General features: G+C 41.9%; 1 protein-coding gene across 1 annotated transcript; it reads left to right on the top strand.

Moving 5' to 3' along the window:
- The first annotated feature begins 69,347 nt into the window (after nucleotides 1-69,347).
- LOC125360858 (60S ribosomal protein L29-like) lies at nucleotides 69,348-69,812 on the top strand. Its single transcript, XM_048359000.1, has one exon. It carries the CDS (start codon nucleotides 69,348-69,350, stop codon nucleotides 69,738-69,740), a length of 393 nt encoding a protein of 130 aa, XP_048214957.1. The 3' UTR covers nucleotides 69,741-69,812.
- Nucleotides 69,813-144,179: the final 74,367 nt, after the last annotated feature.

Below are 144,179 nucleotides of genomic sequence, written 5' to 3'. Positions count from 1 at the left end.
TGCAAAGATCAACTAGACTTAACTGACAGGATATTCCATTCAGCAGCTCCAGAATATATGTTCTTCTCAGCAGCACATGAAATATTCTCCAAAATAGATCACATTTAGGGCACAAATATCTACAAATTCAGAAATATTGAAATAATTCCCAGCATTCTCTTAGACCACAAGGGAATAAAATCAGAGCTCAACATTAAAAGCCACCATAAAAAATCCTGGAACTCATGGAGACTGAAAAACACACTGTTGACCCACCAGAAATTCAAATGCTTATGGTATCTAACCAAAACAAGCACACAAAATAGCAGCTCCTTTGGGACACAGCAAAGGCAGTACTCAGAGGAAAATGTATAGCTCTGAGCACCTACGTCAACAAATTGGAGAAATCTCAATCCAACAATTTAATGATGCACCTGAAGCTCCTTGGAAAAGAGCAACAAGCCAAACCCCAAGCCAATAGATGGAAGCAAATAATTAAAATAATTAAATAATAAATAATAAAATAATTAAAATTAAATCAGAATTAAATGAAGTCTTAAAAAATAAAAAGAATCAACAAAGCAAAAAGTTGATTGTTCAAAAAAATTAACAAAATTGACAGTTCCTTGGCAAATCTTACCAAAAACACAAAGAGAACACACCAAAATAAACAAAATCAGAGATGAGACTGGAAATACCACAACAGAAAAAAACTAAGATTCAGGATATTATAAGGGATTATTTTGTAAACCTATATGCTAACAACTTTGAGAATCTGGAAGAAATGGAAGAATTTCTACCAAATACTGATATATCCAAACTTCACCAAGATTTAAACTTACTAAAAAGACTCATATCAAGTAATGAAATAGAAACAGTAGTAAGAGATCTCCCATCCAAGGAAAGCCCAGGTCCAGATGGATTCACAGCGGAATTCTATAAGGCCTTCAAAGCAGAACTCACACCAGTACTCCTCAAGCTCTTCAATGAAGTTGAAAGCAAAATTTCTCTACCAAGTTCATTCTATGAAGCCAGCATAACCCTTATCCCAAAACCAGACAGGGACTCATCAAAGAAAGAGAACTAAAGACTCATTTCTTTGATGAACATTGATGCAAAACTTCTCAACAAAATTCTGGTCAATCGGCTTCAACTAGTCATCAAAAAAATTATATACTATGATCAAACTGGATTCATCCAGGGATGCAATATTAAACCAGGAATATCAGTACAAAACTTCAAACACTATTACAAAGCTATAGTAATAAAAACAGCATGGTACTGGCACAAGAACAAGCCTGAGGACCAATGGAATAGAACTGAAGACCCAGAAATGTAACAGCACACCTATGGCCATTTAATCTTTGATAAAGGAGCTAAAAAATAGGATGAGAGAGAGAGACAGCCTCTTCAACAAATGGAGCTGGCAAAATTGGTAACACCTGCAACAAACTAAAGCTAAATCCTTATATATCACCCTGCATCAGAATCAATTCCAAATGGATCAAATACCTTGAGGTAAAAACAGATACCCTGAAAACAATGCAGGAAGGAATAGGAGAACCATTGGGTTCCTTAGCACAGGTTGAAACTTTCTTAATAAAGACCCAGAAACACAACAAATCAAACAAAAGTTGGACAAATGGGACTGCATGAAACTGCAGAGTGTCTGTATGGCAAAAGACATAGCTTGAAAGATGCCCCTAAGTAGATGAATGGATCAAGAAAATGTGGTACCTATACACAATGGAATTCTATGCTTCAATCAGGAAGAATGGCATTGCTCCATTTGTAAGGAAATGGAAAGACTTGGGGAAAAAAATCATACTAAGTGAAGTGAGCCAGACCCGAAGAAACACAGATTCTATGGTTTCCCTCATTGGTAATAATTAGTACATGTCTAGGATAGTCCTAGCAGAAGATCACAGTAGCTCAATAGCTGTCTATGTACATAAGAACACATAAGATGATGCTAAGCAAAATGAACTGCAAATTATGGAAATAGGTGGTTTATTATTGTTGTTATTTTCAATGTACCATGTGAAATTATGCCTTTTTCTTTTTTCTTTCTTCCCCATGGTTTTTCCCCTGATGTCACTGTAACTAATTTTGGTACCCTGGGTATTGCATATACATTTATTGGAACTAGGGAAAGAAAGGGAAACATCAAAATGGAGAGAGGAAGGATAAAAGGAGAACCAATGCAACAGGAATACTTACAAGACAATATGCTGAAAACCAACTGGACAACTTGGAGGTGGGGAAGGTGGGAGGATAATGAAGGAGGTAACAAGTTTGATAAGAAATGTACTCACTGCCTTACATTTGAAACTGTAACCCCTCTGTTCATCACATTGACAATAAATACACTGATTAATATTTTTAAAAAGAATGTGGGAAACGATATAGGATAATTTGTTTTAATGGCTAGATTAAATAAATGGATACCTATGTTTTGAAGTGAGATGTCTATGTATATGTATTTATTTATAAAGATCTCAATTCCTTCTATACTAAATATAAACCAATGTATTTACAATCAAAATTGCAAAGGAATATGTATTCTATTTCACAAGATGATTCTAATATTTCATGTGGAACTAATAGGGATGTAAATTTTTTAATACAGTAAAAGAGTACTCGCTCTGTGAACTCTCAACTGTGTTGTAAAGGTAAAAATAATCTGAAATAGGGTATCAGAGCAAGAATAAACAATAATACCAAAGAAGAAGAAGACAGAAGATATAATCTAATGTAAAGATGGAAATTTAATGTACAATAAAGGGCTATTGTTTTTCCAAATCTTGGTGAATTAAAAACAGCACATAACCACCTATTCAACAGCTTTCTATTTTTATGACACGCCATTTACAAAAATTAAGTGTAAGCATACTAAGGAATAAAGCAAGAAACAAAACCATAGGAAGTGGTGCTGTGGCTCAAAGTGCAGTAGCCTTGAGTGAAAAAAGCTCCCAGGCACTGAGTTCCAGCCCTATGGCAATAAAAAAATAGAAAAGACATAAAGTTATTATGAAAAATTCAGTGTAAAACTAAAAGTCATAAAGAAAGAATTTGAAATATTAGTACATAAATTTAAAACCTGCTCCAGGATAGAAGAGAACATAAAAATGTTAAACCCTAATGTGAAATTTGAAAAGAAAACATCTGCCACGAATATGGAGACAAAGAATTAATATCCAGACTGTGTAAAAACATGCTACAAATCAGTAACAACAAACTACTTTAAAAAAGCCAGAAGTGGCACTGTGGCTCAAGTGGTAGAGCACTATCCCTGAGCACAAAGAGGCTCAGGGACAGCAGCCAGGCCCTGAGTTCAGCAAATATATATATATATATATATATGTATATATATATATATATGTATATATATATATATATATACATACATACGCTAAATAAGAAACTATACACAAGACAAAAAAAAATCTGTATAGGAACAAATTAAATTTTTTTTTTTTTTTTGGCCAGTCCTGGGCCTTGGACTCAGGGCCTGAGCACTGCCCCTGGCTTCTTTTTGCTCAAGGCTAGCACTCTGCTACTTGAGGCACAGCGCCACTTCTGGCCATTTTCTGTATATGTGGTGCTGGGGAATCGAACCCAGGGCCTCATGTATATGAGGCAGGCACTCTTGCCACTAGGCCATATCCCCAGCCCACAAATTAAATTTTGAGACATAAAAAAATCAAAATTAGCTTTTAAAACCCAATAGATATTTAACAGAAGAATAAGTCCAACAAAAAGAAAATAAGGGCTAGGAAGGTGGCTTGCCTAGCATGCATGAAGCCCTGGGTTTGATTCCTCAGTACCACATAAACAGAAAAGGCTGGAAATGGTGCTGTGGCAAAAGCAGCTCAGGGACAGTGCCCAGGCCCTGAGTTCAAACCCCAGGACTGGCAAAAAAAAAAAAAAGTAAATAAAAGAAAATTGAAGACAAACTACCCCTAGAACTACACAGAATGAAGAACTTGAGAGAAAAAAACTGCACGAAAAATATAAATTAATAAGAGACATGGAAGATAGATTTAACATGTAGGTAATTGGTGCTTCAGAAGGAGAGATAAGAAGAGATGGCAGAGAAAATAAATATATGAGCATAATGGCCTGGGATTTCCAAAAAGTGTGGAAAAAATGCTAACATGTGGATTTCATATACATACAGTTTCTGAAGCATGATAAGAGGAATAAATTTATATATGTGTAAATATATATGTAACAAATTTATTTATATATGTGGAAAAACTGTGATACACGAAGGAAAAGAGTACCCACCCATGTGCTCTGACCAGCAAGAAAAACACTGCCAAACTAACTGAGGCTAGCAGCTGCAATCCCCATAACCACAAGAGAAACCAGAAGTCAATTTGATAACATTGTTGACAAAATGAGAGGTACCATCCATCATTCCAAAATTTTGTACTCATAAAAAGTAGTAACAGTTTACGATGCATTCATATTGAGATTTTGATCTCAGAGCCTCCCACTTGCTAGGAAGATGCTTTACTACTCGAACCATACTTTCATCCCATTTTGCTTTAGTTATTCTTCAGATAGGCAGCCTTTACCCACAATCCTCTTTCCTAAGACCACTCACGTAGCTGGATTGCAGCTTACTGGTGGATGGGGGACAGCTCTCACTTTTTGCTTGGGCTGGTTTCAAACTGCCATCCTCTAGCTCTGGTCAGCTTCTCTGCCTCCAAGTTAACTAGACTACAGCTGTGAACCACCATGCTTGGCAAGAAAAAGATGTTGTAAGACTATAATGACATAACAAAAACGTTGCAGGAAATGCCGAATAACTCACTGTATGCAAAATATGGACTATGTTTACATATGTACCTACTTTATACAAATACCTTAAAGTGAAGGAAAGGGAGCCCAATGACAGTAGATAGATTCATTGAATACCATCAATGATTACATCTGAGGACAAGTGATTTATCTGATTGCTGAGAAAGAGAAATGAAAAAGGAAAGTATATGGCCTGGCCAGGCTCTATATTGATCCTTCATTTAGAGCACGCTGTCCACAGGACACACTTGTTTCTCCTTCCTCCAAGCGACAAGCACCAGGCCATACTATCTTGTGCTACACACAGGCCTGGAAGAGGGTGCCAATGTTCACTGCTCCGCCCTGGCCTGGATAGACAAGTTCAACCCAAGATCGAGAAGAACCATTCAAACAGCATTTCCCATGCCTAGTTTATGGGAGATACATTCCTTATTTGGAACACAATTTGACTTCAATGAATTTTCTCAGTAAATCCAGCAACTGAGCAAGAGATGGATATGAATAATTGGCTGCTTCAAAGCTTCAGCAATATGTACTTATGTATTAACTTGTAGGGTCCACACAAGCAGCATGATTTCAAAACACAGGAAACTAAAGCTATTTGTATTGAATGAGAAGGTGATTGATTGCTTTGGGCTCTGTGTAGAGAAAGTGATACTGAGATTTTGAGCACTTACTGCTGCAAGCAAGCCACTAAGGTGAATAAGACAAAGTTCAACTTTAAGTAATATAGTGGGGAAAGAGCACATCTGGTAAACAACAAACTAATGTGAAACAAGAGAAAAACTATGCTCACATACAAGAGGACTCCAAGTTCTTCAGGATCAAAAACATTAGTAATTAGTTCTGTCTTGGGAAATCTGAGCAGAACTCACAGAAGAGAAGGAGTCTGAGATCACTGGACAGCAAACATGTTGTGAAGGAAAATGAAGGAACAGTTGAAGCAAACCCATAAGCAGGAAGATTTGTGAGGTTGCACTGCATAACACAGGTAGAGTAAAACAGAGAAAGAGGATGTAGGCTCAAGATGGTGATAATGGGGTGCTAAGGAATTCAATGAGCTGTAAGTACAGGAAGCCATCGTGGGGTTTTGTGTATGACATGACATGATCAGATCTGTGCTCTAGAAAAATAACTGTGGTGTGAATAATATATTAGACAAAAAAGAGGTAGCATGCAATTAGGCATGATTTCAATAGGATTCACATAAGTGAGTAAGGCAAAGGGCCTGAGCGGCAGGCTCTCACAGCTAGTACAAAAGGAAGGTGAAGAAGGCAGAGGTAATGCCCAGTGTCAGATATGGGGAAGGAGCGCTCTGTTCAGCTCCACAAGAGGCTGTGAACAAGGGAAGGAGCCAGTCCTCTCCAGATGCAGGCCTGGCCATACAGTGCAGGAAGCCAGCCGCCATTGGGAAATCTGGTTTATGAGAGAGGAGTCACAAAGTCCCCAGAAGCTGAGTGGCCCACTTTGATTTGTTTCCTTGTTGAAGAGAAGGTTTTGGGTCAGGTGCCATGGCCCAGGAATGGGGTTTCCCATCTGTCCTCAATGCCTGGGAATCTGGCAGTTTCCTGCTTACCTGGGGGAGCACCTGGTCAGGCCTTGAGGCAGAGGACTGGGCTTGGGACACAGTGGGAGTTGGGGAAGCAACACTTGCCCCTCGCTCCCTTTCTTGCTCTGTGTCACAGAAAGTAGAGGCCAAGGCAGTCTACAGCCACACTGGGATAATCTGAGACCAGACAGAGATGAACGATCTGGTTTGCAAACCCTCATTTTTCTTCTGTATCATTTTAAGTCTGAACAAAGTAAGCCTCAGTTAGGTATCTCCAAGATCTCCAGAATGTGCCTGCCAAAAGCCTCTGTGTCTGAAAGCCTCCCTGCTTCTGGTTTCTTTGATCCCTATAAAGGACTTTAATTATACTAAGATCACAATCACTGGATTAATTTTCCATGTCCCTAGAAGTCTACACCACACTGTCCATTTCCATCAAGCAAAAATACTTTTCTGAAGCCTCAATGGCCACTATCTATTCCTGGAATGTGGATGGGGGGGTGGTCCCCAACTTCTAGTTTTAAAGTAGCAGCTTTTATAAATACTGCCTTGGTCATGCCTCTGTGTGCCACACCACAATCCATCCCCCACCCTGGCCCTCTGGCCCTCCCACAGCTGAGCACCTACCCCACACATGTGCTGGGGGCCGGCCAGCCCACAGCTGGGAGGCTGGCTCCCTATGCCTGGCCTGAGCAGATGAAGATGGTGTGTGCTACTCAGGAGGCCTAGGTTACAATGGCCTCAGTGTTTGGGAAAAACATGCCATGCCAGCCGAGGGCTGAACAAAGAGTGACTTTGTAGACATTGGCCAGAGTTTGCTACTGCTGCTACCTGGCTGCCGGGGCCCATCCCATCCTGCAACTCTCTCCTCCCATCCCCTTGTCTCTTCTTCCAAGGACCTCAACACCCATGCTACCTCTCCAGCCCCCTGCTGTTCTTAGTGTCTGTCCTCTCAAGGACCACCAAGAAGAGTGACACGGCCACCAACATGGCAGACCATATGTCCTGCATGCGCGAAGGGTGTATACCACACTTGCTTCCCCATGTAATCTTCAACACGGCCCCCGGGGGTCATCCCATTCGCAGCCACAGGGAAAGCAATGAAGAGGAAAGCAAGGTGTGGAGAGCGCCACTGACAGGCTCCATACTGCACAGCCCCTCACCGCCACTCTACACTGCTGAGTAGAGCTGCTGCCTGGGTCTCCATTCACATCTGCATCTGTTCCCCAGCCACAGGGAGAGAAAAGGAGGATGCCAGCCACCTTCCTGTTCTACTACCATTCCTAAACTTTGGGCAAAGTGCAAATTCAAGAAACACATGGTGCAATGAGCCAGAGGAACCAGCCAGGTGATTAGAGGATTGGAATTTCCATTTAAACACACCCTACTCCTCTTCTTCTATTCTTCCTCCTCCTCCTCCTGTTCCTTCTCCTCCTTCTTTTCCTCCTCCTTCTCCTCTTCCCCTTCTTCTCTTTCCTCTTCTCTTTCTTCTCCCATTTCTCTTCTCCCTCTTCTCCTTCTTCTTTGTCCAGTCCTGGGCTTGAACTCAGGGCCTGAGTGCTGTCCCTGAGCTGTAGCGCTCAAGGCTAGCACTTTACCACTTGAGCCACAGCTCTACTTCGTGTGTGTGTGTGTGTGTGTGTGTGTGTGTGTGTGTGTGTGTGTGTGTGTTTAATTGGAGATAAGAGTCTCTCCTGCCTGGGCTGACTCTGAAACATGGTTCTCAGATCTCAGCCATCTGAGCAGCTAGGATTACAGGCATGGGCCACCAGTTCCTGGCTCTGCCCCTCCTCTTGAGCAAGAAGCTGGAGTTTGCACTAGTTATTAATAGCCAGTGAAGCCTCCATAAAAACCCAAAGGACAGGGTTCAGGAATCCTCTGGCTTGGTGGATACATCAGGGAAGGCTGGCACATGCCAACTCAACCAGGATAGAAGCTGCTAAACTTAGGAGCCTTCTGGAGCTCTCCCTAGGTGCCATTTCATCTGTACCATTTATCAAATGCTCTATGGATTTCCTCTTCTAAATTCTTGGCTCATTCTTGTTCACCTCTGTCAAATGCTTTCTAGTGCCTGATGCAGGTATGGGTTTCTCCGAGCTGCACCAGACGTTAGAGCAAATGATCTAGCCCAAGGAGGGGGTCGTGAAGCCTCTGACTCAAGATAGCGAGTCAGAATCAAGTGTCTGAACTGCAGGATGTCCAAGATCAGAGGGTGTGGGAAACCTCCTACACATTGGCTGTCACATTAAAGAACCCATAACACTACTGAAAAGTGTGCTATTACTCTCCACAGACCAAGTCCCCCAAGCCCCTCCACGGCCCTGGAGGCTCCTCATAGGGGCATGCTAGTTGGTACAGCCCCAACTCCTATAATGTACAGTCTCTGAAGATTTTTACAACAGTGGGTAGAGTCTTGGGAACAGATATTATGGGGAAACACAGTGTTTCCAAGTAGCCAACCCTGAGGAGCACCATTCACCTGGAGAGGCCACCTTTGGACATTCACAGCAACCCTGAGGAACTACTTCAACTCCCAAAGCCTGCCAAGACCAACCTCCCACTTCATAATTATTGTACAATCTAGGTTGCAATGAGTATATACCACATTCCAAACACTAGTCTACTACTTTTATATGCATAAAATATAATAGCTCAGTGAATCCTCATAATTCTCTACACTCAAAAACTGTCATCATCTCTATTTTACAAACAAGAAAACTGAGCTGCAAAAACCTAACCTTCATGCAGCTGTCAGTGGCAGAATGAAGACTCGAACCCGTCAATCACAGCCCACAGCTCATTATCTTTGCTCTACGCTATTTGGTCAAGCAAGTGACAAGAAAGACCACTGGGTCCCTTAAGATAAACTCAGACTCCCATCTACAGTTCCCTCTAGGGAACTGCTGACATCCTGTCAAGGGTTCTGTCTCAAGGGGTCAAGTCATCTCCTGAGATTTCTCAAGGGCCCATGGTCACCTCAGATGCTAATTACATAGCTCCATTACACTTTGTGTAATTCCCATTTTTAACTCTACAGCTTATGAATATTAATCCTTCCACCCTGGCACTGATCCCATGTGAACTTATAATCCCTTTCCTTAATTGTATTTCAAACTGCAGGCCCCATCCATTGGTGGGTCATAAGATCAGTATAGGAGGTCACCGCCAACAGTTTTTAAATTAACTAGAAAATACCACAGATCACAGGAGCAATGCGGGCAAGGTCAATGTTGCAAAATACAGTGGCCAGTTGCTCCCACATGTGGAGAGGTGGTGGTAGGCATATGATGAGGGCACCCAGAAATTGGGAACGGGTCATTTGCTCTTTTGCTCAATGATATCTCACTCTACATCTCAGTCTGATGGCCAATTTGACCATCATCATAATAGAAGGGCTAATTTGATGAACTCTGATTTTATATTATCATAATTGGATTTACCCTGTCAGCAAAACTGTAGAATCTTTCGATTGAGTTTTAGTTACAAATTTGCAAAGTCTTTTTTCAGAAAAGATGCCATCAAACAGGACATTCTTTTAGTTTTTCAACAATTGCTGCCTTTTTATTAGAAGAGTGAAATTGTTCTTCTAATGAATTATTTTGTTAGTAGAAGGCAAAAATGAGGTGAAAGATCTAGAAGCATGTGTACAGCTCCAACTGCTGAGTTGGGAAGTAAAACTAACTTGTACAAAGTGCTGGTTTAGCATGTGGATATGGTGTATGTAATACTTAATGATAAATCAACAAATAAAACTAAAACTCTTCCACCTAGTGAAAACATCTTTATCATTGTACAAAATGTCTAGGCAAGTGTAGATTTAGGGGCACAACTGAAGGCAAGTGATATTATATGAGGAGCAACAATTTTTCACTTATATCAGATATATGTGTTAAGATAGTTCATAGGAAATTATTATTATTTAAATTTAATCTCACACAATTAAATCACAGTTACAAAATTAGAGAAGTACCTTAGTGATTGTTATGAAATCAACCAAGAGTGCTCTAGGAGATTTAGAAAGTGTAAGACAGTACCACCAGGAACCTTGGTGGAATTCAATGCTACTAAAAATGATGCTATTTCTCATCTGTTTTACATGTCTTGAGGTGTGGGCATCTATCAAATCTCAGACAGAAAGACACAGTCTACCTTCATTTTACTAAGGAAATCTCACTGAACTGCTATTTGGAATCTTTTCTTCAGCAATTAGAGCTAATCATACCCTATCATACTGTATCATCCCCAAGTTCATTTGTCTTTACAAGGCAAGTGTTGAAAGCAGGGACTCTAGCATGAGAACACCACCTTTCTAGCTGAGAACAATCATTTGGCAACTATTTCAAATACGATGTTTATTTATAAAAATCGACACATATTTGTGCCAGTCCTGAGGCTTGAACTCAAGGCCTGGGAGCTATCCCTGAGGATTTTACTCAAGGCTACCACTTGAGCCACAGCTCCATTTCTAACTTTGGGGAGGGGAGGAAGGGTAGTTCATCGGAGTGTCTTGTGGACTTTTCAGCCAGGGCTGGTTTTAAACCACGATCCATTAGATCTCAGACTCCTACGTAGCTAGATGTGAGCCACCATCACCCAGCAAGCTCATATTTTCATTGTTCTTAGTGAATGGAACTTGAAAACTGAGAAAAATCAAGAACATTCCCAACATAGAAATTTCAAAAAATCTTTGTCCAGTAAGGCTCACATATTTTCTCTCCTGTTACAATGGGTCAGAGATCATGACTAATAAACTCAGCCCAAGAGAAATAGATTTAAAGCCATTGTTCCAACTTCCCTCTGTCCCAAATCTTTAATTTTTAACTTTCAAAAAGAGAATTGAAATATTAATGAAAACTGCTTGTATTACAAATCCATTTTTTGTCCAAACCTGGATTCAATGATTGAGTTTAACTAAATGTTGTCAGAAAAAGAAAGTAAATTATTGCAGTTTAGTCATTTGCCCTAAAGAATGATGACAACACGTGTGTTCGTGTTCATCATTTTGGATTAAGACTGGCTAGACATTGCTACAGTAAAATGGAAAATTTATTTTGCTGTTATCACTCACAGCAGCCCATTGAGGTGGACTAAATGCTCCACCTTATCTGTATGAAATGCAGAGAAAATAGAGCCAGACATGATGGGGCACCCCTGTAATCACAGCTACTTGAGAGAGAAAAGTAGAAGACCTCAATCCAAGGACAGCCAGGGTAAAGTCATGAGATCCGATCTGAAAAACAAACTAAAATCAAAAAGACTGAGGTATGGCTTAAGTAATAGAGCACTTGCTTAGCAAGCATGAGGCTATGAGTTTAATTGTTTTTACTGTAATCAACAGCTGGGTGCTAGTGACTGGTGCCTGTAATCTTAGCTACTCAGGAGGCTGATATCTGAGGATCTCAGATCGAAGCCAGCCCAGGCAGGTAAGTCTATAAGACTCTTATCTCCAATAAGCTACTCAGAAAAAGCCAGAAGTGGCACTGTGGCTCCAGTGGTAGAGTGCTAGCCTTGAGAAAAAAAGAATATTAGGGATAGGCCCTCTTTTTAAGCTATAGGACCAGCTCAAAAAGAAAAAAATATATAGTATATGATTTACCAGATACACTTGAAGACTAGTCCACATGTGTCTTAAAATGAATTTATGAACAATTAAGCACAAACATCTAATCAAGCCATCTTTATTTGAAATTTCATAGTTCTTATCTATTGGAAACTGTTTCTATATTGTATTAAGAATTTTAAATGCAGGCTGAGAATATGGCCTAGTGGTAGAGTGCTTCCCTCAGATACATGAAGCCCTGGGTTCGATTCCTCAGCACCACATATACCGAAAACGGCCAGAAGTGGCGCTGTGGCTCAAGTGGTAGAGTGCTAGCCTTGAGCAAAAAGAAGCCAGGGACAGTGCTCAGGCCCTGAGTCCAAGCCCAGGACTGGCAAAAAAAAAAAAAAAACGAATTTAAATGCTATATTTGATATTTGACTCTATGTTTTTACTTTGTTACACAAAGGAGTAGTATTTCATGAAATAATACTATTGTAGCATATACTATTAAATACTATATTAGCAATTTATGAAGTATATGTGTGTATGTATTCTGAGTTGTAGGAAAATACATTCTAAAAGGACTGTCTTAATCCTCTCAAGCCATCCATAAAATGCCGTACATTGTAAAGAACCACGCCTGCCTGAGGCTCTGCATAGTAGGGCAATTACCCAGCTACAACATATAACTGTGAGCTTGAAGTTCTAACTTAACTGTCTTTAATTGTTGTTGTTTTGTTGTTGTTGTTGTTGTTGTTGTTGTTGTTGTTTAGGTGGGGGGGCAGTCATGAGGCTTGAACTCAGGACTTGGGTTCTAGTCCTGAGCTTTTGTGCTCAAAGCACTGCACCTTAAGACATAGCTCCACTTTTGGTTTTTAGGTGGCTAATTGGTGATAAAAGTCTCACAGCCTTTCCTTCCCAGGCTGACTTCAAATTGCTATCCTCAGATCTCAGCCTTTTGAGTAGCTAGGATTAAAAGTATGGGCCACGACCTGGCAATTGTCCTTGTTTTTAAGTCATTTTAGCCATCTTAGATAATGTTGGGACCTTAGTTTTTCCATGTTCCATTTCAATCCCTTCTCTACCCATAATCTACCTCCTCCAAAGGCCTTAGACTCTCATTTCACTCCACTAATTTCAATTTTTCCACTCTACACCATCAACTCCATTTCTACCTTGGCCAATCCAAACCTACACAAGAAGTCTGCTAAAGAAACTTGTGGGACTGGGAATGTGGCTTAGTGGTAGCCTAGCATGCATGAAGCCCTGAGTTCCATTCCTCAGCCCCACATGCAAGGAATAAAGCCAGAAGTGGTGCTGTGGCTCAAATGGTAGAGTGCTAGCCTTGAGCAAAAGCAGCTCAGGGACAGCACCCAAGCCTTGAGTTCACTGGCAAAAAAAAAAAAAAGGAAGGAAGGGAGGGAGGGAGGGAGGGAGGGAGGGAGGGAGGGAGGGAGAAAGAAAGAAAGAGAAAAGAAACTTGGGCCCATTCCTCCTACTAAGTCTCTTCTTTTTCACAATCTCTGGTTTCAAACTCATCCACCCATCTCACTTCTTTTATCCCTGGAATTCAGAAATGGTCTATATTATATGAATCCTCTTGAGGTCACCTCTTCCCATGTTCTCAGGCCTTCCTGACCCATCTCCCTTTTGTAACTGCCTGTCCCTTATGAACAAACCCACCAATAACCAGGATTCCTCAGAGAAAGCTTTCCTTCTTCCCCTGAGATCTGAAATTCCTCATAGGAGCTGCGTTTCCTCTGCCTCTCCCAACAATAGCACTACAAGGAGCCCCTCCTGAGTGTACCCTCACCAGGTAGAATGCCAAGTGCTTTACATAAATTATCCTGCCCCCCCCCACCAGCCCAGCAAGGCAATATAGACAATTCCTGCAGTTTACAGTAGAGACATCTAAGGTTTGCAGGAGAAGAGAAATGTTCCCAGTCAGTCAGCTTTCAGAGGACAACTGGGATTTGAAAAAGCCATCATCCCAGCTCAACAGCCCACACTCACTACTCTGTCCTAACCCTCTCCACTGTTAAAGATCCCCTTGCACTCATTGAACACACTAAAGGACTTTCAGCATAGCAGAAACAAAGAGAGAAACTTGATCTTCTCTGAACCCTAGGAAGCTCTAGGAAAATAGTGATTTTTGCCTATTCATTGCTGCATCCCCAGAATCGAATGCAGCACAGACCAGGGGCTCAGAATTAACCGCAGTGCACAAGTGGATGAATGGAATTCAACTTGCTAACTCTACCGGTAAATTACTCAGCAATAAGAGCTTTGTAGATAGCGCGCGTGGCACATTTAGTACCCAATTCAAGCTTCACATAGCCCATGAGTTGGGAGTTATTATCATCCCATTTACTGAGTCCTCCCTATGTATGGAATACCAGGACACAAGCCTAGACACAAGCAAAGGTAGCCATGGTTCCTGTTCACTCACTTTCACTCATTGAATCTTTATTATATTCTAGGAACCATTCTGGCTTCTGAGAATATAATAAGGAAGACATAGCCTCTGATCTTATGAAATTTTAAGAGATGGTAAAAGCAGAGAAAACGACAGGAAAACACTATAATACATTGCAAAGAAGAAGTGAGTGCTATTTTTAAACAGTGATGCCAGAGGGAGATAAGGGCTAGTACTTTAGCTACAGTGGTGTGTTAAATCCAAGGCCAGAATGATGTAAACAGGCGAGAAGTCAAGCACAACTGGGTAGCACAGTGCATCAGGCGGAGAGCAGGACACAGATCTAGGCAGGTATCTATGAGACTCTCTTAAAGGACAGCCAAAAGGGAAGAAGCTACAGCAAAGCTTCATGTAGGGAAAGAGTTGTAAGGCTGCAAGTCTACCCCTAGCTCAAAAATTGACTGTGCCAGCTGGAAGATAATACTTCTACACACTTTATTTCTATAACCATAAAAAAATATGGCTAGAAGAGTTCCCCCCACAGATGTGCAAAGCAAAACTTGTTCCATCACCACTGTGGCCCAAGGCAGGCAATGAGATTGAGGAAAAGTCCAATCAGAAGATTTGAGTCATCAGCCTCTAATGGGTAGTGAAAGCCAGGAGGGTGCAGCTACAGAAGAAAAGAGCTCAAAGACAAAGACTGTGCATCATCCCATAGCTGAAGACCCTGAAGAGAAGGATCCAGCAAGTGAAACCCAGAAGGGATGAGCGATAAAGTAAGGAATACATAGTATTCCACATGCCAAGTGAAGAACATCTCAAGAAACAAGTGAAGATTGAATGCTACCCATAAGTTGAATTAAGGACTTGCCCATTCAATGCTTAATAAGAAATGTTTTTAATTTAAAAAAAATTAAGCCAGAAGAGGAGCTATGGCTTAAGCAGTAGACCACTAGCCTTGAGCAAAAAAGCTGGGGGACAGCACCCAGGTCCTGAGTTCAAGCCACCGAAGTAGCTCAAAAAAAAAAAAAAAAAACAAAAAACCTGTTGTAGGCCTATGGTGAAATCTTTGCAACTAAGAAACCAAATGTTGGAATGAGTCATCTCCATGGATGTTCAAAATACTGAAAATAATGACAAGAGTAGTGGTAGTGACTTAAATGCAAATGCAGGTGCTAAAATTATCAATAAATGAGGGCATGAGGAGGAGGAAGGGAGATGATGCAGTTGGAGGGGAGGATGTGGTAGAGCTCATGGGCTGTGCTTCCCATGTGAAGTGTTGCAGGGGTGGGAAGCACAAAGACCTGGGAGCCTGAGGGACAAGCAAGGAGGAAACCTCACCTGCCTCTGGGCCCAAGATAGGAAGGAGGTAGGAGAAGAGAAGCCTACACTGCTTGAGTAGGCTGCAAGAAAATGAAGACCCCATTTAAAAAATAGTTCAAGATTTCCCTGATGACAGCAAAGAAATCCAGAAAGCAGAATAAGCAGCCTTGGAAGGCGGGGGCCTCTGAGAGGGGCCACAGGAAGGGAATGGCCGGGCACCGCCTGCGATGCAGAGTTGCTGGCAGTGCTGAGACAAACGGGCCATGCCATGCAACATACACAATGGGATATGGCTCCTAATCTGTAATCACTCATCCTTTTGGAAATAGCCTGGAATGTCTCGAGAGGAAAGGCAAGGATCTTTCCAGAAGTACCAAAATTGAGACCAAAATATTTCATTTCTGATCTGACTTTTTCTCTGTTTCTTCTCATCATATCCTTCCTGATTTTCTAGCCTGGTGAAGTGAATGCTGTCCTCTGAGCATTCTGTTGCTTGAATCAACTTCCAAGCCTAAGCACATCTCTGCCCAGTATGGTGTGCTTCTTGAAAGCCATATAGAATAAACAGGCTACAAACAAAAATAAATATTTAGAGGACAGTTCTGGTTGCAGCCTGCCAACCCTGGTACAACAGTGAGAGCTTTTCATAGCATGAGTGGTAAACAAAAGCTACCTGAGCTTTATTTTCAATGAAAACACACAGACACATCATCCAAAAGACAAACACCTAGGAGGGGAAAGCCTGAAATGAGGGAACAGAAAGGGAGCCAGAGGCCTCCTTCCATGATGAGGCCACCTCAGGTCATGTCTTTTCACAACTTTCTGACCTTAAACAAGTGACCCTTGTACCTAGGATCAGCTTCATTCCCTTGCCAGTCTGGAGAATTCCTAGTAAAAATCTCTGAAGCTCTGGTTCAGATACTGTTTCCCCTTAGAACTTCTCCCAAACCAGCCTCTCTGTCCTCTGGCTAAGTCACTTAGGACTGCAATATCTTTCCACATTACTTTGTAGTTTATTATAATCAATCCACTTGGGCCAAGTTCATCTTGTGTCACTCTGACTCCTTTCTTGAGCTCAACATGGAGTCCTTCACTTCCTCCACCCCCTCCTTACCATCCTTCACTTACAAGCTCACATCTTCTTATTCTCCAGTTTTCTGCTTACAAATGGTTCCCCTAAGAGCCTGCCCTGATGGCTTATTTAGGGTAGGGTCTCCTTGTTGTTCTGAATCCTGTTTGATTCCCTCAAGCTCTGACCACAATTGGCCATTATTCCCTGCTCTTTCTTCTAGCCAAGCTTCAGCCTTCTCTACTTTCCTTTCCCCTGCCAATTTTGCTCCTATCTCACCAATAAACCCAAAGACAGATACCAGGTATAAATGAAATGAATCATTGCCAATCTGCCTTTCTGTCATCCAAGCTGCATTTTCTTTTTGGCTTTTGCCTTTTTCAGCATCAATAGCCAAAAATATCAGGTCACTGTGTACGGTTCAAAGTAAACCTTGTGTTTCTAGCATAATGTCAACATACCAGGGAGGTTGACTGAAGGGTGGAGGAAACCCCAGTTTCCACATTTCAGCCACAGCTGAGGCTGGGGGAAAAAAGAGCTGCCTCTTACTCTCTCCCTCTCTAGACCAAGACCCTCCTGGGGCTCTGCCTGCCCATCCTCCCAAAGTGATGATTTGAAGAACCTTCCCTGAGAAGACTGGCTTAAAGCTCAAGGAAAGAGGGTAAGGTCTTGCCAGAATCTCCAAAATATGATCACAGTGCATCATATCTATTTATGAAAAAGCATAATGAGACTTTTTTAAGGGAGGAGGAAAAAAAAGGATAGGAAATTGTAAAAGGGCTGGGTGCTGGTGGCTCACATCTATAATCCTAGCTACTCAAGAGGTGGCGATCTGAGGATCACCATTTGAAGCCAGCCCAGGCAAGGAAAGTCTGTGGGTCTCTTATCTTCAATTAACCACCAAAAAGCCAACACTGAAGCTGCATCTCAAGTGGTAAAGCACTAGCCTTTAACACAAACACTCAGGGACAGCACTCAGGCCCTGTGCTCAAACCCTAGGACCAGCGAGGGGAAAAAAATGAAACTATAACTGAGAGGGTGAATTCATCAAAGTATGCTATATGTGTGTATGAAATATTATGATGAAACTCCTTTGTATACTTAATTCATACTAGTAAATTTTTTTAAATAAAATATCGAAAGAACCCCCCATCCTGCACTCTGTGGAACAGCATAAAGCTTCTCAAATACACATCTCTTAGGTCTGTCTCCTCTTAAGCCTTTCAAATACTCCATTGTTCATGGGATGAAATCCAAACTTCCTGATGAGTACCAAGAAGCTGTGAATGCCTTGGATCCTGGTTGCCTCTATTTTCTCAATTTATACCTCTTGGAGTCTCTGAGGGCCCCAACAATAGCATCTCTTTTCCCACCTATGTTCTGACCAATGGAGAAACAGGACAAAGGAGGAAGAAAACGGAGACCCTAATCTGCTTAGTGATTAAGGCAGATTGGATCTGTGTGAATCTCTGCCCTGGAATGTTTCTGAGCCCCAGAACTAGGCAAAGTGCCCTCCTCCAGGAAAAAAGATGACAACCCAGGGAAAGCTGACCTGTCTACAGGCAAAGCCTGTCTGTGAGGAATCAGAGGAATCTCCAACTCTCTGCAGGCAGCTTCCTTTCCAAGAGAAAAGAAAGACGTTGAGCTGTATTTACCCACTCCAGATGCCATGCATAGTCCATCCCAAGGAAAGTAATGTTATAACTAATGCTACTAATATTATAGCTGATGCTACAACTGCTGGAGTTACCTCCAAATGGAAAGGAATCAGAAGAGGTGGCATCAGCCTATCATATACAGCTCCATCTACTTCACTCTAGCCACACTGCCTTCTTTCAGTTTCCCATACTCATACACCATAAAGCCATTAAACCTAGTGTCCCTTGGCTGTAAGTTCATCCCTCACTGGTGGCCCAGTTAAATCCCTCAGCTCTTAGTTGGGACCTGACGTCCTTAAGAAAGACTTCCCTCGCCCCCTTCCGTGGCCACTTCAACATCAATGTCTCCTGTCTTTCCTCCTTCGAACTTGCCACAACTCTATCTTCTTTTGTTGTTGTTGGTTTATTTTTCAAGGACCGTGCCCAGGCTCTGAGTTCAATCCCCAGGACTGGGGCTTGTACATACATACATATATTTGGGGCAGGAGGGGGGATGTAGAGTAGACTATGTATAAGTATATAGAGTATGAGTAGTGTATGAGTATGTATAGTATATGTATATAAATACACACACATATACATATATGTAGGTAGAGTGCTAGTCTTGAAAACAAGCATTTCAGTCAGGGACAGTGCCCAGGCCTTGAATTCAAACCCCAGGACTGGGGCTTGAACATATATGTATGTATATATTAAGTTTTATATATTTTCATATTATATAATATATATATAATTCATCCTGAAATAAGAATACTGGATCTAAATAATGCCATCTTGGCATCTTAATAAAACTTAATAAAAGAATCTGGCCTTTTTATGGGGCTATTTGCTTGATAGATTTTGTCCCAGCCTTTCACATTCTGTGGGCAATGTGTACCTATTGAAGACAGAAGATAGATGGATCTTGCTTTTTGATCCAACTATCATTCTATGTCACTTATTTGGGAGTTAAGCCCATGAATATTGACAGTTAGGATTGAGAAATGTTTGGTAATTCCTGCCATGTTATCCAACTTCTTAGGGCAGTGCCTTGTCATTTCACTCTTTTTTTATTTATTTTTTTATTGTGAACGTGATGTACAGGGTGGTTAAAGTTATATATATATTAGGTAGTGAGTATATTTCTTGTCCAACTTGATACCCCCCTCCCTCATTTTTCTCCCACCTTCCCTCCTCCCCCACCCCCCCAGTTGTAGTTAGTTTACAATGTATTGTCTCATAAGTATTGCTGTTGCATTGTTTTGCCTTTTACTCTTTGTCTCACCATTTTGAGGTTCCCCTTCCCCTCCCTTCACTAATTCAGACAGACATATATAAAATACCCAGGGTACCAGAATCAAATACAGTGGCAGCAGGGGCTAAATCATAGGGAAGATTAACAGAGGGGAAAAAAGAAATAATTTCACAAAGTATGTTGAAAATAATAACCTCCATGATAAACCACTTGCTTCCATATTTTGGAGGTCATATCTCTTAGTGTCATCTTATGTGGCCATACGCACATAGAAATTGAACTATTGTGATCATCTGCTAGGAATACCCTAGACATATACTAATTATTACCAATAAAGGAGACCATGGAGTTTGTGTTTCTTTAGGTCTGGCTCATTTCGCTTAATATTTTTTTTCTAAGTCTTCCCATTTTCTTACAAATGGGGCAATGTCATTCTTTCTGATAGGAGCGTATAATTTCATTGTGTATATATACTATAATTTCTTGATCCATTCATCTACTGAAGGGCATCTGGGTTGGTTCCATACTTTAGCTATGGTAAATAATGCTTCTATGAACATGGTTGTGCTGGTAGCTTTAGTTTGGACGTGGTTCTCTGGTAATCAGCTATTTCTCTTCCAGTATCAAGACTCCACTAAAATCCTCAGAAAAAGTCAGAAGTAGTGTTGTGGCTCAAGTGGTAGAGAACAAGCCTTGACAATAAGAATCTAAGGGACAGTGTCCAGGAAGGAAGGAAGGAAGGAAGGCAGGAAGGCAAGAAGGAAGGAAGGAAGGAAGGAAGGAAGGAAGGAAGGAAGGAAAGAAGGAAGGAAGGAAGGAAGGAAGGAAGGAAGGAAGGAAGGAAGGAAGGAAGGAAGGAAGGAAGGAAGGAAGGAAAGAGAAATACCTCCTGAAATCTTGGTGAAAGTTATAAAGTTGGGCTGGGTGCTCTTCTTCGATCCTTTGCAGGCTCAGGGTAATGGAACATCTATGCTGATGTCTCACAACTCTATCTTCTAAGGTGTGTGTTTGCTTGGATATTATCTAGCTTCCCGACTAGTCCATAAGCTTCATGAGGAACCAGACTAACATAAGTCTTGACACACATATGCAAGTAGAAAATACTTGCCAAATGGAATGAATGAATGAACAGATGCACTTTGGAGAGAAATAACACAAATCCACATCAGAGTGTGTGTATGTGTGCATGTGCACAATACACACATATGCTAAGAGTTCATCACTGAGAACTACTAGAGCCCACGTCATTGCTCATCCTCAAGGATGCTGCTACTACTGGCTACATCTCTGCCTGCATACATGAGACTAGACAGACAGTCAAGGTCTTTCCCAGCAAAATAGGGAAATCTGACTGCAAAATGATCATTGGAAAGTGCTTTCTTAGTCAGTGCTTCTAGGAAGAGACAAAAACAGGAATAAGCAGAGAGAGCAACTGAATACAGTCATAAAAATGGCCTCTGTGGAAATTACCAGAGGTCAGCAGTTGGAACAGCCCCTCAGAGATCTCTCAAGCCATGGTGGGAGCCTGGCCTTTGCAGCGCAGTATTAATCAGTCATCAGATGTAGGTTGCCCTTAGGAAGAAGGCAGATGTGACCTTGGGTGAGGTGTTTCTCTTCAGATGAGGACAGTTCTCAGAGAAGAATTCAGCTGAGAGCTATACACTCCCAACTCTGGGGAATGAGTGGCTCAGCCCAGAAAAGAGAAGGAAGATGTGGGAGGGGCACAATAGCATCCACTCCAAAGACTCATTCATGACAGATTCACAGCCACACTTGGCTCCGCCCCTAGAGATTCTTCTTCATTCAACATCCTGACATTTTTTTCAATAAACCTTCCTTAAGCATATACTAACCTTTCTTAAGCATACATTGAACTTTGTCATGTCTATAAAAAAATTTTTACTGAAGGTTCTCCACAAGAGTTTCTCTTAAAAGTTCAAAAAGGGGCTGGGGATATGGCCTAGTGGCAAGAGTGCTTGCCTCATATACATTAGGCCCTGGGTTCAATTCCCCAGCACCACATATACAGAAAACGGCCAGAAGTGGTGCTGTGGCTCAAGTGGCAGAGTGCTAGCCTTGAGCAAAAAGAAGCCAGGGACAGTGCTCAGACACTGAGTCCAAGCCCCAGGACTGGCCAAAAAAAAAAAAAAAGTTCAAAAAGGATGGTAATCATAAGAACTATCCTTTGGGCACTTCCCATGTGACAGGAACCACAAAAAGTACTTTTCAGACTCATTTAATCACTCTGGAGATTGATATATGATTCCCATTTCCTAATGCCAAAAAATAAAGCTCAGAAAGTTTATATGATGTGCCAAAGACATTAGAGTTCAAACAGCTCTGTTCGACTCCCAAGTCCATGCCCTTAAACAATACCTTGCGCTGCTCTGCTCAGGTAGAAATATGCTCCCAGAATATTTTGTGTGTACTTATTTGTCTTTGAGGGAATGCATGCAACTTCAAATAACAGGGATCCCAATTTACAGTGACTCAAATAAATCAAGAGTTCCTTTTCGAGTATCACAAAATATCGGGCAGCAGCCCACCATCGGTGTTCAGTGAGTGGATTATGTGTGGCCTAAAATCCCTGTAAATGCTCTTTCCTTTCCCACATGCTTGTGGTTGTAAAATGGCAGCTTGGCCTCTAGATCCACACTCTGCAAGAAGAATGGAAATAAGAGCTTTATTGAGGACCTTCTCTACAAGCAACCAGCATGAAGCCTGCTGCACTGTAGGGGCCTTACTACTGACCTCAAAGAAGCTCAGATCCCACGGGGTGAGGTTCACGGCCTATCTCCGCTGAGCTATATACTCCAGGATGGAATATTCTGATACCCAAGGAGTTGATTACATTGAGCCTTGTGTGTCCTGTAAGAATCTTTCTCAATCCTATGGACACCAACAACAGCAGACAGGCTGAAAATGCTGCTGTCAAAGCTTGTCTGCAAGCAATCTTCCTGAGACTTTTAATTAGTCTTAGTGAAGGTCTGGGCTTTTCCGAGTTACGCTGCTTCCTGTATCCCTTAGGCCTAAATCAGTGATATCCAACTTCAACATGACAGTAATTGAGAGGGTATTATCCACTGAGAAAACACGAAAGGTCAAAAGGCTTCTCCAGATTCTACTATGCTTCCAAATAAGTTTATATTTTACTCATAAAAAAAAAGTTCCATTGCTGGGCATGATTGTGCAAGACTGTAGTCCCAACTACTCTGGTGAGTGAAGCAGGAGGAACACTGGAGTCCATGAGACAACCCTGGGCGATATAAGGAGACCTTTTCTCAGGGGGTAGGGGGTGGGGGACTTTACATATATTTTCAAACTGCAATTTTAAAATATAAATACTTGCAATTCAGTTACTCTTGGAAATCAAAGCTTGGTACTCACAGATTGGAGACCATTATTATAAAAGTCACCCCAATCATGAGTTTTGCATGCACAGGTCCGACCAAATTCAGACTGAAAATATTGGGGGAAATCATGTCTATACTAAACATATACACACTTTTTTCTCATCATTCTTTCCTAGAGAATATACTATAGCAACAAAGTTTTAAGAGTAATTTAGATGTGTCTCTCCTCTTGAGCACCCACACTCTTATTAGAGTGTGTTCTGCCTTTCTGCTTGTGTGTTTGTCTGCATGCCTACTTGCTCAGTTGCTTACTGAATAAAGCTCCATCAAGTTTTCTTACCATTGTGGGGGGAAAACAAGAGTAATCGAGAGATCATTTAAAATATTAGGGAAGATGCTCATAGTTCATATGCAAATACTATGTCATTTTATATAGGGAACCTGAGCATCTGCAGATTTTAACATCTGTGAAGAGTCTGGAAGCAATTCCCCATGGAGACAAAGGGCAACTATAATCAGTGTGTCCTTATTTGTATATTTCCATAAAGATTCACAATTGGGACCATATGGCATGGTGAAGAGCAATGTGAACGGAAATGATAAGCGGGCAAACAGCCTCTATCCACAACTATATGATGTTGGTAATTCACTGTCTCTCAAGACCCTTGTTTCCTTTTCTCTAAGAAAGTGGTTTGCATCCTGAGATGTGCAGAGGAATCACCTTAGTTCTACACTAAAGTATTCTAGTTTCATTGGTCTGGGTGTGCCCTGGACATTTGGGATTTTTTTTTAATGCTCCAAACAATTCCAATATCCAACCATGCTGAAAACCATTTTCAAGGAGGAGGGACTGGACAAGATAAGGCACAGCAAATGCTGATCATCTTCTGCTACAATCCTCCACACACCCAAAGACTCACCCATGGTCAGAGCAGGACTCCTGCTATTAAATCTAGATGTTATCTCTCACAGCACAACCACCACACAGGTATGACCGAAGTCAACACTGGCATGAGATCTCTTTACCATTCCATAATTAGGTAGGCTCCATCTCAGAAACGCTTTGAATCTGACACCTCCTCTAGAAATGAATAAGGACAATGAGTGTACAGTGAACTCCAGGTGCATCCGCTGTCCCCTGGCTCGTGGAGCAGTGACAATGAAATGCTGATGATGGGCCACCTGCAGTGAGGAAACCTGTCTGTGCTCAGCCAGACAAGCTGTGCTCGTATTTGCTATGGCTTAAACCACAAAGCCATTACAAATCTCCTATAGATAAAACACAGAAATTGGACATTTGAATAACAGAAAGCCTAATCTAATTATTAAAGAAAATTAATGAAGTCAGGCACCCATGTCCCATGCCTGTAATTCTAGCTACTCAGGAGGCTGAGATGTAAGGATCAAGGGTCAAAGCCATCCAGGGTAGTAAAGTATGTGAGACTCATCTCTAATTAGTCACCAGAAAACTGGAAGTGGTACTGTGGCTCAAAGTGGTAGACAGCTAGCCTTGACCAAAAAGAGCTCAGGGACAGTGCCCAAGCCCTAAGTTCAAGCCCCATGACCAACAAAATAAATAAATAAATAACAATAAAAGTGAATAACTTGTGCATTTAGGCATACTTGAAGTTATCTAATAGAAAATAATTCTCTGAGCTTGAAACAACAATTTCTAGGATGCTTTTCTTCTTTGCTTTGTTTCTTTTGTTTTTGAATGAAAGGGCATGGATCAATAATGAATTTACAGCCAGGCAGATGAGCAGGGGAAGGTTTTACCTTCAGTCTCATAACACACTGTCTAGTGTTCTGCCACTTGAGCCATGGCTCTGCTTCCAGCTCTTTTTTTATGATTAATTGGACATAAGATTCTCACCAACTTTCCTGCCTGGGCAGGCTTTGAACCATAATCCTCAGATCTCAGCCTCCTAAAGCCACTGGCACCCAGATAATCCTCCATAACTTTTAACTATGGTTTTAAGTTATTTATTGAGTTATAAAAACTATTGCTTCTCTGATTCTAAACATCCGCAGCCTTGGCCAAACACTGTGGCTAACACCTGGAATCCCAGCTACTCAAGAGGCAGAAGTAGAAGGACTGATCTGAGGCTGGCCCTAGGCAAAGCTACAATACTTTATCTGAAAAATTACTAAAGAAAAAGGAATGACTCAAGTGGTAGAGCACCTGCTTAGCAATCTAAGGCTCTGAGTTCAATTCCCAGTATAGAAAAAAAAGTTTTTTGCTTGGTCATGGGGCTTGAACCTGGGCACTGTCCCTGAACTCTTTTGCTCAAAGCTAGTGCTCTACCACTTTGAGCCACAGCTCCACTTCCAGTTTTCTAGTGGTGAATTGGAGAAAAGAATCTCACAGACTTTTCTGCATAGACTGGCTTTGAACCACTATGCTCAAATCTTAGCCTCTTGAGTAACTAGGATTACACGAGTGAGCCACCAGTGCTAAAAAGAATTTAATTAAATAGAAAGAAGAGAGATTCTCCACATGCAAGTGTCAGAGACATATCAGATGGTCACTTTAAACCTCCTCTCTTCCAAGTTTGAGTTCTTTCACGAAAAGAACAGGACAGTCAATACTTTCCCACTATCATTGCTAAGAAAGGACCAAAAATCACTCAAGTGCAATACAGTGGTTTCAAACTTTAGCTAAGAGTTACCCAAGAAGTTTTCCAAAATATCATTGCTTAGCTGGGTACCAGTGGCTCACTCCTGTAATCCTAGCTACTCAAGAGACTGAGAGCTGAGGCTTGACGTTCAAAGGCAGTTTAAGCAGGAACGACCCTGAGACTCTTATCTCCAGTTAACCACCTCAAAAACCCAAAGTGAAGCTGTGGTTCAAGTGGTAAAGCACACATCTTGAGGGGGGAAAAAAACTGAGAGATAGTAATCAGGCCCTGATTCAAGATCCAGAACCACCAAAAAACAAAAAATATATATAAATAAATTATATACAGATACATGTTTATATATGTATATATGTGTGTATAGATATATACAGAGAGAGAGAGAGAGAGAGAGAGAGATCACTGGTATGAGGGTAGCCCAAGAATCAGGAACTTTCAAATCTCCATCCATGATTCTAACATGTGTTGGGATCTGGCCCTTAGGCTTGACGCCCCTCCCCCAAGCCCTGGGGGAATGCGGAAGCAGGCTACCCTCTCTGGGTCCGCCCTTGCACCCAGCCCCCAACTCTCCAGCCAGCCCAGCCGTCTCCCAGCCTAGCCAGCCCGGCACCTACCAACCCCGCCCTGGCTGGGCACGCTCGAGTGACGTTAGCTCACGGGGATCAGGTGATACCTCTCAGCCTATCGGCATCCTGGCCAATCCCCTCCTCTCGGAATCATCCCCCGGTGTCTTTGTCTTAATAAAGTTAGTTCGCTCTAGAAGCTAACCCCGAGACATGCGTATGCCTGACTTTGTCTAAAGGGGGCCGGCACACATTCTCAGATCGTCCACGTGCGTGGCAGGTCGGTGCTGACTCCTCCGCTCCACCCTAGCTTCATCTGCAGGACAGGTGACTAGGGGAGAGGGCGTGAAAGGGAGTGTGAAAAGAAGAGTACCCGAGCCCAACAAACATGCACCCAAAGTCCAGCCCTAAACATCAGTATCCCCTAAAACATCACAGCCTCAAGGAAGCATCACCCACATTAAGAGAGATAGCTGTGTAACCACATGATTCACCCCTTGTCTTTAGCCATCTGTACCCGCTGCTATTGGACTGTTCTAAGAGTTAGGAATCAGGAGATAAGGAAGTCTGGGAGAAACACAGACTGATAAAGGACAAGCAAGCAAACCAGCAACAATGAGTCAAAGCTGCAAACGCCAACATGACCCTGGAAAGCAAAGTCGTTGTTGAAACTTCTCTGGCTGGAGGCAAAGCAGCCAGATTCTAAGGTTCCAGAAGTAATATTTCAATCCATCTGGGTCAGAAATCTTTAAAGGGCAAGAACTCTTTTAATCAGTTCATTCACTCTGCCAAAGAGGAACCCAAAGTAAGGAGGGACACAGAAATGGAGTGACAAAGGGTGAACAAATGCAGCAGTGATACTCACTGGACACTATGTTGAAAATGAACTATGCAACTTGTGGGTGGGGATGGGAAGGAAAAACTGGGAGAGAGCCAGGGAGGGGGTAACATTGTCCATAAAGAAATGTACTTACGGATGTGAGGGCGATCTGGCTGCGTGCGACATCTGTCACCCCATTGATCGCCTGGGTTGATTTGGCTGATCTGGCTGGCTAGGCGGGTATCCCCTTCCTCCCTCACCGCTCCATGTGCGTCCCTCCCGAAGCAAGCTGAGTGCTCAGTGGAAGAGGACGACCATCCCCGATAGAGGAGGACCGGTCTTTGGTCAAGAGTATACGAGTAGCTGCGCTCCCCTGCTAGAACCTCCAAACAAGCTCTCAAGAAATGTGCTTATTACCTGAATTATGTAAATGTAACCGCTCTGTACATCGCCTTTATCATAACAATAAAAAACTTTCTAGAAGGTAGGTTATTATACAAGTTAGATAAATGTCAATATGAGTTAGTAGTCTATTGTACTATATCCATATCTTAATTACCAAAGTAAATTTAGATCTTAGGCTTTTTCTGTCTCCCAACTGGAAGACAGAACCTAGTCCTATATATTATTTTTTTTCTGTCTCCCAACTGAGAGATAGAATCTAGTCCTATACAAAGAGCAAACACCTGCAGTAAGTGAGAAATGCTGCAAACTGATGGCTAGCATGTTTGTTTATATTTGGTCCCTGGAACAAGGAGACCTTTGAATGTCTCCTCTGGGTAAAGCGTCTGTTTGCCACATGTCCCAACAACAAATAAAAGGGAAAAGAAAATTTGAAAGATGGACTTTTAAGGAGCACCAATTCACAAAGTGAATTGATCAAACATGGCCTGTGCCTGGTGTGAGATATTTGCCTTTTGTGTAGTCATGGCAGCTTCGCATGTGCTGCTCACTTTATGGTAAACCAGCCCAAGGCAACTTTGTTGGGATAATTTTACCATCCTTGGGAGCTGTGTTTTCCAGTGCAGCACTAAGTTAATCTAAAATCCATGACCACTTCAGTGTCTTCGTACCATGTAAGATGAGATGTCATTTCAAGGGAAAAGGTAGGTGTTTAATGGAGCAGTGAAACGCAGACTAAACCCACACCTGTTTTATGTGCGTGTGCGTGCAAACAAGCCTTACTTGCAAAGGATCCTTAAGATTCTTCTTAATTTGAAGATGCACTAAATGAGCTATAAAGGGCAAAAAGAAAACTTTAGAAAACCCACTAGAAAAAAATAATCCCTATGTTCAACACAGTAACGTACTATTAGGCTTTGTCTATAACTACCTTGTCTCCAAAGGGGTGGCAGGTTCTTCAGCAAAGTAGAGAATCACCTCAAACCCACAGTGGCCTCCTAAATTATGTCTTGAGAGAGAGGAGGGTCCTCTCACCCCTCCTCCGGACTCTTCCCTTGTCCTTCTTCTCCCCCGTCCTTCTCCTCCTGTTCTTTATTTTTCCCATATCTCCTGTTAGAACCTACCTTCGATTACCTATAGCAAAGATGATGGGTCTTTACTCTCATTTGCTATGTTGATTCTTTCAAGTAACAACATATGCACTGACTCTCATTACGATCAGTGAAAATGCCACATTGTTGATTGAGTTCATGCTGCCACTCTGAAACTAGAAAAAAAAAAAAAACCCTAAGATTCTGCTGTGATGCATGATTTGAGGGCATTTTAAGATCCAGAGTCATCTGATCACCAAAGTGCCATTTCCGCCACTTAGCTTTAAAGGGCACACCGCTCAGGCAACCTGATTTGGCCAAATGAATGCAGTATGACTTCTCATTGCTCTTTGCTCATTCACTTTGTCCCTAACTTTTGCCATTTCTTCCTCTGGAACATCAGTGAAATCAGTCATTATTTCCCTGTTTGATTCTGTACATCTAGCCCAGGGGATAGAGTCGTTACCCAGCTAAGAGGTATAAACTAAATAGTGACCCTCCACACCAATACTCTTTATATATTTGTTCAATATTCTATTTATTGCTGAAATAAAACTTATTTTAGCTCAATATAGACCTGCCCTATGACCCGGCCATACCACTCCTAGGCATCTATCCTAAACAGCAAACCCCAAGATATCAAAAAGACATTTGTACTCCATGTTTAGCGCAGCACAATTCACAATAGCCAAAATATGGAAACAACCCAGATGCCCCTCCACAGACGAATGGATCCAAAAAATATGGTACTTATACACAATGGAATACTACATAGCGATTAGGAATGGTGAAATATTGTTATGCGCAGGGAAATGGTCAGAACTTGAACAAATAATGTTGAGCAAGACAAGTCTAGAACACAGAAAACAAAGGGGCATGATCTCCCTGATATATGACTGTTAACAAAGGGAGATGGAGAGACAGTAGAGACCAAGTCTGTGAATACTGTATATGTTCTTGATACATTGTATATTGTATATATGTCTACTTGACCTAGAGAAGGGATAGAAAAACAGGATGTAAGATATCACAAGAAATGTACACACTGCCCTACTATGTAACTGTACCCTTTTTGCAAAACACCTTGTAAAAAAATTTGTGTTCAATTAATAAACAAATTTTAAAAAACTTATTTTAATTAATAAAATGATATATTTTTCTATGTTTCCTAGTGAGGGATTCATTACTATGATTGGTTGGTTGCTTGGTTGCTTTGTTGTACTGAGGATTGAACTCATGGCCTTGCATTGCCTAGGAAAGCATTCTACCACCTGAGTCCTAAATTTAGCTTTGTCCTGGGTCTGAGTTCTACTCACCTAACATGAACACTGTTTTTTCATCATTCAGCTAATCTGGTTTGCCCTGACTGCCATTGAGTTGCTGATACCCAAAATACACAACTTGTGCCTCGTGTTGCCCATGAAGGAGATAACTTTTAAAAACCAATGCATGCTTCCTGAGTTAAGCAGCTCCACTTCCTAGAGCGTTTTTCTCTGGAGGTGTAGTCAGAGAAGCCCAGAGGTACAAATAGAAATAAGCAACCCCTAAAGGCATTTCCTGGCTCCATTGCACCCCCTCCAGGACACAGTGGGAAAGAAATGCTCACCATGGCAAAGAAAGTGATTCAGAAGCCAATGCAGCCAGTCCTCCACAGGCCAAAGTAAAAAGAGAGAATTATGCTGATAAGATAATCATTTCAGCTATTATATGTGTATCTTGGGAGGAGAAGAAATTATCTCCTTTCTAAAAGGGAGAGTACTCCATGAAGGGTCTCTCTCTGATGAGACAACACAGAAATAGGTCACTTGCCTCTGAAACACAGGGGAAGCGTGTGCTGCATGAATGCCCCAGAGAATACACACTGGCCAGAACAACAAGGAGAGAATTGAAACATCAGCCTGCTGTGACAGCTGACAGATGACCCTGGGCAGCCTCCTCGCCTCCTCAAGGCCATTTTCTCCTTTGTAGTTTAAGGGGGAAAATCCCCGTTAATGTACAAACCACGCACTTTAAGATACTCATAAAAAGATCTATATCATAAACCAATTCCATCTTCCATAACCTTCCACATTTCATATGGGACATCCACAAGTGAACTAAATTAATTCTGTTTCAATCTAATCACTCTGAGGGAAAATAATGCACTGCCACTGCAAAGCAAAATGCCAAAGCTGGTGGTTTTACTGAAAAGAAAAATGTAGTGTGTGTGTGTGTGTGTGTGTGTGTGTGTGTGTGTGTGTGTGTGTGTGTGTGTTTACAGCATAAAACTCTTTGCAGGAGCATTAAGTTGCATGATTGTTGATTTAAAATTTCTAATCAAATTCATTTATCATTTCCCTGAGGGAAGTTCCCAAATTGCTCAGATGTGAATTCATAAAGAACTATTTTTCTGCCTTTTCTTCCCAATTTACTCCCAGTTTACTCATGCATCTGGCCTCCCTCCCCAGCCCATTCCCACTATGGAGCCTGCCCTCCTCCTCTCCTTCTCTCCTTCTTCTCTTGAGGGAAAGACACAGCATACTAGATGTCTCCCTCCTGCTAAGCCAGCTTCCCTGCCTCCTTGGGAAATGCGAACCTTCCAACCAGAAGACAGTCACTGGGCTATGTCTATATGTTCATATGAGGAAGGGACATTCTCTGTGCCCCAAAAGCAGGAGCACTTAGCCCAACTCCCTATCCTGGCATTTGTGAGCTCAGGAACTTGGGCAGGGGTTATTCCTCGGGGCCCAGCACCCATCTGCATGTCCTTCTAGGCCCAGAAGCAGGCAAAGAGACTCCAGATCCCTCATGAGGCCAAGGATCATTACGCTGTGTGTGTCTGTGTGTGTGTGTGTGTGTTGTGCACACACATGTGCATGTAGATGTGCACACACCCTTCTTTGCCCATCATACAACCTGATACTTGCCCCTCCAAACACCGGCCAGGGCTATGTTGCCCTTCTTTTGTAAGAGAAGCAGGTTATGAGATCCAGTCTTGGGCGCCAACTGCCTGGTTTTGGCGCTTACCAGTTTTGTTTACTGGACATATCCTTGAGCCTATTTCCTCACCTGACCAATGAGTCACTGTTTCTACTGTTTCTACTTATTATACATAGTTCTTTGGTGTTGGCTCCTGTTTCTGTTAGTACCAAGCCCTTTGAGCTCATGGAATGGGTAAGGAAGACACCCTTAGCATCCTCCCCTCTTGCTACCTATGCTCCCACACACTGGATGGAAAGACCTGTTGTCTGACTCAGCCCCCTCTCCTCCATGTCCTTCTATCACATAGCTACTAGAACACAGTATGATCCCTAGTCTGTGCCACACAAGCCCTAAACCAAAACTGCATAAGCAAAGGCTAGCGATAGTAAGCTTCCTCTTGGGTTTCAATACACATGTTTTTTTTAAATAAAAGGTTCTATATTTTCATCCATCTATTGCCTTCTCAGAAACTCATCATGTGTCAAGGTGAGGAGTTGCTACTGGAGGCCAGAACCAGGCACTCCTAGATCTGTGGTCCTAAAATCATCCCAAAACCCAGCAAGTCCATAGTTCTACTCGTTATGGGCCAGGCTTGGGAAACGTGTCTAGATCTTGGTGACACAAAAGTGAGCCAGCTTCCTCCTGCCTTTAAGGAGCTTGACGTCTCAGAGATGGCATTTATCTCCCTACAGAGTGGCCTCAAATGTCACTGGAAAGGAGAAGTCATTGGAGTTCTGGTTAAAAGCCACATGACTTCAAATTCTTTTTGATTCATCAGGTTTGGGCTGCTGAGAATTTGCATCTCTCAACAGCTTCCAGGGATGGATGGTGATGCTAGAAGCACAGATGCCTCAATGCTATCCACTGCTCCCTTGTGGTCTAGGCTTGCAGGGGCCCCAGGGAACACAGATGGTAGCATAAAAAAGTATATATCAATTACCTAAAAGCTAAAATCATGGGCCTGCACAGGGTGCAAACAGTAGGTAGAGACTAGCCAAGCTGGAGTGGCTACTAAACCTGGTAGTCAGGCTGGAATTGCAGGCTTGGTTATCGCCTAATATCAGAATGACTTGAAATATGGAAATACATGGCTTCTCACTTCTAGCTCCATTCTGCAACAGAGTGGGGGTTTCTCAGATATCCATAGGTCTCTCCTAACTGTTGAACTCGGACAGCTCTGTCCCGGGTATATACGGATGTGACCTGGAAGGAGACACACAAGGACCTAGAAGCAAGAGCAGGATTGTTTTTTGGGCAAAAACTTCAGAGCCCTGGGTTCCTGAAGTATAGTGTAGAGACACACACACATCCTTTTGGTATCCTCTTCCCAGTATTAAACACTTTGCCAGTTGGGAGGAGCTACCTTCTGAGCAGCAGCCAGATGTATACATCCTGAGCAGCACCAATGTCTCAGGGAAATTCAGAGAGAAGTCTAAAAGGATCCAAAATTGCCCAGATGTAAATTCATAAAGAACTATTTTTCTGCCCTTTTTCCCAATTTATTCCCAGTTTCCTCAGGCATCTGGCCTCCCTCCCCAGCCCACTCCCACTAGGGAGCCTGCCCTCCTCCTCTCCCTCATCCTTCCTTTGGTTCTTAGACCTCCTTTTCTTCATACCTAAGTGGTCCCCATTTTCATGCTCAGAACCTGTACCCACTCTTCCCTTGGTGGGTTCAGTGGAGAAGACTGAAAAAAATAATTCTGGATGGAAGGGTACAATCTGGTGCTAGGAGCCTATGAAGAGGGCTTGAGTGTGCTGTAAGATCTGATCGAAACTGACTGACCAACAAGAACAACAGGACACTTTGAGCTCAGTATTTTTCCCCTCAAAAGCTCCACATCCTTCCCTGAAGCTTGGTTATAGTATCAAATCAATTAGCAAATCCATCATCCTATCTCCACCCCTCCATGTCTAGTAGGTCTCTCATCTGATCAGCACTCAGAGCTCTGGGACCGAATCCTCCCCTCTCATCCTGAACTGCGGCTGCTAATGAGTAACAGAAATATAATTAAGGCTCTTCATTTAACAACAAGTCAACCAAAGCACTTGGGAAAGATATGACATTTATAAGAACATTTCCATTTTTGTGCTAAAATATTATTTTTAAAGCTTCATGTTATATCGTCAAATATAGTTCTGGGTAGAATTAACTACCACAATTCATGCAACTCAGTATCCTATGTTTCATTAGAGCCTGGCGTTCTTGAAATGTCTGGGCTTGCACTGGAATTGAGGCAAAAGTAAAATGAAGAACACCATAGAGGAAAACATATTCATCGATCAAGGAAATGTATCTTCAGTCATGTGCAAGGGAAGCTGGAGTAAGCATGGATGGATTCGATCACCCAAGTGTCTTGACCAGATGCATTACTCTCAGGGCAATACATGGATTCCTAAGAAGAGCAGAGATGCAGAAATTTTCACCTACTGCGTTGACAAGAACATGGCTAAAGAGGCTGCTACCAGTGAATTGCTTCTAATCTGCCCTTCCTGACAGCTCATTACTTTCTTTCCTAAACATACTAAATGCTGGACTACCTTCTCCAGAGCCGAGGAAAAATGAAGTGAACCTTTTGAAATATAGAGCTAAGATGCTCATTCCCACAGATATCCAGAAAGATCATTGCTTAGGGAGTTCACACAGAAACAAATGGCAGCCAAACTTCAGAAGAAATGGTAGGCAACTCGCTGTTCCAGGCAGCTTCCTAGATGTTAATGCCTTCCACATTGCTCTCTTTCTCTGGATTTATGACTAGCAGTGCAATTGATGCATGTAATTCTTCGTTCTAACCTTTTGTTTTTTCTGGGAGACACTTTGAACATGAATACATAACATCTTATTTTAAATAAATGATTCCTAATGAATTGTGCATGAAGCAGGGATATCTTCCTTTTAGAATTCCTGAGAATTTGGCTTTCATTTAATTCTTCTCAATGGGATACAGTTTCTGAAGAGTTGATTTCTGCTACTTAGCTAAGGTTTCCAGCATATACAAGACTAACCCTGTGTACCAACAAACCCTCTTGACTGTGCAGTTTTCTTGTGGTGGTCATTACTACTCCATGACATGCTATACCAAAATCAGTCTATTCCCATTCCTTGTGCTCTACTACTGAGCTACATTCTCAGTCTAAATCAATTAATATTTAATGAAAATGTTGGTGAAATCACCAAGTATTAAGGTTTCTACTCAGTTCTACATAACAAATATCTCTGTGATGGTTCTTAAAAATCTTTAGGAAGGATGCATCAGTTAGAATATGATGAGCTCAGTTGTATGTGACAGAAATTCCAAATGACCCTAGTTCAAGATGGAGGGAATTACATTTCTCATGCACAAGAAAGTAGCTTTCAAGGCTCAATAGCATGTGCATGTGGTCATATGAAATGATGTTTCTCAAAATGAACTCCAAGAAATGGAAACAAGAGGATTTTTTATTATTTTGCTTTTTGTTTTGTTTTGGGTTTGGGGTCCCCCACCTTTGTCATTGTCTTTGATTTCTGTACATTTTGTCTTGTATGTAAATTTTAGCTGTTCGGAAGAATGTAAGAGGGAGCACAGAAATGATGGATAAAGGGTGAACAAATACAGCAGTGATACTCACTAGACATTATGCTAAAAATTAACTATACAACTTGTGAGGGAGGGAGGTCAAGAGGGGGGAAAACTGGGAGAAAAATGAGGGAAAAAGTGGCACTGTTCAAAAAGAAATGTACTCATTACCCAGCTTATATAACTGTAACCCCTCTGTACATCTCCTTTATAATAAAAAAGAAAGAAAAAAAGTATCTGCCAAAACACAGCACCAGGTGACTTTTTATGAAGTCCTATTCCAGCCAGGAAAAGATGAAAAAGAGGGGATATTCTTTCTTTCTGAGGTTTGTAACATGAACACAGTATATGTCACTTCTGCTCTTATCGCATTGGTCAGGACGTAGTGATGCAAACATTCCTGGCTGTCAGGAAAGGATAGTCTTTCTTCTAGGAAGCCTGATAATTAAACTCAGTCAACCATTTCATCAAGGTAAATTCCTTTTTTTCTTAATTTTTATTGTCATGGTGATGTACAGAAGGGTTACAGTTACATACATAAGGTAATGAGTACATTTCTTGTCAAACTTGTTGCCTCCTCCCTCATTTTTCTCCTACCCTTCCACCTCCCCAATTGGCCCCCCGCCACAGTGGAGCAATTGGTTTACAACAAATTGTCTTGTAAGTATTGCTGTTGCATTGGTTCACCTTTTACCCTTTGTCTCACCGGTTTGATGTTCCCCTTCCTTGATTCAGACAAACATACATACTACCCAGGGTACCAAAATCAAATACAGTGACAATAAGGGCTAAACCATAGGGAAGATAAACAATAGAAAAAAAGAAATAATTTCATCTTGTGCATTAAAAATAACAACAACAATGATTAACTTCTTATTTCCATAACTTGTGAAACAAAAATAATTTGTGACTTTGGACCAGGTTTTACCAATGGACTGGTGTTTGCTAAGAGTACTCTTTTTGTTTTTCAACTTCAGAAAGCAGCAAGTACATAAATGGTGCTCTCTAGTTCGGGACCTGAATTTCTCAACCCAAGAACAAGTCTATACAAAGAAGGCTATATACAAAATGGATCGTCTACAGGAATTATCCAGATAATCCAGGCCCAAATATCAACCTCTTGGAAACCACACTTTGTAGTTTGGGGAACTTGAACCAGGGAGACCCTCTATGAGGAGTCTTGCATTACCCTGAGAAGTGCTCAGTACAAGTTGCAGCAGAAAAATCAACTTTAAGTAGCTGGGCTCAACTCATCTACTTTCCTGATCAATATATGTACTTGTAGAAGAAGTACTGGTTTGGTTACGTTCTGGATTGTGAAGTCATTGTCAGGTAAGACAAATGTTGAGAAACAAAAGACCATGGTCATTTGTCAAAAATAAGCCTGACTAGATTCTTATATGAAGTAAACATGCTACTTCTTCCATTCTCTATAGTAAGATCATAAGTTTTTACTCTTGTGAAACTCTTGAATGGTTATATCAATAAACAGTACTTTGAATTTCATCCTGAAATCAGAAATAAAAAAGGCCTGGAGTAAGTACTAGGTACCTTGACTGTTGTGCTTTTGTGATTCCTCAAAGAAATTATCTAAGCAGTTTCCAACTCTTAATAAAAATTAGAGTTACCAAAGGAATGTTCTCAAATATCAATGTCTAGCCCCAACCTCAAGGATTCTAATCTAGTTATGCTTACATGGGGCAAAAGATCTCCCCCTAGTTGTTTTTAAGGGAGCCCTGATAAACTCCAATGAGTTCATAACAAGACTGTGCAATCAAAATTATGAAATATCAAATGGATAAAGGAAGAAGACTATCTTTGGTCATGGTCATTTTGTACAAGGAATCTATCTAAAGTTCTCCACAAAAGATATGAGCTTATTTTCATTATGTGCTGGAACCCAAGAGGCCATGCTTCAAGATATGTTGCTTTGGTATGCTCAGTATTCTTATTTAAAAGAAAGCAGAAAGCCTTAGAAACTGCCTCATAATTAAGGTCTCTCTACCCTTCCTCTGTTTCTCTCCTAGGATACCAAGGTGCTCTCTCCAAAGTTCCCCTATCTCATGGAAGAAAGTTCTTCCAAAAGAATAATTGTCTTGGACATCCTCCCTAAAAACCTCACTAATCAGACAAGGTTAAGCTCATGATAGAGGAAGGAAAGTGGAGGAATGTCATCACTTGTAGAGTTTCTTACAGACCAGTGTCTTCAGTTTCCAACAAGAATCCTTTACAACGTGTTGTCTGTTCTTTTGGAGCCATTCCTTTGCCCGAAAAAAAAAAAATCATTCACTAATCCATTAAAATTGCCTGCAGCTCCACTTCCTTGTTTCACTGTAAAGAAGATATTTAATCCCCAATCATCTGGCTCTTCTTTGACTTTTATATTTTGCATGGCTCTCACGTGTGGTGTATGTTATATAAATTTGTATGCATTTTCTCCTGTTGATCTGCCTGTTGCCAGTTTTTCATCAGACTTGGAGACTTGGGCTTTCAGCGGTGGGAGGGAGAATTCCTTTCTCCCTGTACCTACTGAATGAAGGAGGAAAATGTCACTGATGTAACAAACTCCATTTTGCTTCTAACTCCATCTTGTTTCTGTGTGCATATGTGTGTGTATGTGTGTGTGAGAGAGAGAGAGAAAGAAGAGAGAGAGAGAGAGAGAGAGAGAGAGAGTCCTAGGGCTTAAACTCAGGGTCTGGGCACTGTCCCTGAACTTTTTTGCTCAAGACTAGTGCTCTACCACTTGAGTCACAGTTCTACTTAAATTATAGATAAACACAGAATTACCTCATATTTTTTATTCCCCAGGCTGGCTTAGGATCTCCATCCTCATAGCTCAACCTCCTGAGTAGCTAGGATTACAGGCATGAGCCACTAGCACCCAGTTCATCTTGTTTCTTTTCCCTGCATTGGAGTTCTCCTAAGTCTTTGTGCCCTAAAGTTACCTTTGAGCTAGTAACAAAAGCCTGACTAATGAACATTTTAAGACAAAGGACTAAAATGACTCCCAAAGTTGCTGTTGCAACCTTCTTAGCAACAAGGAAGCTTTGCATGGCTGATCCTGAGCTGATGGTATGAGGTAATGATGAATCAAGCCAGCACCAGACCAAGACAACCTGATTGCTTCTGCAGGAACCCTCAACCTTCCCCATAAAACACCCAGATTGTAAGCCATCAGACCTCTGCTCTTCCCAGTGTGGTCATAATGAACAAACCTCCCTTACTGCCTTCCACATCACTTATCTGACTGGCTTTCTGGGCTGGATAGTCAAACCTTTCCAAGTTGGGTAGTCAAGTCTGGTTAGTTGGGATTTCTTGGGGATGAAGCATTTGCCTGAGTCTGGTAATACTGTAAGCACCAGAAGTGAAAATGAATGATGAAATGATCCCAGGGTCTTGCTTCTCTTTCAGTCTTCCCTCTAGGCCTAATATTAACCATGGTCTAAAGTATTACGTGAACTCTCCACCTTTCCACATGGTTTTGTTCCCCTTCTTCACAGTAGCCCAGCACTCAACCCAGGCTTGGGCCTTCTTTCCCCCAATGTCCCAACTTCTTCTGGAAGTTTCTATCATTTCCCAAATACAATGCAACCTAGATTCCCTCTTAAATTAGAATCCTGTATCTTAACTATACATGTATCACATTCTACCTTATTTTATACTCACTTGTATTCCAATCTTATGTCATGTACAAAAATATCTGGCAAATGGGGCTGGGAATATGGCCTAGTGGCAAGAGAGCTTACCTCGTATACATGAAGCCCTGGTTCGATTCCCCAGCACCACATATGTAGAAAATGGCCAGAAGTGGCACTGTGGCTCAAGCGGCAGGGTGCTAGCCTTGAGCAAAAGGAAGCCAGGGACAGTGCTCAGGCCCTGAGTTCAAGGCCCAGGACTGGCCAAAAAAAAAAAAAAAAGAACAAAAATATCTGGCAAAGGAGCAAGATCCTACTAATTTTTATGTCCCTTTAATCTCTACTAGTATTTTGTATATGATTGGCCCTCAGCAAATATTTGCTGACTTGGTATGGATTTCTAGAAGCTTCTCCAAATTGTTCTTCCATTCAGCAAGTCAATTCTAAGGTTTATCTCTTACACTGGAGTCATAATAGCAACTCATTCAGACTCTTAGAATAAAGGTTCTACTTATATGTGCTGAAAGAAATCACTGTAAGTGAACAACCTGTTATTTAGCAGTATGGTGTCTACTCTCTTCTATGTCTCTCTTCCATCTATAGTAAGTCATTTGGCATTTCAGAATATATAAACGTCCCTTCCCCAAAATTTCTCTGTAAAAGCCTTGGGATTATGAGGGATAAGGAGTTGCAATGCTGGACATTGAAAGGAAGTGCTTCCAATAATGGAAAGCTTTTATTTACATGTTTATGGCAAAAGAAAGAATGCTTTCCAGATGCTGAGTAACTTTTCAGTTAAGCACAACTCTCCACTTCCAGGGAGGTATGTTTCTTCCCATTTGAGGTACACAGAGGGGAGAAGATGAGTAAAAGGTTTTTACTCTTAAACACATTCCTGTTCTTTCAAGCTGAGTATCAGTGACTCACACTTGGAATCCTAGCTGCTCAGGAGGCTAAAACCTGGAGTATCAAGGTTTGAAGCCAGCCAGAGCAGAAAAGTCCTTGAGGTTTCATCTCCACTTAACCAGCAAAGTGCCAGGCTAGCGGCATGGCTGAAAGGATACAATGCCCACCAAGAAAGAATTTGGTCCTTATTTCCTATCCCAGTACCATCCAACAAACAAAAGTGAGCCAAATTCTCTGCCTCTTTGTAAAATAGGAATAAGTATCCACAGAATTACTAACAATATTTAAGGCAAAATACAGTAAAAAAAAAAAAAAACCACTTTGATTAAATAAACCCATCAACACCCCTCCCCCAAAAAAGTAGTAAGAATTGACTGATTATTTTCATTGTGATAAAATTAACATAATTGATATTTATATTGAATGTATTATCTTTGCAATTTAAGAGATCATTGTTTGAAATTCACAATAACACTATGAGGAATTCTAATCCTCATTTTACAGAACATGAACAGAAGATGCTGATTACTAGCAATATCAGAATGACCACAACACAGCACAACACAGCACAGGACACTGTGCAGAGCAAGGCAGAGCAAAAGGTTCCAGACTCTATTCTCTGGGTAGGAGCAGTGATTAAAAACACAGGCTTTGGAATGAGACAGAAAAGACCAGGATCTGAACTCTGCCATTCCATAACCACAGGCAATATACTCATTAACTTCATTTGAAAGCAGCCTCCTAATTTGTAAAATGGACATAATAATACCCAGGGGGTTTTCCTGAGGATTAAATGAGTTTGTGATGTGAGTAACACAAGACCTGACACAAGATAAACCTTTAATGAATGATAAGTACTCATATTAGTATGGGTTCATATATGAGCAATAGCATTCTGCACATAGAAAAGTGCTCTATAATTATGGCTTCTACTTAAATACATGGCTTAATGGAAAAAACATCTAGGAGTTTTCTCTGGCTGAGAGTAAACACTAATTTCAAATGAAAAATCTCTGCTAACCCATTGTACCTCAAATGGGACTTCAATATTTTTTCAGGATTATGTGTTCTGTTACCCAAAGTGCACACACTAATCAAAGTTGGGTTTTATTTATTTTAAAATACCTTGTATTTTCCACCAATAAACCATGTCCACTAGATTACCCCATATTTCACTGCACACTTCAATAATCTTTATACGTTAATCAACTGCCTTGAGTTTGTCCCTGTGTATTTATTGTGTCTGTATTTTATTATTTCCTTGCTAAACCATGTGTTTCAAAGGCTTTTCAGAACAGCTCAATCACAAAAATTTGCTTCTGGGTGACATGTAAGATATAAGGTTTTAACCCAATGGTGAAATAATTTTAATTATAAAAACAAAACCATGAAATGGAATCCCAGTGATAGTTAAACAATCTGTAATTATCCAGCCAGTTTATAAATCCCTTCTGTCTCCCTTCTCATTCAATTTGTAGGCCCAGGTGTCATCTCATCAAGTCAACAGCTCAGATGTGCACACAAATATCTTACACAAAATACACATTTCTCTTTCCACCTCTCTCCCAATATCTAACCCTCTCTTACATAGTGGCAACATCAAATTAAGTCAGGGGGAGAAGGTAAATGAGGAGACCAGATAGCTGAAGCAAAAGCAAAAGCAAGCAACCACATCAGGAACTTCAGGCCAACAGTCTCCAAATGTCAAATGGATATTGTATGAATACCATGTGTGTGTGTGCATTTCAATAGCTATTGGTAGGTATACTTCCAACATCAAGTCACATGCCTAGCATGTGTAGGTGGAGTAAATGTTTACCAAATGAGTTCCTGAAATTACATGCCAGAATAGCTCTCATGTGGTGCTAAGATCATACTTACCCAGCCTCTATATTTAAGAATTGTGTGTGTCAAGACCCCTGCTGCTGGGCTGGGGATATAGCCTAGTGGCAAGAGTGCCTGCCTCGGATACACGAGGCCCTAGGTTTGATTCCCCAGCACCACATATAGAGAAAACGGCCAGAAGCGGCGCTGTGGCTCAAGTGGCAGAGTGCTAGCCTTGAGCGGGAAGAAGCCAGGGACAGTGCTCAGGCCCTGAGTCCAAGGCCCAGGACTGGCCAAAAAAAAAAAAAAAAAAAAAAGACCCCTGCTGCTGAGGTCACCTCAAGCCTGTCAGGCCCCATGAAGATGGAATTTAGGGAGGAGCAGAGAGGTTTTGAAGAAGTGCAACTTAAAGACAATGTAGTACCTGCCCAGTGTGCTGCTGACGCCCTATATCCAGCACCATCAAGAGCTTTCTTGCTTGGGCAGTGAGCACTCCATTCCCTTCTTCTCCAGACTGATGCAAAGGATGGGTTTGAGATAAAGACTTGGCTACCACCATGTAGAGAAGTAGGCAGGTGGGTAGCATTTTCTCAGACCTTGATACACAGGGGGTGGGGAGGAGGAGGGGGGCGAAGAGAAGTGTTAACTGCAGATCAGATAGGGCAGAGGTTGCGGGAGATGGCCCTAATTCTAGGGACATCTAATAGTCCATTGGATGCCAGGGAAGGGGCTCATGTAATGGTTATTACAAAAAAATAAATTCCTTACAAAAGAAAAAAGAGTTGTGTGTGTGTGTGTGTGTGTGTTTGTGTGTGTGTGTGTGTGAGTGAGTGGGGGGTGAGATGAGATGGCAGGGTGGGAGGTAAAAAAAAAATGGAGAGAGTGAAGGTAGAAGCAGGCAGTCATAATATTCAATGTACATATGTAAAAATGGAGCCAGATAAATGGAAGGGATGAGAGGGGTTGGGAGAGATAGGGAGAATGATGAAAGGAGTGACATTGATACCGATGCATTGTTCTCACAAACTGCCATGTTGAATTGAAACCTTTTGTACAACTACTTAATTTTTTAAGCCTAAAACAAAAAGAAATTGTTTTGGTAGATAAAAGTTTTAACAATTATCTTTTGTTCAAACCCAAAATCATTCAGATTAGATAGCATGTGCTTCCCAAAACAACATCTGTTTTTTTCACCCATGCTATTTTCACCCTTATCCAAAGGGCCCACTGGAGTTTTTGCAAGAAGTGGGAGTGTGTGGCAGACATCGAAGGCAAGGAAGGGAATTGTGCTAACTTACACTCTGAGAATGAAACATCCTCCCTACTTCCTTCTATGTCTTTGTGAGCTGTGTTGTTGTCCCTGGTCCCCAGATGGAGCTTTCACCAGTCTGAGATGGGCCCAGGGCTCAGTTTTGACTATGACTTGCAATCCAGAAAGTAACACAGGGAGTCCACTTTGCCGAGTCCTGATCTGTGATGCCCCTGGGAGTCATGGGATATCACTGAGGAAACAAACTCTCAATGAGCGAATACAGAATGGGTCCAAGTGAAAATCATTTAAAACATATCCGCTGCTGGGAAGAGAAAGAAAAGGAACATCTTTCTCACAGAACTGACTTGCAGATATGTGGAAGCTTTAAATGTCATTTCTGAGGATGTCTCGCCCCACTACACAGCTGGAGCTGGTCCATATCCTCCATGTGGGAGTCGTAGGAAAACCCAAAGCCATCATGTCATCCACTTGTCCATTTAATTATCAGGCTTTTTTTTTTAACTTTTAATAATCTTTCATTCTCACCATCTGGAATTGGCATCTGAGAGATGTTAGGATCTTTAATAACTTCCCCTGAGTTAGTAAAATTGGATGAATTGGGGGGGAAGGATTGAAATTAATTTGGAGAAAGGTTGTTTTTTTTATTTAATTACAGTCTCACACAGCTCAGAATTTTTAATGAGCAAGAGAAGTCTGCCCTAAACTGGTGGTTCAGCCAGCCTTGGTCCTTTTGATGACTTTGAGAACAACATGGAAAGTAAGTTCTTTCCTCACTGTCAGGAAACAGATGGATGCTTACTCTTCCAAAAAGAATCCCTCCTCATCAACTTATTAACAATAATTATTTGGGTAACTATCTTGTACTCATTTCTTTCTATATAAACTAAGAAAGAGGCATTGTTCTTACCTTGACAGAAACTACAAGGGACTCTCTTGAGATTGGAGCTCCGTGGGAAGGTATGTCCCTAAGTTGCAGGCCCTGGCTACAAGGCTGACAGGTAGAGAAAGACTGTGGCAGGAGATTAAGGAGTTGTCAGGTAATGTGTTGTAGGAGATACTCTGGCAATAGAAGGTGAGGTACATAGAGGAGGAGAGGATGGAGCCTATGGTGGAAATCCAGGCACCAGTGTATCAAAGTCTGGCTAGGAGAAGTGGCAATAGGAAGAGAAGGCAAATCGTTTCTCTTTAGGATTTCGAATGCTTTCTAAAGAAACGGTACCATTGGCTCACAGCTAGGAAAGGGATGAGATAAAGGTAGACTTTAAGGGAAAACCTGAGTCAATGCCAGAAATGGATGTTACAACCAGGTGCCAGTTGATCGTGCCTGTAATCCTAACTACTAGGGAGGCTGAGATCATGAAAATCACACTTCAAAGAGAGAAAAGCGGACAAGATCCCCTCTCAAATCATAGCTGGCTATAGTGGAATACATCTGTCATCCTAGCTAAGATGGGAGGAAGCCTGAAGTGGGTAGATCACAGCTCACGCACATACCAATTATCCTGTTTTTCCAGCCAGTATTTGCAAATCGGGTGACACCTGGATTCGCTATAAATTGAATCCAACTTTATGAAGTAGAGAAATAAGGGTGGGATCCTCGAAAGCAAGGGAACAGAATGAGTGAAGAGAAGATCAAAGACACAGAACACTCAAGGAGGTCCATTGTGAGACTATTCATCATCATGACAAAATACCTGAGAGAGTTGGGCACTAGTGGCTCATGCCTATAATTCTAACTAATCAGCAAGCTAACATCTGAGGATTGTAGTTTGAAGGCAGCCTAAGCAGGAAAGTCCAGGAGATATCGCTCAAGTGGTACAGTACTAACCTTGAGCAAAAAGGTCAGGAACACAGAGGCCATTGAGACCATGGTTAAGGCCCTGGCCATGTATTGAGAGTAATATTGATCTAAAGGAGGAATTTGCTTTATGGCAATGGGGTCCATCAGCAGTAGGAAATCTCTTTTATAATTTTAGTGAATAGAATCTTTCTCTAAGTGCCTTTGGCCTCCAAATTTTCAGTGGTCTCATGATGAATTCAAGCATACTCATAGAAGAAATACATTAACTGAGGAGAGCACTAGACAGACCTAAATCCTCAAATGCTCAACCAATAACTGAGAGAACAAGCAGGATGCAGACCTAGTTCAGTGCCAGTGTTATAAATATATTCTCCAACAACCACTGGCATCGCAATGATAGACATAAAAATAGAGAATTGTCTCAGCAAGGCAAAATTTACTTCTTTCCATCAGCCAAAAATCTGGCAAGCAAGCACACAGAGCAGGCAGGTGGCTCCCTTATTTATCCCCCATGCAGCAAGCCCCACCCCTCTGCTCAGATTGGTTGAGTTCAGGTTCACAATCTGGTTGTGATTGGCTAGTTTGATAGGGTGAAATGTATTTACATACAGTGATTTTAAAATAAGAATTAGCGGTACACAAGTAATATCAAAATATACCAGCATGCCCTGCTAGACCTTTAACAGTCTAGATGTGCCTTAATAGAAAAGACAGCTTTTCTCATGCCAGGTACATAGTAAGTGCTTGCTAAACATAACTGACAGTCACCCATAAACTCAATACCAATTTAATGAACACCTAGTGTGCCAGGACCACTATTCTAGGTATTGTGTAATCAAGGTGGGAAAAAAAAAACACCTTTGCTTTTCATCCTAGCAAAAGGAAATACAAAGTGAGCAGAAAAAAGTAATAATTTTAGATACATGCTAAGGCAAATAGAAATGGGATAGAGAATAACAGAGCGTAGGGAACAGAACTAGTCTAGAAAGGTTGCACAAGGAAAGTGACATCACTGCTGACCACAGAAGGATATGAAGGAGGTGGCCATGCACAAATTAAGAAAGAGACTTCTAAGTAGAGGGAGGGTTGTCCCTGGTCTGGTGATGCATTTTAATTTTTTTAAAGCAAGAAAGAAGAGCAGTGTGACTGAGGAGCATTGTAAGGGGGCCCACGAGGGCCATTATGTTTAGGGACTTGCAGGCCACCATAAGAAATTTAAATTCTATTCTGACTGATAGTTGACCACTGAGAGGGGATATGTTTGACATGATTTGCCTTTCCAAGGACCAGAGTCCAGATAATGGGGAGGGCACTGGTCAAGGCGGTAGCCATGGAGAGCGTGAGGAGTGGGAGAACTGAGAAGATACTTTCAGGGACTGATGGTGGAGTTCAAGGAGTGTTCAGTGGATGAGAACTGAAGCTGCTTCATAGCCACTAGTCTCTATCCACAACTGCAGGGGCACGGAGGTTGGGAAAAAAGCAAGTTTAGTGGAAGGACCAAGAATTCTACTTGGAACATTTTCATTTTAAGATGCCTATTCAACATGTAGACGGAGATTTCTGCTTTGCACAACTAGGATCAGGAATCATCTTACTGATTTTGTCTATTAAATAATTATTTGTCAGACCTGGGAACTTCAGAAGGCTAAACTTTCCTGCACCTTGAGCCGTCATCATCCCCAGGCTTCTGAACTCTCCCCAGTGTAATGAATCTCTATTAGAGATGCAGGCTCTGCCGTCTATCCTTGCCTTTCTTATTCTCAGCTTTCCTCCCAGCCTTCCTTCAAAGCATGCAAGCTGGATGACTATCCTGACAAACTCCCACCGAATGGCAAATGTGGGCTCTCCACCTCACAGCTGGGGTTGGATCCTAGGTCAACAACAGTTTTTTGTTGCTCCAGGAATCCTGGGGGAGAAGTGTGGACCAGGAGCCTGACCCAGGGTGAGTCATGGCTGAGCCTCAGAGCTGAGGGACTCCCTCAGTGGAGATCCTACACTGGAGCAAACACAACACACTGGAGAACAGAATGGAACAGTCCCGTCATCGGCTACCCTGCTGAAGCAACGTTTATGCAATGGACCAGCATGCTGTGGAAAAGTCTGGGCTCACAGGAAAGAGGAATTATAAAACTGGAAGCAGAATGCAAGGGGAAAAAAAGATCATGGAAGAAAAATGTAAAATCTGTACCACACCCTTAGCTGTTCTAATTAATCTACCTCAGTTTGTTATTTCGGTGCTTCTCTTTCTAAGCCTTTCTTTCTTGCTTTCCTTTTCCCTCATGTTTTTTTATACCACTCAAATTTGGGAAAAGTCATATTTTATGGACTTTTTTTTTTTTTGCTTTTTCTGTCTTGGTTTTTTGGAGGGGTTTGTTGTTATTTTTAATTTTTTTTTATTGTAAGGGTGATGTAGAGAGGGGTCACAGTTAAATAGGTAAGGTAATGCATACATTTCTTATTGAACATTGTTACCCTTTCCCTCATTTTCTCTCCCACTTACCCTCCCCCCTCCCGACTCCCCTCTTCCCCAAGTTGTAAAGTTCATTTCCAAAACAGTGTCTTAGAGTATCACTGTTGCATTGGATCATACTTTATCCTTTGTCTCACCATTTTGTTATATTTGTTTTTCTTTTTGGTGGTGCTAGAGTTTGTACTCAGGGCTTTGTACCCAGTAAACAGGTACTCTAGTACTTGAGCCATGACTCCAGGCTTTTTTTGCTTTAGTTATTTTTCAGATTCTTGGTGGTTGTTGTTGTTGTTGTTATTGTTGTTGTTGTTGTTTTGCCCAAAGCCAGCTTTGGACTCCCATCCTACTGCTTATATAGCCCAGTTTGATACTTTTTTAAATGAATGTTTTTAGGTGGCCAATCACATCCCTTCATCATGCCAGACTCTGCTTCTCAGAAGCAGCAGGTAAGCACATATTCCTCCAATCCCCCTCCAGGGGCAGCATCTGTGTGCACTGTTGGCTTTTGCAAGGCTAATAACCAACTTCCCTCACCCCCCATGGAGTTCTGAAACAGTTCAGTAGCAGACACAGGAACGCGGAGGATGGAGATCAAAACAGCATGTTCCATGCAGACAAAAGGCTCTGTTGGGGGCCTTGACTTCATTCTGGGTACTCACCAGTGACAGATGCAGCTGGAAAATGACAGCTCTCACCTTGGAGACCAACCCTGTGGCACTTTCCTGGTAGCTAAGAAGAAATAAAGCACTATCTCTATTAAAAGCAAGAAGGAAGGTGGAACTGCATGGCTCCAGCCCAGAGTCATCAGTCACGACAAGCCTCCTCCTCCTCTGGGGAAGGGACATGAGGGCAGAGTAGAGCAGAAATGGGATGCTCCTCAAAGGAAGAATCCTCCACACAGAGGGAAACATCAAGAGTCAAAAATATGTGTTTTTCCTTGATTATTCCTACTTCAGGGAGATGCTCCGGAAGCCTGACTCTATGTCCTTGCCAAAAGAATGGCAGTAAGGCCTAATTTTGAAACCTGGGAGCAAGAGATGCTTACAGAAGTTCTTTGACAGCCACCACCTCCTCCTGTGCTAAGGCAGGTCCTTCCCTGGACTCAGCCACTGTCGTAAATCAGTGGCATCGTCCATTCTCAGAAGCTACTGAAGAAGCACCAGGCGAGATTTAGAAGTATGTTCTCTCAAACTCTCACCAGGTCTCAGTGTTATCTAAAGTCCAAACACTTCAGACTTATATGACATAATAGGTTCATTTCCCTCTTACTTTTTCTCTTCCTTGGTGGTGATACTGAGATGTTTGAACCCAGGGTTTTATACTTTGGGAGCAGGTGCTTTACTGCTGAGTCCTTTTTTCATGCCTCCAGATCTTTTTTTCTCATGTTTTTTGTCCAGGCTATCCTAGATAGCAATCCTCCTGTTACCATTCCTTATGACCCCTGCTGAGAAGGGATTTCACAAACATTTTGCCCGCCGCTGGCCTCAAACTATGATCTTCCCAGTCTCCACCTATCAAGTAACTAGGATTACAACACTAAGCCACCAGTATCTAGATGTTTTTACTTTTGTTAACATGCTAAATTTTAACTTGGAATAAAGTTTCTCAACTAGAAACTGGTCTAGAAACTAGAAAGCTTCTCTACTTCCCCATGTGGCTATTCCTAACCAGTGAGATAGGAGGAAAAGCTATGTGGGAAACATCTGGATCATCTTCTTAAAAGATCTCTTTACTTACTCTCCACGAGCAGAACAGAGATACAAAAGTGAAAAAACAGATTCAGCTCTGCAGACAAGATCTAAGGGGACAGCAGCACAATAAGATATGGATTTCTAGATGACTTGATGGAACACAGACAACTAGCTCTCTTAGCTACCATCCAGCTTAGACATTTCCGTAACTAGGAATAAATCTTCTACCTTGGTTTCCACTAAAGTGACCATGCTAATATACTAATAGTGGTGTGCAAAAAATATGCCCATAATGCAGCATGTGAAAACCACAATGTTATGAAAGGTACATAGTTCAAGTATATCTAAGCGAACTCATATTGTTGAGGCCAAAAACAGTAGTTGAAAGAAGGCAGTAGAATTCTAGAGAAGTAAGATGAGGCCTCATTGTCCAAATCTGAATAATTTCAAACCAGCAAGCCATTTTGAGAAGACTGTCATTGGAGATGAGGAGAAACTTTCATGGAGTTGGATTCCAAAAGACAACTGTGTACTTCAAGTATCTGGGAGGGAAGGCTACGTTACTCAGATCCATTTTTTAACTACAAATTTTTAAATAATGGAAAAATGATTTTAAAAATTATGGAATAGCCTAGATGCCCTACAAGAGATGAGTGGATCAAAAAAATGTGGTACTAATACACAATAGAATTTTACAAAGCCATTAGAAACAGTAATATTATGTCATTTGCAGGGATATGTATGGATCTAGAACAAATCATGTGAGATAAGCCAAGCTCAGAGAGACCCATGTTTTCTCTCATATGCAGAAGTTAGATGTAAAATACACTGGGATGTGATAAATTATACAGGACTCTAGACATCCACACACCATGAGACCAAAGGAGGATACTCTTAGGGGAAGAACAAAAAGGTACAATGCCTATGTGTATCTGATCATAAAAAAATTATTTATCAAAATAAACTTCAGGACATGGAAACAAGAGAGGTTTTTTCTTTGTTGTTTTTTTCTCTTCTTTTTGTCATGTTTGTTCATTTATCTGTCTTTGGAAGAGTAGGGGGCGGCACAGAAATGGGAGGGAGGACAAAGGGTGAACAAATGCAGCAGACACTATAACCAATAGACACTATGTGGAAAATAAACTATACAACTTGTGAGTGGAGATAGGAAGGAAAAACTGGGAGAGAGCAAGGGAAGGGGTGACATTGTCCAAAAAAATGTACTACTACCTCTGTACATCACCCTTATAATAACAACTTAAAAATTAAGAAAAAACACTTTAAAACACAGAGACAGGGATATGGCCCAGCAGCGTAGCATTTGCCTATCACATACACAACCCTGGGTTCAATCTCCTGTGACACACACACACACACACACACACACACACACACACACATCCCAAAAAATCATACACATACACACCACACATAAACACTATCTGTACTGAAATGACATTAGGAACTTTCCAGACTGAATTTTGGGTAAAACTCTGCAATTATTCAGGTAAAATGAAAAATAGGATCTATAGTACTATCATGCTCATGCTCAGAAGGTATTTTCTAAAAATACAAGTGCGTGGGCTACAGATAGAATGAAATCAGCTCAAGTCCACTGAAGGAGAGAAGCCCTTTCCCACACTGAGATGAGGCCCCAAATGGGATGTATTTTCTCTCAAATATACTTTTTCTCAAATCCTCCCTTAACGACCTCTAAAAATTTCATAAATACTTGTCTTAGTGATGATCAAATGGGGGAAAGGAAGGGAGGAAAAAGAGAAGTCCCTCTTTAAAAATGTGCACTTCTTTCTATAGAGTCTAATATGTGAGCCAGACACTCTCAAACTTGAACTTGTTCAGAGTCATTTCCATTGATTATCTCAGAAGAAAGCATATCTGTCTTCAGCCTCAGAGAACCCTCACAAGTTTTTCAAGACCAATGATCAGCAAATAGAGATTAGTAGGCATACCAGAAACAAGACAACTTGAACAGAAACAAGAATCATCAAAAATTAGACAATACAGACAAGAGACCCACACAGATTTCAATGAGAATTATTGGACTCATATTTGAAGAAATAAAAATGTGATTGTCGGGCTTAAAGAAATAAAGAATCCATATACCCGTGTAAAATACATGCAAAGAATATGAAACTATGCAAAGTGCTAGAACTCAGTTTGGCTATAGACCTAATATTTTTTTTTAAAAAAAGCTATGAACTAGAAGAAATTTTGGTCTTAGACTGAAGAGAATCTTATATTCTGGGAAACTTGAGGAGCAAACCTCAACCCTATTCTTTTGGTTGCATTTTGGTAAATTTCCACATGGTGAATTGCTCTTTAATGGGGGTATGCCTGGATACCCATACTTTTCCTTCCTCAGAGAGACAGGGAAGTCTTTGAAATAGTTCGTAGCACCATATCTGTGGTCAGCAGTTCAAAGAACACTGAAATTTGCTTTCATATTAAGTAGACATCCAGTCTCAACATTCAAACAAGAGCTCAGACACTAGAAATCTGCCATCTCTAGCAGGAGGAATTATCAGTAGGTGCTTGGTTAATGCCTAATAAGTCAATAGGATAATGTTTCCTTCTCTCTCTCTTTTTTTTACTAAGAACTAACATTCTTTTGTACCTGTACCTCAGACATTATGTTGTTATAGAACTCAACAACCCTCCTCCCAGCTCAGCTCCACAAAAAAAAAAGTGGGTAGAAGATGGTACGGCACCTGTTGGGCTGAGGAAATTTATATGATGTTTCTATAAGCAAAATCAGAGTGTCGACCTTTTGCCCTTTGCTAATTCAAAATAAACTGTTCTTCTTTGGAGAGAGCCTTGACTGTACAAGGGCTGCCATGGAAACTAGCTCAGTAGATGCTCCCACAATTCCTTAGATGTTTAATTTCACCCACAGCAAAATGCTACACAGAAGTGGTCAGTAGAAAAGCATGTATTAGCAAAGGATGCATGGTTATCTTGCCACATCTCACTTTCTTTGAGCATGCTCTGTTGGAATGTCCAGGGGAAAGACACAAAGGTCATGAAAGCAGAAAAACTTACTTTGAAGGAAGCAATAGACATGACTAAGCCACACCCACAATGTAGAGAGAGGGGTGAGTCAGTAGCAGCAGAGCCATGAAATCTTAGACAGAAATAGCAGTGCAGATGCTGTAACATGAACGCTGGATGAGGGAGCTAATAACAAGAAAAAGCATTTTTCATGCTGAATCATGATCTATTTCCCAATATTCTTTGTGTGAGAGAGAGAGAAAGCAGTGTAATGATCAAACAATTTTGTTTTTCTCAACTTCCTGAGCATCTCCCCACTAAACTCCAAAATGCCACAAGAATCCCCTTTTCCTTGCAACCTGAATGGCTGTAACCAATGTACCAATGCTGTCCTACTAGAGGCTGTGCTTCACTAGTGCTTTCTCAAAAGCTAGAAAGAGCATAGGTTATTCTGAGGGATTTGGTGAGAGAGAATCTTGGCCACCAGTAGGGGGAGAGGTGAGACACGAATTAAGACAAGTGGGGAGGAGCCAACTCATACAGGGCCAACACAATAAGGAGTCTGGGTTTTATCCTGAGATTACATGGTTCTGTTTGAAAGATTCATAAAAGATATATATGATCATACTTGGGATTGGTGAATACAATATGTTGTAACTTCATCCAATTCATACTGCGTTCCAGGTGTCTAGTATTAGTCCATTTTGGTACTGTAACAAAATACCTAAGGCTGAATATTTTTTTTAAAAAAATTATTTGGCACACAGTTTTGAGCATCAGCCCTGGCAAAGGCTGCCTTGACTATACCACCTCATGTTATATGGCATCATCAGTGATGGATCACATACAAGACAGAAAGCCAGAGGAAAAGGAGAGGTCAGCACTACGAACTTCCACCAGACCCCATGTCTTAAAGTCTTACCACCTCTCCTTCACCACATTGAGGACCGAGTCTCCAATACATGAACCCTTATGGGGACAAACACGATTTCAACCATACCAGAACTCCATGCTAAGAGTTAATATAAAATAACTGGGGGCAGTGAAAATGACTAACTCTTGCATGAGTAGGAAGGAAATCCATCTCTCCAGGAATAGTCACTCAACCAACAATGCAATGAATAGAAATTCAGGAAAATCTGCATGCTTTATAATCTAGACAAAGGAAGCTTCTCTTGTTGATGATGAGCTGGTTGGGTTCTTTTGCTCTAATTGCGTGGACATCGTGAGTATGCAAGGAGAAGCTTGTCAAATGTTGATAATTTGAAGCCTTTGAGTACTGACAGCCGATGGATTGAGCTGATAGACCCAGCAGTTTATAGCTCCAATCCTTTATAGCTCTACCTTAGAAATCAGAGACTTGCCATTCTAGGTGCTCAGATTAGATGTGTAGTGCTCTGGGTTCTATTTTCCAGTAACCCGGCATTCAACAACTAGTAAAATCTCCACTCTAAGCAGCAACTAGAGATAGCAACAAGTTGGTTGCGGTCAACACCACCTGGTAACAGATTTCCTTAAACCTCTGCATTGCGATCCTTGAATAACCAAGGGCTACAGGGGGTGAGGAGAGTAAGGCATGCAAACGAAGGATTCTATTTGTACCAATAATAGCACAGCTACTAGTTCCACCAATCACTTATATCTTGCCAGGTTACTGAAGAAAATGCTCCCCTTCCCATCTTGAATGAGACTAGCTATAAGAGTGAAGGTTTTTCTGATTGGGATCCTACTTTCCAAGGCCAATTCAGGTTGTCTAGAGTGGTTGTGGCTGGGACAAGGCCTCCTGGAGCGAGAGCCCCAGCTTCTTGCAGTGGTTCTTAACTAGAATAGGCTCACGGTGATAGTAAAGAATTCCAAACAGCTGGGCTGCTATGAGGGCATTTCTTCTGATTGCCAAAGAAGGGGCTGGTCAGCACACAGTTCCCCTCTCAATTAGTTACAAGGTATAAGGGAGGGTCTATCAAAGCCCTAATAGCCTGCTCGAGGCAGTTTCTCTCATTCATAGAAAATAAATAAAGCAGCAATAATGCTTAATTAAGCCTTACTCCATGCCCTCGGGAGAACTGGGTCCTTTTATCTGGGTCATCTCCACGTGTAAGAATGACATCAACAATTATTTCATACATACACATAGGAGACTGAGAGTTTGTGGTGGCTTTCCTGAAAGTATATACAAAGTGGGATGTTCATCACTCTCAGGGGGGCTGGGAATATGGCCTAGTGGCAAGAGTGCTTGCCTAGCATGCATGAAGCCCTGGGTTCAATTCCCCAGCACCAAATATATAAAAAAAGGCCAGAAGTGGCACTGTGGCTCAAGTAGCAGAGTGCTAGCCTTGAGCAAAAGAAGCCAGGGACAGTGCTCAGGCCCTGAGTCCAAGCTCCAGAACTGGCAAAAAAAAAAAAAATCACTCTCAGGGAAACATGTCTAGAGACTAAATGGAAAAAGTACCCCTATATATGCCATCTACTTTACCCCAGCAGGAGCTTCACTAATGTATACTTGTACCCCACAGCTGAGCACTGAAAAGTGTCCAAAGTATCTGATGACTCAAGACACCCCAGACCAAGGCATCTAAGCCCAATTGGACTTGAGAGTACCAGCCTACACCCACCCCTGAAGAACAAGGTTTCCTCTGTTTCTTCTTCATTTTCTGTTCCTTTTAATTGATGGCCTGGCATATTCCTGTGTGTTCAAGGAACAGTGGTTATGCTGAAAATTCAAAGACCCTAAACTTCAAAGACAGGAATCTCATGCATGCTCCCAGCTGGTTATTTGTGTATGTCCTTCACAAGTGGGAGGGGACAGGGAGGGGCGGGGGGAAGAAGGTCTTCATGTGAGTCCCTGCTCACATCAGGGTGGGGTTAATCAAGGTTCTCCACGCAGCTTCTAACACCATCTGCTCCCACTGCCTTCTCCCAGACTTGGCAGGGAAACACACATTGCTTTGCATCCTAACTCAAAGACAGAGAGATTTCTCATATCTGCACAGGAACCTGTGCAAGTGGTGATTCAAAAGAGCATCCCAGGATGTAAACCAGAAAGAAAAGCAGTCAAGACACCAACTGCAGACTATGACCAGTTTCCCCAGTACTGTGCCACGGTGGCCATGACACCAAAGAGCTTTGTTTTCTTCTGTTCTTGTTAGGCTAAAGCCTATCAAATTTGACCCAACTCCCATCCAACTTCTGTCAAACAGAATGACTGTTCCCTAAGCTCCAGCTGGTGATCAAGTTATTTTTAAGGCACGTTCAATAGAACCAAACCGCAGTATAACACGAAAGAGACTGGGAAGGACAATGGCTTGGCATGAGTCGTCCTCCTCCCCCTTTTGTTCTGAATCCCCCTCTCCGTTCCTTTCGTTCCTTTCCTGCCCTCGCAGCTCCTCCTGCCCAGTTTTTAGCATCTGTGACACTCACATTTTTGTATGTGATTTTAAAAACTGGAATAGTTACAACTATTAGAAAAAAGGGGACACATAGTATAATACATATATATTCATAAAGTAATTTGGAAAGAGCCACATGACAGTGATAAACAATTACTTTTACAGTTATGAAATATTTTATTAAATATTCTAATTAGTATCACGTAATGGCCTAAAAGAGCTTCTGGAGTTTTTTTATTTAATTATAGCTTTAATCAAATTATCATCTTGGTGAATGACTGGCTTTTCTTCCAGGACATCCATGTATCCTTCGTCTTTCTTCTTTTTAATGCTCCTTCTCCCTTTCACTTTCTGCCCACTTTGCAAGTTATAGCATTTCATCAAGCCATTTTCTTGCCAGCCAAAATAACCTCCTCATCTTCTTCCCTTCTAGAACATCTGCCCTACAATTCCCGTTTGTGTTTGTTTTTATTTTAGCATACATTAATAGTACAAGGGGTTTTCATTGTGATAATTTCACAGACACATGCAGTATACCTTAAAAAATTTCACCCTCTCCATTACATTCCCTTTGCCCTACTCCTTCCTTCTTCCCTTTACACGCAGGGTTTGGGAGATTTTATTGTATTAGTGTGTGTGTGTGTGTGTGTGTGTGTGTGTGTGGTATGTGTGCATGTTTGTGTGCGCATGCCACACACCAATGCATGGACACTGTCCTTGAACTTTTTTGCTTCAGGCTAGTGTTCTGTCATTTGGGCCACAGCTCTACTTCCAGTTTTTTAGTGGTTAATCGGGGATAAGAGTCTCAAAGATATTAAAAATTTGAAAAAAAAAAAAAAAAAAAGAGTCTCACAGACTTTCCTGCCCAGACTAGCTTTTAACCTTGATCCCCAGCGCTCCATCTTCTGAGTAGCTGGGATTACAGGAGCAAGTGACCATGCTTGGCCTATTCCTATTTTTAACCTTCTCTTTTTAACCTTTCTTTATCTCTTTTGCCTCTCATTTCTCTCTTCTCTTCTATCTTTCTTGTCTTCTTTTCTCAATGTGAAAGAGGAGCTACAATCCCAAAGATGGTAACATTCAAGAATGTTACCAACATTGGGTATCTATCCAAAAGCCCACAAACAAAATCACAGTAATGCCACCAGCACAACAATGTTCATCGCAGCACAATTTGTCATAGCGAGAAGCTGGAACCAACCCAGATGCCCCTCCATAGATGAATGGATCAGGAAAATGTGGTACATTTACACAATGGAATTTTATGCCTCTATCAGAAAGAATGACATTGTTCCATTTGTAAGGAAATGGAAGGACTTGGAAAAAGTTATACTAAGTGAAGTGAGCCAGACCCAAAGAAACATGGACTCTATGGCCTCCCTTATTGGGAATAATTAGTACAGGTATAGGCAAGCCATAGCAGAGCATCACAAGGCCCAATAGCTATACCCTTAGAAACACATAAGATGATGCTAATTGAAATGAACTCCATGTTATGGAAACAAGTGATATATCACAGTTGTAACCACTTTCAACGTCCTATGTGTATGTGTAGTTTCTATTATAGATAATGTTTTGTATCACCTTCCTATGTTTGTACCTACACTATCTCTGTAATCTTATCTGAGTATATTGGAAACCGTGTTTACTGGTATTGGAAGTAGGAAATTCAAAGGGAATACCAAATTCGAGAGACACAGGGTTAAAAAAAGAGAAATAACTACAAAAGCAATACTTGCAAAACTGTTTGGTGTAAGTGAACTGAACACCAGGGGGGAGGAGGGAAAGGGGGGGAGGGAGGGGGGCATGAGGGACAAGGCAACAAACAGTACAAGAAATGTATCCAATGCCCAACGTATGATACTGTAACCTCTCTGTACGTCAGTTTGATAATAAAAATTTGAGAAAAAAAAAAAAAAAGAATGTTACCAACAGGTAGCTGGGCATGGTGATGTACACTGGCAATCTTAGCTACTCAGGAAAAGATAGGAAGATTACAGTGTGACGTAAAAGTTACCACAACCCTATCTCAAAAACAAACTGGGAGCTGGATGTCAGTGGCTCACACCTGTAATGCTAGCTACTCAGGAGTCTGAGATCCGAGGGTCATGGTTCAAGAGCCAGTCCAGGCAGAAAAGGTCCTGGTGAGACTCTTATCTCCAGGTAGCCACTCAAAAAAGCTGGAAGTGGCACTGTGGCTCAAGTGGTAGAGCACTAGCTTTGAGCATAAAGAGGCTCAGGGACAGCACCCACACCCTGAGTTCAAGCCCCACAACCGACAAAAAAAAAGAAAAAAGAAAAAAATGATCTGGGTATGATTGTTCATGCAAGTAATCCCTGCTACTTTGGAGGTGGTGTAGGAAGATCATAATTAAAGACTAGTCCAGGCAAAAAGCACAGGACCCAATCAGGGGAAAAAAAAAACTAAAAGCAAAAGGATGGAAGGTATAACTGGTAGAATGAATGCCTAGCAAACATAAGGGCCTACGTTCAATCCTAGTGCTACCAGAAGAAAGGAGGGAGGGAGGGAGGGAGGGAGGGAAGAAAGGAAGGAACGAAGGAACGAAGGAAGGAACGAAGGAAGAAAGGAAGGAAGGACTTTAGCAACAAATACCATAAAAGCATACACTCATCAAACATATACTAGCATTTGAGATGAAATAAGATCAAGAAGTTTACCTGATTTGTTGCTAACTAGGAGTTATGGAGAGGTCTGCAGGATGGGAAGGGACACAGGGGCAGAGGTGTAGCAAAGCCCTCAGAAGGCTTGTATCAGTGATTAATTACTAAGTAGTACAGAGCACTTAGTCTTATTTTTCGGTGGTGATGGTAAAGGATCACATACTTGTTCAGCTGATGCTCTACTAGTTGAGCCTCCTCTCTTCCAGCTCAGCTTTTTGCTGGGTCTTAAAGATAAAGTCTAATGAATTTTTCTAGGCAGGTTATCTTACAACTACAGTCCTCTGATCCTCAGCCTCCTGAATAGCTAGGACTACAGGCATTAGCCAGTGCCTGACCATCTATTTTTTAATAATCAATACAGGGCTAGAGGCATGAAGCATGCTCGCCTAACAAGCATAAGGCTTTGAGGTCAAACCCTGGTACTGTAAAGTAATACTACCAATAACCACAATAGTATGGCTGCATGGGTGTACAGATTAAGAAAAACAAAACAAAACAAAACAAACCATATATCAGAGAATGAACGTGGCTCTGTAAGCAAGACTCAATGTTGCAAGGAGCTGGGATTGGCATTCAGAGCTGGGCATTCTTGAACAATTTTTCAAAATGCCAACATCAGACTTCACATGACTGTGAAGTGTCAAAGCTTACAACCACAAATACTCTAAAATCACGTGTGGGCATGGACAAAAATACCAAAGCATTTACCTGTTGTACTGGGTGACTGCTGCATCTTTAACAAGTACAACCACTGCCTCCCTCCTTATAGAGAGGACTTGTATGGTATCTAACCACAGATATCACTTGCTTCTTGAATCCTCCTCAAAATTACCAAACATAAGCCAAACCCAGGCCTCTGTTGGTGCATTTTCTGCTACTATCTATGACTGAATACCATACATGTTTGTTTAGCTCATAGTTTTAAAGCATGGAGCCCGCATCTGTTCAGCCTTTAGCGAAAGCCTTATTGCCAGGTCAGGGCATGTCAGAGGATAGTGATACTCAAACCTGCTAGCTTGAGAGTCTCTCTCTCTATCTCTCTCTCTCTCTCACACACACACACACACATACACACACACACACGCACACACACATACAAACCACACAATTTCATTATGCCCAGGCTAGCCTCAAACTCATGATCCTTCTGCTTCTACCCCCCCACAAGTGTACCACCACACTTTTTCTTTATTATTTTTGTTCCTTTTCTTATAAAGCCACTAATGCAATCATAGGAGCCCACCCTTATAACCTCATCTGGTCCTAATTATCTTGCAAAGGCTCCACCTCCATATATGACTTTAAGGATTAAGTTTCCAACATATGAATTCTGGGGGACATACTTGAACTCTCACAGGTCCCTTATTTTTCTGTGACTCCCCACTACTTCCCATAATTTACAGTCTCCTTTATTGCAACAAGGGATAAACCCAACTTTTTCAACCAGATGTATTCCTGGTAGTTTATGAATAGCAGTCATGGACAAAATATAAACTCAGGCCCTGCCCAAAGCTTTAAGATTACTTTGAAGAAAGGATTTCTGTCAAAGAGGACTTCGGCCTCCAGTAAAGACTGCCACATTCTCCCATGAGAAAGATAAGGGAGTCTTGTTCCCCATTTGATCCCCTTCCAGAATTTTAATTCTGAGAAACTGCCAAGAAGAGAGCATGACAAGGCAGTCTTCAGTAACAGGAACAATAGGACGGCTTCTAGAAGCTCAGGGTCTACCAGTGCAATCATGAGCTTGCGTGGGGAGCCACATCTTAAGGCAGAAAGGATGAAAAAGGAGTTTGGTAAAGATGAATCCCTCTGTCTGCTCACTGTGGAAATTGTCCACATGGGACAGCTTCCTACGTGTTCTGGAAGGACTCCAGAGCATCTCTGCGGTTCCTGCTTCCTTCCTTGCCATAGCTCACTTCCACTCCAGATCTGACTGACCTCCCCACAGAGTTGAATCATGGGTGCAAAGAAAAGGAATAAAAACAGGTGAACAAACAGGATCCCATTTCCTCCCTGTGGCTCAGTTCTCAAGTGTGGCTCAGGAGCTCCATCAAGCACTATTTCCCCCTCTGTGAGTGACTTCAACTAACATAAGGGGAAATTTTTAGAGCAAACAGAAAATACCATTCATCAATGCTGATGTCAGGAGGGAGGCCCAACCCTCCCTGAGAACAACTTTACTTTCAGATCAACTCCAGGTTTCTAGGGATCTAGCTGACCACACAGGATGACCAAGTTCATTTAACAATGAGTCTCTTTCTTTTTCTTTTTCTTTTGTAGTATTGTGGATGTAATCCAGTGCCTCACTTTTGCTAAGCAAGCATTCTACCTTGATCCATGCCCTCAACCCTTATACTTTTAGCTTATTTTCAGATAAAGTTTCACACATCTTCCTGGTCTAGTCTTGTACCACAATCCTCCTAGCTCCACCTCCCCAAGTAGCTGGGATTATGGACGTATACCACCATTCTATTGTGCAGGTTCTCAGCTCCAAATGGAAGAAGATATGAGGTATACACTGTGGCCAGGCTTTATTCAAAGTTCCTTGTCTATGGACTCATCACTGGCAGTGATAACAGCATCCCATAGCATAACAGCACTCTGCACTGGCCCAGCATAGACTCACAGGCTCTGCAAGGCCATGTTCACGGGTTCACATCCTGTCCCCCAGCAGCCTCACAGTGTCCGACAGTGGTATCACCTACTACTTTTTTCCTTGTCCTCCAGTAGCACCTATTTATACCCTCTGTAGACAAGAGCAGAATTTTCTAGGAATAGACACACAAGGCCATGTACACACACACACACACACACACACACACACACACACACACACAGAGTCTCATGGCTACCGTGGAGGTTATCTAAGGTACAGCATGTGTATATGATTCTAGGTTACAACAATATGCTCAACCAGCTGAATTTGGTCCTTGGGAAGTGCGGGCCCAAAGCCTTCCCAAAGCTATGATGAGAAAAGCCTGCCTTACTCCATTTGCTCTACACACGCCCATCCCTAAAACTGAGTCTTCTTATAAAGTGGCCCTTTCCTGATCGAAGACACTTGAATGAAATATGCTGCTCCAGGATACATAATTGCCAGACAACAAATTAACCACAAACGAAAACTAAAGATTGCTCTTAAATTATTCAAGATGTTGGGGAAAAAATACATACACAAAAAAGATCAATCAAAGGAATCAAATACATGCCCTGCAGTTTTGAGACTATTAGGTGAGAAACATTCAGCAATTGAACACTAACAATTATTTCTCCCACTGAGAGGTATCAAAAAACTTGGAAAAATTAAGTGTGATCTCATATCACCAGCCCACCAAGTAGAAGGCTTCTACCTGAGCACTGGGTAGCAGTAAACAGAATTTCAAAGCCTAGGAGAAACACAGAACAAATATGAACCTGAGGGAATCGCCATCTTTAAAATAAAACAATGTTTATCTCCATGTGCATGCTTATCACAGCTTTACAGGGGAGCTGCTCCCCTGATTCAAGATGCTCATAACAGCAGGCCTAGCACCTGGAGAGGCCAGGCCAGAAGAGCAGCTCAGTCTCCCTCCAGCATCTGTGGCCCACTGATGGGGCAGTGCAATCCAAAAGAACTAATAAACAACTGGCAGGTGTTGGGATGGAATCTCACCATGATAAAGAAACATTGTTTCTGTACTCATTAAAAATACAGAGACATTTGATTAACTGAGCTTCTATAACATATAAAACCCATTTCCAGGGACAAACTAAAGTGAAAGTAGTGTCATCCCATGTCACCCTTTGTCGGGCCTTATTACCTCCTGTGTAGTAGTCCCCTTTCACCCTCCAGCGTAAGCCAAGCTGACCGACCCGCAGGTGGCAAAGCCGGAGTGAGGGCTATGTGCAAACCTTGACCGCAAGAGCCCCCCCCCCCCCCCCCGCCGCCCGACCTCACTCGCTAAGAATAAGGAGGCAGGACAAGCGGGCTGTCTCGGGAAAACTTCTGGGAAATCTTCTGGGAAATCCACTGGTTTCTCAGGGGAGGGGTTTATATGACAGTAATGGCGGCAGGAAGGGGTGGGATCTGGAGTCACTAGGGATAGGCTGATCTGGGCTGTCCCCTAGAGACGGAGATCACAGCCCACAGGACCACCCCCTTGGGCTCCGCTGCCATTATGATATCCATGTGCTCCAACGACCGGAGGCAGGGCTGATTTGGGGGCCTTTCTGGTTGAGGGGGGGGGGGTCGGTGCAGCCCCAGGGCGGGAGAAGAGGCAGGCCTCTCTGGACTGCCCCTTAAAGGTATAGCCAGAGCCCAACAACCTTTTATCCAACACCCATCCATCCTGTCCACAGCCAGTGCTCTTGAATTACCTGGGGAGCATTTAAAGGGCATGCTTTCCTAAATGGATATACTTGGGGGACATTAAATTGAGCAAGGTAAGACAAGCTCAAAAAACAACAACAAAGTATTATGTTTTCACACATGTGTAGAAGCTAGACCTAAAAGATATACATATTATGGACATATATATATAACTATATATAGATAAGTATATCTATATATATTTTCATAACTATATATAGATAAAAACAGAATATGAATCTAACTAATGGACTACTAAGGAGGAGACAGTGAAAGGGAAAGGGGAAAATAGTAAGAGAGTGAAGAAATTTGACATATATTTTGAAAGGAGAATACAATCAAAATAGATTACAACTATAAAAACTGAGCAAGAAACACCTGTTTTAATTGTTTGGGGAAGGGACAGTGATAAAATAGGTGAGATTGGCTGAACATATATAAACATATGTGGAGGGCTGGGGATATGGCCTAGTGGCAAAGAGTGCCTGCCTCATATACATGAGGCCCTGGGTTCGATTCCCCAGCACCACATATACAGAAAATGGCCAGAAGTGGTGCTGTGGCTCAAGTGGCAGAGTGCTAGCCTTGAGCAAAAAGAAGCCAGGGACAGTGCTCAGGCCCAGAGTCCAAGCCCCAGGACTGGCCAAAAAAAAAAAAAAAAAAATGTGGAAATGAAACAATGAAATTCCCCCTGTGTATAACTCATATAAGCCAATAATTTTTTTAACTTCTGCCATTTAGACTCTACCCCAGCTCAATTTATCATGTGGAAGAGTCTAGGAAGATGAGTTTGTTTTTTGTTGTTTTTTGTTGTTTTTTGTTTTTTTGGCCTGAGCACTGTCCCTGGCTTCTTCCTGCTCAAGGCTAGCACTCTGCCACTTGAGCCACAGCGCCGCTTCTGGCCGTTTTCTGTATGTGTGGTGCTGGGGAATCGAACCTAGGGCCTCGTGTATCCGAGGCAGGCACTCTTGCCACTAGGCTATATCCCCAGCCCGGTTTTTTTTTTTTTTTTTTTTTTTTGCCAGTCCTGGGCCTTGAACTCAGGGGCCTGAGCACTGTCCTTGGCTTCTTTTTTGCTCAAGGCTAGCACTCTGCCACTTGAGCCACAGCGCCACTTCTGGCTATTTTCTATATATGTGGTACTGAGAAATCAAACCTAGGGCTTCATGTGTATGAGGCAAGCACTCTTGCCACTAGGCCATATTCCCAGCCCTGGGCAGATGGTTTTAAAAAGATTTCCAAGGTACTTAATTAGTAGCCTAGGCACCTGAGCACCAAAGTATCCCATTTGGAGCTGGCCGAATAAGGCAGAAAGCCTGCCAGTTCTCTAAAGCCCCACTGCAGAAATGAGTTCTACTCAGCCCACGTTCCATGACTGAGAGCATACATGCAGGTAGGAGCAGAAAATGAGATCCATGCCCACATTTCCCTCCCAGGCACATCTCCACCTCCCAAGTAGGTGCATATTTTTGGTGGGCAACTCACTGTCTTCAAGTGGAAATTGAAACAGAACAGGAGAGAAGAGGTGAAGGATAGAGTACCATGACAGAAATGGAGACACTCGTGGACAGTTGATAAGGTGAATATCACTTGGCCCCTGTCTTCACCTGGTGCCATCACTCACTTGGGAATAGGAGCTCCTCCTTTCCTATCATGGACCTGCTTCACGATAGGAAAGGACCTGGTTTGGTCTTTCTGTTTTCTCAAAAGCAGCAACTCATTGATGAATCACTTCTCCTGAAAATAAGCATCCAGAAAGCAAAACACCAACTTACCTGAAGGACCCTGGAGAATCAAGCCCACATTACACAGCCATACATGAGCTTTTCTCCCCACACCCATTCCCAGGTACACATACACACCAAGTAAGTGTTTAAGAGGATCTCGAGCTTCAGAAACCCTTCTACTCCATACTAGGAATACAGATGTGTAAAGGTAAACAGCAAACTTGGGAACTGCGAAAGCCAAGAAAGATGCTGGTAAAGCTCCTCATCTTTGCATCTGTATCTAAATCTAAAGAGGCGCCTATCTTTTCTACTTGACTTCAATCCAGAAGTTACTCTTTCTACTCAATTAAGCCAAAGCCGAAACCCCTCCTAATATCAGGGTAGGAGAGAACAGAAGAGACTGAACTCAGAGTCAGCAGACAGAGCACCTGCTCAGAAGAGGAATGAAAGGAAGTCCTTGAACTGAGAAAGGGGTCCTTCTGCTAATTATGATTAGCAGGAAGCATGTTTCTGTTGGACATGTTGAGCGACATCTGCCTCCTTTTAGTCCTATTGATATAGCCTCTAGGCTGAAAATTAACTTGGACCAATGGCAAGAAAGGGAATGGAAAATTCTCTACACATGTTAACAAGGGCCAGACAAAACCAATTTACAGTCTCCACAAATGCTTTGGCACAAGAATAGAATAGTCCACATAAGAAAGGATCCACAAGATAAAGAGGGTATAAAAACATGCCTGTGTCAGACCAGAACTGAGGCGATCCTTTGGCCACATTTTGCTAAGGGTTTCCCCAGGAGGTCAGCAAGAAGTAGTTAAATTCACAGTGCTGCTGGATGGTGTTTATGATTGTTGTCAATAATCAAACTTGGATTTCTCCGGCCTAATCTGCATCATGTTTTCACTCCATAGTGGGAGCTCAGTTATTCCCACCTGTTACCTTTACATGGTATGTATGATATGATACAATGTGGTATGTTATGTTATGCTATAGCATTACGGTCGGTGTGGTAAGTTACTATATGATACCCACTCAGGTGTTCATGCAGAAACCTAGACTGGAGATACTCAGCTATATTCATCCAGTGTCCATCACAAAGCACTCATATAAGTATTTTCCTCCACAATAAAGATATCTGTGTATCTGAAGAAGGGGCTGGAGAAAGGCGAGAAGAAAGTGATGGGGAAGGAAGAAGAGATGAAGATGGAGGGAAATTTAAAAAGTAAAGAAGGGATGGTTAAAAAGAAAAGACTCTGTCCTGGGAAGAAACATTGTAAACTGAAAATTACTTCTCAAAAGAACTCGGTTTAGGAAAGTATTCAAGCCTTTGCCTTCTCCCCCTCTTTTCCATCATCCTGCTCATTATGGCTGCCATAAGATGAACAGCAGGAGAAAAAAAAAGAAAATTAGCTAAAATTTAATCCTTTGATGTTTCTTAGTTAGTAAAGAGCAACTCTTGAGCAAAAACATGTCAGTAAGCACCATGGGGAAGAGGAAGAGGAGAATAGAAAAGGAACATAAGCATTGCTTGACACGCTGTGTGTGATTTGCTTTTGCATCTTTGGCATGCAAACAATAGGCATAAATGGCCACCTTCCCGTGATTTCCACCAAAGAGACCCATGAATGTGCAGAAATTGGATGATTTCTCCATAACTCAGATCTGATGAGCATTTTCCAATTAAGAGTTCTGGTCTTTTTATACTTACAGTTTGTACTGTCATCTTATCTATGCTATTTCACATTGCACATAAGAGGGCAGCAGTAATTGTGTGAATCCTGCCATTTCACAAGTGCCTTCCTCCGTCAGCCAACAGAGCCCCAGTGATGCAGTCATCTTCCTGGACTGTAGTGTTCATGAGGTTAGGGGCAATCCTTGTTTTCTTAGGAATTTTGACACTCATTGCTGTATACTGAAGTGTGGCCCAGAGCTACCACAGTTCAACAGGGGCCTCTTGTATCTTACAAGTCAAACTTCCATTTGGTCATTGTAGAAGTGGAGGTTAAGTTAATATGTCCCTAGAACTAACTGCAAATAAGTTTATTTCTTTGTCTTGTAACATTCCAAGTACTGAGGCTACCAATGTCTCTGCCATCTTCAGAGCACTGATGCCAAGACCTTTCTGGAAAGTGCTACCCAGTTCATGGGGAGAGAAAAGAAACATGAAGGAATCCATTGGGGAGGTTTTCATGGCCAGACCTGATTACTGTATATATTTTTAACCATACCCAGAGGTGGGTATGGTGATACTTAAATGCACAGAGGTTTCATCTTAATGGTATGCTACTCATTAGTCAGCATAGAGTGAAATTCTGCCCGGACACCAGAGTGGTGGGCATGTGTCCATACGTACATAACAAAACAGAACTAGATCTGGAGTCAAAAACCAGGATTCACTTCCTGTTGCCTGGCCCCTTCATTCATACATCCACTCCATAAATAAACATACTGAGTACATACTCTGCTCTAGGCACCATGTGAGAAGAAGCTGGACATAAAACACTAAGCAAAAAGTCTCAGTTCCTGATCTCACTAGCTGGAGAGACAAACTGTAAATAGGAAAACAAACTGTATAATTATACCATGTGAGAAGTTTATTGCATTAACCTCTCAGTGCCTCCATTTTCTCACTTAGGAAATGAGTGTGATATAACTCATACCTCAAAGGTATGCCAGGTTGCTTTGTACATGTCTGGATCTAGATGAGGTGTTACTTTTCTTATTTAGTGATGATTTGCTGAACTCTTACCTCATGCCTGAAAGGATGCTAGGACCTCTGAGTTTAGTTATTAGCTAAATCAAAGAACCTTGTAATGGAGTATCTTCCTGATGTTATGGATGGAATTGTGTCTTCAGAAAGGATTGCTTGAAGTTCTGAGAACCTTACAAGGTGATCTTATTGAAATAGGGGTCTTTGTAGGTATTGTCATGAAGTGATCATTAGAATGGTACTTAGTCCCCTCCCCCACACAGTTTCTAAGGCATTATTCTTAGAATAAGAAGAAATTTGGACAAAGATATGCACACAGGAAGAAAGCCATGTGAAGATGAAGGCTGAGACAGTGATGCATATGCAAATCAAGGACTAAAACAAATCACCAGAAGCTACAAGAGAGGCTTAAGACCCATAGAAGGCATCAATCCTGATGACCCCTGGATCTCTGACTTTAAGCCTTTTGAACTTTGAAGGGGGAGAAAAACAAAAACTCTTTCTAGTGTTTAAGACACTCAGTTTGTAGTTACTCTGCTAGAGCAGCTCGACACACAAATCCATTCAGGAACCAAGAGCCAGGGAACCACAACAGCAACACCAAGAATGTGGTCAGCTCAGCAGCAACTTTTCAGAGCTCCGTCGATGGATGGATTTTAGGGCACAAGACCATTTGCTGGAAGGAAAAGCTGAAAATGAGGGCCGTTTTCATTCAGACACTTCTCATTTTCTCTTTTTTCAGTAAGCATTTACTGCAATAGAGAAGTCCTAAAAGAGGATACCATGCCATTATTAACATCATTATCAACAATTCCCTTATACAAATCTTAGTGAGAATTAGACTTTACTATTTCCTTACACTGAGGGCAGGGTGCTGGCTACACCCAGTTAATTCAAGGTGACAAAACTGGTTTAAGCCCATGTGTGATTTATTTTTGCTCCTATGGGAAGTTGACACTTTATTCATTAAACTACTGCCTTTAACACATTTCTAAATCATTGCTTTCCACTTGGATCCGGCCTAGTTTTCATTTCTGAGTTTCAGCTAGAATGGCTTTCATAATGAATTCTTTTTTTACCTGACAAGGGAAGTTAAAACCTCCCCCTACTGAACATTTAAAAGGGAAATTCAGCCCCTTTTTGTCAGGCTGTTTATCATATCTCGCAAATACTCAAATCCATTTCCTTTGGAAAAGGTTTGTCTTTCCATGACAGGCATATAAAGGGGTTTTATTACAGTACTCTACTCATTGGAGCTGCTCTGCCTGCAGATAAAAAGGAACTCATTTTCTGAATTTTCCTTCAATGTCAGCTCTATAGTTTCCTTCTATTATCAAAGTTCTTAACCCAAGAATGGGGAAGAGGGGAGTTTGAAGCTGATATATAATATCAAGCTCCAGGACAAACTAACAAAAAAGGGAAAAAAAGAAAATAAAAAAAAACTAAATATAAATGAAAATGGTATAGAAAGACAGTAAAAACCTCCATGGGTATGTACTAGCAAGCAAACACAGAATCTGTTTGGAACATGGTATGTTGCATAGCTGTCCTATAGCTTCTGAGAAGACATCTGCAACACTCCTTACATACAGTCTAATCTGACAGTTGTGTGTGAGCTTTCATGTGTATGTAAAACATCTGCAATTGGATAAAATGCAGTTCACCGATTAGGCCTGGCTACGGGACCTGAAACTTACTTACCAAGCTCCCTGGAGATGAAAGTACTGCAGTTCAGGAACAACACATTCAGTAGCCAAGGTAGAGAACTAGAAGACCAAAGCAGTGTGTTCCAGGCCTGAGTGGAAAGGTGAGTATCTCTCTTAACTTCAAACTGGATCTGTCTGCATAACAATCTTAGGTGACTACATGAAAGGGCAGAATCTCAATGTCATACTAGTTTGTACCTGTTCCCAGAATGCACTGGGATCTGGTGCATCTGATGGACTGATTAGTCTATGGCTGATTCTGACCCCAGCCATCCCAAAGATGGTTCCAAGTCAGCCTAACAAGAAAGTCCCTGGAAGTCAGCCTGGCAGGAAAGTTCCTGAGAATCTTATCTTATTAGAAAATAAACTACTCAGAAAAAAGCCAGAAATTGAGTTATGGCTCAGTGGAAGAGGGCTAGCCTTGAGGCAAGGGGGAGGGGGAGGGGGGAGAAGAGGGGAGGAGGAGGAGGAGGAGGAGGAGGAGGAGGAGGAGGAGGAGGAGGAGGAGGAGGAGGAGGAGGAGGAGGAGGAGGAGGAGGAGGCTCAGAGACAGCACCAAGGACCTGAGTTCAAGTCCCAGGACCAGCACCACATAAAAAGGATGAGGTAGCCATATGTGCAGACAGAACTCCAGAAAACTCAGAAATCTATAAAAGAGAGAATGACTGTGTCTTATCATGCAAGGAAACTGCAGATGGCCTAAGCAATGAGGCCATGGTAAGGGTTTACAACCTGAGAAGCATCTGGGGGCTATAGAGAGACAGCATTGAGCTTCTTCCTGCAAACCATAGACAATGGCAAGAGAATGCAAAATGGAAACAGGCAGTGCCAGAGGCCCCAGTAATAACTTGGTGGGAATTACAATAGGGCCGGAGATCATTCACTACACAGCCAGAGGTGTGAGCAGAGGAGCTTGAATTCTATTAATGTAAATTCAAAAGGTCTAAGGAAAATTGGATTACATTTGCTAAGGAGGTGGGGGGGAGGGCTCCAGGTGATAAAATATGAATAAATCACTGTAAGTCTATCTCTGTAACCAAGAAAGCAACTCAAATACAACAGTAAGCTTTCTTCAAATAATGAGTCATGTTTACATCTTTTAGTGACACACTTCTCTCGTTTCATAAGCCGGTGAAGTGGGCAAGCCCTAGGTATAAAAATTAAGTATGGTCTTCCCCTTCAAGTTCCAGGCACAGCGGTTCCCACGGACTGGCGGTTCAGACATGGCCAAGTCCAAGAACCACACCACGCACCAGTCCCGGAAATGGCACAGAAATGGCATCAGGAAACCCACATCACAAAGATACAAATCTTTAAAGGGGGTGGACCCCAAGTTCCTGAGGAACGTGTGTTTTGCTAAGAAGCACAACACGATGGGCTTTAAGAAGAAGCAGACAAACAATGCCAAGGCCATGAGGGCACGGGCTGAGGCCATCAAGACCCTGGTGCAGCCCAAAGTAGTGAGCAACGAAGGCAAACTCCCCGAGCTACCCACCCGCAAGCTGCAGCGCCTCCCCTACATCGTCCGCCCCAAGCTAGGGAAGCGCATTCACGCCTACATTGCCAAGGGTCGCAGGCTTGCTATACCGAAGGCCAGGGCCCAAGCCAAGGCCTAGGCTTCAGCTACCACTCCAGCTCAGGCCAGGCCGCAGCTCCTAAGGGTGGCCAGGCTCCAGCTTCTAAAGATGCCCAGGGTCCTGTGAAGTCCCCACAATGAAAACCCGCGTCTGCCCGCTTGAGACGGTGGACTGCTCTGGCTCCCTGGCCGCTGTCTGCAGGGGGGCCGGTGGCCTATGTGGTTTCTACCAGTAAACCTGAGGCAGGATCTGGAAAAAAAAAAAAATAAGATAGTATAAGACACAGGTATTGGGGCTAGGAATATGACCTAATGGCAAGAGCGCTTGCCTCCTATACGTGAAGCCCTGGGTTCAATTCCCCAGCACCACATATAAAGAAAAGGCCAGAAGTGGCGCTGTGGCTCAAGTGGTAGAGTGCTAGCCTTGAGCAAAAAGAAGCCAGGGACAGTGCTCAGGCCTTGAGTCCAAGCCCCAGGACTGGCAAAAAAAAAAAAAAAAAGTAACACTTGAAGATACAGGTATTGGGAGAACAGGGAGGACTCATCAGCTCAGGATCAACAACATGAGGAGCACTATAAGTTTAAGTGAAGTCCAATGAGGGATTAATGACAGAAATCAGCCCTCCCTGTTTCAGCCCAAACCAAAGATACATGCAATTTTGGCCACATGAATCCAAAGTCTGAGCTTTTTTGTAGCCTCAAAACTTGGCTTTTACAAAATATGGAAACAACCCAGATGCCCCACTACAGATGAATGGATCCAAAAAATGTGGTACCTGTACACAATGTAATACTACAGTGATTAGAAATGATAAAATAATGGCTTTCGCAGGGAAATGGTCATATCTTGAACAAATAATGTTGAACGAGACAAGCCTAGAGCACAGAGAACAAAGGCACATGGTCTCCCTTATATGTGTGGGGGGGGGCGGGGGGGAGAACAGTAGAGATCATGTCTGTAAAATAACAAACTTCTTTTCAAATGGTATTTCCACATGGTTGGGTCAGCGACTTTAAAGTATGTCTCTAAAACCAAGTAATTACTAAATAAACATAAAAATGTCTAGGATAGACCTATCAGAGGATCACAATAGCTCGACAGCTATGTACATATAATTATATAAGATGAGGCTAAGAAAAATGAACTCCAAGAGAAGGAAACAGGAGGATTTTATTGTTGTCATTATGTTTAATGTACTATGTGAATTTCCTTTGGCATACCCCCTGTGGCCACTGTATATGATTTTGGTGCACTGGATACTGTACATATGCTTATCTGAACTAGGGAAAGGAAAGAAAAATGAGGGAGGGTGTAACAAATAAGACAAGAAATGTACTCACTACCTTATGTAACTGTCCCCCTCTGTACATCACCTTGTCAATAAAATTTAATTTTTTTAAAGAACTTGGCTTTTAATGACTTTTACATCCCACTGCTTGCTGGTCATCTTTTATTATCTGACCAAATAAAAGATAAAGAATCATATTGGTAAGAGGAATTGAGTGATGTCAGAAAGGCCATCATACCTTCTTCTATTTCTTCATTGCAGCAAACAAACCAAGCAATGACATCTTTACACACAGGCAATGATCAGGAAGGCTTCCAAAGCAAGAGGTCTTTAGAGCTGTCACCGGACCAGTCAGTTGCTCACAGAAAGATGTCAGGGAAGATGTTGCCAAGGTGGTGCAGTCATTGGGAGTCATCTATGGGAGATAGATCCAGATCATCTCAGTGTCACCCCTGAAATCACAGCTCTGGATGGGACAAATCACATGCTTTTGCATGTTCTGAGCATATTTATAACCAGTTGTTTGAGAACCCCAGGGGTGGCCTTTAGGACACTCAGATGTATCCCTTGCTGATTTTTATCACTCTGGTATCAGTGTCGTAGCTTGGAGCCATCTGATGTTTCACTACCACTCTCAGCTCCATTATATGTTGTATGTAGTATATACGTGTATGTACACATATGCACATGTATATATATGTATGTACACACGTATGTATTTATACATGTATGTATATATGTAGGTAGGCCTTGATTGTAAATCCAGAACTCAACCTCACAATATTATTTTGAAACTAATTAGTGTATGAACAAGACTTAGCACAGAACATAACATACAATAGATACTCAGTAAGTGTTCTCCACTATGGTGGATTTTTCCCTTCTACTCTTAAAAAAATATGATAGTGTAGAGCTTGGAAGCATTAAAGAGTCAGACTGCCTAGCTTCTTTGTAATCCCATTGCTAATTACTATGAGGATATTTGGTTGTTCTACACCTGTTTCCTTGCCTGTAAAAGGGGGATGATTATAAGAATAACTATCTCCCAAGGTATTAAAGGAGTAACTGAGATCTTTGGAAACCACTTACTACAAGAACTCAACACTTAATAAGTACTTGATAAATTTATGGAGCATTGCATTATTACCACTATTGCTTCTGACACCTTTCAAATGTTTTCCATCTGAGCATTGTGTAGTAGGCTATAAACGAACACATTCACACTTCAGTCACACGCTGGCACCATTTCCCTATCAGCCCTGTTTCAAAAGATGCTACTTATTACTCTCCATCCCAGTCCTTTCGGTCATGCACTTCACCAGAGAGCTGGCAGTAAGAGAGGAAACACAATTTTCAGAATCCTTAATGAAGTCTTTATTTAAACCTTCTCAACTGCAAACGTTTTCGAGGACCTGGATTTTTCCCTCATCTGCCATCTCCTACCAGCTCCTAAGATGACTCTGACCTTCTAAACTTAGGCAAGGTTACGTGCCTAACTTTGGTTGGTTGGTGGGTTTCATTTACTTATGCAAATGAAAGAACTTTAATAAAAAGATTCTACCTCTTGCTTTTTTGGTACAAACAAGAGTTAATTCTCCAGAACCCTCTAACAGACTGTAAGACAAACCTTCTTCAAGATTCCTTTTCATCTGGAGCTCCCCGCTTCATAAAGGCCCAGCATTTAGGGACACAGTAGAGGGGTTCACTAAGACTGGATAATCTTCTAAGACAGGTGAGCCAGATGAATATAGGCCAACAGGGCAGGATCTCAAGTCTGGCCTGAGAAATTGTCCTATTGCAAATTTTCAGAAATTACAAAAATGAAGAGGATCTTATGAAAGAGAGAAATTAGAGCTAGCAGTCAGCTCCAGGTCCAGCTGTTCTCTAAGACCTTTTAACCCTACTGCCACTCCTCCCCCCAACACCTCTCAGAGTCCTCGCCTGCCACCCCACAGCATACAGTACATCCATGTTCCAGATTATTACTGCCCTACAGGACTCAGAGCAAGAATATCTCCCCTATCCTAGACTTGTTCTTCCATCCTTCACTAAATCTTTCCCATGCTAGGTCAACCTGTTCTCATCTGTTGAAAATGAACCAAAAGAGGCCCTGTTTATATAATTTAAATTACACCATCTAGAACGCTCTTTACACATACACATTCAAAAAAAAAAATCCTCATCACCACCCCCTAGCTGTCCCACGGTTGAATGCTTTACTACTTTGGATTTAAGCTCTGCTGTCTTTATGAGTCCTCTTGCAGAATTACAATATTGAAGTACAAGAGCACCTTAATAAAGCAACACATAATGTCATAGCCAGTTTGAAAAGTAAGAGGGAAAATAGTATTACAACATAAGAGATTGTTTTCTCTAACAATAATAGTAAACAAAGGTGGGTTAATGGGCTAGATTACAGAGAAAAGGCCACAAAGGAAAAAAGGTAGGCAAGGTAGGACTTGAGCTCCCCCATTTCACAGTTCTGCTCAACTCCACTCAGGCCCTGAGTTCAAGCCCCAGGACTGGCAAAAAAAAAAAAAAAAAAAAAGAAAAGAAAAGAAAAGAAAAATTACAGCTGTGATTTCAGAGCCTTTGTCAAGCTGCATAATGTAATTGTTTATCTACTATGGTTAAAATCAAGCTATTCACACATGCACAGCCAACCTACAATATTCCTCAAGTAATGTCAGCTCTCCCCAGCTAAAGCATAAAGGCTCCAATATAGACACTAGACTTGGAAGTGGACTTTAGGAAAACAGATCCACCATGAGAATCTACACACAGCATTAAAGTGCTGCAGAAGCACTGGCATACTTGCAGAGAGCCAAGGACAGATCATGAAGTTCAGTCATGAAAGAAGCAAGTCAGAGTTCCACAATTCTACACAACGTCTGAAGACACATTGTGCTTTCTTCCCTACTGTTTCCTTCTTGTCATGGCTTTCATGGACTTTTCCGTATGTAACTTCAATATACATTATAACTATTGAACTGAGATTTGGGGGAATTAATCTGAGTAGCTTGTCCCTTATTCCTGGTGGCTGCATGGGTATTTTAATTTTTTACACAAGGAAACCTTGTCATTGCTAAGTATACCCTTAAAACTCGCTTTACTATTTTGACTACAGTTTTAATTAACTGTGCATATGGCTGCTGGCTCATTAGGGTCATGTGACCCAGCTGGGGATGAATCTTCTGGCATCTGGGCTGAGTTAGCATTTGCCTTTGGGATTTGGGACTATGACAAGAGGTTGTGAAGGAGAAATTCTGGAAAGGTTACAAACTTAGGTGCCAAAAGCAATGTACTAGTTCCCCCAAAGTGAGGCCAAAAGAACAAATGGCCTTAGAACAGTGTTTCAAGGTTACAAATCAAACTTTCTCTATAGCAGAGGTTGAACAAGAACCACTCAACCCTCCTGGAAATCTGGAAGGGACTAACATGTCTGTGGGTTTTAAAACTTGGCAGTTTCCAAAATAAAAACTCAATGGCATATCACTAAATCCAATAACAAAGAATACCAGTGACCCAGAAAATACCAATCCACAAAGAAGCAAGTCTCCCTGAAAACCAGTTTTATTTGTGCTACAGCTAAATTTCATGGTTAATGAAAAATTCAGACACTTAGAAAACAGGATCATAACCTGAGGGCCACAGGAGGTGCTGCCTTCCAGGAAAAGAGGTTTCCTTTCTGGAAAGTGGAAGCTTCATGTATTTATATAAAATTGGAAACTGAGGCTTTGTTTACCAATGCCAAAAACCAACCCACCTCTTTGATTATTTTAGTTGGGGAAAAGTCTATCACTCTACTATTAATAATGTGTAGAGAAACGCAGCTAATTTGTTAAGTTTTCAACTGGCTGCCAAAAGCATCTCTAATGAAGTCACACTCAAAAGAAAAAAGAAGAGGAAGAAGAGAGGAGAGAAAAAAGGAGAGCAGATAGAAAAGGAGGGAGAGGAAGTGAAGGGAAGAAGGGATAGAGAAGAAAGTAAAGATGGGACAAGTGACGAGAAAAGGAAACAGAGAAAATGGTAGTTGTATAAGGCATTAAACTAATACCTTGGCCTGGGATGTCTCCTTATCTGGGTCCTTCCATAACTAACATCAACCTAACTTAGTAACTAAACTAACTGAAAGCCTAACTTGGGAATGTATTAGTATAACAAATAGCTGCGTGTCAGCCAATCACGACAGCCAAGTTTCATTTCACTGTGTATGTGTACATCCAAGCACTAAATCACATACCTTAAATATACTTGTCAATTACACATCTATAAATATGAAAAGAATAAAACACACAGCACTACAGAACATACATAAAAGGCATAAAATACTTATAAGTAACTTGAAAATGCCTCTGACATCCTAAAATTTCAAGTACCATCAAGTTTTCTTCGATTATTATATCAAAATGAATAATACTTCACTAATGACTTCTCTCCTCCACCTTTCCCTTTTCAATACAAAAAAAAGTGCCAACTCTTAAATCAAATCTGCAACATCATCAGATGGTTCCTAGGACCCTGCAGACATTTTCTTAGTGGTGGTAAGTAATACTCCATTTATTACATATTTGAACATAGCAAGTTACTAGTCTGGAGACCCCTACTACAATACCAAAATTTTTCCTAAGATGATTAGTATTTTTAATATTGAGTAACAACATTAATAGTATGTATTGAAAAATATTTTTGAGGGAGTAGGAAGATGGTGCCGCCACAGTAGGGAGGCACCCCAACTCACTGCAACTGAATAGCGAGCTGGGAACTCCAGCACCCAACACCCCATCAAGAACCCAGCAAAACCAGCAGCCAGAAGCAACAGAGAAATGCAGGAAATGAAAAAGAACAAAAAAAGAAGAGCCTATAACCTGCATGGAGCCGGAAAATCTCCAGGGTACCCTCCCCCAACCCGCCGACCCTGGCCCAAACAGGGCCAAGCTGGGAAAGGGGACCCAGCGCCAGCAAACCAACTGCCAAAAAGTCACACCAGGAGCGTAGAGTCCAGACAGCAAGAGCTCCAAGGACCCCAGGGGGTGTGCGGACCGATCGACACAGACGACGGCGACAGGAGGCACGGGACCACACGGCCGGGATCAGATGTGAGCAGCGGAGGAACCAGGTGGTGCAGAAGGGGAGAGCTGGGGTTGCCACCACCAAATGACCAGTCGCCACACCCCAGCACCACACCCCCGAAGGGCCAACAGCAACACGGGACACACACACAATCCAAGACCAGTAAGTTCCCCATTACCCCCTCCCCAACGGGAGACCAGCTATCAGAGACCCAAACCCAACAAAGAAGCTAGAGCTCCCTCCCTCCCCCTCCCCACCCTGAGGGAACAAAGAACCCCCAAATCAGGTGGCAAAAGGTCCCTTCAGACCCTGGGAGGACACAGGAGCTAGCAGGAACAGAGCAGCGCCAAGGCAGCAGAGAAGCCTGAACCGGCTGCACCAGCCCCGCCCCCCTCCCAAAAGGGGCCCGGGGACCAGTAGGCACTGGAAGCCACACCTGAGGCGCCTGGTCCTCGAGGACTTTTTGAACAAAAGTCACAGGCGCACTGGTGGGCAATACCAACCCAGCAGGGACACCTGGGCCCAATCACATGCCCCCCTCACAGCAGAGGTGCAGTCTGTGGGTGCCAACCCGCGCCCAGGCACTTGATCCCACTGGGGCCCAAACATACCGCCCCCCCACAGCAAATTCGCAGGAGGGCACAAGCACACCCCAACAACCTAGGGCTCGCTCTGGTAGGCGTACCCCGCACAGGTGGGCAGAGCCCCCCAGCGGCAGCGCCCACTCAGATTAGCAAATTTCACACAAGTGGGTGGGCCGCCCCTCAACAACACCAGCCCCGGAGCAATCCACACAGGAGGGCGAGCCGCCTGAGAGGTGAGCTCCCCTGACCAAGATACCAAGAGGAAAAAAGAACCAAACAAGAGAAAAGCCTCCATGCCACGCTGAATCAGCAACCAGCAAACCCCCACCAGGGGCATGCTAGGGTCAGCACAACACAGTGGCAGGACACTGTCCCGCAGAGAAAGACACAGAACCTAACCACCCCCAAGTGCAGGGAGAGTGACCACCTCAGCAACAACCCAGACGGTCACGCTCACCCATTGGGCAGTAAGGTTCAACAGCCAAACTCAAACCCAGAGCCAGGACACAAACAAGTCTCCCACTGACGGACCAGCGGGAACTAGCACAAAGCCAAACCAGGGAAGCCACCCACAGATCTCCAGATGCACAAATCACAAAGAAATATAACAAATTTCATCAAAGGGCAAGCCAACTCACCAGCTCCAAAAAGCAGCATGACTGAAGAGGAGATGGAGAATAAAAAAAAAAAGCAACTGAGGCTATGTTAGCAGAAATTATGGAAAGCCTCAGAAACTAAATCAGAAAACAATTCCAGGAGTTCAGATTGGAAGTCTCGAAGGACATCCAGGAAGCCAAGAAAGAAATGGAAGCAAAAATGGATACAATGCAAACCTCCGTCAAAGAAGACCTTAACATCCTGAGAAGTGAAATGCATGAAAAAATAGATTTAAAATACAACTCTTTAAAGGAAGAAAATTCCACGATCAGAGCTGATCTGGCAAGCTTAAATAGCTCTCTGACATCCATAAACTCCACCACACTTGAATCCACAGCACAAAGAATTGACCATATGGAAGCCAGAATCTCTCTCTTGGACAATGATGCAGCCGATAAGAACCAGAAAATTACCACACTCCAAGAAACGGTAAAGCTCCAGAGCAGACTAATCCAGGAACTAGTGGACAAAGACAAGAGATATAATCTCTGCATAATTGGAATAGAAGAAGGAGCCACATACCAGAGCAGAGGGCTTCAACATATTTTCAATCAAGTAATTGCAGAAAACTTCCCCAATCTCACAAGGGACCACATCCAGGTAACCGAAGCCTATAGGACACCTGGCAGACCAGATCCTAGAAAAGCCACACCAAGGCACATAATATTCAAGACTTCAGATCTCAAGAATAAAGAGCAAATTTGGAATGCAGCCAAAGCGAAGAAAGAAATTTATTACAATGGGAAGAGGATCCAAATAACAGCAGACCTCTCCACACAAACCTACCACACGCGAAGAGAATAAAAGAACACCATCCAGGGGCTGGGGATATAGCCTAGTGGCAAGAGTGCCTGCCTCGGATACACGAGGCCCTAGGTTCGATTCCCCAGCACCACATATACAGAAAACGGCCAGAAGCGGCGCTGTGGCTCAAGTGGCAGAGTGCTAGCCTTGAGCGGGAAGAGGCCAGGGACAGTGCTCAGGCCCTGAGTCCAAGGCCCAGGACTGGCCAAAAAAAAAAAAAAAGAACACCATCCAAGTCCTACAAGCCAACAATTGCCAACCTAAAATAAAATATCCAGCGAAGCTGGAGTTCATATTCGAGGGAAAACCAGATCTTTCCATAGCAAAGAGGATCTAAAGGAGTATGTGAATAAAAAAAACAGCCCTACAGCGAATTCTAAGAGGAGACTCCCACCCAACAGAAATCATACAGGACACACAGACAGAAACAGAAAGAAACTACAATAGCCAGAGCCCAACAGAAAGAGCAGCTCACTAAAGACAAGAAAAAAAAAAGAGGAAAAACAGCCCAACAAGAAAATGAAAGGAGAAAAAACACTCTTATCCTTGATCTCTTTCAATATAAATGGTATAAACTCTCCGATAAAGAGGAGCAGACTGACAGAGAGGATCCACAAACAAAAAGTTGCCACCTGTTGTCTACAAGAGTCCCACCTTACAGCAAGGTATAAAAACAGGCTCCGAATGAAAGGATAAAGCAAGATCTTCCAAGCAAACGCACCTACCAAAACGGCAGGAGTAGCCATCCTGATCTCAGACAAGATGGACTTCTCATTAAAATCAACTCAAAAAGACAAAGAAGGACACTACATTTTAATACAAGGAAAAATCCAGAATCAAGACATCACAGTGATAAACGTATACTCACCAAAAAAAAGAGGCCCTACATATGTCAAGCAAATTCTCACAGAACTACAGAACAAGATAGACCCAAACACAATCATAGTGGGTGACTTTAATACCCCACTCTCTCCAAGAGACAGATCCAACACCCAGAGGATTAGCAAGGGAGCTGAGGACCTAAGTAACACCATATCCCAAATGGATCTGACAGATCTATACAGACTCTTCCACCCTACAGAGACTCAATACACCATCTTCTCAGCAGCCCATGAATAATACTCCAAAATAGACCATGTCATAGCCCACACAAAGGACCTCAGCAAATACAAAAGTATTGACGTCATCCCATGTGTTATATCTGACCACAGTGGATTAAACGTAACCCTCAATAACAACGGTTACCACAGAGGCTATACACATTCTTGGAGGCTAAACCCCACACTGTTATCCAACACTTGGGCCACAGACCAAATTAAAGATGAAATCAACAAATTCATAAGCCACAATGACAATGAAAATAATTCACAAAGAAACCTATGGAACACAGCTAAGGCAGGACTGAGGGGCAAGATCATCGCCCTCAGCACTCACATTAAAAGAATGGGAACAGAGCAGGTGAATAACCTCACGATGAAACTAAAACAACTGGGGGAACAAGGAATGACAGAATCTAAAATGACTAGGAGGGGAGAGATCACAAAGATTAAAGAAGAGATAAATCTGATTGAAAATAGAAAGACCATTCAACAAATAAATAAGACTAAAAGCTGGTTCTTTGAGAAAATAAATAAAATAGACAGACCCCTCGCAAGACTTACCAAAAAAAGAAGAGAAGAGACACATATACGTAAAATCAGGGACTCCACCGGAAAAATAACAAGTACACACGATATTCAAACAATCATAAGGAACTATTTCCAGAACCTCTACTCACTAAAAAAACAATAATTTTACAGAAATGGATCAATTCTTAGAGAAGTATAAACTGTCCAAACTAAACCAAGAAGAAATAAATCAACTAAATAAACCAATAACTTACAGCGAGATACAGGGGGTAATCAAGAACCTCCCAACAAAGAAAAGCCCATGCCCAGATGGATTCACCAACGAAATCTACAAAACCTTTAGTGAGGAGCTAATACCAATACTCCTCAAACTCTTCCACGAAATAGAAACAGAAGGAGAAATCACAAACTCATTCTATGAAGCTAATATCATACTCATTCCCAAACCAGGCAAAGACCCAACAAAAAAAGAGAACTACAGGCCAATATCAATAATGAACACAGATGCAAAGCTCCTCAATAAAATATTAGCTAACAGGATCCAGAAACTGATCAAGAAAATTACACATCATGACCAAGTAGGCTTCATCCCACAATCACAAGGATGGTTCAACATCCATAAATCAATCAATGTAATTCACCACATAAACAGAACTAAAATCAAGAATCACATTGTTATCTCAGTCGATGCCCAAAAAGCCTTTGACAAAATACAGCATCCATACTTATTAAAAGCTCTGGAGAGAACAGGAATAGATGGAACATTCCTCAAAACAATAAAAGCCATATACAACAGACCAACTGCTAACATCATATTAAATGGAGAGAAACTTAAATCATTCCCCCTAAACTCAGGAACAAGACAAGGATGCCCACTCTCCCCACTTCTTTTCAACATACTGCTGGAATCTCTAGCCATAGCAATAAGTCAGGAGGAGGACATCAAAGGGATCCACATAGGCAAGGAAGAAATCAAGCTATCCCTATTCACAGACAACATGATCTTATATCTGAAGGACCCAAAAAACTCAGTCCCCAAACTCCTACACCTAATAAACCATTTTGGCAAAGTTGCAGGATACAAAATCAATCCACAAAAGTCAGCAGCTTTTCTGTACACCAGCAATGTACAAGCAGGAAAGGAAATTATGGAAACAATTCGATTTACAGTAGCAAAATAAATAAATAAAGTACCTAGGGATCAACCTAACAAAGGACGTGACGGACCTATTTAATGACCTATAAAAATCTAATAAGGGAAATCAAAGAAGACACAAGGAGATGGAAAGACCTCCCATGCTCATGGGTAGGCAGAATCAATATAGTGAAAATGGCCATATTGTCCAAATTGTTATACAAATTCAATGCAATCCCTATTAAAATCCCAGTCACATTCTTCACTGAAATAGAGAAAGCAACCCATAAATTCATATGGAACAGCAAAAGACCTAGAATAGCCAAAGCAATGCTAGGCAAAAAAAAAAGCAGTGCAGGAGGTATCACAATACCAGACTTCAAGCTCTACTATAGGGCCATCATAACAAAAACAGCCTGGTATTAGTATAAAAACAGACCAGAAGACCAATGGATCAGAATTGAAGATCCAGAAATAAAACCGCACTCTTACAGTCAGCTGATATTTGACAAAGGCGCTAAAGACATACAATGGAATAAACATAGGCTCTTCAACTACTGGTGTTGGGAGAATGGGCAGCCATGTGCAGAAAACTCAAAGTAGACCCAAGCCTATCACCATGCACCAAGATCAACTCAAAATGGATCAAGGACCTCTACATCAGACCTGAATCCTTGAAACTACTGAAGGACAGAGTAGGAAAGACACTAGAACTTATAGGCACAGGAAGGAACTTCCTGAATAGAGTCCCAGGGGCACAACAGATAGGGGAGAGACTCGACAAATGGGACTACTACAAATTAAAAAGTTTCTGCACAGCTAACGACATAGCCACCAAAATAGAAAGACAGCCAACCATATGGGAAAGGATTTTTACCAGCACAGCAACAGACAAAGGCCTAATATCTGTCATCTACAGCGAACTCAAAAAACTAAGCCCCTCCAAGCCCAGTAAACCAATTAGGAAATGGGCAAAGGAGCTAAAGAGAGACTTCACAAGAGAAGAGATAAAAATGGCAAAGAAACATATGAGGAAATGTTCAATATCCCTGGTAGTAAAGGAAATGCAAATAAAAACAACCCTGAGATACCACCTCACTCCAGTTAGAATGGCCTATACTCTGAACTCAGGCAACAACAAATGCTGGAGGGGGTGCAGGGAAAAAGGAACCCTTCTCCATTGTTGGTGGGAGTGCAAATTAGTACAACCACTTTGGAGAACAGTATGGAGGTTTCTCAAAAAGCTCAATATAGACCTACCCTATAACCCAGCCATACCACTCCTAGGCATCTATCCTGAACAGCAGGTCCCAAGATATCAAAAAGACATTTGCATTTCCATGTTTATCGCTGCACAATTCACAATAGCCAAAATATGGAATCAACCCAGATGCCCCTCCACAGATGAATGGATCCAAAAAATATGGTACCTATACACAATGGAATACTGCATAGCGATCAGGAATGGTGAAATATTGTTATTCGCAGGAAAATGGTCAGAACTTGAACAAATAATGTTGAGTGAGACAAGCCTAGAACACAGAAAACAAAGGGGCATGATCTCCCTGATATATGACTGTTAAGAAGGGGTGACAGAGAGACAGTAGAGACCAGGTCTGTGAAACCAAAAACTGCTTGTCAAATGGTATTTCCCACAGGATTGGGTCAGCGACCCAACATTATGTAACTAAAACCAAACAACTACTCAACATATAAAGGTCAAAAATTGACCTCTCAGTGGAATACAATATCTCAAAAGCTATATATGCACATTCATATAAGACTACTGTTGACATATTGTCTAATGTCGCCATTACATTTAAAGCCCTAGGTGAATCTTCTTTGGCATAGGCCACGTGGCTACTGTATATGTTCTTGGTACATTGTGTATTGTATATATGTCTACCTCACCTAGGGAAGTGAAAGAAAAACAGGGTGTAAGATATCACAAGAAATGTACACACTGCCCTACTATGTAACTGTACCCTTTTTGCACAACACCTTATCAAAAAATTTTTGTTTAATTAATAAATAAATTACAAAAAATATTTTTATTTGCATTTCATTTAGGCAATAGTTGTACATATGCTATTCAATCATAAAAAGACAAAATACCAAGAGCATGTAATTGAGCGAAGATTATTATACCAGAAACATGGAATAAGAAGAGTCACTAAAAGTCCTAAGTTTTGCTTTAGATGTTTTTAATGGAAAATAAGAAATGTAGTGAATCTTATAAATCATACTTACGTGGCTTAGCAGTACAGTGCTTGCCTAGCATGCATGAAGCCCTGGGTTCCATTCCTCAGCACCACATATATAGGAAAAGCCAGAAGTTCGGGCTGGGAATATGGCCCAGTGGTAAAGTGCTCGCCTCGTGTACATGAAGCCCTGGGTTCGATTCCTCAGCACCACATAAATAGAAAAAGCTGGAAGTAGCGCTGTGGCTCAAGAGGTAGAGTGCTAGCCTTGAGCAAAAAGAAGCCAGGGACAGTGCTCAGGCCCTGAGTTCAAGCCCCAGGCCAGGACTGGCAAAAAAAAAAATTAACTGAAGTTAGTAGATTTTATGGAGCTCAAATAGTGTGATTTTGATGAGACTAAGTCATAGTTCAACAAAATAACCACCACAAAATGGGTACTTGCAAGGGAGGGGGCAATGAAAGAGGGGTAGACAGATAAAGGGGGTGAAAGGGGTAGGATGCCATCATGGTATTGACCACAAAATTAAGACAAGTAAGGGACACAGTAGGAAGGGGGAGTGAGGATGATCAAGATGTACTATATTCATAGACAGCTTTGTTAAATGGCACCTCCTCTCTACAGCTACTTAAAGGTAATACTTTTCTTAACCTATGTGTTTTAGGTAACAGAAGGGAAAGCAAGGTAGCCTTTGAATTTGAAGATCCAGGAGCAACAGAGATCTTGATCATGGTACCTGCCCAACCTGAACCCTTGTAGACACCTTTGCTGAAGGACTTGGCAAAGCTGATTGGATAAGGACAGAGTTGTTGTTTTTTAACTCTTTTGATTTGTTTGTTTTATTTATAGGGTACTAGGTTTGAACTCAGACACATGTACTTGCTAAACATATGATCCAGCCATGCCCCGCCCTTTATTGTTGTATTGTGTTTATTATGTGTTGAGTCGTTATTCCCAGACAAGCCTGAACTGAAGTTCTCCTTTTTTGTCATTTTCTGAGTTGATTTGATGATAGGCATATGCTACTATACCTAGCCATTGGTTAAGATGGATTCTTGAAACTTTTTTCCTCCTGGGATAGCCCTGAATCATGGTATCCCAATCTCTGCCTCTCAGGTAGTTAGGAATACAGAGTTGAGCCACCATGCCCAACCTCTTGACTTTAAAACTCTTAAATCATTGAGAGATTATGAATTATGGCACAAATACGGGAGATGATTCCTTAACCCACTACAAGATTCCTAACTGAACACCTTATATAGACAGATTAACAAGGGAAATTTTAACTAATTCTGTCCATGAGAGCCATCAAAAAAGACTCAAGAATTAGGGGAAATTGTGTATTTTTATGCTTAGATTTGATGAAGAGTGGATAGTTGTAGAAAAGTATGATTGGAAAACAAGAATATAATCAAAACAAAACGATAGGGATCATTTAACCAGGACAGTATATTAATGTTTTGGGCAACAAAGGGAATTGAGCCAAAGGCCTTGCATATGCTAGGCAAGCACCCTACCATTAAGCTTCTTGTCTGTGTCTCTGTGTTTTCAAAAATAAGAATTTCCTTTCTACCAGGTGTAGGAGTCCCTACACCTCAAGAACAAAAGTTTTATCGTCTACCTCTAGAGAAGATCTTCTTGAGAAGATCAGCTAAGCTTTATGACCTGCTTCAGAGAAATGTGACGGGATGTTTCCACTATTCCTCAAATGCCAGTTTGCTATATTTGGAGGTCATATGCCTTGAACTTTATTAGATAATTTAACTTGTAGACATAAACTTGGCCGAATATGATGGTACACACCTGTAATTAAGCCACTTGGGATTCAGAGATAGGAGGATTCTGGCCTGAAGTCAACCCAGGCAGAAGCAAGAGACCCTACCTGAAAGGAGTGGGTGGGGGAGGGGGCGGGGTGAAGGAGCATGGCTTCAGTGGTAGAGTGCTTGTCTATCAAGCATGAGGTCCTGAGTTCAAACCCCACTACCACCAAAAAGAAAAGAAGAAAATATATACTTGTTTACTATGATTCTCTGTTTGTCATTTAAACCAAGAACTACTAAGACTTTTGCAGTTAACTCTAGAAACAGCAGATGAAGGATCATAATAGAGACTGAAGCCATGCTCATGTTGCTGTATGTGTAAAACAAAAAATTGAGAGAAAATTTAGAGAAGCAGAAGATCTAAAACGGAGAATATGGAGATAAAAGGAGGGCTGGGACGTAGCTCTCAGTGATAAAGTGCTTGTCTATCAAGTACAACATCCTTGGTTCAATCCCCAGTAGTGAAAAAAGGAAAGACAAAAGGGAGAGAACGCTGAGCAGAGAGGAGAGGGTGGGCAAGTATGCAGAAGGAGCTGAGTCCCACCAGTTTCCAAGCTCTAGGATTTGATTCTGTTGCCTCTCTGAGCTCTTCGGACCTCGCTCTTTCCTGACTGGTTCTTTCCTTTTGCCTGTCTTCCTGAGTACATGTATTTCATAATAAATGCTGCCTTGCCTGAGACCATTTTCTAAGTAACCCTTTTTCCACTCACAGAAGGTAACTTCAAATATATCTTTTACCTAAGCAAGTGCCATTCACCTCTTTGACAGAATCATTTCAGGGATACATTCAGCCAGAGGCACAGTTGTTCTCAGGTAGTATCTTCTTAGGGTTCTGGACAAATTGAAATCAATTGAAGCCCTCAAGTTTTTACCATGATGTGCAAACGAAAAACTTGGACCTGAGAGAAATACTTAAGAGCAAGCATTGCCAAGTATCTGCTTCTGTGAAGGGAGAGAGAAAATAGTGCATATCTCTCTTGAATATCTGAGTTTAAGCATAAGGGATTCCTGGCCAGGGACAGCCAGAGGGGTGGCTAGTTACACATGGGTTAATCCTAGATCATCTGAGACATTTTATAGTTTATTCCATGTAAATATTTAGAAGTGTCCCAGCAAAGAGTAGTTTTGATTTGAGAAAAATCAGTGGAACAAACAAAGATGCTAAAGTTGATTAAAGATCTATTTTCTAGAAGGACAAAGCCTGAGTTTAAGCTCCTCGATCTGCTAGATGCAAAACCTTAAAATTTCTGTGCCCTCATTTTCTTGTCTTTAAAATGGGGTTGTTACAGATTGATTTTGAGTTGTGTACAAAGGGATCTGCAAATGACACAGCCATGCCCGTCACACAGTAAGCACTCAGGAAATGTGGGTTATTACCATCGTTCCTGGTGGACTTGTTTTAGTCACTTCAATCATTATCTGGAGACACTATACTCTCATCATCTTTCCAGAGTTACAAAGAAGAATCAAAAAGCCAAATATGCTCAGGAAAGATGATTCCTATTGGCACCATGATCTCAGCTTATTTGGGGGTTTAATTTATGAATCTGAAGAGCTAAAGTTCCAAAGCCTTGGTTGAGGATGCAAAGTTGGTTTAGGACAGTGAAGAATCTAATGCCCATTCAGAAATCTGACAGCCCATAGGAAAAATCCCTATTTTAAAAACAAACTAAGCCAGGTGCCAGTGACTCACACCTGTAATCCTAGCTACTAGGGAGGCTGAGATTTGAGGATCATGGTTCAAAGCCAGCCCAAGCAGGAAAGTCCATGAGACTCTTATCTCCAATTGACTACCAAAAAAAGCCACAGGGTGGTGCTGTAGCTCAAAGTAGTAGATCATTAGCATTGAGCATAAAAGCTCAGAGACACCACCCAGGCTCTGAGTTCAAGCCCCAGGAACAGTACCAAAAGAAAAAAAGGCACACTTGAAAACATCTTTTTAAAGTACTACCACACCTGTTGTTGCAACGAGGTCCTGACAAGTGAACTTCAACAGACTTTCTCTAGCTTCCCAATATAAAGTCCCTGTTCTGAACTCTCAATGTAATATTATCAGTGTCCTATCTTCTCCCCATCCACAGGCTTCTCACCACAGGTATCTGCATCTCCATGTGTGCAGGCTTGCATAGAAGCAAAGGGATGGTCTTCCCCATACAGCAGAACAAAATAAGGGGAGGAATCACCTTTGCGAATAACCTACAAGCAAAGACTGGGAGTCAGAGTACAAACACCCCAGCTTCCTCACTCTTCAGATAGAACTCAAGTACAAATCTCTCCCATCAAAGTTTTCCTATAAAATAAAGTCACCCAGTTACTTGCTGAGTAAATAACGTACCCTTAATTGGCTGTCTCTTCCTCTCAGTATTACTTTTTGGCCACCACCTCCCATTCTCATGTTCTTTCTCTGTACCTCTCAAATAAACTACTTAAGCCTTTGTTTCAGGGTCTCTCTAAGAGAGCACAAATCTCTGCCAAACTCTTTTCCCATTAAGAAAGCCAAAGTGTCCAAGAGAGCAGTTAAAGCTTGCAACCAGCCTTCTGTATTGATTTTTCCCCCTGTCTTCCTCCTCGTAGATTTGCCACACTGCTGAAATGTCTATCAAGCCCCCAAGCCCAAGAACTAGGAAGCCTCTGGAGAATCTGCAGTGAAAAATACCAATGGCGCTCTGCAAGAGGCAGCCTTGCTTAATCACAGCTACTGGACAATCCTGGGAGACGAGGCACCACTCCGTGGTCGCTTTTCATCTTCACTCTCTAGTACAATGTGTCTGGATTGGCCTTTGCTGTGGTATTGGTTTTCCCCTGGTAAAGACCGCCGGGCAATTAAGTTCTTGCTCTCTCTAAAAATTTCAGCAGGAGCACAGAAGTTTTATTTTTAACTGTACAGGAAGGCATTGTCATGGCAACATAACGAACTCCATGAGCAATTTAATTGATTGATGATGTTGTGGAGTAAGGGGATTGACGGTGAAAGGCAGCTTTATCATCCTAGACTGACTTTACAGATCTTGGTTATGAGACAGTAATGGTGTGGGATATGTGATGTTGTGATGGCATATGCAAAAGAAAGTATGAATTTCATACCTACCTTGCTTCCCCAAAGCATGTTGATAAGAAAAAGAAAAAAAAGAACTACTGAATTTGACCATCAAGGAAGTGAGCTGGTCTCATGAATTTCTGACATGTGATAAATGAGGCAGAAAGCATGTAACATTTTCTAGACAGGTAGGTGAGGCTGAGTGGAGCATTCAAACACCCCAGCCACCAGGCAACCAATGAACAGCGTTTTCTACTCCTTGCCTGAAGAATATTTCACATCCAACCGTCCATTCCTTTAAATTAGTCCTTCACTTGAACTTCCTTCCCTACAGCCAAGACACTATTCTTGCCCTAGGGAAGGTAAGAGAAAATGCAAGTAGGAAATTTTTTTAAAGGTATCATGCAGACAAGAAAAGGATATGGGAAGCCCTTCTGGTTTTGCAAGGAGAAAGTTCTAGAACAGTTCTCAAAGTGCACAGGTTCCCCTGTGGGTTCTTATTATCCTCTCAAGGGATGCTACAGGTCAGAATTACTTCCATGCTCTATTAGTGCATTCTACTCATTCATTCAGAAAGGTACACTGGACATTTCTAGAAATATCCAACATATGATATCACGAAAGTATGAATGCCGCAGTACATATCTTCTATCATATAACTGCTTATATAGAAGCTGTTTTCTATGAAATAAGCCACTAAACAGTTTCAATGAGAAAAGTGTAAAACAATGCTACTTTTTTTATAACTAATATTTGTTTTGGAACATAGAGTTATTTTTCATTTTAGTGTTATTTATGGTACATATTACGAGGATTCTTTTTAAATGAACTCGTAAATTTTCAACTTTTTAATTTACAATACAGTAAATATAACAAAAGCAAAAGATCTTTGATGTTTCAATAATTTATGAATATAACAGGAGCCTGGCCCTGATGGCTCATGACTATAGTCCTAGCTACTCAGGAGGCTGCAATCTGGAGGACAACAGTTCAAAGCCAGCCTAGTCAGAAATGAAACTTCATTTCCAATTAACTAGCAAAAAGCCAGGCTAAATCTGGAGGTATGGCTCAAGTAGCAGAATGCCGGCTCAACAAGAATGAGGTCCTACCTGGTTTGGGGAGTGTAGGAGGGAGGCACAGCAATGGTAGGACAATGGGTGAAGAAATGCAGCCATAATAGTAGACATTATGTTGAAAATGACCCATACAACTTGTGGGTGGAAACAGGAGAAAAAAACTGGGAGAGAAAGAAAGAAGAGGTGACACTGTTGAAAAAGAAATGTAAGCCATAAAAAAAAAGAAAAAAGAAAGAAAGAAAAGAAAAGAAATGTAAGCCGGATGCCAGTGGCGTCATGCCTGTAATCCTAGCTACTCGAAGACTGAGATCTGGGGATCAAGGTTCAAAGCCAGCCTGGGCAGGAAAGTCTATGAGACTCTTATCTCCAATTAACTACCAGAAAACTGGAAGTGACACTGTGGCTCAAGTGGTAGAGCGATAGCCTTGAACTGAAGAGCTCAAGGACAGTGCTCAGGCCCAGAGTTCAAGCCTCACGGCCAACCAAAAAAAAAGGAAAAAAGTACTTTTCTCTGACTTATGTAACTTTAACTCCTCTGTATATCATCTTTGCAATAACAATAAAGCTTTATTTTTACATGTCATAAAAAAAAAAGAAAATAAACAACAAAATAACATGGGAAATTCAGGGAATGCAAGTTCTGATAAAATTATATATATAATTTAGTTGCCTTCAATTATTTTAATCTATAGCTGGAGTGATTTCAGAAGTTTTCATTTTTTTGAGATATAAGCATTACAATGATGTTTCTCAGATTAAAAGAGAACCACAGTTAAGCCTTGATTAATCCATGCAATATGGAGAAACATTCTTCTTTCAGCACCTTAGGTCTGGCCATCCTCTTTCTAAGTTCTCTCAGATCTACAAAGCTAGTCATACTTTGCTGTAAGCTTAAAAAATATTCTGCAAGAGCATCACAAGGCCCAATAGCTATACACTTAGAAACACATAAGATGATGCTAAGTGAAATGAACTCCATGTTATGGAAACAATTGTTATATCACAGTTGTAACTACTTTCAACGTCCTATGTGTATGTGTAGTTTCTATTATTGATGATGTTTTGTATCACCTTCCTATGTTTGTACCTACACTATCTCTGTAATCTTATGGGAGTATATTGGAAACCGTGTTTACTGGTATTGGAAGTAGGAAATTCAAGGGGAATACCAAATTCGAGAGACACAGGGTAAAAAAAGAGAAATAACTACAAAAGCAATACTTGCAAAACTGTTTGGTGTAAGTGAACTGAACACCTGGGGGGGAGGGAAAGGGGGGAGGGAGGGGGGCATGAGGGACAAGGCAACAAACAGTACAAGAAATGTATCCAATGCCCAACGTATGATACTGTAACCTCTCTGTATGTCAGTTTGATAATAAAAATTTGAGAGAAAAAAAAAAAGCAGTGCAGATTTTTGCACTGTTAAAACTGATGTGGGATATGAGGGTGAAAATTAAAAATCGTAATTCTCAAAAATAAATAAATAAATAAATAAATAAAAAGAAAATGAGACAAATTAAAAAAATATATTCTGCAAAATTGTTGACTCTACTGAAATTATGGTAGTGTCTATCATTTTATCAGCATGAATCTGAATATAGGGCTGATTGATTCTTTTTTTTCTTTTTTTTCTTTTTGCCAGTCCTGGGCCTTGGACTCAGGGCCTGAGCACTGTCCCTGGCTTCTCTTTGCTCAAGGCTAGCACTCTGCCACTTGAGCCACAGCGCCACTTCTGGCCGTTTCCTATATATGTGGTGCTGGGGAATTGAACCCAGGGCTTCATATATACGAACGAGGCAAGCACTCTTGCCACTCGGCCATATTCCCAGCCTGGGCTGATTGAGTCTTTAAATATAATTTTATTGTTTTTATTTTAAAACAATAAACAAATAAAAGAGTAAGTCCCGAGTTCAAACCTCAGTATTGTCAAGACTAAGACAAACTAAAAACAGACTAGAAGTACAGCCCGAGAGGTAGAGCACTAGCCAGGAGCAAGGAAGCTAAGCAAGAACATCAGGCCCTGGGTTCAAGCCCCAGTCCCAGCACAATATGCATATACATATATATATATACACATATGCACATATGTATATATATACATACGTGTGTGTGTAAAGGAGCCTTAAGATTAAAATATTGAGAACTCATTAGAAGAGATGTAACTAAGATAAACATATTACTAAGTTTCCCAGGAAAGAATTCAGAACCTGATCTCTGCCCTGCTGAACACCTCAGGCCAAGATGAGTTGAAAATGAAGGAACAGCCTGCTTGACTGGGCAATGCCAGAAAGTGCTCTGACCCTTTGGCAAGAAGTCACTTATGGAAGCAGCATAAGAGCAGCTTTTAGGGCTGTGCCCAATAGATGGGCCCAAGTTGGCACTTCCAAATCTAATTACCTACACTGACTAGAGGGGTAGAACATGTTCAGAAGTTACAGACCCTATGAGTGAAGATGGAAGTGGAAACAGAGCAGATATCAGCCTACAAACTGGGTGCGCAACATCCCGCAGGGCCTTCTGCAGGAGCCCGCCACTTCAGCCCCAGCCCCAGCTCCCTTCAGCAACACCAGCACAGATGCCCTGTGACCCAACAGGGCCAGGAGCTTCTCGCTGGAGACATAAAAGGATCCAAAGGCAGAAACTCGGGTTCTCACCATAATTACATTTCACTCAGGCACCGTCTTGAAGGAGAAGCTCAAAGAAGCCCTTTAGGAAACTTGTATCCAGGTCAACTATGTATTTCCTGACAAAGGACTAGGTTGTGCTGGAAAGCACAGCATGGCTAAATTTAGGCAAAATTAAGATGTTTGTATTTCCATATCAGTTGAAATTGTTGCTCGTAACAATATCAGATCAATGTTTTGTTGGGGGGTGCGGGTTGTATGTGTGTCGGTTATGGGGCTTGAACTCAGTTGCCTGGGCACTATCCCTGAGCTTTTCTGCTCAAGGCTACTGCTCTACCACTTTGAGCCAGAGCACCACTTCCAGTTTTCTGATGGTTAATTGGAGATATGTGTCTTATGGAGTTTCCTACTTAGGTAGGCTTTGAACCAATAGCTTCAGATCTCAGCCTCCTGAGTAGTTTAAGATTACAGATGTGAGCCACCAGTGCCTGGCTAGATCAACTCTTTTGTGTGTTTGAGGGTCTATGTGTCAAAGGGTTTAAATTTTAAGCCTAACTAAAAGTTCTTTTCCTCTGTCCCACTCCTATAGGAAGATTTCCCTTATCATTACTTCTTTTTCCTCCTTCATAGTCCTAATTTTTCTCCATTTCTTTCCCTCTCCTTACCCTTCAGCCTTCCTTTTCCTGTATTCATTGCCTTGATCTCTGCTCCAGGCAATTGCTTAATCCCATTGACCCAACAGTACTCAAAGCTGTTGCCAGAGTCACCAATTACTGGGTCACTTGCTGTGTGCACATCACACAGAATAGTTCATTTATTCTTCACAACACCATACACAGTGGAGATTAGACTTAAAATGATACAGCAGCAACACAGAGTAATTAGGATTTTACCCAAAGTCAGGAGACCAATTATGTGTCTGAGATAAGATTTTCTGTCAGACTCCAAGTTCAGGCAGTTCTGTACAGGGTAAGTTCCATGGCATAGTACTTCTTTTACAGCTCTCTCACAAGAATGAGGATTATGGGTCTGGGGATACGGCCTTGTGGCAAGAGTGTTTCCTTCTTATACATGAAGCCCTGGGTTCAATTCCCCAGCACCACATATACAGAAAATGGCCAGAAGTGGCACTGTGGCTCAAGTGGCAGAGTGCTAGCCTTGAGCAAAAAGAAGCCAGGGACAGTGCTCAGGCCCTGAGTCCAAGCCCCAGGACTGCCAAAAAAAAAAAAAAGAAGAAGAAGAAAAAAAGAATGAGGATTATAACAAACAGTGGAGAGTATCACAAGCAACATTGCACCTAGATTTTCATCTGATGGAAAAAAAAATGCAAAAGCTCAAGTACAGAAACCGTAGTTTGTCCCTTTCTTTGAAAAGGGGGTTACCTTTTTCTTGAGAACTAATATGCTGGAGGTCATATTACAGTCAAAGAGTTGCCAGGCTTCCAAGACTTTTATGAGACACAATGTTTAAATCATCTTTAATTGAACATTGACTATGGGCCAGGCACACAACTAGTTACTTCCTACATAGTAGCTCATTTGATTCTTGCAACAACCCTTCATGACAGATTTTATTAACTTCCTTTCATTGATGAAGAAAACAAAAGCTCCAAGGTTTTAAATTTTTTTATGGATTGAAAGCTAGCAAATTAGAACTCAGATCTGTCTGGCTCCAAAGTCTAAGTTATTCCTACTTGTTGTAGTGGCCATGTTTTCTTGATATGTTACAATCCCACTACTACTTGGAATTATTAGGTTTGTTTTTTCATTTGAGTATAAACCATTCAGTTGCAGTTTGTCACCTAAGGGAGGGGGGATGAACTGCCACACAGAGATGATGCATTGTCCCAGGAATATGTTTTTAAATCAAAACCAAAATCAACTCTCTGTTTTTATATTTCCTGGATGTCTTCCCTTTTTTAAAGGTTCTCTGAATGATGGGGGTGTTCTATAAACTACTTTGCCTGGCTAACTCTCAACTAACTGTGGTACCTCTCCTCTTTTATATTTTCTCTTCTTTATTATTTATTTTTGTTTTGAGAAGCTGGTAAAATAGATTAAATTATACATTATATCCAAACTGCAAATCAGAATTGCAATGAATGTCATGCTTTCTTAAGTGGAATTTCCAAACACTAAAACACAAGTCATCACACAAAAAGAAGGCTGGGCTGGGAATATGGCTTAGTGGTAGAGTGCTTGCCTAGCATGCATGAAGCCCTGGGTTCAATTCCTCAGCACTATATATATATATATATATATATATATATATATATATATATATATATATAAAAAGCCAGAAGTGGCACTTTGGCTCAAGTGGTAAAGTGCTAGCCTTGAGCAAAAAGAAGCCAGGAACAGTGCTCAGGACCTGAGTCCAAGCCCCAGGACTGGCAAAAAAAAAAAAAAAAAAAAAGGCTATCACTGATCGTTTCTGCTTTTCCCTAGTGCTTAAGCAACCTATGACTCCAAGTTTCACTGAAGAAACACTAAATGGAAGAAGGGAGATTGAAGCATATCAGAATGAATCTGAATGAATCTGCTCAATGTAGCCAATGCATGAGACTAAGTAAAGTACGGTGCAGAGCAGTGAGTTTGGTGTGCTATTATCTATGCTTAAAAATATGCAAAGCAGGGGCTGGGGATATAGCCTAGTGGCAAGAGTGCCTGCCTCGGATACACAAGGCCCTAGGTTCGATTCCCCAGCACCACATATACAGAAAACGGCCAGAAGCGGCGCTGTGGCTCAAGTGGCAGAGTGCTAGCCTTGAGCGGGAAGAAGCCAGGGACAGTGCTCAGACCCTGAGTCCAAGGCCCAGGACTGGCCAAAAAAAAAAAAAAAAATATGCAAAGCCAGCCAGCCACTGGTGGCTCATGTCTATAATCCTAGCTACTCAGGAGACTGAAATCTGAGGACAACCCTGGTCCAAAGGCAGCCCTAAGCAAGAATGTCCATGAGACTGTATGTCCAACTAACCACCAGAAAACCAGAAGTGGTGCTGTCGCTCAAGTGACAGAGTGCCAGAGTGCTAGCCTTGAGCTGAAGAATTCAGGGATAGCACCCCAGGCCCAGGGTTCAAGCCCCATGATGAACCAAAAAAAAAAAAAAAAAAAAAAAGTCTAGCATTGATACTGCTAGTTTTAATTTGTTTTTACATTTTCATTTGCTGCTAAAGCTGCCCAGTCACCTGAAAACAGGTATCAGGTCATTTTATTCCTAGCTCAGAACTTTATACATACTCCTGGCCAAATTGCATCTTGTTAGTGTCTGCCCATTTCCTCATCCCCAGGGACCCTCAGACTTCTTGGTCAAGGAGCCTGAAACTACACTTCAGGCTGTTTCCCGTCAGAAAATCCAGAAAGCCTGGATCCAATCAAAAATGAAAGTTTTTGTTAAAGAGCTCTCTCTCCACATATGTGAGGACCCTTTGGCCTAAAACAACTCAAAAGGAAGCTGTGGTCTCTGATGTCTGTGGCAAAATTATGGTTCCTGTTAGAAAGACCATCCTTATTCAGGACAATCCTGCATAATCAAGAACAGATGCCCGGTGCCAAGTCAATCCAGTGGCTGCCTGAGGATATAAGCCTGAAACAATTCAGAAATTGACGCAAAAGGAAAGAAAGGAAATCAAAGAGCATGACAGTAAGGGGAAGAAATGAGAAGAAAGAAATCAAGAAAAAGAAAAAGAAATTAGCTAGTGACACCATACATATGGGTATATTTGGCCTAGGATTGAACCCAGGGTCTTACACATGCTAGCCAAGGTCTCTATCACTAATCTACGTATCCAGACTCAAAATTGGTTGGGGGGGGGGGGGGGGACAGGGGAAGGACTTCGTGGGATCTGAAACTGAGGAAAGGAAGTGGGAGACATTCCTGATGCATTTGTTCCCCATTCTTTGGATTGCAAAAGCTATTGATTACACTGACGATTCCTTTAAAAAGCTTTCCTCATTTCAGTCCAGCAGGGAGAGATTTAAAGACTCAGGCTGACTGATCAATTGAGAGGCTGAACAGTGTTTGGAGGCTTCTAGGGAGCCATTTCTATCTCTCTTTAGAGGGTACTAGTTACTATTCTATCACCATAAAAATTCATCACAAGAGCCAGTGGTCCACACCACACCTAACTAAAACAGCTCTTCCCGGAGTTCTTCGTTGGGCCTTCTGGAATCCACACTGTGTGCCTGGATCTAATTTCCCTGGTAGATGAGTAACAAGCTAGATATCACATCAAATATTCTGGAAGCATGTGGGCCACTGAATCTTTAAAAAGAAAAAGAAGAAGAAAGAAAGAAAAGAAAGAAAGAGAGAGAGAAAGAAAGAAAGAAAGAAAGAAAGAAAGAAGGAAGGAAGGAAGGAAGGAAGGAAGGAAGGAAGGAAGGAAGGAAGGAAGGAAGGAAGGAAGGAAGGAAGGGAAAAGAAAAGAGGGAAAAAACTTATCGTCTGAAATCCCTCAGACACTTCTCTATCTGGAAACCATAACTCTCATATCATATATGGACTGCTCTTCTGAAAAGTTTTTGGTCAAAAGCTTTCTGACCAGAGGAAATGTATGTTCTCACACAGACAGAGCAACATAGAAACAAAGGCATGAGAAAAGGATGCAGAATTGCTGCAAAAACTTGAAGAATATTGCACTTATATCATTGAGGCAGAAGAGAACAGGATAATGGGGGAATTAGACTTTTTTTAACTCAGGAGAGAACCTGGGGTCTCAGAGTAACCAAGGAGTTAAAGATATAAGAAAGTGTAGAGTTTGTATATATGTCCTACAGCTGCCATAATAAGTGACCACAAACTTGGGTGGCTTAAAATAACAGAAATGTATTCTCTCATAACCCTGGATGCTAGCTGCCTGAAATCAAGGGATTTACAGGGCCATGTTCCTGCTGAGACCTCGCCTCTTTGATCTTCTGGTTGGTGCTGACAATCTTTGGTGCTCCTTAGCTTGTGACAGTGAAACTCTAGTCTCTGGCTCTATCTTCACATGGCCACTTTCCTGGGTGACTGTGTCCCTCCAAATGTCCCAGCTTTGTAAATGAATCAGTCATGTTGGATTGAGAGCCCACCCTAACCCAGCATGACTTCATCTTATATCTTAAGATGATCACATCAGTCAGTACTTAATCTCCAAATAAGGTCATACTCATCAGTTCCTAAGTATGAATTTTTAAGGAACATTGAGTATAGGAGTCAATCATGGTTTCCCTCAGCTTTGCTAATTAAGATAGAAAGAGGAGGAAGAAGTAGAAGAAAAGGAGAAGAAGAGGAAGAGAGGATAAGGAAGAAAAAGAAAGGGGGGGGGCTTAAACTGAACAGCGGGAGATGGAATTGTTTCGCTAATAATATAATATACTAGCTACACTGAGCACTTTGGGAAAAATAAGAGAAGACACAGTTTGCTTTTGTAGTGCTCGCTGGGCCTTTGAGCCACTTAGGAAGTTATGACAAAGTTTCACAAGCTGATATACAAAGGGAGAGAAAAATCTTTCTGACAGTCACTTTTTATGTGACAATTAGTCACATAATTGCACATAAATGTACACACGAGGATCTTTCCTGTGTTCAGCTTGTATCTAAGATCGTTAAAAAATTACTAAAAGTTTGCTATTTTCACTCCAATGTGGGGGGGGGATGTAAACTTATAATGTGTTTAAACCCATGAAAGAGCTAAAGTCTTAGCTGAGCTCTAGTGAGAAATCTAAGGGAAGAAAGGATCCTCCGGGGAGACCAAAAAAGACCACTGAGTCCCTTGGGACAGATGAGAGAAAGAGATACCAGGCTCCATAAAAACTGGCAAGAATTCAGCTAAAGGCCTTAGTGAATCACTCTGACAAAAGTGGTCTCCAGTGAGTGCACTGACCCCACTAGCAACTACAACCACAGAGGGACTTCACACAAGCAGCCACCACAGTAGGTCATAACAAAGACTGAAGGCACAGAAGGAGAATTAAAAAACAAAACAAAAAAAAAACAACCTTCCTTTGTGGTATAAGACTGGAGGAGATTTTTGTACAGCTACTTAAAGATAATTTTAAAAATAAAATTAAAAAAGAAGACTGGAGATGAGCAATTACAGCCATGGAAAAGATGGAAAGTCCCACTCGAACCCTATATCCTATGTAATAAAGGCGGTAAGTCAGCAGTGGATGGGCAGTAAGACCTAATGTCCCCAGGACATAAAACCCACTGTGACTAGAAGGAAGCAAAACAAAGAAGCCCTACCTGTGCCCAAGGCATTACAAGCCTCCTATTGTGGGGGATTATCAAGAAACACCTTAGCTGTGTAGAAGAGACACCAGGAAAACAGTAAACATTGTCTGCCACAAAATCTATATTAAAGTCCTACCTCTGAGATTGGGGTAGGAAAGGGCTGCTGGGCTAGACTGGAGAGACCTGTGGAGAGAGATGTCTGCCTAGGCACGGAAGCAAGGGGCTGCGGATGGGACCGCAACAGTGGAAAAGACCTCAGCAAACCAGCCCCAGCCCCAGACACAAATTCCTAAACATGTACTGCTAAGTGAACAATGCCAATCTGGTAAGGGGGCCTACTATATGATTCTAGTTACAGGACATTCTGAAAAAAGATTCTAGAAAGAGTAAATAGGCAGTGATTGCCAGGGATCGGGAAGGGAGTGGAGGAGGGCTGAACAAGTGAAGCACAAAGACTTCTAGAGTGCTAAGACAGTCCAGTGATACAGTGATAGCAGATACATGTCACTGTGCCTTTGTCAAAAAGAGAGCTTTTTAAAGGAATTGGCAGAGTATTCGATAGCTTTTGCAATCAAAAGAATGGGATAAATTCCATTTTTAGGATATTGCCCTGCTGAGGAAGTAGTGCCTATCAAAAGGGAATGTGAGCTGGAGTCAGAATGAGATAATGTATATAAAGCCCAGAGCCTAGCATCAAGACATACAAATGCTGTACCAATGACTTAACCACAGGAATGGCTAAGAGGCTAGTAAACAGCAGTTGTAGTTCCTGGAAAAGGGCAATTCTCTACTACTAACATAAGGTAACTTAAATGTTATTTACCTACACAATGACATATACATTCACTAAAATAATATCACAGAAAACTATTTAATGAATTCCATATTCGTGAAATGGTATCAAAGTGATTTAGAAAAATATCTATAATATAATCTTAGTTTTTATAATCTTGCTTCTCTCAACATATTGCTGAGAAAAAGATTTTAAAAATCAGCAATATCCAGGCACTGGTGGCTCACACCCATAATCCTAGCTACTCAGGAGGCTGTGATCCAAGGATTTGGGTTCAAAGCCAGCCCAGGCAAGAAAGACCATGAGACTCTTATTTCCAAATAACTACCAAGAAGACAAAAATGTAGCTGTAGCTCAAAATGGTAGAGTACTAACCCTCAGCACAAAAGCTCAGGAACAGTGCCTAGATTCTGAGTTCGAGCCCCAGGACCAGCAAAAAAGAAGAAGAAGAAGAAGAAGAAGAAGAAGAAGAAGAGGAGGAGGAGGAGGAGGAGGAGGAGGAGGAGGAGGAGGAGGAGGAGGAGGAGGAGGAGGAGGAGGAGGAGGAGGAGGAGGAGGAGGAGGAGGAGGAGGAGGAGGAGGAGGAGGAGGAGGAGGAGGAGGAGGAGGAGGAGGAGGAGGAGGAGGAGGAGGAGGAGGAGGAGGAGGAGGAGGAGGAGGAGGAGGAGGAGGAGGAGGAGGAGGAGGAGGAGGAGGAGGAGGAGGAGGAGGAGGAGGAGGAGGAGGAGGAGGAGGAGGAGGAGGAGGAGGAGGAGGAGGAGGAGGAGGAGGAGGAGGAGGAGGAGGAGGAGGAGGAGGAGGAGGAGGAGGAGGAGGAGAAGGAGGAGAAGGAGAAGGAGAAGGAGAAGGAGAAGGAGAAGGAGAAGGAGAAGGAGAAGAAGAAGGAGAAGAAGGAGAAGAAGGAGAAGAAGGAGAAGAAGAAGAAAATCAATAATAAATGATTCAGTCATTCATTTAGCAAATAGTTGGTGCCCAAATTCTGTCAATTCTAGGATCTGGAACAAATGAACAAGAACAAAGCTCACTGCCCTCTTGAAGCTTACCTTCTAGTGCATGAATACAGGCAACCAATAAAATTTTTAAGTAAAATATATATTATATCTGATCTTGATGGTGCACTGGATTGTATCAGCAGCAAAGAGAAGACAGAACACCAGCCTGGGATCACCAGTCTGGGGTCGGTGTTGGCTGTTTCAGTTGGAATGGTGAAGGATGGTTCTTGCTGACATGGCAACTGATCTATGATGCCACGCTGGTAAGGAAGAAAGTCACACAAGCACTTGAGAGAAAAGCAATCCAGATTAAGAGAACAGGTACCAAGGCTGTGTGGGCTGCAGTAGATTTGCCATGTTCAGGGACAAAGTGGCAGGAACAAAGGATAAAGAAAAGATAGGACAGGAGAGGTTGCAGAAGCCAGATTAAGAATAAGGCAGGAGCCTTATTAAGAATTTTAGAACTGTTGAATGGGGTGAATGGGGTTTCACTCCTCATTCCACTCAGAAGCTCATCTTCTTTTCCTCCTCCTTGGTGGTATTAAGTATAAGGTAAGAGGATCAACATTTATACTATTATATCCTAAGAATGCCATGCTTCTTAGTCCTAAGTGTTCAAAAAAACTCTTAACTTTGTACAATAAGCTTGTTAATGATTCGTTTAACACACTACAATCAGAATAAATTGTCATTCTCCTTATGCAATTTTTGTACTTGTGGTGGTCATTAATGAAGCTCATAGGTAACAAATGACCTTTGAGAGTCATTAGAAGGAATTAGTATTCATGGTCAGCACAATGGATGAGGCAGTATGTGAGAAATAAGATAACCAGCATTAATTAAATGGTATTCTGGAAATGGGATCTGAAAGGTCAATATTGTTTTGTTGTGGTGGTATTTTTACAGCTACTGAGATTTGAATTCAGCACCCCTCATCTCAGCTACATGGGAAGCATAAGGAAGAAAATTGTGGTCCAGACTAGCCCAGGCACAAATGTAAGATTCTATCTCAAACATAACCAAAGCAAAAAAAGGTCTGAGAATAAAACTCAAGTGGAAGAGTGCCTACTTTATGACAAGCGCAAGGCCCTGAGTTCAAACCTCAAAAAAGAAGATCCCCTTGAGGTTAGCCATGAATTGAAAGAGGCTTGAAACAACATGACCATAAATTTCCTCCAGCTATGCTTGATTGAACAGACATAAAATCAGCAGAGTTAGATTTAAACTGGGATTTCCCAAAAGTGTATTTTGAAGGGAGAAAAAGAAGGAAATGGCAAGTACTTTACAAGTAGGAGGATAGTGGCATGCTTTGAAACACAAAATCTAAGAATAAGGGGGGAGATGAGGACATGAGATATTGATGGGTTGTGGATGTTGGTAGTACTAAAAGAGTTTTGCCATTGGGGTGTGATAGGAAAAAGGCTAGAAATCAAGAACATCAGAGTGGGATAGGCTGCTTCCTGGTAATGGAGAAGCTAGGGTCTAACCTTGAAGTGGAGACATAAACAGACATGATAAACAGGACAAGATAAGTCAGGAACTGATATAACCCAGTGCACCATCAACACTGGATATAATAAATATATTACTTTTAAAATGTATTTGTTACCTGTATTCTCCCACTAGAAGGTAAGCTTCAAGAGGGTAGTGAGAGGGCTGGGGATATAGCCTAGTGGCAAAAGTGCCTGCCTCAGATACACGAGGCCCTAGGTTCGATTCCCCAGCACCACATATACAGAAAACGGCCAGAAGTGGCGCTGTGGCTCAAGTGGCAGAGTGCTAGCCTTGAGCGGGAAGAAGCCAGGGACAGTGCTCAGGCCCTGAGTCCAAGGCCCAGGACTGGCCAAAAAAAAAAAAAGAGGGTAGTGAGATTTGTTCTTGTTCATTTGTTCCAGATCCTAAAACTGACAGAATTTGTAGAACTGACAGAATTTGTGCACCAACTATTTGCTAAATGAATGATTAAATCATTTATTGTTGTTCATGACAGCACCTCATCATTGATGTGGATATTCCAAATTATAGCAAGAGGAATTATATTTTATAGAAAGCATAAGCCTGGACATGCATCAAAGAATGAGGAATGAAGAGAGGAGGGGGAGGTTGGAAGATGTCTTCAACAAGGGAAATCATAGCTGCTATGGGATTAAGGTCAAAGCCAGGATTTTCAGGAACAAGATAAAGACACTGATCTGAACGTGGTGATAAAGAATAAGGAGTACAGAAAACCTATCTGCTGGCCTCACAGTATGAAGGGTATAGAAGAGAAAGCAGTCACTGAGTGAGAGGGAGGCAATGGAAGGTTGCAGATTCAGTGGTTAGAGAAAGCAAGCAAAGGATTTCAAAGAAAAGGCTAGAGGATAAAGGTCAATTATCAACTGTGATTTGCAGAGGGAACAGTATAAGAGATCTGAAGATGTGAGCTGTGGGAAGCAAGGAGATTAGATCCAAGCTGCACAGATGCTCATGGTCATTATAGTCCTAAGAAATGAGGATGACCTGGAGGATGGAGGTAAGCTGACCCCAGGGTGATTCATCCTGACAGCCTCAAGGCATAGGCAGTGTTAGAGCCGCCAGTATCACAGTGGTGGGGAGAGTTTGCAGAATTCGTAGGGGGGCGCGGGGGCATCTCTTTTCTCCTGACAACAGAAATGGAGACATAGGGGAGAGCTGGTCTGTCCTGGAGTTCCTCATTTTTCATTTCTGCAGTTCTTCCTCATTCATTAGGCTGGAAATTATATATCACTTCCATTTTCTTCTTTTTGCATATCTCAAGCTATAGTTTCTACCATGACAGCATGTCCCTTTTTTATTATTTCTAATCCCAGAAGCTACCAGTTTTTCAGCAGCCACAAAATTTGGAATTCTTCATCTTAAAAGAGATTGTCCCCATCAGTTCACTAGAAGAAAAATGGAAACGCTGAAGTATTTCCTATGTAAACAAATGTAGGAGAGCATGGCATCACTCATACAGGAAAAGCTTTTCCATGTATATAAATCTACATTGCAAAACCATCACCAACTGGCTAGGACCTGGTCTTTCCCATGCTGGAACTGAAATGTTTGTCCACAGGGAAGGAAAGTACTGTGCCTGTTTCTCACATGCATTTGCATGAGCACTTGGAAGGCCAGACAGTATGAAGCAGAGCAAGATCAGAGAAAGCAACTGTTTAATTCAATCACCCTCAGGAAATAAACTATAGCAAGCCGTCTAGGTATTTATTTCCAGACACTAGAAGAAATTCATTTGTGAGAAACTAGCAAAAGCCAATCCAAATTATTTTGAAAGCATTATGAGGTAGATTATTACTAATACAGGAGAAGCCATTCATGCCGCCCCAGCCCTGTTTAAACCAGACAGAACATTTCCTTCTCTGCGAATGGCAAGAAGGTACACTGTGTTGCCCTGTCCCCTTGTGGATTCCTTCCCACCAAGAGAACGCCAGCAACACTCCCATAAAACCCGTTCCTCTATAACCAACAGACTATTCAACTCTCCAAATTGCAAGAAAGACTTCAAAATGGGTCATTTAGAATAAAATGTGTTTCCTGGAGAAGAAATTGGAATGGCTGCTTGGAGCATTGAAATCTTGTATTTATCCAGGGAACAGGAACTTCTTTTAGAGTTACTTTTCCCTCAAATACTCAATCTTGCTATTAGGCTTAAAAAGAAAAAAATCTCAGCCAGCCCAGTATTTACCAGCCTCCCTATGCAGTCAGTAGCAAAAGAAATAGGTCTCTCCCTGGAACCACCATCCAGGATAAAACAAGAGTCTCAGATTAGGTACTGAAGAGCCAGACTTTGAAGTCAGGCACCACTTTACCACACGAACCCCATTTTACCACATGAACCTGAGATAAGCAGGCCCTGTGAGCAAACCCAGGACAAGCTTATTAGGGCCCAGCCGGTCGAGAACTCTAACCACTGGGAATGCTTAACTCTGCCCCCAGAGTGCCTCGAGCCCTGAGCCAATCAGATTTGTACCTGTGTCCTAATCTTGCCCGCTTGAACACCTGATTGCTGTAACTTTGTTTTTTGTCTTGCTTGAACGCCTGATGGCTGTAACTTTGTTTTTTGCCTATATAAGCCCTGTGCAATCGCAGCTCGGGGCTTCCTCCTAACCTCCGCTGTGGCGGTGGGTAGGATGAGGCCCGAGTTGCAGCTCACCTGAATAAAGCCTTGCTTTTGCATTTCGGAATGTCTGAGTCTCGGTGGCCTTCTTGGTGGTCTTCTCACGACTTGGCATAACAGGTACCATCTTTTTTTTTTTTTTTTTTTTTTGCCAGTCCTGGGTTTGGGACTCAGGGCCTGAGCACTGTCCATGGCTTCTTTTTGCTCAAGGCTAGCTAGCACTCTACCATTTGAGCCACAGTGCCACTCCTGGCTTTTTCTATATATGTGGTGCTGGGGAATTGAACCCAGGGCTTCGTGTATGCAAGCACTCTACCATTAGGCCATATTCCCAGCCCTGGTACCATCTTTTAAATTTAAAAAAAAAAAATTTTTTTTTACTTCCTTCCAATTATTTGCTGACCCAAGGCCCATTAACCGAGTCTCCTGTTCCAGTCTGTGCTTTGTATCTAATTTTAAGGGAGAATGTTCTCAGTCAAGAAATCATTTCCAAATATTTCCTCATTTAAAGTGTCCAAAATTCACAGGCTGACATAATTAACCACCAGGAAGATCCATTGGAAAGAATAGATGCCCATCTGCCTAATGATTTTAGGAGGTTCTGTTTTACCGGCCTATTGATTCACTATTACCTTCCCCCAACCCTGCAGGCAAGGTGGCCAGAAGTTACCTCCATGGTTTCTTCTATTCTCCTGCTCAGTGCTGTTTCAGAGTTTCAGACTGTCATAACAAACCACCATCTGCTTCTTCAGGAGCAACAGTGAAGCAGATGATCAAGGATGTATTTTCCATTAAAAAGTTTTCATTGGCTCAGAGCAAAAACATTCTTATCCCAGATGTTTCCTTTTAGAGATTAGTAAATTATTTACCCTATCTTTGATATTTGATATCATCAAATACTTGCAGGGAATTCATTATACTCTCTCTTTATCCTGTTTGGCTATACTGTAAATATATCTAGTCATTCCATTTCTTACATAGGCCCTTAATAAATCAGCACTCAGCAATCTGTAGCTTTTTCTAAATTTTCTATTATTTTTTTCAACAATTTCCTAGTATTTGGTGAAGGGTAGTTGTATTGCTTGCTACTGCTGAGTAAGAAATAACCACCATAAGTTTACTTACAGATTTATAGGCACATTCTAGCTACCACAAATGAGAGAAATCAAACAACCTTTATTTCTCTGGCTCTGGCTTACTTCACTTAATGTAACTTTTTCCAAGTCTTTTCATTTTCTTATGAATGTCACAATATCATTCTTTCTGGTGGGTGAGTAGAATTCCATTGTGTGTATATACCACATTCTATTGACCCATCCATCCATTGAGGGACCTCTGGACTGATTCCACATGTTAGTTGTGCTAAATAGTACTGCAATGAACATGTTTGTGTTGATGGCTTTACTGTAGCCTTGTCTGTACCCTATTAGACAAATGCCCGGGAGTACAATTGCTGGGTTATACAGTAGTTTCATTTTTTGAGGAATGTCCAAACTGCTCTGCAGAGTGGTTGAGCAAGTTTACACTCCCATTAACAGTGTAAATACATTGGATGGTATGCAAGTGGTTATAAATGAACTTACTGAAGTATAACAGACTCTATGGAGAGCTTAAATAGTATAATTCTTTAGAAAGCCCACATCAAAGCCCAACAAAATAAGTACCAGGGATGAGGCCAAGGAGAAAGAGTTTGACAAATGAAAGGTAGAAGGAGAAAGAATGCAGTCAAGAATTCATTGTCTATAACACAAAGTTAAGAAAAATAGGGAGGAGAAAGTCAAAGAGGGGTGAAAATGTTGAAGGGATGATACAGACCAGGTTGCATTATATACACACATTGCTTTGTTAAATGACAAAAAAAATGCAATATGTGTAAAAATTTAAAAATGAGAGAAAGGGTAGATTGGGAGACGTGGTAAGAATGTTAAAAAAGATGGCATTGATCAAGATGCACTATATTCATAAACTGCCTCATTGAATAGCAACTCCTTTGTACAACTACTTAAAGATAATGCAAATATTCTAAATAAATAAATAAAATTATCCTCACAAAACCAGAAAAAAAGAAAAAAGAAAGAAAGAGAGAACCACCATGACTCAATGTTTGACAGCAAGCATTTTTTTAACTTATACTCCTGTGGGTTATCCAGGAGTGGGCTGATCTCGGCTGAACACAGTGAGGGTGGTTTTATGGGAACAGTTCAGCTGGATTCCATCTATTTTACCTATCTTTTATCTTCCTTCTAGGACCACGGGCTAACTACACCACATTCTCTTCATGGCAATGGTAGAATACAAAAAAGGAAGTAGAAACACACAAATCCTCAAAAATGAGACTCATTAATGATACAGTATCCTTTCTTTTTTTTTTTTTTTTTTTTTTTTTTGGCCAGTCCTGGGCCTTGGGCTCAGGGCCTGAGCACTGTCCCTGGCTTCTTCTTGCTCAAGGCTAGCACTCTGCCACTTGAGCCACAGCGCCACTTCTGGCCATTTTCTGTATATGTGGTGCTGGGGAATCGAACTCAGGGCCTCATGTATACGAGGCAAGCACTCTTGCCACTAGGCCATATCCCCAGCCCATACAGTATCCTTTCTACCTCTATTTAATGCCTATAAAAATCTGTTTGCATTTGCTCATCTAAGCGTGAAGAAACTCTAGAACACTGCATAAGAACTAAGGCTCTACAGGGAAGCAGAATGAGGACAAAACTGGGAGGGAAAACTCCACAGCAGTGCTATAGATGCTTCCTGTCTTTTTGAACAATATGAATGCTATGGCTGGCAATGGAATTAAATTTAAACATAAGTGAATATTGAGACAGGCTAGGATAAGAAATGGAAGTAAGTATGAGAAAGCCCTTTGAGGAGTTTATTTTAACTATCTATAGGAATGAAACTCCGGTTTGTAGATGGATGGGCATTTAGACACTGAACTGACCCTCCATCCATGCTCAATTTGTGTGTGTGTGTGCTGGTCCTGGGGCTTCAATGCAGGGCCTGGGCACTGCTGCTTTTGCTCAAGGCTAGTGCTCTACCCCTTGAGCCACAGCTCCACTTTGGCTTTTTTTTTTTTATAGTTTAGTGGAGATAAGTATCTCACAGATATTCCCTCCTGGGCTTGCTTCAAACCAGGATCCTCAGAGCTAAGCCTACTTAGTAGCTAGAATTATAGGCATGAGCCACCAGCACCTAGCTTCAGTCTATTATTAAAACAAAGGATGGAATTACATAGACAGCTTAACCTAGAACAGTACTACCAGGACAGTGAGACAAAGATACAAATGAGGAAAACAATGCCATCCCTCTGCATTAACAACTGTTGATCAGCTCAAAGAGTATGCTATCTGGATCCCTTTGCATCTCACAATAGTAGATCCTAGGATCTCTTCCTCCTTTCTATGGAATTCTTTTTTCCTTGATGTCTCTATTGTCATTTCCTCAGTTATTATCACTGTATCCTATTTGTAAGATTCATGTTACCAATTCATCAATTCATAAAAACTAGATCTCTTAAAAGTAGCTGTTTTTACCATTTTCAGATCCTTCTTAAATATTCACTTAGTGTGACATTTGAATATAAAATAAGGGGACATTTTTAACACGACATAACTTGTATACATAAATGAGTATTGTCATGTAAACTAGTCATTGCAGGATCTGGTACTCACAGCAATCCCATCTGTACAGCTCTATTTCTCTTGCCATCAAATAAAACCGTGATACTACTTAATCTTGCTAATTATATCATTTCTGATTCAAACCAGAAATTATCTTTCCTGGAATTTTTTGTTTATTCCTGATAATTCCATACTTTCTGATATGACCGATAATATTTTCCAAGATGGTTGCAACATCATCTCCCATCTACATGCTGTTCCTCAATAACTCTGATACTTCTTCCATCAAGAAAAGGTCTGTCTTCCCCCTTCTTAAATTTAAGTAGGGTATAACCAAGCAGAATGGATGGTAGGTGACTTGCAGAGCCAGGTCTTAAAAGCTGCCTCTCTAATTCCTTTAGAATCCACTCTTCAACCCAGCCATGAAACTCTAGCAGCCACAGAAAGAGGCCAGGTGCAAGTGGTCTGAATGATATTCCCAGCAGAAGCCCCAGGCAATTGCATCAGCAGCTACCAAACAGATGAGTAAGCAAGTCTTTTTCAGATGAGTCTATCTCTGAGGAATCCATTCATCCCCAGTCCCAAGTCTCATTACAAAGGCCCCAGACACCATGAAACCCAAACAAGTCATCTCTACATGCCTGTTTATGACTCGACCCAGAAGATCCACAGTCAACAAGATGTTGCTCCTTTATCAACCAAGTGGAGCCCAAGATAGAAAGGGCTTATTGCTAAGAGTTTTGTGGGATATGAGGTTGGATTTTTTTCCTAATGGATTGGATTTTAAAAAAAAAAAATACATAGAAAAAGTTGGGGGTCTCTTCATCCTATCAATTTTAACTTTAAAAGGCAGACAGGAGTTGTTCCTGTGAACTATTATGGGCAGGAAACTGGCTAAGAAAACTATTTGTTCACAAACATTATCAGCATCTTATGGAAGGATAATTCAAAGGACAAAAGCAAAAGCCAATCCAGGCACCAGTGGCTCACATCTGTAATCCTAGCTACTCAGAAGGCTGAGATTTGAGGACAGCAGTTTGAAGCTAGCTCAGATAGCAAAGTCCTCATGAGACTCTTACCTCCAATTAACCACTCAAAAGACAGAAGTAGAACTGTGGCTCAAAGTGGTAGAGCACTAGCCTTGAGCAAAAGAGCTCTGGAACAGCAGCCAGGACCTGAGTTCAAGTCCCACAACCAACAACAAAAAAGCCAACAGAAACTCCCAAATAGTAAAACTGGGCCTAATCAAAAAATTGACCACATGCTGGGCCCCAATGGCTCACACCTGTAATCCTAGCTACTCAGGAGGCTGAGATCTGAGGAATGAGATCCAAAGCCAGCATGGACAGGAAGGTCCATGAGACTCTTATCTCCAATTAACCACCAGAAAATCAGAAGTAGAGCTGTGACTCAAAGTGGTAGAGTGCTAACTATAAGTGAAAAAGCTCAGGGACAGTCTCAGACCCTGAGTTAAAGCCCCACAACCGACCAAAAACAAAACAAAACAAAACAAAAAACATGATAACAAATATCCAGCTCAATTTCAAAATTGCTATGGACCAGTAATTATATTCTGGTCTTCTTTTTGAATGGGAGTATGATTGTCATTACCCAGTGCCTGTCTCATAATTGTCTACTGGGCAAAGGAATGAGAGAGGTAGATAATGTTTCTTTTCAGTTCACTTGCCCGTAAGAGGAACTGTGCCTGAGGACCTGCATGAAAAAACTTTACCTGTACTTGATCTGATCTAAGTGACGAGGTTCTGGACTTCTGGCTGATGCCTATATTGGGATGAGACTTGGGGGTCTTGGAGAGAAAGGGGAGGAACCTATGTTGTGGGAATGTGAGCTGTGATGGCCAGAGAAAGCTCTGTGGCACTGTAACTTCCAACTTCACATGTTGAGAAGTGAGGTATATAACTCCTCCCCTTGAATCTAAGGTGGGAGTGGGACTTGGAACTAAGGCAGAAATAGCACTGTGTGACTTCCAGTCTAAGCCTACAAAACTAAGTTATAAAAGGCTATACAAGCTGGGCTTGCAGGTACACCTGTAATCCTAGCTACTCAGGAGGCTGAGATCTAAGAATCACAGTTCAAAGCTAGTCCAGGCAGGAAAGTCCGTGAGACTCTCCAATTAGCCACCAGAAAACCAGAAGTGGTGCTATGGCTCAAGTGGTAGAGTGCTAGCCTTAGCTGAAGGGTTCAGAACAGCGCCCAGGTCCAGAGTTCAAGCCCCAAGACCAACCCCCCCCCCCCAAAAAAAAACGGCTATACAACTTCTTCCTCATTCTCTTTAGGATTCTGGTTCTTAAATCCACATAACATCTGTGAGAAAATTCAGTCCTATGCAAAGGCTATATGTGGGTATTTGGGCTAATGGCCCAAGGTAAGGTCCCATCCATTATCACCACCAGACATGGAGTATCCCAGATGTCCACACGAGCTGTTGAGTCACCAAGCCTGAGTCTGAGATGAGTATTATACTGTCATTTAAGAACTCAACACCTGGGCTGGGAATATGGCCTAGTGGCAAGAGTGCTTGCCTTCTGCACATGAAGCTCTTGGTTCAATTCCCCAGCACCACATATATGGAAAACGGCCAGAAGGGGCGCTGTGGCTCAGGTGGTAGAGTGCTAGCCTTGAGTGGGAAGAAGCCAGGGATGGTGCTCAGGCCCTGAGTCCAAGGCCCAGGACTGGCCAAAAAAAAAAAAAAGAACTCAACACCTGATGAAGAACTGGCAGTCACAACAATCAAGCTTCAGACTTGAGAGTTGAGATGAATTTCAATTCACTTTATCCTTCATCATCTATGTGACTGCAGACATACCTCCCAGATAATTACTACTGCTACCTGGGTTGTTATAAGAAGTTAATATGATAACTATACACAGTACAATGCAAAGCCCATGACATATCATAAACACTAAATGACTATCTACTACAATTATTTTTCAGCCATACCTTCATTATTGCATTATCTGATTATGTGCCTGCCTATCTCTCACACTAGGCCCTAAATATCTTGGTACTAGGAAGTATATCTTGTTCACAGTACAGCCTTAGTCCTAGCCCAGTTTCTTAGTCATAATTTTAAATCTCAGCAATAGAATGTGTACAAAGCATTTGGTAAATGGTAAGGTGTTATGAAAGTAGGCGTTATAATTATACCAAATCAACCTCATATTTGATTCATAGCCACAGGACAATTGTGTGGTCAAGTACTTTCATACATGTTGTCAAAAGGCATAGTCTTGGTGATTCTATGAAGCAGTTATCATTTTTAAGAGAAAAACTGAGACTCCGATAAGTTAATGACTCCAGTGGGGGGCTCAGATTTATTCATGCCCCTGTCTCTACACCTGGCATGGGTGAGCTATCCCCAGACCTTCAACTGACGCCATCATGGACAAGTTTTCACCCATTGAAATGGTTGAAAATCATATGAAGATCACATGGAGTCAAAAAGAAGCTATTTTGTTTTCTAAAACCTGGCATGAAAAGATACAATGACTGTCTTGCCAAGTTTTAGAAATTCTTCTAAAACAAGAGTTACAATCATGAGTCTAACCACTTAGACACTTATTTCATTGTATTACATTAGGATCAGGTATTATATTTTCTAAATTTATGAAGTCTAGCCAAAGGGAATAGGTAACTTTGGGGAGATGCTTTATGGTCTGTACCAACAGCCAAAATACAAGGCAGAAGGTACTGAACAACAGGCAATGCCTTCAACAACTTGTTGACTCCTTTCATATTCAATGAGTAGTCCTGTCTGCCCCGGAGTTGAATCTGTCAAGAAAAGGATATTCAATTTCCTTTGGCATATGCCACATGGCTACTGTATATGATTTTGGTACACTGGGTATTGTATATATGCCTACCTGATCTAGGGAAGGGAAAGAAAAATGAGCATGTAAGATATCACAAGAAATGTACTCATCCCCAAACCAGGCAAAGACCCAACAAAAAAAGAGAACTACAGACCACTATCACTAATGAACATAGACGCAAAGCTCCTCAATAAAATATTAGCTAACAGGATCCAGAAACTGATCAAGAAAATTACACATCATGACCAAGTAGGCTTCATCCCACAGACACAAGGATGGTTCAACATCCATAAATCAATCAATGTAATTCACCACATAAACAGAACTAAAATCAAGAATCACATTGTTATCTCAATCGATGCCCAAAAAGCCTTTGACAAAATACAGCATCCATACTTATTAAAAGCTCTGGAGAGAACAAGAATAGATGGAACATTCCTAAAAACAATAAAAGCCATATACAACAGACCAACTGCTAACATCATATTAAATGGAGAGAAACTAAAAGCATTCCCCCTAAACTCAGGAACAAGACAAGGATGCCCACTCTCCCCACTTCTTTTCAACATAGTGCTGGAATCCCTAGCCATAGCAATAAGGCAAGAAGAGGACATCAAAAGGATCCACATCGGCAAAGAAGAAATCAAACTATCCCTATTCGCAGATGACATGAACTTATATCTGAAGGACCCAAAAAACTAAGTCCCCAAACTCCACACCTAATAAACCATTTTGGCAAAGTAGCAGGATACAAAATCAATCCACAAAAGTCATCAGCTTTTCTGTACACCAGCAATGTATAAGCAGAAAAGAAAATTATGGAAAAATACCATTTATAATAGCTAAAAAAGAATAAATTACCTAGGGATCAACCTAACTAAAGACGTGAAGGACCTATTTAATGAAAACTATAAAAATCTAAAAAGGGAAATCAAAGAAGACACAAGGAGATGGAAAGACCTCCCATGCCCATGGGTAGGTAGAATCAATATAGTAAAAATGGCCATATTGTCCAAATTGTTATACAAATTCTATGCAATTCCCATCAAGATCCCAGCTACATTCTTCACTGAAATACAGAAAGCAACCTATAAATTCATATGGAACAGCAAAAGACCTAGAATAGCCAAAGCAATTCTAGGCAAAAAAAGCAGTGCAGGAGGTATCACAATACCATACTTCAAGCTCTACTATAGAGCCCTCATAACAAAAACAGCCTGGTATTGGTATAAAAACAGACCTGAATACCAATGGAATAGAATTGAAGACCCAGAAATAAAACCACACTCTTACAGTCAGCTGATATTCGACAAAGGAGCTAAGGACATACAATGGAATAAACATAGCCTCTTCAACTACTGGTGCTGGGAAAACTGGGTAGCCATATGCAGAAAACTCAAAGTAGACCCTAGCCTATCACCATGCACCAAGATCAACTCAAAATGGATCAAGGACCTCTACATCAGACCTGAATCCTTGAAACTACTGAAGGACAGAGTAGGAAAGACACTAGAACTTATAGGCACAGGAAGGAACTTCCTGAATAGAGTCCCAGGGGCACAACAGATAGGGGAGAGACTCGACAAATGGGACTACTACAAAATAAAAACTTTCTGCACAGCTAAGGACATAGCCACCAAAATCGAAAGACAGCCAACCCTATGGGAAAGGATCTTCACCAGCACAGCAACAAAGGCCTAATATCCGTCATCTACAGAGAACTCAAAAAACTAAGCCCCTCCACGCCCAATAAACCAACTAGGAAATGGGCAAAGGAGCTAAAGAGAGACTTCACAAGAGAAGACATAAAAATGGCAAAGAAACATATGAGGAAATGTTCAACATCCCTGGCAGTAAAGGAAATGCAAATAAAAACAACCCTGAGATGAGGTGGTAACCTCACTCCAGTTAGAATGGCCTATACTCTGAACTCAGGCAACAACAAATGCTGGAGGGGGTGCGGAGGAATAGGAACCCTTCTCCATTGTTGATGGGAGTGCAAATTAGTACAACCACTTTGGAGAACAATATGGAGGTTACTCAAAAAGCTCAACATAGACCTACCCTATGACCCAGCCGTACCACTCCTAGGCATTTATCCTGAACGGCAGGTCCCAAGATATCAAAAAAAATCTGCACTTCCATGTTTATCGCTGCACAATTCACAATAGCCAAAATATGGAATCAACCCAGATGACCCTCCACAGATGAATGGATCCAAAAACTATGGTACCTATACACAATGGAATACTACATAGTGATTAGAAATGGTGAAATGTTGTTATTCGCAGGGAAATGGTCAGAACTTGAACAAATAATGTTGAGCGAGACAAGCCTAGAACACAGAAAACAAAGGGGCATGATCTCCTTGATATAAGACTGTTAAGGTGGGGGGAGGGGAAGACAGTAAAGACCAGGTCTGTGAAACCAAAAACTTCTTGTCAAATGGTATTTCCCACAGGTTTGGGTCAGCGACAGTACATTACGTAACTAAAACCAAACAACTACTCAACATATAAAGGTCAAAAATTGACCTCTCAGTGGAATACAATAGCTCAAAAGCTATGTATGTATGTTCACATAAGACAAGGATAAGCAAACTCTATTGTTGACGTAACATTTAAAGTACTAAGTGAATTTCCTTTGGCGTAGGCCACGTGGATACTGTATATGTTTTGGTACATTGTGTATTGTATATATGTCTACCTGCTCTAGGGAAGGGAAAGAAAAACAGGGTGTAAGATATCACAAGAAATGTACACACTGCCCTATTATGTAACTGTACCCCTTTTTCACAACACCGTGTCAAAAACAATTTTTTTAAGTTTTTATTATCAAACTGAATTACAGAGAGGTTACAGTTTCATACATTAGGCATTGGATATATTTCTTGTACTGTTTGTTACCTCGTCCCCCCACCCCCCATGAGTTGTTCAGTTCATTTACACCAAACAGTTTTGCAAGTATTGCTTTTGTGGTTGTTTGTCTTTTTTTACCCTGTGTCTCTCGATTTTGGTATTCCCTTTCAATTTCCTAGTTCTAATACCAGTATACACAGTTTCCAATATACTCAGATAAGATACAGAGATAGTGTAGGTACAACCACAGGAAGGTGATACAAGAAGATCATCAATTATAGAAGCTACAGTTACACATGACACGTTGAAAGTAGTTACAACTGTGATATAACCATCGTTTCCATAACATGGAGTTCATTTCACTTGGCATCATCTTATGTGTTCATAAAGGTATAGCTATTGGGCTCTTGTGATCCTCTGCTGTGATTTGCCTAAACCTGTGCTAATTATTACCTATAAGGGAGACCATAGAGTCCATGTTTCTTTGGGTCTTGCTCACTTCACTTAGTATAACTTTCAAAAAAAATTTTAATTAATTAAAAAAAGAAATGTACTCACTGCCCTATTATGTAACTGTACCCCTTTTGAACAACACCTTGTCAACAAAATTTAATTAATAAAAAAGGATATTCAGGGGCTGGGGATATAGCCTAGTGGCAAGAGTGCCTGCCTCGGATACACGAGGCCCTAGGTTCCATTCCCCAGCACCACATATACAGAAAACGGCCAGAAGCGGCGCTGTGGCTCAAGTGGCAGAGTGCTAGCCTTGAGTGGGAAGAAGCCAGGGACAGTGCTCAGGCCCTGAGTCCAAGGCCCAGGACTGGCCAAAAAAAAAAAAAAAAGGATATTCAAAACATATTCAAAGTTGCAGTTCTATAATGGGAGGAGAGTGAGACTTCAGACAATTGAAGTGAGTTTTTTTCCACCAAATCCAGAGTGTCCAACTTGCAAACTACTATTCATATAAAAGTAAGCCTAAATATTTTCCAGCACTTTGAAGAAAAAGATTGAACTAAGTATGGAAAGGCTGGATTTCAAGCTCCTAAGAAAGCAATCCCATCTTTCAAATAAAGTATCTTTTAATGAAAAAACTTCTGTTCATAAAGCATTAGCCTCCAGATAATTTTGAAAAGCAATCATTCATTGCTCAACAAATATTTAGAGTGTATGCTTATGGCAAATACAACCCTCATTACCAAGAATATAGCAACACGTCCTGAAAAAGTCCTCTCTGCCTCTAGTTTATAGACTATTCTGGAAAACAAACTCAGCAATAATGATATAATTGTAGGATCTAACCTAAGCTGTGGGAAGACCTGGAATTCTTCTCCAAATGGTAATGTTTGAACTCAGATCAGATGGGTGAAACATTGGATTACAAGACTGACACAACAAATCACCAAAATGTGAGTGCCTAAAAGAATATAACTATACTCTCCCTCAATCGTAAGAGATGGAGATCTAAAATTAATGTACCAGTAGTGGAAGGATTGACACCCACCCTATTGCCCCAGGCTGATACAGACACCATGCAAAGCCTCAGGTATATGCGAACATGCTTTGCTATGCAGGCAGGGCAATTCACCTAGGCCCAGGCATGAACAATCCTTTGAGGGTCAATGGAAAAGCCCCCAACTTCCTACACCTAGTGGTTCCTTCATTAACCTCTGCCTTTTTGCTCAGATCCCATATAAGCCTGGTCCCAAATTCACCCCCTCGCACAACCTTCAAACCCATAGGAAGGTCTGTGCCCCTTGCTGTTCCTCAATAAACAGTCCTCACCTGTTGATGATCGAGTCTGGCCTATTCCTTTTCTGTTCTCAATTTTCCTCACAAATGGGGCTATGTTCCCTCTGAAACTGAGACTCTAGATGGCCTCTTCCTTGCCTTTTCCTACCTGTGGAGGGGTTCCAGTCCTTGGCATCCATTGGCTTTCAGCTGCATTACCAAGTCTCTGACTCTGATGTGACAGGCCACTCAGCCTGTCTCTTATGACCTTCCCATTGGGACAATGGTCATATTGAATTAAGAGTTCACTGTATTCCTAGATGATCTCATCTCAAGCTATTACATCTGCAATGACCCTAAATTTCAAATAAGGTCACATTTTGAAGTCCTAGGTGTCAGGACTTGAACATATCTTTTAGGTAACTCAATAAAACCCATTACAGAAGCTAACCAGGACATAGGTGGGGCAGAAGCAAAGACCTTTCAAAGGCCCGATGGCAGGAAAGATGATACAATATCTGAGGAACAGAAGGCAGGGTAACCATCCCATGATGTCCCTTCTTCTTAGTTTATCTTTCTGTGCCAATCTTTTTCCACGACAGCTCATCAAAACTATCATGAGCCAGGAGCCAGTGGCTCATGCTTGTAATCTTAGTTACTTAGGAGGCAGAGATCAGGAAGAACATAGTTTGAGGCCAGCCGGGGTATAAATGTTGAGTGAGACTTCCTATCTCAATAACTGGACGCAGTAGAGTAGTATGCGTGTGTATCATTCTATCATCTGCACGGGAAGAATAAATAGTTGGATCAAGGTCCAGACTGGCTTGGACATGCATGTGAAATACTATTTAAAGAAAATAACAAAGGTAAAAGGGCTCAAGTGTAGCGTGCATAGGTCTTGAGTTTAACCCTCAGTACGGCAAATGAAAAACTGTGATAATAGTCACTTTTTATCAGCATCAGAAAGGAAGGCACAGCACTGGCATTTCTCTGGCTGTGTTTCTAAGATCCTCCAGGATAAATCCCTAAGACTAGGACACAGATTTTCTAGACACGATTCCTCTCAACAGCCACACTAAAATATAATTTAAAATAGTCTGCCTTTCACTATGTAAGGTCCTGGGAAATTTTGCATGTTGTTTATAATCTCAGAATACATTAAAAAAAACAAGCTTCATTAAAAAGATAAATACCTAAACACACAAAGAATAACACCTTGATGGGCTGGTTCATGATACAAAACAAGCTCTTTTCCAGGAAGGCTGCTTCTGAATGAGCCTCCACCCTTGTCTACAGGCCAGCCCACTTCCTGGTGCTGTGGTCACTGGCTTCTTTGAATCCAGATCCAGTCCATAACCACTTGTGAGACCACAAATCAAGATGTAAAGCCCAGCTAGTCAATTCCTGTAAACCCTTCATCTGCTTATAATGTTTAAGGTTACAACAGATCCCGGAGGGCAGGGAAAGTCACTGTATGCTGGACTAACTCAGCAGCACTAAAGTGTCAAAAGGCTGGCTCCAATTTGGGGTTATTGTTCTGGGGAGAGAAGGGGTGGGTGATATTGTGTGAGGGTTTTGTTGCTATCCAGACTACAGTGTATTTTGGAACAGGTTCTTCTAAGAAGTTTCATGGGACATTGAGAACATCATGTATTTGCAGGTCAATTTTTCCTGGAATACAATACAAGTCACTTGAAATCCATCAAGCAATCCATTTGCCTCCCATTCACAAGCTTTGTTTGACTTCTGGGAGCCTTGAGTACCTAAGCAACACTAAGATATATTGTTGCTACAAAGTTCAAAACTAAACTCCTCCTGACTGTGTCAAGTTGGATGTACTTCAAAGCTCCCAGAGCAGGCCTGGGTAATGCAATTTACATCCCTGGAGGCTTCTATTCTGTTCATGTCCTCCAGAGGAGAGGCAAGACACTCCTGGATCCTTGCATTCTGATCCAAAAGGTTCCCTAGAATTGGGACTCACAAGTGAAGAAGCCAGGAAGGAGCAGATTTCAGGTTGAGGAGCTAAGTTAAAGCTACAGTGTGCCACTCTGGAAGGCCACCTGGAAGCAGTACCAACTGGCCCTACCTCCCATTAGTTCACTAAAGGAGAATGACCAGATTTCTTTCTTCTGTACTCTTTCTTTGGTTGGGCATGCCCTGAGTACTTACAGTGTTGTTGGGAGAGAGATGAATTAACAATGGGAACTACTTTGACAATGGTATTTTTTTAAGCCATGAATATTGAGATCTGATTCTTGGCTGTCTTATCTCCAAGCATCTCTCTGAAATCAACTTGACCATCAGCCTCTGCCCCCCAGCTGCCCACACGGAGGCTGAGCCTCCCTGGGCACCCTCGGGCTTCCATCCTTCACCCTCGCATTTCCCCCATCAGGCATGCTCACTCACAGTGGCATATTTCAGCCCAGGAGCTGTTGACCCTAATCTTTCATTAGAATTCATGAGGCATTTCTTTTGAGCTACCTATGCCTGGGCCCTAGCCCAAATGCTTTCACTCAATTGATCCAAACAATCAATAATTCATAGTGTAACAAACATGTCTGGTGACTTTAACTGACAGCCCTGATTCTGTTTTTTTAACCGTTGTTTTGGAAGCTCACAATTTAAAATCACAATAATAATCAATATGTATTGAGCATTACAGTGTACCAGGTATTATGATAGGTGCTTAAATGCAGCTTTCATGTATTCCTCACAACAATCCTGTGATATACGTGCTTATACCAGCTTCTTTGGCAGAGAGCAACTGAGGCCTTTAAGCACCTTACTGCCCAACACACACACACACACACACACACACACACACACACCTGAATGACAAGGGCAGGATTGAGACCCAGCTCTGCCTGACCAGAATACTGAAGCCTGTCATTGGGAAAGAATTTGAAGAAACATTGTGAAATCTGACTTTAATTGAGAAAAAGAGAGAGGTAGAAAAACTCGTCATGCCAAAAATACATCTTAAAAACTCAAAAACCTTCTGATGCGGCATGGTTAGAATACTTTTCTTTCCCATATCTCAAATATATGGTTGGCCCTGGAATATATTAAAATTTTGAAGTTCAATTTAATTTTATATTGCATTCCATAAAGCAGTGTTATCTCACTCTCAGATTTCATAGTCTAAAGTATAAATGATGAGGTATAAGGGAGGAAAGGGTTTGAAGACTTCCAAATCTTTCCCAGTTAAGCAAAATCCTATTTTCTTTCCCTCCCACCCCACAAGCCACAGTGATATTTAATGTGTAATGAGCTTAGGCAATCCATAAGCAGGAGAATCTCTGCTTTCTGTTTGGGGTTAGAACGGAGCTCATTCTCATGAAAATGTTTAGGCTCTGTGGTTTTCTAATGCTCCCAGGGCCCTGGGGTTTCCTAGAGCTGCCCTGGGTTGGGGAAGGTACTTGGAGGAAGGAAGCAGGACAAATCCTGGAGAAGCAGGACAAATCCTGGAGTAAGGGGTGGTTGGGGGTGCGGGGGAGGGGGTTTCCTCAGTCACCCATTTTCCTTCACTTCCCTGACATCCTAAACTTCACAGATACAGCTTGAAGAATGGCCCATTTCTCTCTTTAAGTGAAAAAGCTTAAAAACCACTGTTTGAATTAAAAAGCTATAATTCAGACACTACATGAATTACTAATGTCCCCAAAATAAGATGGCAACAAAATACATTCATCCTAAACCTTTATTGAGTCAATGTAGGTGACTCTGGACTTAACACAAGGCCCTATCATAGAAGTAGTTCTGGTTAATAGAAACACAGTAACAGTATATGCCAATCTTGGCTCTCCCAATACATTATATATACACAAAATAACCCTCTAAATTGCTCCTGGCAGAAGTCTAGGTGCTGCCTAGAAAAGTCTGAAAGGAGCTGTATGGTCAGTGGTGTCCCTATCATGTCCGGAAACTTCATTCAGCCTCCTATTCCATAAAATTGCAGCAGCCCATAATATTCAGCAGCAGCAACTGGGCAGCTGCTCTGGGAAGCACATAACGTTATCTTGCCAAATGGCATTCCATAATTTTTTCCCATGTTTAAAGTGAGAACTTTAATGGTATTTTAAAAAAACATTTATGTCATTTTCTGATTACAAAAGTAATATTTTGATAAGTAACTGACTTCATTCCACTTGTACTTGCAACTCAGATCTCTAAAGCCAAGAATTACAAATCCTTCCTTCTTACTTCAAATGGGGAGAAGGAAAAATTACAGGGAGAAAAGTATAAGTTACTATTTCAAAGAATTAACCTGAAGCAAAAGGTTCTTTGTTTATGGGAATGAAATTAAGTTTATGCGTGTCATAAATATTTTCTCACTTCAGTAAGGAACTCCTGGAGAGCATCATTTTTTATGGCTGCATGCTATATTTATTATATAAACTTACTGTGCTTTATTTAATCACCCTACTCTTATTGACATTTATGATTATTTCCGTGTGTGTGTGTGTGTGTGTGTGTGTGTGTGTGTGTGTGTGTGTGTGTGTGTTGGTCCTGGAATTTGAACTCAGATCCTGGGCACCTTCCCTGAGCTTTTTTACTCAAGGCTAACACTCTAGCACTTGAGCCACAGCTTCACTTTCAGTTTTTTGGTGGTTAATTGGAGTCTCATGGACCTTCTGCTCAGGCCGGCTATGAACTGTGATTCTCAGATCTCAGTCTCCTGTGTAACTAGGATTATAGGCATGAGCCAACAGCATCCTGCAATTATTTCTACTTTTGACTTATAATAAATAACCTGGTGATGAATATCTGTGGCCTGCACACCAGGTTTTTCCCTTTGGATCAGCAACAGTAAGCATTAATAATGTAGTCCCCCACCCGACCCCCGCCATATTTTAATGAGATAACTTTGCCTAGTCTTTAACTCTTCTATGCTCTTTTATTCTTGGTCTTCCATGTTCCTTTATTCTCATTGATCTTTCCTTACTTGGTAATCTGAACAATTTCTAATTATGCCTCTGGTTTTCAAAGAGTCTCCTGAGGATTCTGTTTCCATCCAGCCATGCCAGGTGTCCTGGCCATTCACCCTGAGCTCCTAATCAGGACCGCTCTCCATGGTGAGGACTTCACTCTCTTAGCATCTTACATCCATTACACTCTACGAGCCATCCCCCAGAAACTTCAGGATGTACCCGGCTCTTGGGTTCTCCTCTTTTCCCAATACCTCTGCGTTTTCAAAGCTGCATTATAATAAGTGGAAAACAGCTTTTATAAGATAAGGCTGCACTTTGTGAACTCTATCTTTTTCCATGGGAAATCTCTTATGCCTACATAGAATGTAGAGCTTTGTATAATTCTTTCAGATCAGAGTTTCACTGGGGAATGTGGCATAGTTGCTGAAATTTGCACTCATTAACATCCAGGATGTAGTTAAACAACGTTCTATATTCAGTGTTGGAGCAGAATAGGCCCACAGATCTCTACCCACCATTTCCCTGTGGCTAAATTAAATGAAACCAAAATTTTAAAGCTTTGGCATCACAAAGAGGTTTTGAATATATCCAAATATCTTCATTTCTTCATGATTGCACACTTTACTTCAGTACTTTCAGACTCTGAAAACATCTATTGGAGAATATTTGTTTCAAAACTCTCTGATTTGAGGCTTAGCCTCCTTTGGAAAATTCCACAAGGCCAAATATAACCACTACTACTTCCCACCACAGCTTCCCACATATCCGTCTTCCTTCAGAGCAGGAGGATTTATCAAGTGCCATGGCAGGGACCACGGTCCAGTGTGGGCTCAATGGACCATTCTGTTGGCCATTCAGTAGAGATTTCTAGACAAAAGTCAGTGTTTCTCTGATGTGAAACTTGCGTAAGACTCTTCTCCATACAGAAGCATGGCAGAAAAGACCACATGGACCACCCTACCTGGGGAAATTAGATCTGTTTAAAATGCAGCCTTTTCTTCTTGCTACAAACTCCACAGCATCCAAACGACTCTCACCAAGACTGACGTTTGTTCCAAATACACCTGGATGACCATGGCCATAAAACACTGAAATACCTTAGTGCCACTTATAAGCAACTGTTTCCATCATGACCCATTCCCTAACACCAGGCCTCTCCCTTGGGGCCATACCAACCCCCCCCCCCACACACACACACACACTTCCCAAGATTCAGTGAGAGAATTGAGGGCACAGCAGAGGACTCCAGCTCCATAATCTTGCACCACTATGCCATCGTCCCTGCCAACTGATCATCTAGTTTAGTAGCAACACATATTAGCTGTGTTAGCTTATCTCAAAAATATCATAAAATATGTGTTTTCTGTAGCTTTAATGGAATGTTATTTTGTTCACACTTCCCATTTTCAACAGACATTTACTAGACTTCTGCTCTGTGGTGAGCAGGGCAGAGTATGCCTCCAGGAAACTTACAATCTAGTACAGACAGATTGCTAAATAAATCACTTTAATACCATATAATAAACACTACATGGAGAAGCTATAGAGTGTTATTAAAGCTCAGAGAGAGAGAGGACTGAGAGAGGTCACAGGAAGAGGGGATAGGGAAGATGAAACCTAGGGCTCTATCTATCTAACACATTCATGGGAGTGCAAGGCAAGTGTTGGGAAGGTACAAGCAGAGAAGTAAGTTCAAAGGAGAGCTAAAAAAATTGCCCATGGGATTGAGTGGAAGTAATGAGACATGCAGCTGAGAAGTTAAGCCAAGAATGACTGACTTTTCACATCTCACAAATGCATTTAAGCTAAGGGTGAATTACAGTTGACTGTGTTCATCCCTGGATAGCTCAGAGGCCTTATGGTACCATGCTAATATCCCCAAATTTGCCAAAATTCTGTTACTGTTTGACCCCTACGGCTGCTATGCAGAGTAAATACATCTGCTATGAACAACAATGTAAGCAGAGATTTGTCAGTAGTGAGCTCCTGGTATGACAGGGCCCATGCCAAGGTTTCTCAAAGCTGATGACACCAGCAAAAAATAGCTTGGTACAGTAGGAAGTCAGTGAATATCTGTAGGATGGAGAGATGGTTGGATGTAAGTTTTGAAGACGGAAAAGGGTGGGAGAACTTTGAGAATGCTGTCACCATTCAACCTTTCCCTCACTGGCTGCCTCTTACTCCCCCACCCCTTGGTCTCTCTTTCTTCCTTATTCTAAAAGAGGGGCTGCTGAAGAATGGCTGGTGGCTTAGGATTTCCAAATCGTCCTTCTTTCCCTGAACTTTTGTGGTTTATAGCACCAAACATCCGCATCCCTAGATACCTTTCATCCTCACCACAGTCCCAGCAAACTAGAATGGTTTGTTGGAAATAGCAAAGGGCTTCTTTTTAGGATGAAGACAAAAGAACACTGGCAGGAAATCTTTAGTGACGGAGACCCCCCAATGCCTCACCGAAACTCACATAAATGTGTACCAGGTAAGCAAGGCAGGAAAGGGCATTCCAAGAAGGAATAACACAGACATAGGCATGGGGTTGTTTCATCAGAGTGAAATAAAGGCCCAAAGGTCCAAAGAGAAAGGGAGGAAAACAGAGCCACTTCTAATTCTAACCACTGATTTTTTTTTCAGCCCCAAAATAGCAGATATGCTTACGTTCACATGCAAGTCACAGTTGCTGAAAAGAAATCCTTTTGACGGCTCCTTTTTTATGAACTGTGCTCTTGCTCTTATCCCTCTGCTGTGAATAATCAAGAATTTTCTAAATGTCCCACTATTCCCAAGGGAGAGTGTGGTCTGGATCCGCTCCTATCTGTTATACACACCCTGTGAGTTCCTACTGCTAATGTGAATAAATAAGAACTCTGATGTGACTAAACACCGCCACAGGCTGCATAGTGTAGCGAAAGGCTAATTTATTTTTGATCTACCACTTATGTATAAACATCTGACTCAGAGCATCTCACCTTCTCTCCAGGGATTCCAGCAGCTAAGTTGATGAAACACCTGAATATTATGCAGCAGAACTTGGGTTCATTTCTTCCTGCTCCTTTTTAAACTCTGGCTCCAAACATCTGTTTTCCCTGTGGAAGGATGAGTTGCACTGCAAAACAACAGCATTACCAGTCATATAGATAGATAGATAGATAGACAGATAGATAGATAGATAGATAGATATACATATAGATATAGATATAGATATAGATATAGATAGATATAGATAGATATGTATATGTGTGTATATATATATATATATATATATATATATATATGCACTTTCTGGGAGGGTGATACTAGGGTTTGAACTCAGAGTCTCATACTTGCTAAACAGGCACTCTACAAGTGAGTTAAAATTCTAAGCTTTTTTATTTTTTGAGATAGGTTCTCACTTCCTACCCAGACCTGGACCACAATCTGCCTATCTTACAATTTCTGTCATGACTGAGATAAGAGATCCATGCCATCATAATCCAGCTTCTTCCATAGAGATAGAGTTTCACAGACTTTTTTGCCCAAGCTGACCTGAAACCACCATGGTCCTCCAATCTCAGCCATCCACATAGCTGGAATGACGGGCACATACCACTGCCCCCAAGTAGTGGTTGAGAAGGGGGAGGGAATTTCATATGTGTGCTCAAGGTGGCCTTGAACTGCTGTCCTCCCAATATCAACCTTCCAAGTAGCTAATGTTACCAGTGTGACCCACTTGTATGTAGACAGCAGTTTCTACTCATTACAGCTTCCTTAACTACTCTGATAATCAGACATCTTACTTCCTTTGTGTTACAGAGTCCATCAAAATCTGACCTAATGTATGAAACTGTAACCTCTCTGTACATCAGTTTGATAATAAAAATTTGAAAAAAAAAATCTGAGGCACAAAGATATGGTAACAACCCAGATGTCCCACTACAGATGAATGGATCCAAAACATGTGGTACCTGTACACAATGAAATTCTACACAGCAATTAGAAATGATAAAACAATGGCATTTGCAGGGAAATGGACAGGTCTTGAACCAATAATGTTGAACAAGGCAAGCGTAGATCACAGAGAACAAAGGTGCATGGTCTCCCTGCTATGTGGGTGTTAGAAATAAATAACAAAGAGGCATGACAAAGAAAGCAGGACCCAAGGTACCAGTTCACAGGGAGACAAAAAAAAAGGTCAGCCTTGGGAGAAAAGCACCCAAAAGTGAAACACAAATACTAATTCATATGTACAGAAATTCATATGTACATAATTTAATATCCAGGCTGTAAAGAATACCAAAGATAAGGAAGCAAAAGACTTCTTTGTAATCAATCTTAGAGAAACTAAAGGACCCTTTACCTCACACAAGATGTACACAGGTGCATATCTGAAAGAAGCTGGGAGGAGGACACAGAATGAATGGAAAAGGGGGGTAATACAGTAAGTAGAAAGGGCCCAACAGACCATTTGGTATAAACCAACTGTACAATTCATGGTGGGGAGAGGGAAATGGGGAAGGGGAGGCAAGGGGAAAATGAGGGAGGAGGTAACAAGTTGAGTAAGAGATGTACTCACTACCTTACATATGAAATTGTAACCCCTCTGTACTTCACTTTGAAAATAAAGGAAAAAGAAGAAGAAAGAAAGGGCCCAACAGCTGCAATGGGCACTGATGAGAACAAACTAAGCAACTCAAGGGCAGCAGGGAGGGGGGAAAAGAGATGTAAATGAATATATGACCCTATCTGGAAGGAATTGTTTTACAGTTAATAATCATAGAGGTCATAAGCATTGTAAAAAAAATCTGAGGCACAGATCAGAAGATCATGGTTCAAAGTCAGCAGAGCAAAAAAAGTTAGTATGACCCCCATCTCAACAAACTGGATATGATGGTTTTATGTCTATAACCCACGCTACACAGGAGACAGAGGTAACTGGATTGTAGTCTAAAGCCAATCTAGACAAAAAAGCTCAGGACCTTATCTGAAAAATAACCTAAAACAAAAAAAGGCTAGAGATGTGGCTGAAGTAGCAGAGCACCTGCCTACCAAGTATGAGACCCTGGGTTCAAACTCCTAGAACTTCCATACATCATACTAAGGTAACTATCATCAGAACCACATAGAATTACACTGGCTTTCTATAAGGGCCACTGTAGTTCCCTGCAAAACACGCATTCCTCTTTCTCCCAGTTTTATTCAGCTGTCACATAGCCAAGTGACTCGGAGGCCAGGAACAGATGACTCCCCCAGCTAAAGGCAATCCCATTTTTGGAATGACTGTCTCAGGCCCAGGTGAATAATGCAGTGGTTAGTTCACCTCTGTCATGTCCACTGTTGGCTGCATCTTCAAGCTGCTAGCAAGGTGGCTGGATGGGTGCCAGGCAGGTTTAGGCCTATGAAGGGCAACCCACAGGGTCTTCCAACAACTCCATTCAGAACAGAGAAGCTCCCAGTGTGTTTCCAAGCCTTGGTTTCTTTACTTGTAATTAGAGATGGCATATAACCCATGAGTTTGTGAAGGTAATGAAAAGAAAATGACCCACCTGAAGCACGGAACCAGAGTTTTATACATTAGAAGGTCTCAAATCTTGAAATTCTGTTTCTTTTCTCATTCTCCTCCCAACATATAGAAATGGTCATGTTTCCCTTGGAATGCATGAGAAATCTTCCTTCTTGTAAGTAATTAGAACCATAGGATAAAGACTTATTTGACTGAAATTAAGCACAAATCCCACCAGTTCCTCAGAATCAAGTGCCCTCACCACCAAAGACATCCACTGCATGGTTGTATAAAGTACTTATCACACAAAAGTGTAATACTTTCCTTATACTGCCTTCTTTACTACTAGATTGGAAGATGCTAGAGGAAACTCCTCTCTCCAGCGAAAAATCTGAATATAGACAATGCTGAGTAAAGTAGAGAGGGAAGAAACAACTTAATGGGGAATGTCAAAGTCTAGACCAGTGCTATCTGGCATAATGTAACACAAACTATAATTGTGAACTGTACAATAGAACTTTATGTTTTCTAGTAACCCCATTAAAAGAAGTGAAGACAAACCACTAGACATAGTAGTGCATATCTATAGTACCAGCACTCAGGAGGCAGAGGCAGGAGGCTCACAAGTTTGAGGCCAGCCTGTGATACACAGCAAGATCTTGTCTCCAAAAATTTAAAAAAAATTTAAACTGGTGAGGTTAATTTACATATTTTACCTACCATAACAGATCCAAAATAGCACCATATCAATATATAATCAAGATGAAAATAATACAATGGTATTGTACATTTTTATATTTAATCTTCCAGATCTATTCTGTATTGTATTTTTCTCAGATATTTTATATCTCAGTTCAGACTGGACACATTTCAAAAGCACATATGCAGATACTACAATATAGAACAGTACACCACTACAGTCTACACACCTTTTCAATGACTTTTCTATTTCAGAAGCATTGCACTCCCTTGAAAAGGTCCCACCTATGTTAAGGTGATTGACTCATCCTCCTGCCCAACCTTGTCTCATCCCAGGCCAAGAGCACTCCTAATTCACTCTGACTTAGAAGATACCACATCCCAGGCTGGGAACATGATTTAAGGGCAGAGTGCTTGCTTTATGAAGCCCCGGGTTCCACTCCTCAGCACCACATAAACAGAAAAAGCCAGAAGTGGTGCTGTGGCTCAAGTGGCAGAGTGTTAGCCTTGAGCATAAAGAAGCCAGGGACAGTGCTCAGGCCCTGAGTCCAAGCCCCAGCAATGGCAAAAAAAAAAAAAAAAAAAAAAAGACATGGAAGCTAGATTTCTCCAGAATTAATTATCTAAAAGTGACTACTATGTAGTAGTTTTCCTCATGATCTAACCTTAGAAGTCACAGGCCGCTACTTCTTTCAGAGTCTTTGGTCACTCAGACCAGCTATGGTACATTGTACCAAGGGAGGTGAAGATAATCTGGGCCCACCTTGGAGCCCCACTACCGGAGTGAGCAATGTGGAAGCAAAGAAGTGACTCTGAGATTTACTAGCTCAAATGGATCGGTGATGGAATTAAAGAAAATAAAGACTACAAGAAAGGAAAACCCAGTACTAGAAAATAATTAGTTCAATTTTGTGCATTTCATGTGGAGAAACTAAAAGACACAAAAATAGAGATGACTGATCATCACTGGACAAATCCCTAGATTAAGCTCTCACATGGCTAAAAGCAATATTTCCCTGAGCTCCATTTGCTCAAGGCTAGCATTCTACTGGTTGAGCCACCAGTGCTACTTCCCGCTTTTTCTGAGTAGTTTATTGGCAGTAAGAGTCTCATAGACCTTCTTGTGCAGGATCACTTTGAACAGTGATCCTCAGATCTCAGTCTCCTGAGTAGACAGGATTGCAGGCATGATCCACTGGCACCTGGCTGAGAAATATACTTTGAAGAACAAAATCAAGGGATCCATTTTAGCCATGTTATTTGGAGATGAATTAGAATACTGAAGATCATTTTCTCCTGATGTCAAATTTGCATGTATGTGTATAAAGCACACACACACACACACACACACACACACACACACACACACAGTGAGAGAGAGAAGTGAGAGAGGACACACTATGAAAGCAGAATTGGTGCTGTCCTTGCACAGTCAGCATAGCTGCCTTGGTTTGGATGCCTTCACAGCAGCCCTGAGATTTCTGCCTAGGATCCAGAATCAGCCCACTAATATGCTCAGCAGCAATGACCCTGAAATGACAGGGCTAATAGGGGAAACAAAATCTCATCACAGCTCTAAATTGGTGACTTCGGCCACATACTGTCAGTACCCACTGAGCTCCCTCGCTCCTAGAAATCCTACCAGAAAATTACAGAAACAAACTCAAATCACAAAGCAATAGCTGGATCTCTGCTTTGAGAGATCTAATCCCACAAATTCATCCACTCAGAAAACGTTCATTGAGTGGATACTATGTGCCCAGATACTGCTAGATGCCTCAGCTGAAACCCTTTTGGATAAGTACCTGACGTTTTGTTATTGTTATTGTTGCTGCTGCTGCTGTCGTTGTTGTTGTTGCTCCTCTTGTGAGAGTTTATAGTTATTTCTGTCACCAACATCTTCTTATTCATGGAAAGCTGGAGGCAAATGAGGGATCCCCTGGAAACCTAAGGAAAGGCATCTAGGTGGCCCTGACCTATTTTTTCTGACATGGAACGTGGTGAACACAACTATCAAAGCAGGGCTGGGAATATGGCCTAGTGGCAAGAGAGCCTGGCTCGTATACATGAAGTCCTGGGTTCAATTCCCCAGTAACACATATATGGAAAACGGCCAGAAGTGGTGCTGTGGCTCAAGTGGCAGAGTGCTAGCCTTGAGCAAAAGGAAGCCAGGGACAGTGCTCAGGCCCTGAGTCCAAGGCCCAGGACTGGCAAAAATAAATAAATAAATAAATAAACAAACAAACAACTATCAAAGCAGTCTCAACTAAACCACCAGCTGCTTGTTTTCTCCTAAGAATTGATCTTTGGGGCTGAGCATGTGGCCCAAGGGTACTCGCCTAGCATCTGAGCAGCCTTGAGATCAACCCTTAGTACTATTAAAGAGGAGAGGAAAGGTAAAAAATTGAAGAGAAAGACAGAAAGAGTGAGAAAAAAAGAAGGAAGAAAGGGGGCAAGGAGATTGGGAAGGAGGGGGGAAGGAAGGAAGGAAGGAGCTTCCTGTGTCTTAAGAGCATAGTGTCCAAACCTTGGGGGTAAGAAGAAGCAATCAGTCTTATTTGAGAGAAGAAACTTTCTACCCCTACTTTGACAAAATTTTCCCATTGGGGGACTGGGAATATGGCCTAGTGGCAAGAGTGCTTGCCTTGTATACATGAAGTCCTGGGTTCAATTCCCCAGCACCCCATATACAGAAAACGGCCAGAAGTGGTGCTGTGGCTCAAGTGGCAGAGGGCTAGCCTTGAGCAAAAAGACGCCAGGGACAGTGCTCAGGCCCTGAGTCCAAGGCCCAGGACTAGCAAAAAAAAAAAAAAAAAAAAAATCCCATTGGTAATGTAACCTCAGAGTCCTGTAAAGCTGTAGGGTAGTGAAGGAGGTCTTGAAGTCCACTACTTTTCATCTTTATACTTGATCTCTTGCAACCTATCATGACACAACAGAAACAATTTAGGAGCTAACAAGAGGCTGACTGCATTTATATGCACTTAGAACTAGTCAAGATGATGACACACAAACCAGAGGGCTAAATTTTGCCACATTTTTCACATTTCTTTCCAAATCCTAATACTTTTTTTGGTCAGTTGTGGGGCTTGAACTCAGGACCTGGGCGCTCTCTCTGAGCTTTTGCATTCAAAGTTATTGCTTTACCACTTTGAGCCACCACTTCTAGCTTTCTGGTAGTTATTTGGAAATTAGAGTCTCACAGATTTTCCTGCCCAGGCTAGCTCTGAACCATGATCCTCAGATCTCAGCCTCCTGAGTAGGTAGGACTACAGGTATAAGCCATGGCATCCAGCTTCCTAATATTTTGACAATAAATTACAGAAAAAGGAAAGTTTGCCTGTACTTAAAATCTGTTGTTAAACCCATCAAACAACTTCCTTCTGGGTAACCCTTACCAAGAAGTTATCACCTTGAAACTTGACTTGCTTCCCAGTGTCCATAGGATTTTGCTTCATTCCCACAAGCCTGGGTTCACCACGCATTCTAAACATGATAAATTCATTTCCTTGAGCTCGCCCACAAAGTGGATAGCTTAATTCAGCAGAAATTCTTCCTATTGTTATTTTACTAGGCTTAAGGGCGAAATCAGCTGGACTTCAGAGCCATACTCTCTTTGAAGGAGGGAGGAAAGAATCCTTCCTTGCCTCTTCCCTTCTGGAAACAACTGCCTGCTATCCCTGACATTGCTTTGCTTGCAGCTGCATTACTCTGCTTGTTGCCTCCACCTTTATTCAGAGGGTGCAACCTCTCTGTGTATTATTTCTCCAACCCAGTCTCTTGCTTCTCATGACATCATTGGGCTTTGTGGCCCATTCTAAACCCTCTGGTATGATCTTGGCATAACTCAATGGCATCAGTGATGCCTCTATTTCCATGTAAGCTGATATTCACAGGTTCTGGAGGTTTGGACTTCAATATACAAATCAGCCCACAATAATACTCAGAAAAAGTATGTCTTCAAATGGGATCCCATCAAAAGGCACTGTAAACTTAAACTAGCCCTGGGGTTCTCTGTGTCTTACCTAGGAAACTGGAATAATGCCTTACTGTCTTGCTTGCTCCCAGTTATAAAGAAATTTCCTTCATTCTCCCTTCTTTCCCTCATTGCTTTCTTTCCTTCCTACCCTCTTTCCTTTCTTCCTCTTTCCTTCTTTCCTTTCTACTAACATGGCTACTTATTAAGCTATGGGCTCATGTTGGCGCTGTAGAAGATAGAGAGATGAAATGAAATTCCCACAATTTAGGAAGATTTGGTTGTATGCAAAAAAATTCATAATATATAAGGAAGAAAGTGGTGTCATAGACACAGTGACAAAATAACCAGAGAAAATAGATCAATTCCTACTGAGGAGAATCAAGCAAGGTATTTCAGCTTGACCTTAAAAAATCTGTAGGATTTGGATTTTTTCAGAGATCAGAGAAAGAGTTCCGGCTGAGCTAGGAGCAAAGGCATAGAGACAAGAAAGTACAGTGTATTTATACATTTCTCAGCATGTCAGAAGCCCTTCAGATGTGTTTGCTACAAATACATTTCAGAAATGTTAATAGAAAAGAAACTAGAGAGGATAAAATACCAAAAATATAATAACAATGGTCATCTCTGGCCAAGAATGCACACACACACACACACACACACACACACACACACACACACACGGGTGGGGGGGGGGCTTTTTGTATTTTTCAAGTTTTCTAAATGAGCATGCCTTATTTACAATTAGAAAACTGTTGAATTAAAGATTTTTATATCATCTCAAAAGAAAAAAGAACTGGAATCTTCTCAGTTGCAGGATTATAACTGAAAAAACTACCATCCTGTCTCCCATGGCAGGGAGATAGGAAATGACCAGGAGAGACTGAATCTGGCGGTGAGCCCCTGTGGGTTTGTATTAGCATTTTCATACCAACTCTGAGGCCCAAGCAGAACTTGAGTTTTTCTTTTAGGCAAGTGATGTCTGCCCTCTGCTGGCGAGTCAAAAGTTACCAAGGCATTGTCCAAAAAGAATTGTACTCATTACCTGACTTGAAATGGTAACCCCTCTATACAAAACCTTAATAATAATAAAATTATACTTTTTATGTTACTAAGGTCCACGTTCACCTTTCCCATTTCCCAGGCAAAGTAAAAAAGAGGCAAAAAAGGTGAAATCATCTTTCTGATCTTAAATATGTTTATTTTATTACTTTGTTAGATTTTTCTATTTCTTTAGCTCTTACATTAGAGAGAAAACTCCCAATGGTCACTGTCCCTCCTGAACCCCTGGTTTAGCTCATCCTGGGCTCAGACCTCAAACCCACCACCGAGGTAAGAGAAGGAGTCATCCATTCAAGGGCAGCAGGGCAGGGCATGTGTAGGGACTAAAGATGGGTGCAGCACCCACATAGTAACCCATGTCAGGTAGGTGGTTTGCAGGAAATGACCATGGGAGTCAGTAATACAGAAAGCAGTGAGGTGGGCCTCCCAATTCAAGTGTTTCAGCTAGAGATTTTTCTGAACTAGGCTGAGAATTCTATACCTCAACCCTACTGGCTCCCAGACGTGGCTAATTAGTGGCTGAGGGGACTGTCCTGTGCAGCCAGGTGTTTAGCAGTAGCTGGGTCTCTGCACACTAGATGTCAGTGACACTCTCCCCTCTATAGTGACGATCAAAAGTATCTCCAGACATTTCCAAGGGCCTGGCCACCACAGAGAGGGAAGACAGGAGGCAGAATCAACCCCTACTGAGAACCACAACTTTACTCCCAGCTTCCTTTCCTTCTAAGCTATCAATCCTATTGATTGATGACCATCAATCATCAAATGCACAAAAAACAAAGACAAAGAACTCTCCATGTCACTGCAGCAAGCCCTTCACCTTCTGTGACTTGAGTTCATCAACTGTAGCAAGCTCATAGCAATGTCTATCTTCCAAGACTGTTGTTGTCTGGGTAACAAAAAGTCAGCAAGCAGCCATGGTGTGTTAAGGCAGCATAGCAAGCATCTTCAGGAAGGACAAGGAAAGCCCTCTGCGGACATGTGGCAATGCACAGACAGGCTTTGGAAGTAAAAGGACCCATGGATAGCAGGAAGTTGGTGCTTTGAGGAAGGCTGAATACAGGGGCACATGCTCTGTTCACACTTCTGAAATCCAACATCTCTGGCAACCTTTTATTTTTCCTTCCTGCCTCTGACATCAAAATCTATTTAGTGGGGCTGGGAATATGGCCTAGTGGCAAGAGTGCTTGCCTCATATACAGGAAGCCCTGGGTTCGATTCCTCAGCACCACATATATAGAAAATGGCCAGAAGTGGCGCTGTGACTCAAGTGGCAGAGTGCTAGCCTTGAGCAAAAAGAAGCCAGGGACAGTGCTCAAGCCCTGAGTTCAAGCCCAGGACTGGCAAAAAAAAAAAAAAAAATCTATTTAGTGGCAAAACCTGAGCTAAAGTAAATGAGACTATATGTAGTCTTCACTTGTCAGTACTGAGCATAAGCAGCCATATTTTTCTGCACAGATGTTAATATATCTAGCCTAAGGGTACTGCCCCAGAACTTAAAAACATGGACACTGTTTAACTTTTCCGAAATCCAAAACAATCTGAATTCCAGAATACATAGGTTCCCAAGGGCTTTGGATAAGGGAAACAAACAAGAGAATACTTGTACACGACTCACGCACTGTCTCCTTCGCATCGTGTGCTGTGCCAGACAGCAAGTGTATGAGATACATGGGGAAAGATGAGAATGTGAATTTTCAGAAGCATGTGAACTTTACACTTAGAACATCAGAAGTAGAGCCTGCCAAAGTTTCTAGCCACCGTGGACATCCATCCTCTGGGGAGACGAGGCCATAGCTTCATTGCAGAAGCAGCCTGGTCACCAATGCAGTCCCTTACTACAAATGGTGAATCCCTCTAGCCAGTGCCTGCTCTGTGCTCAAGCCTTCTTCCTGCTCAACCAGTCCAGCAGGCTTGGAGCAAAGTGAGCATCTCTCTGTCCTTGGGTCTCAGCCCTACAGTGAGTGTGCATGAGAAAGGAGGAGAGGAAGCAATCCATATTTGAACTTCCTCTTAAGCCATAATCTAACCCTTTTTGCTTTTTTTTTTTTTATGTGAGGTCTCATGCTTTTTGCTAGAGCTGGACTAGACTAGAGTCTTCCTGCCTCTACATCTCATGTAGCTGAGATTACAAATGTGCATCAATATGCCTGGGCCATGTATGTGGTTTTCACAGCCTCTCAAGCAATTATCCCTCAAAAGGATTTTAGTGTTGCTTTTTCCTTTAAAGTGGGAGGGGAGGGATGGGAATGTGGCTTAGTGGTAGAGTGCTTGCCTAGCATGCACGAAGCCCTGGGTTCCATTCCTCAGGACCACATAAACAGAAAAAGCCAGAAATGGCTCTGTGGCTCAAGTGGTAGAGTGTTAGCCTTGAGCAAAAGAAGCTCAGGAACAGTGCTCAGGCCCTGAGTTAAAGTCACAGGACTAGCAAAACAAAATAAATAAACAGGGAGGGGAGGGGACATTGGAGTGTGGTGCCTTACAACCACCAACCAATATATGAACAAAAGCTATTTTTTCTTTTTTTTCTTTATTGTCAAAGTATGATACAGAGGGGTTACAGATTCATGTGAAAGGCAGTGAGTACATTTCTTGTTCTACTTGTTACCTCCTCACTCGTTTCCCCCTCCCCCTCCCCCTTCCCCTTCTCCCCGGCAAGAGTTGTGCAGTTGGTTTGCACCAAATGGTTTCTAAGAGTTGCTTTTTGAATGGTTTGTCTTTTTGTTCTTTGTCTCTTGATACAAAAGCTATTTTTATGCCTTTTGAATTTATTCTTCCACACACACAATCATAGAAAGATGTACAGTTGTCGATATGCTTATAGCTAGAATGGGAGTGCCTCTTAGTGAGTTCCAAAATGGACAGTCTAAACCATGTCAATTCCTTCTCCACCTTGCTGTTATTATACATGTCCATTTATCAAGTATTTGTGTGCCTCCAGGGTGTGCCAGATGCTGTCTTTTCCACTACAACCACTTTTTTCTGATTTTTTTTTTTTTTTGCTTTTGGTATGTGAGGGGAAATATACCAAACTTTTTTCTTCACAAAACAGTGGAATAGAGGAAACATTTGAAGTATCATCCAAAATACTCCTTTAAGGCTATATATATATATATATATATATATATATATATATACATATATATATATATGAATTCTTTCATGATTGATATGAAGTTATTTTCCCCTACATGATATTCATAAACACTCATCAGCAAGTTGTATGGCTAAATGCCCAATTTGTCTTCCCCAATGTTATAGGTTAAAGTGATGGAATCTAGGTCTTACAAAATGTATCATCCATTGTTAGATGTTTCTGTTCCTCTCCCTCCACTAAACTGAATATTCTTTAAGAGCTACTTTCTATTTGCTAACTGTAGGTGCTTAATAAATGTTCAATAGGTAATGAACAAATGTTCCTCTCAGACAGATGTGATGACACATGCTTGTAATTCCAGAACTTGTAAAGCTGAAACAGGATGATCATATCATATGTTCAAGGTCAGCTTGAGTTATGTAGTGAGAACTTGTCCCCAACAAAGGGAAGGGAAGGAAAGGGAAGGGAAGGGAAGAAGGGAAGGGAAGAAGGGAAGGGAAAGGAAGGGAAGAAGGGAAGGGAAGGGAAGGGAAGGGAAGGGAAGGGAAGGGAAGGGAAGGGAAAGGAAAACATTTTTCTAGTGATCTAGTTGATGATTCCTCCCTTTAAAATGAGCTCAGGGGCTTTCTTTCCTCCTCCCCCAAGCTCAGAGGAGATAAGAGTCTCTTGGGAATTTGTCTGCTCCAGCCTACTTCAATTCTCAAATCAGCTCTTGCTCTCTGCTTCCTGGGTAGCTAGGATTATAGGAGCCACAGGTACCAGCTTTTGTGGCTGTTTTCTGATCTCTTGAGATAGAAGACAGATGCAGACAATGCTTAGAAGTATATATGGCTTTCAGTTTTAAAACTGAAAGTTTTAAACTTTTAAAATTTTTAAAAACTGGGGGGAAGAAAATGGGGAGGGGAGAAGGAGGGAGAAAATGAGGGAGGGGGTAACAAGTTTGATAAGAAATGTACTCACTGCCTTATGTATGAAACTGTAACCCCTCTGTACATCACTTTAACAATAAATTAATTTTTAAAAATTTAAACTTTCTAACAGTAACTTTAAAATTAAATTAATCCCAAAATACACTTCAACCCCAGTAGTGACAGCAAGTTTCTCTTTCACCTTGAGTAGAGTTAGGAAAAGTTGGTTTGGGGGGATGCGGAATGGTGTTTGTTTTTGTTTGGGGGCTGCTTTTTGTCAGTCATGGGGCTTGAACTTGGGGCTTAGGCATCGTCCTCCACTTCTTTTTGTTCAAGGCTAGCACTCTCCCACGTTAAGCCACAGCACCACTTATAGTTTTCTGTAGTTAATTGGAGATAAAAGTCTCATGGACTTTCCTGTCTATGCTGGCTTTGAACCATGATTCTCAGGTCTCATCCTCCTGAGTAATTTAAGATTACAGGTATAAGCCACCAGCACCAAAAGTTGCTTTTTTGTTTTGTTTTGTTTTTTGCCAGTGCTGGGGCTTGAACTCAGGAACTGAGCACTGTCCCTGGCTTCTATTTTTGCTCAAAGTTAGCACTCGATCTCTTGAGCCACAGCACCACTTCCAGCATTTTTCCTATATATGTGGTGCTGAGGAATCGAACCCAGGGCTTCTTGTATATGAGGTAAGCACTTTACCACTAGGCCATATTGCCAGCCCCCAAAGTTGCTTTTTTAAAAAAAAAAATCCTTCTTTTGTAAGGGCTAACCTGAGAATCTGAGTGACTAAATATACGTCTTTTTTTTTTTTTTTTTTTTTTTTTTTTTTTTGGCCAGTCCTGGGCCTTGGACTCAGGGCCTGAGCACTGTCCCTGGCTTCTTCCCGCTCAAGGCTAGCACTCTGCCACTTGAGCCACAGCGCCGCTTCTGGCCGTTTTCTGTATATGTGGTGCTGGGGAATCGAACCTAGGGCCTCGTATATCCGAGGCAGGCACTCTTGCCACTAGGCTATATCCCCAGCCCTAAATATACGTCTTATTGTTAAAATTATAACAGCTTCTAAACCATGGTGATGACTCCATGCTAGAGGGCTTCCACTCATGAGACTAGTTTCTTATGGTTTGTCATTTAAGAATATAGGGAGCCCTTGTTCCCCTCTGTACCTAGGTAGCAACCATGGTAATGGACAGTAAAAAATGATCATAGTCATAGACTATAGAAATAACCATAATAGTAGTAGAAATGCCATGGTAACTGTTGGGTTGGTTTACTTATGATTGGGTACTGGATTGTTCTGGCCTGCTCACGCGTGTTTAGTGTAATGGGAAAATATGGTAGCAATTGTTAAAATAGAGTTGATACTAGGTCAGCCTGACCTCAGAATTCTGCTTCTGTAAATGGCTTGCTTAACCTATTTGTGACTTGTTCTACCCCCTGCATTAACCCCTGCATCAGTGCTACGTGATCACCTGCCCTCAAGGCCAGTTCCCGTTATCAAAGCCAAAATAGATAACTGAAAGGGTAGCCAATAGAAATAGGGTAAGACTTGCTTGCTAAATGCCATCCAATCAAGTATCTGCCAAGTTGGAAATAGCATGCCCCTGTTGTAATCACAATAAAAACCCTGCCTATCTGAGGGTCGGAGTTCTCAATCCAGATGCTACGTCGATGATGGTTGAGAGTTCAGGCTCGAGCTTGCAATAAAGACTCTCATGCATTTGCATCGGAATCAGCTCCTTGGTGGTCTTTGGGGACCCAAAATCTGGCCATAACATTTTCCTTCCAAGTGGTCCACAAAGCATAGGGCTACAAGGGCAAAATTTGTAAGTGTACCCTTCCTAGAACTCTTGCCACCATCTAGCAAGCCTGGAGGAAAATCAAGAAGAGTTTAATAGCATCAAAAGAAATCCAGCGCAAGACTCAGTAGAATTTCACTGAACATCGAATACATGAAGCTTTCGCCAAAAAAGAAGAAAGGAAGGAAAGAGGGAAGGAAGGAAGGGAGGAAGGGAGGGAGGGAGGGAGGGAGGGAGAGAGGGAGGGAGGGAGGGAGGGAGGGGGAAAGGAAGGGGAGGAAAAAGGAAAGGAAAGGAAAAGAAAGAAAGAACAGAAAGAACAGAATCACCACAAACATGGCAAACATTGATTCCAAAATCCCTCTTTCAAACAGATTGATTTCATTTGCCTGCAGCAAGAAAGATGGCCACCAGAGGGTACTGTTTCAAAAGTCAACGGACTACCAGCAGAAGCCAATGAATCACTAGCATACTGAAGGTGCTCAGAGTTGACTTCCCAGCTATCTCTCCAAGGAAAAGCACTGTGACAGTGGCAAATTCCATGCCAAGACACTATTTCTTACTGGCAGAGAGTCACAGAGCATTCACACTGTCAGAGCTTGGAACATTGTCAGCCCAACCTGCTACCTTCACAATAGTAACATCTGCCCTTTCCTTGCATCTACTCATCACCTCAAATTTACACAGGGTTCCTTTGTGTTGTCCACTTCCCTTAACTACACTGAAGATGAATAAATCAAAACAATATGAGAACACATGAAGCTATTACATTTAATTTAGTAATTAATCATTAAGATTAAGAGAACTGGTTGTCATTTAGAAACATCAGGATAAATCCTTTTAATTACCATCTGCCTTTTTTTCTCACACGGTGCTTGATTTGCTTAAGCCTAGTTTACTTTCATTCAAAAACCCCCATTATTTTCTAATTTGGCAAGCCACATACTCAACTAATTTCAGCAGAACACAAAACAAAATATGAAGGAGCTCAGCTCTTGAGCCCCTCTTATCGTGAAGCAAGCATGGAGGCGGGACAGACCTGCCTGCCAATCACATCAATCACTTTATTACCTGAACAAGCCCCCACCTGCCCTTCAACCTTGGAGGCAAGGTAGTAGGACTGAGATGGAGGAAGTGAATGCCTTCTTCCATAATGGAGGTATCCTGGCTGTAGGAGGCTTTCTGTGCCATTCCATGTCTTCTCCAAGTCCCTAGAACCACATCCCCCATTAATCACAGCCATTGCAGTGAAGGTTAGGTTGTCTTTACTGACCCCCAAAGACTGTCACAGTTACTTGTGCCACAAGCCAAACAGTGCAGTGCGGGAGGGGCTAGTTTCACTCATGTAACCAGGAAATCGAGGAGAGAATAACCCAGTCCTAACTAACTCCGCCACTCAAGCAATAGGCTCCCTGTGTGTCCCTGTCCTGCTATCCTTAACAAATGATTACAAAGTGGCTGGCATCCTCCAGCATGAGATCTCCATTTCAGGCAGAGGAAAGGGGAGAAGACAAGGCAAAGGACCTCCACCAGCTAGGTTATCCATTTTTTCCTAGGAAAACAAACTTTCCTACAAGCTTCTTCCAGTGGAATAGGAAAAGCTTTGACTTACATCTCATTGGGCAGAACTTATTCACAAGAACTTGAGGAGCCTAGCAAGTCTTAACTTGGTACATTATCATCCTGAACCGAACTTGAGATATGATAGCAAATGGGAAATGCTGTAAATGCCACCAGACGGAGAAAAGTTATTGGGACACAGATAAGGATCGCAGGTACTCATGCTAGTCATTGAAGGACATGCTGTCTAAAAGGGAATCCTCATTAGAAACTAACAATAAACCCTCTAGTGCAGCTCCTGTGAGAGGGGCAGCCCGCATTCCAACACAGATGTGGCCACATTTGACACCAGTGTTGGGTAAGCCATTCACTAGTGGAGCCTGGTGGCCTCTAGATGCCAGCTCTGCATCTCCTGGAGTCCGACCCTCATCCAGTCCCCACTAATACCCATCTTTCTCACTCGTCTCCACACTCACTCCTCTCCATCTTTCCCTCTCCTCCAGCTCTCTGAGAAACCTTGTCTGTCCTCATTTCCCAGATCTCTAACTTACACACAAGGATCTGCTCTTTCTGATGGATAAGCTTTGGAAACTTAGAAACGAAGAAGATCCTCCTTTCTTCATTGCTCTGTTTGCTCTGAATCACCTTTCTCTCAGGCAAGGACCACAGAAAGCTATGCTCACCAAGTGGGCAAAGGTCGCATGCAGACTGTAAAGAAATACCAGGAATAATAACAAATAGCAGGGCTGGAAATTTGGCTTAGCAGTAGAGTGCTTACTTAGCATGCACAAAGCCCTGGGTTCGATTCCTCAGCCCCAAATAAACAGAAAAGGCTGGAAGTGGTGCTGTGGCTTAGGAGATAGAATGCTTGCCTTGAGCAAAAAGAAGCCAGGGACTGTACTCAGGCCCTGAGTTCAAGCCCCAGGACTGACAAAAAGAAAAATGACAAATAGCAAATAACTATGCTGCACAGGCTAGCCCAAACTTGCCGTGTTCTAATGTCTACCAAACTAGAATGACTGAATTAATACTGACACAGGAAGCAGGCAATACACCACAGCAGAAACCTACCAGTCCCAGAAAGAGTAAGGAGCACAGTGGGTTAACTCCCCACAGTGCTATCGAACAGCAGAGGCCACTAAGGAAATTGTCTTCTGGCTCTTTGGGAAGTAAGTAAAAATGAGGCAAACTTTGGAGCACAAACTTGGGCATACCAGGGGAAGAAAGATGGCGCCGATGGAATAGGGAGGCACCCCGACTCGCTCCAACGGCATAGTGAGCTGGGAACCCCAACACCCAACACCCCATCAAGAACCCAGCAAAACCAGCAGCCAGAAGCAGTGGAGAAACGCAGGAAAACAAAAAGGAGCAAAAAAGAAGAACCGAAAACCTACACGGAGCCGGAGATTCACCGGGGCACCCTCCCCCCTCCAGCCGACCCTGGCACAAACAGGGTCAGGCTGGGAAAGGGGAACCCGGCGATCGGCAGACAGGCTGCCAGGAGCGCAGAATTCATATAGGGGGAGACCCCACGGACACAAGGCAGGGTGCGGACCAAGACACACCGGCAGCGACGAGAAGTTCGGGTCCACACCGGGTTTGGACAAGGGAACCCAGCGCGGCAGAAATCGGGAACCAGGGAAGCCACCACGACACTTAGCCAACCCCTGGAGGGCCAACGGCGGCGCGGGACACACACACAAAGCAGCAAAAGTGAGTGCCCTCCCCTCCTCCCTCCCCCACCCCTGAGGGAACAAAGAACCCACAAATCAGGCGGGGAAACCCCCATCAGGCGCTGGGAAGTCAGTTTAGCAGGGGAAGGGCTCAGCAGCACCAACACCCCACAGGTTCCTGAACTGGCAGAACCGGCCCCGCCCCCTTCCCAACAGGGGCCGGGAGACAGCCGGTTGTGCAAACCCCACCTGAGGCGCCTGGACCTCGCAGACTCTTACAACTAAAACCACAGGCGCTGGTGGGCAATACCAGCCCAGCAGGGTCACTTGAGCCTGATCACGTCCCCCCTCCTCACAGCGGAGGTGAGGTCTGAAGGTGCCAAGCCACACCCGGACAGTCGATCCCACTGGGCCCCACAAGTACCCCCCCCACACACAACGGACTCGTGGGAGGGCGCAAACACAACCCAACAACCCAGGACTTGCTCTGGGAGGCATATCCCGCCGAAGTGCCTGTTGCACTGAACGCACAGCGCACAGGAGGGCGGGGCCCCCGGCGACAGCGCCCGCTCTGGTAGGCGTACCCTGCACTGGTGGGCGGGGATACAGCGACAGCACCTGCTGCCCGTAGACACATCTACACAGGAGGGAGGGAGGAGCTACAAACCAAACCTGAGAAGCCATCCAGATCTCCAGATGCGCAAATCACAAAGAAACATAACTCAGTTCATCAAAGGGCAAGCCAACTCGCCAGCTCCAAAAAGCAGCACGACTGAAGAGGAGATGGAGACTAAAAAAGCAAATGAGGCCATGTTAACAGGAATGATCGAAAGCGTCAGAAATGAAATCAGAAAACAATTCCAGGAATTTAGAGCGGAAATCTGGAAGGACACCCAGGAAGCCAAGAAAGAAATGGAAGCAAAACTGGATACAATGCAAACCTGCTTTAAAGAAATGGAAGCAAAAATGGATACAATGCAAGCTGCCTTTAAAGAAAATCTCCACATCCTAAGAATTGAAATGCATGAAAAAATAGATTTAAAATACAACTCTTTAAAGGAAGAAATCTCCACGATCAGAGCTGATATGACAACCATAAATAGCTCTCTGACATCCATAAACTCCGCAATTGAAACCATGACACAAAGAGTAGACCATATAGAATCCAGAATCTCTCGCCTGGACGATGAAGCAGCTGACAACAACCAGAAAATGACCACACTCCAAGAAAAGGTGAAGCTTCAGGGAAGACTAATCCAGGAACTAATGGACAAAGACAAGAGATATAATCTGCGCATAATTGGAATAGAAGAAGGAGCCGAATACCAGAGCAGAGGGCTTAATCATGTTCTCAATAAAGTTATTGCAGAAAACTTCCCCAATCTCACAGGGGACCCCATCCAGGTAACCGAAGCCTATAGGACACCTGGCAGGCCAGACCCCAGGAAAGCCACCCCAAGGCACATAATATTCAAGACTTCAGACCTCAAGATTAAAGAGCAAATTCTGAATTCAGCCAAAGCGAAGAAGGAAACTTTTTTCAATGGGAAGAGGATTCGAATAACATCCGACTTATCCACACAAACTTACCAAGCTCGAAGCGAGTGGAAGAACACCATCCAAGTACTCCAGAATAACAATTTACAACCTCGGATCAAATATCCAGCGAAATTGGAGTTCACATTCGAAGGGAGAACCAGATCTTTCCACACCAAAGAGGAGCTAAAGGAGTATGTGAATAAAAAACCAGCCCTACAGCGAATATTAAGAGGGGAACCCCACCCAACAGAGATCGTAAAAGACACACAGACAGAATCAGAAAGAAACTTCAATAGCCAAAGCCCAGCAGAAACACAAGCTCACTAAAGACAAGAAGAAAAAAAAAAAGAAGAAAAAACAGCCCACCAAGAAAATGGAAGGAGAAAAAACACCCTTATCCTTGATCTCTTTAAATATAAATGGTTTAAACTCCCCGATAAAGAGGAGCAGACTGGCAGAATGGATTCGCAAACAAAAAGTGACATCTGCTGTCTACAAGAGACCCACCTTACAGCAAGGGACAAAAAACAGGCTTCGAGTGAAAGGATGGAGCAAGATCTACCAAGCAAATGCATCCACCAAAACGGCAGGTGTAGCCATCCTGATCTCAGACAAGCTTGACTTCTCTTTAAAGTCCACTCAAAAAGACAAAGAAGGACACTACATATTAATACAAGGAAAAATCCAGAATCAAGAAATCACGGTGATAAATGTATACTCACCAAACAAAAGAGGCCCAACATATGTCAAGCAAATTCTCAAAGAATTACAGAGCAAGATAGACGCAAACACAATCATAGTGGGTGACTTTAATACTCCTCTCTCTCCAAGAGACAGATCCAACACTCAGAGGATTAGTAAGGGAGCTGAGGACCTAAATAACACCATTTCCCAAATGGATCTAACAGACCTATATAGAACCTTTCACCCCACAGAGACCCAATACACCTTCTTTTCAGCAGCCCATGGATCATATTCCAAAATAGACCACGTCATAGCCCACACAAAGAACCTCAGCAAATACAAAAGTATTGACGTCATCCCATGTATTATATCTGACCACAGTGGATTAAAGGTAAACCTCAACAACAAAGGATACCACAGAGCCTATACACACTCTTGGAGGCTAAACCCCACGCTGCTATCCAACACTTGGGCCACAGATCAAATTAAAGATGAAATCAACGAATTCATAAGCCACAATGACAAAGAAAACACATCACAAAGAAACCTATGGGACACAGCTAAGGCAGTTCTGAGGGGCAAGATCATTGCACTCAGCACCCACATTAAAAGAATGGAAGCAGAGCAGGTGAATACCCTCACGATGAAACTAAAACAACTGGAGAAACAAGAAATGACAGAATCTAAAACGACTAGGAGAGGAGAGATCACAAAGATTAAAGAAGAGATAAATCTGATTGAAAATAGAAAGACCATTCAACAAATAAATAAGACTAAAAGCTGGTTCTTTGAGAAAATAAACAAAATTGACAGACCCCTTGCAAGACTTACAAAAAAAAGAAGAGAAGAGACTCATATTCGTAAAATCAGGGACTCCACAGGAAAAATTACAACAAGTACACACGATATTCAAACAATCATAAGGAGCTATTTCCAAAACCTCTACTCAGCAAAAAACAATAATTCTACAGAAATGGATCAA

Source organism: Perognathus longimembris, chromosome 12, assembly GCF_023159225.1.
Source record: "Perognathus longimembris pacificus isolate PPM17 chromosome 12, ASM2315922v1, whole genome shotgun sequence".
NCBI classification, from domain to species: Eukaryota; Metazoa; Chordata; class Mammalia; order Rodentia; family Heteromyidae; genus Perognathus; species Perognathus longimembris.
Note: the sequence above shows the minus strand (reverse complement) of the source record. Positions and strands in the feature narration are given on the sequence as shown.

Bases quoted from the DNA above. Each gene is read 5' to 3' on its own strand.
- LOC125360858 (XM_048359000.1), top strand. From the start codon at position 69,348: ATGGCCAAGTCCAAGAACCACACCACGCACCAGTCCCGGAAATGGCAC.